Source organism: Columba livia, chromosome 4, assembly GCF_036013475.1.
Source record: "Columba livia isolate bColLiv1 breed racing homer chromosome 4, bColLiv1.pat.W.v2, whole genome shotgun sequence".
Lineage (NCBI taxonomy): Eukaryota > Metazoa > Chordata > Aves > Columbiformes > Columbidae > Columba > Columba livia.
In genome coordinates, this window is record NC_088605.1 from 147,408 (window position 1) to 269,303 (window position 121,896).

The 121,896-nt window shown below is 59.1% G+C and overlaps 5 protein-coding genes, 1 long non-coding RNA gene and 1 other non-coding gene across 44 annotated transcripts in view; 3 read left to right on the forward strand and 4 right to left on the reverse strand.

Moving 5' to 3' along the window:
* Nucleotides 1-3,933, reverse strand: part of LOC135579296 (uncharacterized) — an 11,897-nt gene extending 7,964 nt beyond the window's left edge. For 5 of the 7 annotated variants that reach the window (XM_065060036.1, XM_065060035.1, XM_065060032.1 and 2 more), the window contains exon 1: nt 1-3,529. This exon is cut by the window's left edge and continues 2,343 nt beyond it. The gene's annotated coding sequence lies outside the window, so the exon portion shown is untranslated. Of the gene's footprint in view, nt 3,530-3,803 lie in introns of those variants that run through there. The other 2 variants (XM_065060030.1, XM_065060031.1) reach the window with 2 other exon arrangements.
* A 55,146-nt stretch (nt 3,934-59,079) lies between these two features.
* LOC135579298 (uncharacterized) lies at nt 59,080-97,530 on the reverse strand. 18 transcript variants are annotated; one of them, XR_010472011.1, is made up of 10 exons: nt 97,383-97,530; nt 71,666-74,186; nt 68,382-68,435; nt 66,603-68,274; nt 65,631-65,714; nt 65,034-65,113; nt 63,953-64,726; nt 62,974-63,059; nt 62,646-62,762; nt 59,080-60,925 (listed from the first exon to the last, which is right to left on the reverse strand). XR_010472011.1 is itself a non-coding variant. In XM_065060088.1 (8 exons), the coding sequence occupies exons 1-4, from the start codon at nt 71,960-71,962 to the stop codon at nt 64,463-64,465; spliced, it is 729 nt and encodes a 242-aa protein (XP_064916160.1). In that variant the 3' UTR covers nt 59,080-60,925; nt 62,646-62,762; nt 62,974-63,059; nt 63,953-64,159; nt 64,431-64,462. The 18 variants fall into 18 exon arrangements, 8 of the variants coding, with proteins under 8 accessions (XP_064916160.1, XP_064916162.1, XP_064916161.1 ...); XR_010472012.1 differs by lacking the exon at nt 68,382-68,435 and having other exon boundaries at nt 66,603-68,189; nt 71,662-74,186; XR_010472010.1 differs by having other exon boundaries at nt 66,603-68,435; nt 97,383-97,529.
* Nucleotides 72,123-76,423, forward strand: LOC102086631 (aurora kinase C). 13 transcript variants are annotated; one of them, XM_065060075.1, is made up of 8 exons: nt 72,123-72,260; nt 72,604-72,652; nt 73,028-73,067; nt 73,254-73,302; nt 74,000-74,230; nt 74,696-74,834; nt 75,123-75,271; nt 75,557-76,170. In XM_065060075.1, exons 2-8 carry the CDS (start codon nt 72,605-72,607, stop codon nt 76,137-76,139), a joined length of 1,239 nt encoding a protein of 412 aa, XP_064916147.1. In that variant the 5' UTR covers nt 72,123-72,260; nt 72,604; the 3' UTR covers nt 76,140-76,170. The 13 variants fall into 13 exon arrangements, with proteins under 13 accessions (XP_064916147.1, XP_064916149.1, XP_064916150.1 ...); XM_065060074.1 differs by lacking the exon at nt 72,123-72,260 and adding an exon at nt 72,351-72,428; XM_065060080.1 differs by lacking the exon at nt 72,123-72,260 and adding an exon at nt 76,184-76,423 and having other exon boundaries at nt 72,519-72,652; nt 75,557-75,808.
* On the reverse strand, nt 78,940-79,130 carry LOC135579485 (U2 spliceosomal RNA). The gene has a single exon (XR_010472633.1). It is a non-coding gene; the product is annotated as a U2 spliceosomal RNA (small nuclear RNA).
* Nucleotides 79,742-80,313, forward strand: LOC135579299 (uncharacterized). The gene is made up of 2 exons (XR_010472013.1): nt 79,742-79,907; nt 80,064-80,313. It is a non-coding gene; the product is annotated as an uncharacterized LOC135579299 (long non-coding RNA).
* On the forward strand, nt 89,647-111,725 carry M1AP (meiosis 1 associated protein). The gene is made up of 10 exons (XM_065060072.1): nt 89,647-89,786; nt 95,140-95,432; nt 96,772-96,939; nt 103,575-103,752; nt 105,705-105,878; nt 107,221-107,371; nt 108,535-108,676; nt 109,221-109,427; nt 110,223-110,378; nt 110,650-111,725. The coding sequence occupies exons 2-10, from the start codon at nt 95,184-95,186 to the stop codon at nt 110,788-110,790; spliced, it is 1,566 nt and encodes a 521-aa protein (XP_064916144.1). The 5' UTR covers nt 89,647-89,786; nt 95,140-95,183; the 3' UTR covers nt 110,791-111,725.
* A 2,779-nt stretch (nt 111,726-114,504) lies between these two features.
* DOK1 (docking protein 1) lies at nt 114,505-120,901 on the reverse strand. Of its 3 annotated transcripts, none has more exons than XM_065060068.1 (5): nt 120,730-120,901; nt 120,017-120,310; nt 117,625-117,736; nt 117,327-117,499; nt 114,505-115,979 (listed from the first exon to the last, which is right to left on the reverse strand). In XM_065060068.1, exons 1-5 carry the CDS (start codon nt 120,790-120,792, stop codon nt 114,891-114,893), a joined length of 1,731 nt encoding a protein of 576 aa, XP_064916140.1. In that variant the 5' UTR covers nt 120,793-120,901; the 3' UTR covers nt 114,505-114,890. The 3 variants fall into 3 exon arrangements, with proteins under 3 accessions (XP_064916140.1, XP_064916143.1, XP_064916141.1); XM_065060071.1 differs by having other exon boundaries at nt 120,017-120,272; nt 120,730-120,874; XM_065060069.1 differs by lacking the exon at nt 120,017-120,310.
* Between the last annotated feature and the right edge of the window lie 995 nt (nt 120,902-121,896).

Consider the following 121,896-nt stretch of genomic DNA (forward strand, 5'->3'; position numbering starts at 1 on the left):
TGAGCAACACTCTTGGCTTTGTGCTAGTGCTCAGTAGGACACCGACAAGGAAGCAGGTGTCAAAAACCTCTCGGTTCTTGTGTTGAATGGTGTTGTGAGGAATCATTTAACTTCTCATTTTCATCGTGAGCTCCTGGGGTTTTTGGCAAGACTGGCCTCAAAAAGGGCCGGGTCTGTCCGGGGGGGAGGTGGGGAGGGCACTAAATTCAGCTCAGTGCTCAGAAAGCAGGGGCTGTGCCGGGAACCGCGAGGGGCCCGGCCAGCGCCTCGTGTCCCGGGGGCCCTGCCTGACTTTCTGTGTCCTAATGGGGTGCGAAGTGGAGCAGGGGACAGGGAGCCGGGTGAAGAGGGTCCTGAGGGACCCCAAAACTCTCCCCACCCATCGTGCTGGTCCTCATTGCATCACCTCATCCCTGCCCGGGGCAGCTGGCATCAGAGCAGTGTCCCCTCCCCAAACCCGCTGCACCCCAGCGCTCTAAGCACCCTGGATGGTCCAAACTGTCCTTCGCAGCCCGAGCTGGCCCTGCCTGGGCTGGAGATCCTCCCCAGGCAGCCCCCACGTTCTGGGGGTGCCACCCAGACCCTGCAGCGCTGGGTACCCCAATACCCACCAGAGCTCGGCTTCGAGCATCCCCTGGTGCGGGATGCAGCCAGATCTTCAGTGATGGGGAGTTGGCAGGTTGGGACTCCAAAAACCATCCATGGCCGATCTGACACCCCCGCAGATGTGCACCCCCAGCAACACACCGGCCACGCCGCCCAACTTCCCCGACGCTCTGGCCACGTTCTCCAAGCTGCGAACCCCCGAGAGCCACAGAGCAGCATCAGCCCCATCACCTCCATGGCCTGTGCCCCCAGGAGCTTCAGTCCCTACTGGGCTTCCTCACCCACAACCCCCAGCCCGCCTGGCTGCCCCCTCCTCACCCACCGCCCACGGCCTCCACCACCCCCTGCCCCCCAGAAAGCCACGGCCACCATGGACAGCCAGAGACCAGACTGGGTTGGCGGAGGTGGGGGGGTCAGGGGGGTCCCGGGCCAGGGTGTTGGGAGCGGGGGCTCCCCTGAGAATCGCACTGGAACAATTTTCTAGGTATTATTTCTAGGGTGGGGGGCACACACTGCTGGGGAGGGCACTGGCCCTTGAGAGCCTCTAGATGGTCTTTTCTCCCCTCATTTTTTAAAAATATATATTTAATATATATAAATCTAGAGAGAAGGAGCAGCAGCACAGGGGTGGGTGCTGGGTGGGGGGGGTTTCTTAACGCCCCCTCCCACCAGCATCGCTGCAGCGTGGCGGGAGAGCGAAGGGGACGCAAATAACGAAGAAATCAATGGCCAGAGGCAGCTGTCGGCACCCAGGTCATGGCTATGGGGGCACCCTGGATTGGGGGCACACAGCCGCTGGGCGCCCTGCCTCTGCATGTCCCAGACCCCTGATGAAGCCCCCAAAGCAATCCCCTCCTCCGGCTCCCATTACCCTTTGTCCTATCATTGTTTGCCCCCGAGAAGAGCCTGGCTCCATCCTCATGGCACTCACCCTTTATATATTTATAAACATTAATGAGGTCCCCCCTTAGTCTCCTCTTCTCCAAACTAAAGAGCCCCAGCTCCCTCAGCCTTTCTTCATAAGGGAGATGCTCCACTCCCTTAATCATCTTCGTTGCCCTACGCTGGACCCTCTCCAGCAGTTCCCTGTCCTTCTGGAACTGAGGGGCCCACAACTGGACACAATATTCCAGATGCGGTCTCACCAGGGCGGAGCAGAGGGGAAGGAGGACCTCTCTCCACCTACTAGCCACCCCCCTTCTAATACACCCCAGGATGCCATTGGCCTTCCTGGCCACAAGGGCACAGGGCTGGCTCATGGTCATCCTGTTGTCCACCAGGACCCCCAGGTCCCTTTCCCCTACACTGCTCTCTAATACGTAATTTCCCAACCTATACTGGAACCTGGGGTTGTTCCTGCCCAGGTGCAGGACTCTACACTTGCCCTTGTCAAATTTCATCAGGTTATTCCCCGCCCAACTCTCCAGCCTGTCCAGGTCTCTGGATGGCAGCACAGCCTTCTGGCGTGTCAGCCACCCCTCCCAGCTTGGTGTCATCAGCAAACTTGCCGATAGTGCACTCTATTCCCTCGTCCAAATCGTTAATGAATATACTGAATAACATTGGCCCCAGCGCTGTCCCCTGAGGCACTGCACTGGATACTGGCCTCCAGCTGGACTCCGCACCATTGACTACCGCTCTCTGGCTTCTCTCCTTAAGCCAGTTTGCAACCCACCTCACTGCTCTATTGTCTAGACGAAGCTGTTCCATTACTTTCCCAGGGACAGAGGTGAGGCTGACCGGTCTCTAATTACCCGGGTCCTCCTTCTTGCCCTTTTTGAAGACTGCAGTGACATTTGCTTTCCTCCAATCCTCGGGCACCTCCCCCGTTTCCCAAGACTTGGCAAAGATGACGGAGAGCGGTCCAGCAGTGACTTCAGCCGGCTCCCTCAGCACCCGCGGGTGCATCCCGTCCGGACCCGTGGATTTATGGATGTCCAGACTATTTAATTGCTCCCTAACCCAGTCCTCATCGACTAAAGCAAACTCCTCCACTGACCTGGCTTCATCCGGGGTCTCAGGGGTACAGGGCTCCCCAGGACGGCCTCCGGCAGAGTAGACAGAGACAAAGAAGGCATTCAGGAATTCTGCCTCCTCTGTATCTTCTGCCACCAGGGCACCCACCCCGTTCATCAGTGGGCCTACATTGCCTCTGGTGTTAGTTTTATCTGCTATGTATTTGAAAAAGTTCTTTTTGCTGTCCTTGACCCCTCTCGCCAGCTGTAATTCTAGGGGGCCTTGGCTATCCTAGCTGCCTTCCTGCATCCTCTAACAGCAGCCTTATATTCCTACCAAGTGGCCAGCCCCTGCCTCCATGACCTGCAAACTCTCCTCTTCTGCTTGAGCATACCCAACAGGTCCCTGTTCAACCACGCAGGCCTCCTGGCTCCCTTCCTTGACTCCCTTCGTGTGGGGATGCTCTGATCCTGAGCGTGGAAGAAGCAATCTCTGAATGCAACCCAGCTATCTCGGGCCCCTTTTCCTTCAAGCAGTCTTGCCCGTGGGATTTCCCCCAGCAATTGCTTGAAAAGGCCAAAGTTACCCCTGCTAAAGTCCAGGGCTGCAATTCTACTTGCTGTTCTGTTCCTGCCACACAAGATGCTGAACTCCACCTTCTCGTGGTCACTGCAGCCCAGGCAGCCCTCAACCTTTCCTGCTTCGACCAGACCCTCCTTGCTAGCGAGGATGAGATCCAGCAGTGCACCTCTCCCAGTCGGCTCCTCCACCACCTGCATGAGGCGGTTCTCACCGATGCACGGCAGGAACCTCCTGGACTGTGGCTGGCTGGCTGAACGGTCCTTCCAGCAAACACCAGGGAACTTAAAATCCCCCACAACAACCAGGGCCTGTGACCGTGAGGCCGCTCTCAGCTGCCCATAGAAGGCCTCATCAGCTTCCTCAGCCTGATCTGGTGGCCTGTAACAGACGCCCACAGCAGTGTCACCCCTGCCAGCCTGCCCCTTGATCCTGACCCATACACTCTCAACTCGCTCCTCATCCGCTCCTGGGCAGAATTTAGTACACTGTAGCTGCTCTCTCACATAGAGAGCAACTCCACCACCACGCCTGGCTGGCCTGTCTTTACTTCATTTGATGAGGTTAGTTGTAATCGTTTAGTTTCTCGCTGACAACACGTCTCTTAATTATTAGTTAAATGCAAACCAAGCTCTCAGCTCCTAAACAACGTGTTACTTAACCTTCCGTCTCCCTCTTGTCGTGCAGAAGGAGCTAAAAGGTGAAAAACGTCCCCTCACCGCGCAGGCGGTCAGAAAGCATTTCCCTCACGTCAACCGGTTCCTGAGGGCTGCATCTTGTAGAACTTCACCGCAGCGTACGCTGACTCGGCAGCTTCTCTTCAAAAGCGGGAACAGAAAACAGGGACAGGCACCTGAAAAAACAAGGCAGAGAACAGAGCAGCTGGGAACACCGTGTCATTCGCACGTGCACGTCCCACAAGCCCCCGAGCGTGGGGGGGCTCCCCGAGGAAAACAAAGCGGGGGCAGCGCCCCAAACAGCCGCAGCCCCCGGCCCGCAGGCCGGCAGCCGCCCCCCGGCACGGCACCGCTTCCGGCCGACCCGAGAAGGGAGCCGTTCGTGCCGGCCGGTATCGACACCCCCCTTTTCCAGGCAGCTCGGAGAACTCCCTTTGCCAGCGTTGTCCTGGTACGTTCCCCTCGTCCGGCTGCTCTTGTCTGTACCCCGTGTGCACTATCAAGACAGTTTTCTAGGCACGTTTCCCATTGCCTCGTTCGCACAGAGCTTCTAAATTCGCTCTTACCTGTTCGTCCGATCTCGACAGAGCGCGTCAGCTCCTCGCGCCGCGAGGCGCCGCTGCTCTCCCGTCGCCGGTGACGGCTCCTTTGGACCCTAATTCTGATCGGGCTATTAATCTCCTATTAATTGCTTATCCTCTTTGTTACAGTTCCCTGACGTTGGCTGGAGGACACGGCCACCTGGGCTCAGAGACGCGGCTTCCGTACCGGTCTCTGTCCTCTCGGTGGCTGGTTTTACAGCGGCGCCTGCCAATTTATTGCCAGTTTCCTGAGCAGCGTTTCCCTTCTAAGGCCCGTTGCAACGCGTGACGGCAACTCTCCTAGCAACAGCACAGCTTCCAGCAACCGGAGCATCACGTTTAATCTGCCTCCCTTGTGCCGTTAATACACTTTATTCTTTTCAAACGGCTTCAAGGGCCCGCACCCTTCAAGAAACCTGCTTAGAATCAGTGCAGCTACTAATCTTCTTCTCTTTGCGTAACTCTACAGCTCACGCGAGAGCAATTGCTTCAGCTTTCTGGGCAGAAGTCCCTGGAGGTAAAGCTTTAGCTTCCCTTACCTGCTGGGCGGTCGGCACCGCACGCCCGGCTTCACGTACCCCTCGCTTTACGCAAAGCTGCTCCCATCGCTGACCCGGGAGGCTTCGGCATCCTCCAGCGGCCGGTCCCTTCAATCCGCTTCTGCTGTTGCCGAGCAACCGCGGGCCACCGACTGCCAGACGGATCCACTGAGGAAAGAAGCCGCGCCGACAACGTTAGCAGGAGCAATATTTACGTCATTAAACGTTTAAGGAGGCACCGAGGGAGGGATGTCGTTTGCACACCAATGGGGACCTGACCCCCGTCGGGGGGACGGACACCGGCACGCACAGACCCGACCGCGAACCCCCGCGGCTCGATCGGCGTCTCTGCCCCCCCCCTTGCCGTGCGCTGCAGTACCCGAGTTTCGCCACAGGGCGGCAGCACCGAGGCGCGCCGCGGCACCGCGTTGGGGCGGCCGGGTGCAGTACCGCGCTTTGCCCACAGGACGGCGCCACTGAGACCCGCCGCGGCAGCCCCGGGCGAGCGCTCGTGCCGCGTTTCGCGGGAATCCCGCCAAAAAAAACCCAAAAAACAAACGCGACCAAACAAAAAAGCGCACAGAGAGAGCCGCGGCGCGAGAGCCGCGCCCGCAGGACACGGAACCCGCCGGGGCTCGCCCCGAGCTCCCGCCGAAGCGGCGCCCCGCTCGCCACGCCACCCAGCCCGCCCGCAACCGCGCCTTAGCTCTGCTTGTAACCGTCCCCGCGACCGACGGGGGCTGCGCCGCTCCCGGAGGGGCTGCCGCACCGGGCACGGGCGCTGCGCCGGAGGGAGACGCGGCTCCGGACCGCACGCCTCCCAGCAGCTTCGCCAGCGCGGCCGTAAGGGCTGGGGGGGGGGGGAACCGGAACCGAACGCCTCCGCGCCGTGCCGCGCCGGCCCCTCCCGCTCCCCCCGTTCCAACGGCACGGTCACCCTCGCCGCTGCCGCACTCACCTGCCGCCTCTTTCGCCGCTCCGTTCCCCTCGCGCTCCCCCGCCGTCCCGCCGGGCTCCGCGGGCACCGACAGCCGCCGCGCCCCGGAGACGCCCGCGGCGGGAGGTCCCCGGCTGTCGCCTCCTTCCCCTCCGCCCTTCTGCCGCCTCCGAGAAACCTCACGAAGGGCGGCCCTGAGCCGCCCGCCTCCCGATGCCCGGGCGCCGGCCGCAGCGAGCGCTCCGCAGCCGCCCCGACCCCCGTTCCCGTTCGCTCCCGGTCCCCCCCACCCCGGCCCCGGCCCCGAGACACCGCGGACCTATCAGCGCTCGCGGTTTGGGCATGCGCACTAGGGAGACCGCAGCTCCCGCCCCTTGCCGCATCCCGGTTGGCTCCCTGCGACACGTCAATCACCTCTCTCGCCGCCTATCAGCGCTCGCCAGTGGGGCATGCGCAGTAGGGACACCGCAACGCCCGCCTCTTCGGCAACATCATTGGCTGCGGGCGGCACGCCAATCAGCATCTCTCCGCCTATCAGCGCTCGAGCTTTAGGGCATGCGCAGTACCCAACCCTCGACGCCCGCCCCTCTGGCAATCTGATAGGCAGACAGAATGGTAACTGACGTGCCTAGGCAGCCAACCAGCGCTCCGCTCCTCCAGCCCTCCCGCGCCATCTGATTGGCCCGCTCTGCATCCCCAGGCTAATGGGGAAAAAAAAGCCTAGAATTCAAACCCAAATTTAAAATTGCACGTGTCTTTTCCAAGCAGAAGGAGCCTGTGATTCCACAAAAAAAAAGAAGGGCAAAGAGCAGATCAGCTTATCACAGAAAGACAGGGACAGGGAGCAAGACAAGGTGACACAGAGAGAGGGAGAGAGAGGCAAAAGGGACGGAGAGGCCAAAATGAGCGCTCCACAGCCTCCCCTCCCTCGCCCCGACCCCCGTTTCCCCGTTAACTCCCGCTACCCGCCCCGGGACCCCACGGACGCGTTTGCCAGGGAGGCAGCTGTTCAAAGGGGATTGAGACGGCGCGCTCTGATTGGCTGCTTTCCACCCCGCCGCGCCGTCCTCCTATTGGATGCTCCTTCCCGCGCTCCGCCCCCAGGTGCCCGCCTCAGCGTCGGACCTGACTGAGGACTGCGCAAGTTGGGCATGCGCAGTACGGACACCGCAACGCCCGCCCCCCCGGCAACCTCATTGGCTGCCTACGCACATCAATTGCCATGCTCCCCGCCTATCGGCGCTCCGCCCCTCCAGCCCTCCCGAGCGATCTGATTGGCCCGCTCTGCATCCTCACCCGCCTCGTCTGTCTTCTTCAAGCAAGTTCTGTTTCAAGCACAGCCTCTCCTTGGGGGAAAAAAAATGCCCGCTCCGAGCTCCCAAACACCAGGCAGCCGCGGGGAAACCACTGAAAGCCAAGACCCACGGCGGCAACGTCGAGTGCCATTTGGCTCCAATTCCGATCACGCGCCTAAAAGCCTCTCTCGGCCCTACCCACGACTGCTCCTTCTCTGGAAGGACAAGCTGAACGTCCTAAACCGAAGGAACGCAACTCCGCTGGCAGCCAATTTGCCTCTTCTCCGGCTTCCCCGCGGAATATCTTGTAGCGCCCTCCAACTCGCAAACGTTCTTCCCCAGTCCACGGCCCCAGAGACGCGGCATCTCCCGAGCGGCGAGCGGAATCGACCGCGCGGGATTTTCTTCACGGCGCGGAGAAGGCCACGCTGGCTAAAAAGCAGGCCAGAGCACCTGAACCCGTCTGCCGCCCCCGGCCTGCGGCCCAGAGACCGGGAGCGCCCTGCCCGAGGGGCCGCGCGGCTCCGGCCGGCAGGTCTCTCTCCCCTCCGCCCCCCGGCACCGAGGAGGCGCTGCCGCCGCCTCGCCCGCGCCCCCCGGCAGCGGGGCCGCCCCGGGAGAGCCGGGGGACCCCGCCTCGCCGCCGCCCCCGGGAAGGGCGCGGACGGGCGCGGGTTTAATCCCCGAGGGAGAGAGAGGCCGGGCTCCCCGCGCTCACCTCCCCAGGGAAGGCGCGGCCAACGGCCGCTCCAGCTCCGAGCGGCTCCCGCTCGTTGCCGCCGCAGGTCACTTCGGCTCCGCCGGACGCGTCCCCCGGGCAGCGCGCGCGCCCCCTCCGTCTGCCGCAGCTCTGGCTCGTCGAGGCCCCCCGCCTCCGCGGCTCCCGCTCCCGACGAGCTCTGTGCAGCAGCCTGGGCTTCCCGCGAGGTCACAGACCCGCCGCTGCCAAAAGAACGAGGACTGGGATTAACCCTCCTAAGGAGCCATCGAGGGAGGGGTGTCGTTTGCACACCAATGGGGACCTGACCCCCGTCGGGGGGGACGGACACCGGCACGCACAGACCCGACCGCGAACCCCCGCGGCTCGATCGGCGTCTCTGCCCCCCCCCTTGCCGTGCGCTGCAGTACCCGAGTTTCGCCACAGGGCGGCAGCACCGATGCGCGCCGCGGCACCGCGTTGGGGCGGCCGGGTGCAGTACCGCGCTTTGCCCGCAGCCTTTCCTTCCTTGTCCAATTTATACAATGGCCTCTGCTCATCAGATTCCGCCAGGGCTGCTCTACTCGCATTCCCACCAGGTGGTTCCCCAATCCCTTTCCCGCGAGCTAAAATAGGATCGGCTGACAGGCGCAAGGCAGGCTTCCCGAACTACACCACAACGCAGACGCAGGCTGGAGCTGCCCTGCCCGGCACACGCTGGCATCGCACGGTAAAGGTCCCCGGGCCCTTGACCCGCGCCAAGGGCGCGGTTCCTGGACGGCCCTTGCCCTTAGCAGAGCTAAACCCCCCGGCCCTGCCATTCCCGGCCCCTTCCCAGCCCTCGCGCCTCCACTTAGCTTTCAGAGGGCCGAGGGACCGAACCCATCTTCGGCAGAGGAAAACGCCACGTGCGCCAACGGCCGTCTTCCCGCGTCGCCGGGTTCCTCTTCAGCGCCTGCAGGAGCACGAGAAAGCACGCGCTCGCTAAGCCACGCCGGCACACGGCGCCGCGGGGCAAACGCCGAGTCCGTCCGCGACACCCACCTCCTGCTGAGCTCCAGGGCGGTCCGGTCGGCGTGTCCTGCCGCTGGCGCGGTCACAAACCCTCAGCGCTGGTGACGCCTACGACGGCGAGAAGCAAAAGAACTGTAGTGCTTGGGACAAACCAGGAAGTTGCCACTTTCCCCTTCGTCACTGTTCTGGTTTTGCTAAAAAAAAAATTTCTCTTTCAGTGAATTTGCCTGTCAGCTAAAGCTTCATATTAACTGCATTTTCCTGGAGAACCAGACACATGTTTTGGTAAACCTAGCAATGGAATGCAAACTTATTGATAAGCACAGATGGACATCTCATGAGAGGGGCGACGAGAAGCAAGTGAGCAAGAAACTGACCAACTGTGTATAACATCCCATTCATGTGAATACTTCATATAAAAGTGGGAGATCACGAGGATCTCATGTGCTTTTCCCTTTTCCCTTCTGCTTATGGTGACATTAGGAGAGGACCTTGCTAGTCGTCCCTGCGAACTGAGGCCTGCTGAGAGACTGAATCCAGCTCCTATTGGCTGCAGAGTCCAGTCCAGGACTTCAGGTGCCGGCTCTGCAGTTGCTGAGACTTTCAAGATTGGTTTTGTATATTTTGTATTATTTTCTCTATTCTTATTAGTAGCATTAGTAAAACATCTTTAATTTTTTTCCAACTCTCTTCACTCTGTGCTTCTTTTCCTCCCAATCGCCTCTCCTTAGTGAAAAGGGGGGAGAGGGAGGGGGAAGTGTGGGGAGGGGGGGAGAGGGGGTTAGCAATACATCTGCCAGGGTTTTATTGTCACCCCACAATCTTAACCCTCAACAGATAAATTGGCGCCCAACGTGGGGCACGAGAAAGGGGTAAATTTGAAGATTTTTGGCTTTTCTACTGCTCTGACGTACCGTTCAGTTTTCTTGGCACGGTGCCAACTCATAGAGTTGTGATACTCGGGCGTCTGTTTGCTTTGGATATTAGTTAGTTGTATTAAGGCAAAGTGAATTACACTGATTTAAAGATGTTATGGCATAAGTTGTATCAGTTATTTTCTACACTGTGCTCACTGATTCCATATCTGTGTTGGGCTTTCTTTTTAAATCGAAGTATTCATTATATAACAACAAGGAACTGGACAATGGTCATGATGATACTGTGTGGTTTGTCACTGGTTTATTTCATTATACTGCAGCCGCTAATGAATTTCTACTCGCTTCTGCTTTACCTTGAAAAGCCTCCAGGAGAGATTAAAGAGCAGTACGGCTCTGTGTTTGCTAATTGGTCAGGCGAATCTTTAGAAAGGCTGACTAACAATACTTTCGTTTTTTCGCTAGGATAGTTCACAAATGTTTTAGAGAACTTTGAATATCCTTGGAGTTTTGATAGAACTGTGATGGTGTTATCTGGTTTGCTGAATGTGTGTCAGTTTGTGCTTCTGTTAAGAGAAATGGCGTTCAACAGGAGGTTTGCGTCTCTTTGTTGTCCTGAGATTTGCGGTGCGTCTTCGGAAGCTTTAGCAAAAAGCACTCCGAGCCGCTCGAGAAAGAGCAAAACAGCCAAAGCTGCCGCTGCAGCCACTGCCCCCCCAACGGCGGCTTCGCAGGCTGAAGCTACAGCTCCTCCGCAGAGTTCCTCTGCCAAGGGCGCTGCAGATAACATAACTTCTCCAGCCTCAAAGGCTAACAAGGCAGCCCCCCCTTCTTCACACACTGGGCACTGTTGCTGCTGTAACCACTGTGACAGTCATTCAGACTCTGGAAATAAATCAAATGATGGTAAACCCATATCAGCATCAGTTGCTGGTTGTAAGAAAGTCACTAGAAAGACTACCCGTGCAGCAGATGATGGCACAGGGCCAACATCAACCCAAGGTGCATCATCAGGACAGGGAGGAGATGAAGTGACCACCACTCGGTCCTTTTCTCCAGGTGAGCTGAGAGATATGAGAAAAGACTTTAGTCGCCGTGAAGGCGAGAATATTTTAACCTGGCTGCTCCGATGCTGGGACAATGGGGCAGAAACAATTGAATTGGAAGGTGGTGAAGCCAGGCAGCTGGGATCTCTGTCAAGAGATTCCACCATTGATAGGGCAATTTCAAGAGAGTCTAATGCCACTAGTCTCTGGACCCGACTCCTGGCAGCTATGAAAGTAAGATTTCCCTACAAGGAAGATTGTATATCCAAGTTAGGGAAATGGAATACTATGGAGAGAGGTATTCAGTTCCTGAGAGAATTAGCTGTGCGAGAGATCATCTATTTTGGATCAGACAACCAAGAGGGGACAGACCCAGATAGAATCAATTGTACACGATCTCTGTGGCACAGATTTGTACAAAGTGCACCCCCTGCATATGCTAAGTCATTGGCAGGAATGGTCTGGTCAGCTAGAGGTCAACAAGAGATTAATGAAGTGATTGAGCAGCTTCGGAACTTTGAGGACAGCCTTGCTGGTTCTCTACGGGCTTGTGTCTCCGCTGTAGAGAAACTGTGTGAAAAATCTGATGACCGGTTTGAAAAGATATTGCAAGAAATCAAAGAACTCAGCGAAGACACATACCATTCACGACCTGCACAAACCTATGTTTCAGCTATTAGGAAAAGGCGTTTCCAATCTCGAGAGAGAGGACAGAGGCAGCCCACAAAAAGAGGTTCACTGTGGTTCTTCCTACATGAGCAGGGAGAAAACATGAATAAGTGGCATGGAAGACCGACCTCAGAACTTCAGGAACGAGTACGTGAGATAAAAGGAAAAACTCCTAGGAAGGTGGCTGCTCCAGTTTACAAAAGGAGCAGAAGAGATTCTGATGCTCTTGAAGGAACCTCTAATTCACACCCAGAGACTGTGCAAAACAGAAATTAGAGGTGCCCTGCCTCCAACCAGGTGGAGGAAAGGGATAACAGAGTATATTGGACTGTACAAATACTATGGCCTGGTACAACACACCCCCAGGAGTACAAAGCTTTAGTGGACACTGGTGCTCAGTGCACAATAATTCCTTCTAATTATAAAGGAACGCAATCCATCAATATTGTTGGAGTGACTGGGGGATCCCAGGAACTGACTGTTGTAGAGGCTGAAATGAGCCTAACTGGAAAAAACTGGCAAAAGCATCCCATTGTGACTGGTCCAGATGCTCCGTGCATCCTTGGCATAGACTATCTCAAGAGAGGGTATTTTAAGGACCCAAAAGGGTATAGGTGGGCATTTGGTATAGCAGCTGTGGACACTGAGAAAATTGAACAGCTGTCTGATTTGCCTGGTCTTTCAGATGACCCTTCTGTTGTAGGACTGCTGATGGTTGACGATCAGCAGGTGCCAATTGCTACCACGACGGTGCATCGTCGGCAATAGCGCACCAACCGAGACTCTTTGATTCCGATCCAGAAGTTGATCCGTCAATTGGAAAGCCAGGGTGTGATCAGTAAGACTCGCTCACCTTTTAACAGCCCAATCTGGCCAGTGCGTAAGTCTAGTGACGAGTGGAGACTAACTGTAGACTATCGTGGCCTGAATGAAGTTACACCACCACTGAGTGCTGCTGTGCCTGACATGCTAGAACTGCAATTTGAACTGGAGTCAAAGGCAGCCAAGTGTGATGCTACAATTGACATTGCTAATGCATTTTTCTCTATTCCTGTAGCAGCAGAGTGCAGGCCGCAGTTTGCTTTCACCTGGAGAGGCATCCAGTACACGTGGAATCGCTTGCCCCAGGGGTGGAAACACAGTCCTACCATCTGCCATGGACTGATCCAGACCACGCTGGAGCAAGGTAAAGCTCCAGAACACCTGCAATATATTGACGACGTCATCGTATGGGGCGACACGGCGAAAGAAGTCTTCGAGAAAGGTGAGAGAATAATTCAGATTCTTTTGGATGCTGGTTTTGCCATAAAACGAAGCAAGGTCAAGGGACCTGCACGAGAGATCCAGTTTTTAGGAATAAAATGGCACGATGGCCGTCGTCAGATCCCAATAGATGTGATCAACAAAATTGCAGCAATGTCTCCACCTACTAATAAAAAGGAGACACGGACTTTCTTGGGCGTTGTAGGTTTTTGGAGAATGCGTATTCCTGACTACAGCCAGATTGTGAGCCCTCTCTATCGAGTGACTCGTAAAAAGAACCAATTTGAGTGGGGCCCTGAACAGCGACAAGCCTTTGAACAAATGAAGCGTGAGATAACTCATGCGGTGGCCCTTGGACCAGTTCGGACTGGACTAGATGTTAAAAATGTGCCCTACACTGCAGCCGGAGATAATGGACTTAACTGGAGCCTCTGGCAGAAAGCACCAGGAGAAACGCGAGGTCGACCCTTAGGTTTTTGGAGTCGAGGATACAAAGGATCTGAGGCCAACTATACTCCAACTGAAAAAGAGATACTAGCAGCATATGAAGGAGTTCGAGCTGCTTCAGAAGTGATCGGTACTGAAGCACAGCTCCTCCTGGCACCTCGACTGCCAGTGCTGAGCTGGATGTTCAAAGGGACGGTTCCCTCTCCACATCATGCAACCGAAGTTACGTGGAGTAAACGGATTGCACTGATCACGCAACGAGCTCGAATTGGAAATCCCAGTCGCCCAGGGATCTTAGAAGTGATTACAGACTGGCCAGAAAGCAAAGACTTTGGGATGTCTCCAGATGATGAGGAAGTAAAACGTGCTGAAGAAGCTCCACCGTATAATACCCTTTCAGAGACTGATAAGCAGTATGCACTGTTCACAGATGGATCCTGTCGTCTTGTAGGAAAACATCGAAGGTGGAAAGCTGCTGTGTGGAGTCCCACACGGCAAGTTACAGAAGCCACTGAAGGACAAGGTGAATCTAGTCAATTTGCAGAAGTGAAAGCCATCCAGCTGGCTTTGGACATTGCTGAACGAGAGAAGTGGCCAATACTTTATCTCTATACTGACTCATGGATGGTAGCAAATGCCTTGTGGGGTGGCTACAGCAATGGAAGAAAAGCAACTGGCAGCGCAGAGGTAAACCCATTTGGGCTGCCGCACTGTGGCAAGACATTGCTGCTCGGCTAGAGAGCCTGCCTGTGAAAGTTCGGCACGTAGATGCTCATGTGCCTAAAAGTCGAGCCACCGAAGAACATCTAAACAACCAACAAGCGGATCAAGCTGCTAAGATTAAAGTAGCTGAGGTGGACTTGGACTGGCAACATAAAGGTGAACTTTTCCTAGCTCGGTGGGCCCATGATGCTTCAGGGCATCAAGGTAGAGATGCAACATATAAATGGGCTCGCGATCGAGGGGTGGATTTAACTATGGACACTATTTCACAGGTTATTCATGAATGTGAGACTTGCGCCGAAATCAAACAAGCGAAACGGTTAAAGCCTGTATGGTATGGGGGGCGATGGTTAAAGTATAAGTATGGAGAAGCTTGGCAGATTGATTATATTACACTTCCACAAACACGTCAAGGTAAGCGTTATGTACTTACAATGGTGGAAGCAACCACTGGATGGTTGGAAACATATGCCGTACCTCATGCTACAGCCCGAAATACTATCTTGGGCCTTGAAAAGCAAGTCCTTGGCGACACGGTACGCCAGAAAGAATTGAATCAGACAATGGTACTCATTTCAAAAACAGTATTATAGACAATTGGGCCAAAGAACATGGTATTGAGTGGGTGTATCATATTCCATATCATGCACCAGCCTCTGGGAAAATTGAAAGGTACAATGGTTTGCTAAAAACTACACTAAAGGCACTTGGTGGTGGAACCTTTAAAAACTGGGATTCACATTTAGCAAAAGCCACTTGGTTGGTCAACACCAGGGAATCAACCAATCGAGCCGGGCCTGCCCAGTCAGAAATCCTACGGACTGTAGAAGGAGATAAAGTCCCTGTAGTACACATGAAAAACATGTTAGGAAAGGCAGTCTGGGTTAATCCTGGCTCAGGCAAAGGCAAGCCCATTCGTGGGATTGTTTTTGCCCAGGGACCTGGGAGCACCTGGTGGGTGATGCTTAAGGATGGAGAATTTCGGTGTGTACCTCAAGGGGATTTGAGTTTAGGTGAAAATACGCAATACTGAACTGCAGGATGTGAATTGCCATGCTAACAATGTTTAATAAGTGTTTTTCAGATCAAAACAGTGATGACGAAACCAGAGCTAGCTTCTTCGAGTGGCGCCTGACAACTTCTTCGAAGTTGATGTCTTTAACCCACAAACAGTGGTCATGAGATGCACTTGTACCATTTTTCCTGCCCTGGGAGACTGTCGTGACAAAATGAACTTAATGAACTTTTTAAAGGATGGTCTACTGATTAATTACTCCTGTGTATATATGTACATATGTATATATATATATATAGTAGTAGTGAGTAATTAGATTGTATTGATAGATTGTATTGATAAGGTTTAAGCATTCAGTGAATGGCATATTATAAGGGGTGGAATGTCCTGGTTTTGCTAAAAACAAGTTTCTCTTTCAGTGAATTTGCCTGTCAGCTAAAGCTTCATATTAACTGCATTTTCCTGGAGAACCAGACACATGTTTTGGTAAACATTGCAATGGAATGCAAACTTATTGATAAGCACAGATGGACATCTCGCGAGAGGGGCGATGAGAAAAAAGCGAGCAAGAAACTGACCAACTGTTTATAACATCCCATTCACGTGAATACTGCATATAAAAGTGGGAGATCACGAGGATCTCATGTGCTTTTCCCTTTTCCCTCTTCCTTATGGTGACATTAGGAGAGGACCTTGCTAGTCGTCCCTGCAAACTGAGGCCAGTGACAGACTGAATCCAGCTCTGATTGGCTGCAGAGTCCAGTCCAGGACTTCAGGTGCCGGCTCTGCAGTTGCTGAGACTTTCAAGACTGGTTTTGTATATTTTCTATTATTTTCTCTATTCTTATTAGTAGCATTAGTAAAACATCTTTAATTTTTTTCCAACTCTCTTCACTCTGTGCTTCTTTTCCTCCCAATTGCCTCTCCTTAGTGAAAAGGGGGGAGAGGGAGGGGGAAGTGTGGGGAGGGGGGGAGAGGGGGTTAGCAATACATCTGCCAGGGTTTTATTGTCACCCCACAATCTTAACCCTCGTCAATCACCCACAATACGAAAAGACATACACAATAATGAGCACTCAGATCATGGTTGTCCATACTAGTTCCCTAGCCATCGTTCACCTTGACTGAGTTCTGGGAGTTACATTTGAATGATCTACCAGGGTCCACCGCACACTGCAAAGGTTCTGTGGACAACACACTGTTCTGTGGGTGATCAGGGAGGCCATGAGCCGCCCCGTAGCTTGAAAGACACTCTGCCTTATGGTCCTGCTGCTTCCTTCAGAAATGCTAAAACTCCACCTACAGATACGAGATGCTCATCCTAACCCCTGGTAGATAACCTGAGCATCCTAGGAGGAGAGATTGTATCAGCAACTTGTTACACACCAATACAAACCAAGAATTAACACCCCATCTTCATTGCAATCAGGAATTTATGGAAAACACCAAGTACCAGGAATTGATGCAATAAATGAAAAATAGTTACAAACATACTTTCAACTACAGCTGCAATTGAAACTTTTCTGATCCTGAAGGTCCTACCTCAAGCAGACATCTCCACTTCTCCAAACACATCCGTCCATGCAGCTTAAACAGCTCAAAAGCTGCCGACTGCTAAAGGAGCAGCAGAGAACCAGCACCCAAGCAGCCCAGCAGCAGAATGAGCTCCCCACCTGGGGACTGGGGCTCAAATACCCTGAGCCCCGCCCACCCCTTCCCACAATCCCCTGGGTAAGGGGAGGGGTCAATCACCCCAGGCCCCACACACCACCCTTATCAAATCACCTGGACCCTCACAGGAAGTGACAGCACCTGCACTCCTGTCGGGCTCTGTCAGACACTGTCGGTTTTTGTGAAGCCCTGTGAGACCTCTTGGGTCTGTCAGGCTCTGTCAGGCTTTGATGGGCTCTGTAGGGCTCTGTCGAGACCTCTTGGGGTCTGCTGAGCCCTGTCAAGATTTCTCAGGCTCTGTTGAGACCCCCAGGGCTCTGTCATACACATTGAGGCTCTATCAGGAGCTGACAAGATTTGTCAGGCCCTGACGGGTCCTGTTGGGCTCTGCCAAGCTTTGTCAGGCTCTGTGAGGATCCGTCAAACTCTCTCGGGCCCTGTCGGGCTCTGTTGGACTTTCTCAAGCTCTCTCAGGCCCTGCCTGGCTCTGTTGGTCTTTCTTGAGCTTTGTCTGCCCCTGTCATGCCCTGTCGGGTACATGGCTCAGCAGGGGAAGGGAAGGAGTTGTAGGTCTGTAGGCCACACCCCCTGCAGGGAGCCCACCAATGGGGGTGGAAGTGTGGGTCAAGGGGGAGGAGCCCAGCGGGGAGGGTGAGGTGCTTGGAAAGGGCGGGGGTCCTGGTTGGGGCACACCCCTTCAAGAAGGCACATTGGGGAGAGCTTGGGAGGGAGGTGGGGTTGGCAGTGGCCCCGCCCACATCTTCAGCCCCACCCTCAACCCTAAACCCCACCCCCAAATCCTTCACTGGAAATGGAAGAAACCAAATGCTTAAGGTTTTTTTACATTATTTAATTTTATTGGGTGAGAATTGGCCCCAAAACCAGGTTAAAAATCCCCCAACATGGCCCTGGGGGAGCAACGTCAGGATGGCAGCGGCACAGCGCTGCCCTTTTCCAAGATGGCCGTCAGGGGCAAACAGAGCCACAGGCCCCACCACCCACCTTGGGCCCCACCCCAAAATGGCCACCCTAGGCAGGCCCCACCCACCTCAGGCCCACCCTTCCAGCACAGGCTTGGCAGCCATGACAGCCATGGCCCCGCCCACCAGCAGGGACACAGCAGCCGAGATGGCCACGCCCATCAGGGCAGCCACCTTGTTCCCATGGGCAGGGTGCAGGGCCACAGGAGCAGCCGATACAGCCGGGAGCTGCCGCCTGAGCACGGCGCAGACCAACAGCCCCTCCGGCAGTGCCAGCATGGCTGCCAGCCCTCCCCCCCCAGCCATCTTGGATTCCAAGCAGGGTGGCACCCAGCAGCCATGCTGTCCTCATTTTGTTGTGCACAGGGCCCCGTGCAGCATCGCAACCCAGGACAGCTGGTGGGGTGAGGGGACCCAGGAATCTCGATCTATGGGTGGAATGCAGCAGCTGTGGGGTGCTACATATCAATGGGCCAGAGTGCTGGAAGTATATGGTGCTGCAGAGCAGTGCTGTGGCTGTATAGGGCAGACTGGATCTGGGGGGCACTGCTGTGGGTCTATGGGATAGGGTGCAGGAGCTAGTGCGCTGTAGGGCAGAATTGCTGGCCTATGGGCTAGTGGGAAGAAGCTATGGTGTTTTCTGGGACAGTGCTGTTGATCTATAGGGCAGAGGAACTATGGGGTGCTGTAGGGTTACACTGTGGGTCTATAGGGCAGAGTGAACAAGATATGGGGTGCTGTGGGACAGCACTGTGTGTCTATGGGGCACAGTGGAGCTATAGGGTGCTGTGGAGCACTGCTGTCCATTTATGGTGCAGAGTAAAAGCAGCTATGGGGTGCAGTGACTCTATAGGGCAGAGGGGCTATGGGCTGCTGTGGGTCACTGTGTGGGTCACTCACCTGTAGGGGGTTCAGCCTCTTCAGGGGTGTTTCACACCACAACAACCCCATTGACCCCACAGCCGCCCTGACCCCCACACCGCCCCATAGACCCTTGTGACCCACCCATAGTGGGCAGTGCAGGCGCAGTCAGGAGGGAAGGGTGGTCAGGTGGACAGAGGTGTGGGGCGCTGTGGGGCAGCACTTTGCACCAATGGGGCAGAACGCAGCACCTACAGGCTGCTGTGGGGCAGCTCTCTGGGTCTAAGGGGCAGAGTAGAGTCCTGTGCGGCAGCACTGTGGGTCTATGGGGAAGAGTAGAGTCACTATGGGGTGCTGGGGGGCACTCCTGTGGATGTATGGGGCAGAGTAGAGGAGCTATACGGTGCTGTGGGGCAGTACTGGGCATCCATGGGGCAGAGTGCAGGAGCCATGGGGTGCTGGGGGGCACTCCTGTGGATGTATGGGGCAGAGTACAGGACCTATATGGTGCTGTGGGGCAGTACTGGGCATCCATGGGTCAGAATGCAGGAGCCATAGGGTGCTGGGGGGCACTCCTGTGGATGTATGGGGCAGAGTACAGGACCTATATGGTGCTGTTGGGCAGTACTGGGCATCCATGGGGCAGAGTGCAGGAGCCATGGGGTGCTGCAGGGCACTCCTGTGGATATATGGGGCAGAGTACAGGACCTATATGGTGCTGTGGGGCAGTACTGGGCATCCATGGGGCAGAGTGCAGGAGCCATGGGGTGCTGGGGGGCACTCCTGTGGATATATGGGGCAGAGTACAGGACCTATATGGTGCTGTGGGGCGTTACTGGGCATCCATGGGGCAGAGTGCAGGAGCAATGGGGTGTTGTGAGGCAGTGTTGTGGGTCTATGGGGCAGAGTGTAGGAGCCATGGGGCATTGTAGGGCAGTACAGTGGGTCTATAGGCCAGATGAGCTATAGGGTGCTGTGGGACAGCACTGTGGATCTGTGGGGCAGAGTACAGGAGCTATAGGGTGCTGTAGGGCAGCACTCTGCACCCATGGGGCAGAGTGGAAGACATATGAGGTACTCTGTGGCACTGCTGTAGACATATGGGGCAGAGTGGAGAAGCCATGGGGTGCTGTGGGATAGCAAGCAGGAGCTATAGGGTGCTGTGGGGCAGTGTTGTGGATCCGTAGGGCAGAATGGAGGTGCTATGGGGCACTGTGGGGCACTGTGTGGGTCACTCACCTGCAGGGTGTTCAGCCTCTTCAGGGGTGTTTCACCCCACAACAACCCCATTGACCCCACAGCCGCCCTGACCCCCACACCGCCCCATAGACCCTTGTGATCCCCCCCCGCCCCATCCCCGCCATGGTGTGCAGTGGAGATGTGGCCAGCCGGAGGAGGTGGGGGGGGGCGCACAGTCAGCAGGAGTGCAGTGGGGGGGGCACGGGATCAGCCGGGGGGCGGGGGGGCACAGTCAGCCGGAGTTGGGGGGGGCACGCGGTCAGCCGAGTTGCGGGGGGGGCACGCGCGGTCAGCCGGAGCGGGGGGCGTGGTCAGCCGGAGGGGGCGTGGCCAGGCTGCCTTCGCTGTTCTCTGCGCAGGAGCTGCAGTGGGAAAGGGAAGGAAAGGGCCGTTATTTGTGTCACAGTCCTGGGAAACAGCCCCAAATCCCCCCGCTTCAACATTAACCGAGTGAGCAAATTAACTGCCAAAAAAATGGATCTTGAAAGCTTCTTTGAGCACAAATTATCCTAAAAACAGCCCCAAAATGAAGTAAATTGAATTTGAGACCAAACAGCCTTAAAAATCTCAAAATCCTGCCCAAATATGGTCCCTCACAGCTTTATATAATAAGATATATATGTAAAAATAGATTAGATACATTACATAGTAATTATACATAATATATACAGTATATATTAATATTTAATATCATTACAATAGTATATTATAGATATCATTATATTATGCCATTATATATTAATTATAAATTTCATTACATAATATCAATGAGTATTAGTTGATCAGTTAATTATATCAGATTATATATTATATATTTCTACTATTCATCATATTATATCGTTTATAGTAGCATATTGCTATATTGATTTAGTCTATATATTTACTATTAAATTAAAATTAACTTTAATAATTTAAATTTAAATTAAATTAAAAATAAGTTAAATTAAATTAAAATATAGAAATAAATTTTAAAATGGAATGTAAATAATTACGTGGGTTTAGGGAGGCGGCGACCAATCAGCGCCTTTCTCTCCTCAGAGGCAGCGACCAATCAGCGCCTTTCTCTCCCTCGGAGACAGCCGAGCGGGGCTGAGCCGGGGGAGGCTTTCCCGCCAGACGGCACCGGCCAATCAGCGAGCGTCTCCTCGGCCCCCTCAGCGTGAGGGAGAGCGGGACGGGGGAGACAAAATGGCGGCGGGTTAAAAAAGCCGAACATGTTCCCGCTTAAATATTAATTCAGTAAATTATATAAATAAATACATTTTTAAAGCTTTTTTTGGGGCCAAATCAGCACCAGATCTGGGACCCCCAGCTCTAGACACGTTCAATGAAGTGAATTCAGCCCTAAAACCCCCCAAAAAGCAACGAAATGCCCCTCCCGGCTTTAAATACAATAACTTACACACTTATTTCAACAACTACTTACATTATTTTAACAATTAATAATTTAAACAATTAAGCGGCTTTAGGAGCCTCAGAACCGCCCAAAATGCTCAAAAAAACCCTCATAAAACCTCAAAAAGCCCCGTTTAAATATAATAATGTAAATTAATAAGCGGTTAACAGAAAAAAACGCATTTGGACTCGCAATCCTGGGAAACAGCCCCAAATCTCCCCCCGGGCTTTAAATATTAATCTATTGTATAAATTCTTATCAATAAGTAGATTCAAAAAGCTTTAAAGTCGCAAATCGGCCCCTCAAACTTTAAACGCGTTAAATAAACCTTTTAAAAAGCCGATTTAGACCCCAACGGCCCCAAAACGGCTCCTCACAGCGCTAAATAATTGAAACAACTCAGCGTCTTCAGGAGCCCCGAACCGCAGTGAAATAATAAATCAAATAATAAACCAACAATTAAATCTTAGGAGCCTCAAACCCGCCCAAAATGTTCCAAATAAAACCTCAAATAAACCCTTTAAACATAACAATTTAAATAAATAAGGGCTCTAAAAAAACCGATTTGGACTCAAAATCCCGGGGAAAAGCCCCAAATCTCCCCGAGCTTTAAACTTTAATTCTCCTGATAAACCCTCAATAAACAGATTTCAAAGGCGCCTTCTGGCACAAATCGGCACCCAAAAATTACGTAAAAACATCTTTTAAAAGCCGAATTGGACCCAAACCAGCCCCGATTGCTGAGAAAAGCCCCGAACCGGCTCCTCCCGCGTTCAACACAACGATTTAAGCCGCTAAAGTGGCTTCGGGAGCCTTAATCGCCCCCGCCCCCCCCCCCCCCCCCAAACCCGCGGCTTTAAAACCCCAGTTCCGATCAAAACCCCCAGATACACCCCAGCCCGCCGGTCACTCATTAACCCGCCGAGCCCCAATTAACACCCGCACGATAATTACCGCCCTGACCCGACCCGTTAACTGATTCCGGCCGCCGTTCCTGCCGTTCTCCGGTTTCCCGCGGCGGGCGGGGGGGGGGGGGGGGGCGATGAGCTCGCGCTGCCGCTGCCGCCTCCGCCTTTCTGGTCCTGCGCGCGTTCTGCGCCGCCCCATTTATTAGCTCGTTGTCCCGCCCGGTCCCGCCCCCCGCCCGCCCTCCTTCCAATGGACGATCCGCCCCGTCAGCCGCGCTGCCCAATCAGCGCTTCGTTGCTGTGGGCTAACGTCGGCGAGAAAACGCCGACCAATCAGCGCCTTTTCTACCTCAGGGGCGCTAGCGAATCAGCGCCTGTTACTGGGAGGGCGAACTTCGGCGGAAAGTGACCAATCAGTGCCTTCCTCACCTCAGCGACACGGTGACCAATCAGCGCCTTTCTCCCACCCCCTCGGAGAACCCCTCGTGGGGATGAGCCAATGGACGACTTCCGAGGCTGACACTGTCAGCCAATCAGCGAGCGCCTCCTCCCTCCCTCGGTATAAAATAGCGAATGAGAGGAGAAGGGGGAAACAAGATGGCGGAAGAGAAGGCATCGTGTCGGCATGCAGCGGCGATTGAGGAGGAAGGAGGAGAGTCGGGGCTGGGCGGAAAACCGGCGGCTCCTCCGGCCGCGGCAGCAGCAGCGATCGGGGGATGTGGGGGGGAAACCGGCGGCTCCTCGGGCCGCGGCAGCAGCGATCGGGGGATGTGGGGGGGAAAACCGGCGGCTCCTCCGGCCGCGGCAGCAGCAGCGATCGGGGGGTGCGGGGGGGGAAAACCGGCGGCTCCTCCGGCCGCGGCAGCAGCGATCGGGGGGTGTGGGGGGGAAACCGGCGGCTCCTCCGGCCGCGGCAGCAGCGATCGGGGGGTGTGGGGGGGGAAACCGGCGGCTCCTCCAGCCGCGGCAGCAGCGATCGGGGGGTGCGGGGGGGAAAACCGGCGGCTCCTCCGGCCGCGGCCGGCACGTGGCTTCACCGGCACCGCGGCCGCGAGACCGCGCGCTGTGGGGCTGCGGGGCGGGTGTGGGGCCGGGGGCTCCAGGGGTCCCGCAGCGGCGGCCGTGGGGCGCGATGCGGCGGCTGCGGTGATAGCTGTGGGGCACTGAAGTGGCTGCTGTGGGGGCTCTGCAGAGGCGTGTCTGGAGCTCTTGCGGGGCAGGAGCAGGGCTGCTGTAGCGGTACCTGTGGGGCAGCCATAGGGCTGCCATTGGGTTACTTAGGGTCACGTATGGGTGGGGGGGCCGACCGCGCAGCTGGGTGTAGCCCCACCCACGGGGGTGGGATCCGTGCTGAGGGGCGGGGACTAGGAGGACACGCCCATTGGGTGGCCCACCTGGGGGAACCGGGCAGGGGGTGGGGCCTCTGTGTGTCACACCCCCATAGGAGGAGCCGCTTGGGGTAGGGAGAAGGACACGCCCAAAGAGGGCGTAGCTTAGGAAGGGAGGGGTGGAGCCGAGAGTAGAGTGGGCTCTGTACAGCACGTGCTCTGAGGGGGCGTGGTTTAGCAGGGGCTGAGTTTAGGGGTGGAGCCGCGGGCGGGGCTTCGATGCATTATGCTGCTGGGAGGGGTCTGTAAGGGACACGCGCCTCGGGGAGGGCACGGACTGGCAGGGGCGGAGCTTGGACGGGGGGAGTTGGGGGTGTGGCTTTCTCAGACCACGCCCTTGGAGGGAGAAGCCGGACTGGATAGCACACTGAAAAATTAAAATTAGCTGTTGTTAATCACATCTAGTTTGATGTCTTTTTATTTTAACTCAGAGGTAATTAATAGCGGTCATGTTTTTGCACAACCCCAAAAAAGCTGTGGTTAAATTCAGACTGTCATAACTGTTTTCTAATATTATTTTACATCTAAATATCTTTTAGTGTTCTGTTGGGAATCATTACTGCCTGGGAACTTTTTAATACCCCTGTTTATAAACAGCCACTACTTCGTGGTTCCTTTATACTTCTCTTTAAAAAAAGAAATGTAACGTTTTGACTCTGTTTGGTTCTGAGCTTTGTTGCCTCCCATCTCGTGGCTCTGTTATAATTTAAATACTAAACACTCCCGATCACTTTCCAATGCTGTTTAAAATCTAAAGCTTCCTCACTTTGTTTCCTATGCAGTCATTCGTGTCTGCGGTTTATTTCATAACGGTTGTTCAAATGAAGCTACCAATGACTCCACATTAGTTTTCTGCCTTTATCATTTAAAAGGAATTCCAAACAATGTGTTTTTTAAACTAGCATTCAGATTGGGAACAACTGCTGCCTAGTTCACCAAGTAATAGCTGAAATTAAATTTACTTCTTGCTCATGCCTATATAATTTCATCTATTTACACTTTAACATTTTTATCATTACATTACTACCAGGCGGATTTACTAGCACACATTATTTTTTATTGTAGATATAAACTAGAGGTTTTTTTCTCTACAGGTATTACTTCCAATTAGTGCTCCAGCATTTATATTCCACTCTTTTAAATTTTACTACATAAATTGGGGATTATTACTGTCTGCCTTGGAATTACCTTGGAATTTCCAGGCAAACCCACCGCAGCGCCTCGACGTGTCAAGATTGTCGGTGCCGGCTCCGCCAACAACGCGTCCAGCGAACGCCGCGGTGCTGCCGGGGCTGCGGCAGCGCGACGGAACCGACCGGAGCGCGGGGAGGAGACTCAGCCCAGCAGGTACCACACGTAACGTGGAACACCGGGCGGCCCAACTTCATTTCAAAGGAGGAACACGCACACGGAGCACAAAGGATGCTGTTCTGCACGAGACGCGCTGTCCTTAGCAGCTGCACAGCGACGCTGTCTCTGTGATTGGGAGATCTGGTGGCAAATGAGGGAGCTCTGCACGTGGCACCTTTCAAACCTGCACAGAGTCACACTTCACCCCGCAGGTGACACCAGAAACTAGGAAGCCTCCAAAAAGAATTTACAGCCCCACACCCGAACCAGCTGCACTCACCTCCACCACCAATCCTGCTCTACACACACCTCCTTCTCCTTCACACACCCTTCAACAGCCAGACCCACAGCCATCTCCTCACGGTCATTCACTGCACTGAACGCAGCAGGGTAGGGGTGGAGGGGGGAGAAAGCTAAAGGAAATTTTTTAAAAACTCCCTGTGTTTCTTTCAGTGGCATTTTTGGCGTTATTTTTGTTGGGGGCCGGGGGACATGTTGGGGTGTTTTTAATTAAGGAAACTGCTGTTTCAGCCTGCAAGTGAAAACAAACCACACGCACAAGGCTGGACACGGTCAAAGCAGCCCCAGCTCGTTCCGCAGTCGCTGACAGCGCGTCCATTCAGCCGTCTGCCCGCCCTGACGCGCTCCCCCAGCGTACCCGGCTGGACACACACACGTGTGCTGGGGAACTCGGACCAGCGCTGCGGTCTGGGGAGGAGTGAAGGACGAACCAGAAATAGATCCTGCAAGAATCCGTCTCTAAAACACTGTAGATCAACAACGACAGTTGTAAGTCACAGACACTCCTCCTTTTCTCTCGGACTCTCACAACAGTAATAAGTAAGTCCTGAAGGATGGAAAACACCAGGATAGGCTGGGAACAACAACAAAGGTAGGTAAAAGAAGGTAAATGGGGGCTCTCAGGGGCCCCAAAAGACAAGCTCAGCTGTCCTGAGAGGAGCAGATGGGAATCAGAGGAGTCCTGAGGGGATTGGGGTGGGGGCTGTCCTGGTTTCATTAAAAAACAAGTTTCTCTTTCAGTGAATTTGCCTGTCAGCTAAAGCTTCATATTAGCTGCCTTTTCCTGGAGAACCAGACACATACATGTTTTGATAAACACTGCAATGGAATGCTTACTTGTTGATAAGGACAGATTCACATCTTGCAAGAGGAGCAACAAGAAACAGGTGACCAACAAACTGACCAACCGTGTATAACATCCCCTTCACATGAATACTTCATATAGAAGTGGCAGATCATGAGGATCTTGTCCTCTTTGCCCCTTTTCGTCCCTTCTGCTTATGGTGACATTAGGAGAGGACCTTGCTAGTCGTCCCTGCAAACTGAGGCCTGCTGAGAGACTGAATCCAGCTCCGGTTGGCTGCAGAGTCCAGTCCAGGACTTCAGGTGCCGGCTCTGCAGTTGCTGAGACTTTCAGGATTGGTTTTGTATTATTTTCTCTGCTCTTAATATAGCATTAGTAAAACATTGCCAGTTTTTCCAACTCTCTTCTCTCTGTCCTTCTTTCCCTCCGGATCGCCTGTCCTGAGTGGGAAGGGGGGAGAGGGAGGGGCAAAAGGGGGAAGTGGGGGGGAGATGGGGTTAACAATACATCTGCCAGGGTTTTACTGTCACCCCGCAATCTAAACCCTCGACAGGGGCCAACAGATGGGGGTCCTGAGAGGAGACAAGAGGGGAAAATGAGGCCTCTGGGATGTGACAAGAGCAACTGGGGAAGTTTTGAGGGGAAGAGAGAAAAGAGGGGAATTTAATGGGGCAAAAGGTCAAACAGGCACCGTGATGCCACCAACGAGCCTGCAGGGACCCAAAGGCAGGCAGGGTAATCGCAGAGGAACTGGGAGGAAACGGGTTTCTGAGGGAACAAGGTGGCGAGTGAGCTTGTGAGGGGTCCAGAGGCAAAGGGATGTGTCCCGAGGAGAACAAATAGAGAGGTTCTTACTCTGAGAAGCTGTCCCGGACTTTGTTCCACCAGCAGCCGTCCTGCGGTCTCGGCACAGCCTGGGGATCCCTGACCCGCACCACCACAACCTTTAACAGCACATCGGGCTGCTCTAGAACCGGAATGACAAACAGCAAGTACTTCTCTAGGACAGCTTTGATGTGGGATTGTTCTGTTTTCTCTGCAACGGACAGGGAGACATTTCTCCTCCCCACAGCACCACTAAACACCCCACCCATGACTGTTCAGGCGTTTTGGGGCTGAATGCCCCCATCTCTCACTGGCCTGCTCCTCCAGTAACGTCATCGTCACCCCCCGAGTCCCCCCATTTATTCACTCAAAAAAAAAAAGGTAGAAAAGGAAAACAGCCCCAGCGGGCAGCACGTTACTTTAAAACGCCATTTACCTATGTACATACCAGAGCGCCCCAAACATGGGGGGTCAGCGCCCCGAACAGCCGCAGCCACGTCCCACAGGCCGGCAGCCGCCCCCCGGCACGCTGGGGACGGAGGACGGAGCCGCGTCTCCCGCTCCGGCGCTGCTCCCCCCACCCGGGCTGGGGGGTCTGCTGAGCACGGGGCGGTCACAGCTCCCCCTCTGAAACACAGGAATTCCACATTAGAGTTCCGCGTTGGGGCGGCCGGGTGCAGTACCGCGCTTTGCCCGCAGCCTTTCCTTCCTTGTCCAATTTATACAACGGCCTCGGCTCCTCAGGTTTCGCCAGGGCTGCTCTCCTCGCATTCCCACCAGGTGGTTCCCCAATCCCTTTCCCGCGAGCTAAAATACCCCCCAACGGGCTCTTGTGCAGAGCACCGCTACCGCGCCGTCCTCCCGTTACGCGTCACGCAGGACGACACGGCTCATCTTGTAACAGAGACAAGCAAGAACTACGAACGCTTCTAGCGGCACTCCACAGGCAATACTAAAACCTGCCCACGACGTACCGCCCTCACAAGTTGTGCTCCAGGTTTATCCCGCCCTCTCCAAAACAAAACAATTCCGGCACGCGGCTCAAGTCCGTCTAACGCTCAGCGCCGCGATCGGGACGCTCGGCCACACGGGCGGCTTCACGGCGCTCGCGCCCCTTGCACGCTAAAGCCACCGCAGCTTCCGCTGTAGGTTTTGGCGTTCGAGTGCACAGTCAGAGCCGAGGCCTATCCGAGAATCAAACCGAACTGCGGTACGCCTCACCGCTACGTACGGGGCCGGCTCTACACCGCGACGGAGCGCCGGAACAACCGACACCAAAAGCTGGCCGCACGAGCAACCACCGCACGCCTGTAAGGCGCTCGCAAGCCCGTGCGCGCTATCCTGCCTAAATTCCGTACCGCGACTTACGGACGCCCCGCGAGCGCGTGCCCGGTCCCGGCTCCCAGCGCAGAAAGACCCCTCGCCAGAGGTCCTCGTCCGTCCCCGCCGCGACGCGACCGAGACGAGGAGTCTCTCCAGAGAAACCCCCGGGGCGCGCCGACAGAGCCCTCGACTCCGCGGGCCCCGCGGCCGCACAGAGCGGGTCCTCCGGCCGCCTCGCCGGCTGAAACGGGGAAGGGAACGGGACGGCAGAGTCAGCAGCGCTGCTAAGCCGCATTCTTCACAGTATCACAGTATGTTTGGGACGGGAAGGGACCTCAAAAGCTCATCCAGTCCAATCCCCCCATGGAGCAGGAACGCCCAGGTGAGGTCGCACAGGAGCACGTCCAGGCAGGTTTTGAATGTCTGCAGAGAAGGAGGCTCCACAAACCCCCTGGGCAGCCTGGGCCAGGCTCTGCCACCCTCACTGAGAAGAAGTTTCTTCTCAAATTTAAGCGGAACCTCTTGTGTTCCAGCTTGATCCCATTACCCCTTGTCCTATCGTTGTTTGCCACCGAGAAGAGCCTGGCTCCATCCTCATGGCACTCACCCTTTATGTATTTATAAACATTGATAAGGTCCCCCCTTAGTCTCCTCTTCTCCAAACTAAAGAGACCCAGCTCTCTCAGCCTTTCCTCACACGGGAGATGCTCCACTCCCTTAATCATCTTTGTTGCCCTACGCTGGACCCTCTCCAGCAGTTCCCTGTCCTTCTGGAACTGAGGGGCCCACAACTGGACACAATATTCCAGATGCGGTCTCACCAGGGCGGAGCAGAGGGGAAGGAGGACCTCTCTCCACCTACTAACCACCCCCCTTCTAATACACCCCAGGATGCCATTGGCCTTCCTGGCCACAAGGGCACAGGGCTGGCTCATGGTCATCCTGCTGTCCACCAGGACCCCCAGGTCCCTTTCCCCTCCACTGCTCTCTAACATGTAATTTCCCAACCTATACTGGAACCTGGGGTTGTTCCTGCCCAGGTGCAGGACTCTACACTTGCCCTTGTTAAATTTCATCAGGTTATTCCCCGCCCAACTCTCCAGCCTGTCCAGGTCTCTGATGGCAGCACAGCCTCTGGCGTGTCAGCCACCCCTCCCAGCTTGGTGTCATCAGCAAACTTGCCGATAGTGCACTCTATTCCCTCGTCCAAATCGTTAATGAATATATTGAATAACATTGGCCCCAGCGCTGTCCCCTGAGGCACTGCACTGGATACTGGCCTCCAGCTGGACTCCGCACCATTGACTACCGCTCTCTGGCTTCTCTCCTTAAGCCAGTTTGCAACCCACCTCGCTGCTCTATTGTCCAGACGAAGCTGTTCCATTACTTTCCCAGGGACAGAGGTGAGGCTGACCGGTCTGTAATTACCCGGGTCCTCCTTCTTGCCCTTTTTGAAGACTGCAGTGACATTTGCTTTCCTCCAATCCTCGGGCACCTCCCCCGTTTCCCAAGACTTGGCAAAGATGACGGAGAGCGGTCCAGCAGTGACTTCAGCCGGCTCCCTCAGCACCCGCGGGTGCATCCCATCCGGACCCGTGGATTTATGGATGTCCAGACTATTTAATTGCTCCCTAACCCAGTCCTCATCGACTAAAGCAAACTCCTCCACTGACCTGGCTTCATCCGGGGTCTCAGGGGTACAGGGCTCCCCAGGACGGCCTCCGGCAGAGTAGACAGAGACAAAGAAGGCATTCAGGAATTCTGCCTCCTCTGTATCTTCTGCCACCAGGGCACCCACCCCGTTCATCAGTGGGCCTACATTGCCTCTGGTGTTAGTTTTATCTGCTATGGATTTGAAAAAGCTCTTTTTGCTGTCCTTGACCCCTCTCGCCAGCTGTAATTCTAGGGGGCCTTGGCTATCCTAGCTGCCTTCCTGCATCCTCTAACAGCAGCCCTATATTCCTCCCAAGTGGCCAGCCCCTGCCTCCATGACCTGCAAACTCTCCTCTTCTGCTTGAGCATACCCAACAGGTCCCTGTTCAACCACGCAGGCCTCCTGGCTCCCTTCCTCGACTCCCTTCGTGTGGGGATGCTCTGATCCTGAGCGTGGAAGAAGCAATCTCTGAATGCAACCCAGCTATCTTGGGCCCCTTTTCCTTCAAGCAGTCTTGCCCGTGGGATTTCCCCCAGCAATTGCTTGAAAAGGCCAAAGTTAGCCCTGCTAAAGTCCAGGGCTGCAATTCTACTTGCTATTCTGTTCCTGCCACCCAAGATGCTGAACTCCACCTTCTCGTGGTCACTGCAGCCCAGGCAGCCCTCAACCTTTCCTGCTTCGACCAGACCCTCCTTGCTAGCGAGGATGAGATCCAGCAGTGCACCTCTCCCAGTCGGCTCCTCCACCACCTGCATGAGGCGGTTCTCACCGATGCACGGCAGGAACCTCCTGGACTGTGGCTGGCTGGCTGAATGGTCCCTCCAGCAAACACCAGGGAACTTAAAATCCCCCACAACAACCAGGGCCTGTGACCGTGAGGCCGCTCTCAGCTGCCCATAGAAGGCCTCATCAACTTCCTCAGCCTGATCTGGTGGCCTGCAACAGACGCCCACAGCAGTGTCACCCCTGCCAGCCTGCCCCTTGATCCTGACCCATACACTCTCAACTCGCTCCTCATCCGCTCCTGGGCAGAATTTAGTACACTGTAGCTGCTCTCTCACATAGAGAGCAACTCCACCACCACGCCTGGCTGGCCTGTCTTTACTTCATTTGATGAGGTTAGTTGTAATCGTTTAGTTTCTCGCTGACAACACGTCTCTTAATTATTAGTTAAATACAAACTAAGCTCTCAGCTCCTAAACAACGTGTTACTTAACCTTCCGTCTCCCTCTTGTCGTGCAGAAGGAGCTAAAAGGTTTCGCCACAGGGCGGCAGCACCGAGGCGCGCCGCGGCACCGCACTGGGGCGGCCGGGTGCAGCACCGCGCTTTGCCCGCAGCCTTTCCTTCCTTGTCCAATTTATACAACGGCCTCGGCTCCTCAGATTTCGCCAGGGCTGCTCTCCTCGCATTACCACCAGGTGGTTCCCCAATCCCTTTCCCGCGAGCTAAAATACCCCCCAACGGGCTCTTGTGCAGAGCACCGCTACCGCGCCGTCCTCCCGTTACGCGTCACGCAGGACGACACGGCTCACCTTGTAACAGAGACAAGCAAGAACTACGAACGCTTCTAGCGGCACTCCACAGGCAATACTAAAACCTGCCCACGACGTACCGCCCTCACAAGTTGTGCTCCAGGTTTATCCCCCCCTCTCCAAAACAAAACAATTCCGGCACGCGGCTCAAGTCCGTCTAACGCTCAGCGCCGCGATCGGGACGCTCGGCCACACGGGCGGCTTCAGGGCGCTCGCGCCCCTTGCACGCTAAAGCCACCGCAGCTTCCGCTGTAGGTTTTGGCGTTCGAGTGCACAGTCAGAGCCGAGGCCTATCCGAGAATCAAACCGAACTGCGGTACGCCTCACCGCTACGTACGGGGCCGGCTCGACACCGCGACGGAGCGCCGGAACAACCGACACCAAAAGCTGGCCGCATGAGCAACCCCACAGCAACCGGTTCCTGAGGGCCGCATCTTGTAGAACTTCACCGCAGCGTACGCTAACTCGGCAGCTTCTCTTCAAAAGCGGGAAGAGAAAACAGGGACAGGCACCTGAAAAAACAAGGCAGAGAACAGAGCAGCTGGGAACACCGTGTCATTCGCACGTGCACGTCCCACAAGCCCCCGAGCGTGGGGGGGCTCCCCGAGGAAAACAAAGCGGGGGCAGCGCCCCAAACAGCCGCAGCCCCGGCCCGCAGGCCGGCAGCCGCCCCCCGGCACGGCAACGCTTCCGGCCGACCCGAGAAGGGAGCCGTTCGTGCCGGCCGGTATCGACACCCCCCTTTTCCAGGCAGCTCGGAGAACTCCCTTTGCCAGCGTTGTCCTGGTACGTTTCCCTCGTCCGGCTGCTCTTGTCTGTACCCCGCGTGCACTATCAAGATGGTTTTCTAGGCACGTTTCCCATTGCCTCGTTCGCACAGAGCTTCTAAATTCGCTCTTACCTGTTCGTCCGATCTCGACAGAGCGCTTCAGCTCCTCGCGCCGCGAGGCGCCGCTGCTCTCCCGTCGCCGGAGACGGCTCCTTTGGACCCTAATTCTGATCGGGCTGTAAATCTCCTATTAATTGCTTATCCTCTTTGTTACAGTTTCCTGACGTTGGCTGGAGGACACGGCCACCTGGGCTCAGAGACGCGGCTTCCGTACCGGTCTCTGTCCTTTCGGTGGCTGGTTTGACAGCGGCGCCTGCCAATTTATGGCCAGTTTCCTGAGCAGCGTTTCCCTTCTGAGGCCCGTTGCAACGCGTGACGGCAACTCTCCTAGCAACAGCACAGCTTCCAGCAACCGGAGCATCACGTTTAATCTGCCTCCCTTGTGCCGTTAATACACTTTATTCTTTTCAAACGGCTTCAAGGGCCCGCACCCTTCAAGAAACCTGCTTAGAATCAGCGCAGCTACTAATCTTCTTCTCTTTGCGTAACTCTACAGCTCACGCGAGAGCAATTGCTTCAGCTTTCTGGGCAGAAGTCCCTGGAGGTAAAGCTTTAGCTTCCCTTACCTGCTGGGCGGTCGGCACCGCACGCCCGGCTTCACGTGCCCCTCGCTTTACGCAAAGCTGCTCCCACCGCTGACCCGGGAGGCTTCGGCATCCTCCAGCGGCCGGTCCCTTCAATCCGCTTCTGCTGTTGCCGAGCGACCGCGGGCCACCGACTGCCAGACGGATCCACTGAGGAAAGAAGCCGCGCCGACAACGTTAGCAGGAGCAATATTTACGTCATTAAACGTTTAAGGAGGCACCGAGGGAGGGATGTCGTTTTCACACCAATGGGGACCTGACCCCCGTCGGGGGGACGGACACCGGCACGCACAGACCCGACCGCGAACCCCCGCGGCTCGATCGGCGTCTCTGCCCCCCCCCTTGCCGTGCGCTGCAGTACCCGAGTTTCGCCACAGGGCGGCAGCACCGAGGCGCGCCGCGGCACCGCGTTGGGGCGGCCGGGTGCAGCACCGCGCTTTGCCCACAGGACGGCGCCACTGAGACCCGCCGCGGCAGCCCCGGGCGAGCGGTCGTGCCGCGTTTCGCGGGAATCCCGCCAAAAAAAACCCAAAAAACAAACGCGACCAAACAAAAAAGCGCACAGAGAGAGCCGCGGCGCGAAAGCCGCGCCCGCAGGACACGGAACCCGCCGGGGCTCGCCCCGAGCTCCCGCCGAAGCGGCGCCACGCCACCCAGCCCGCCCGCAACCGCGCCTTAGCTCTGCTTGTAACCGTCCCCGCGACCGACGGGGGCTGCGCCGCTCCCGGAGGGGCTGCCGCACCGGGCACGGGCGCTGCGCCGGAGGGAGACGCGGCTCCGGACCGCACGCCTCCCAGCAGCTTCGCCAGCGCGGCCGTAAGGGCGGGGGGGTGGGGGGGGGGGGGCGGAACCGGAACCGAACGCCACCGCGCCGCGCCGCGCCGCCCCCTCCCGCTCCCCCCGTTCCAACGGCACGGTCGCCCTCGCCGCTGCCGCACTCACCTGCCGCCTCTTTCGCCGCTCCGTTCCCCTCGCGCTCCCCCGCCGTCCCGCCGGGCTCCGCGGGAACCGACAGCCGCCGCACCCCGGAGACGCCCGCGGCGGGAGGTCCCCGGCTGTCCCCTCCTTCCCCCCCGCCCTTCTGCCGCCTCCGGGAAACCTCACGAAGGGCGGTCCTGAGCCGCCCGCCTCCCGATGCCCGGGCGCCGGCCGCAGCGAGCGCTCCGCAGCCGCCCCGACCCCCGTTCCCGTTCGCTCCCGGTCTCCCCCCACGGCGCGGCACCGAGACACCGCGGACCTATCAGCGCTCGCGGTTTGGGCATGCGCAGTAGGGAGACCGCAGCACCCGCCCCTTGCCGCATCCCGGTTGGCTCCCCGGGACACGTCAATCACCCCTCTCGCCGCCTATCAGCGATCGCGGCTGGGGCATGCGCAGTAGGGAGACCGCAGCTCCCGCCCCTTGCCGCATCCCGGTTGGCTCCCCGGGACACGTCAATCACCCCTCTCGCCGCCTATCAGCGATCGCGGCTGGGGCATGCGCAGTAGGGAGACCGCAGCTCCCGCCCCTTGCCGCATCCCGGTTGGCTCCCCGGGACACGTCAATCACCCCTCTCGCCGCCTATCAGCGATCGCGGCTGGGGCATGCGCAGTAGGGACGCCGCAACGCCCGCCCCTTCGGCAACATCATTGGCTGCGGGCGGCACGCCAGTCAGCATCTCTCCGCCTATCAGCGCTCGCTCTTTGGGGCATGCGCAGTACCCAGCACTCGACGCCCGCCCCCCCGGCAATCTGATTGGCAGACAGAAAGGCAACTGACGTGCCTAGGCAGCCAACCAGCGCTCCGCTCCTCCAGCCCTCCAGCCCTCCCGCGCCATCTGATTGGCCCGCTCTGCATCCTCACCCGCCGGCTCGCCGCCCTGCCGGGACCGCCCCCCCCCCCCCCCGCCCTCCGGCCGCGCGGCTTGCCGCCGCCGCCGCGTTTAAAAGGCGACAACGAACCGCGCTCCTCTGCTTCACGCGGAAAAGGGGGGCGGCTGGTCACCCGCAGCAGGAAAAAGCCTTCGGTCTTGCGTTGCCCTTCGCCCTTACCATTGCACGGCCGTGCGCTCCTCAACGTAAAGCAGCCGCCTGACAGACGCACGCTCAGAACTTGACTAGGCTGGCTGGGGTTTTTGTCTGTCTTACGCACACGGACTTGCACTTCTCTGAGGAAACACGTTCTTTTTTAAGCACAGCCTCCCCTCGGGGAAAAAAACGTGCCCGCTCCGAGCTCCCCAACACCAGGGAGCCGCGGGGAAACCACTGAAAGCCAAGACCCGCAGCGGCAACGTCAAGTGCCGTTTGGCTTCAGTTCCGATCACGCGCTTAAAAGCCTCTCTCGGTCCTACCGGTGACTGCTCCTGTTCTGGAAGGACAAACTGTCTTACCTGAACATCCTAAACTGAAGGCTCCACGGAACAGAACGGGGACTGAGCCACAGGACAACGTGCCGTCCACTTACGCTAAGGGGGGAAAAAAAACCCTAGAATTCAAACCCAAATTTAAAACTGCACGTGTCTTTTCCAAGCAGAAGGAGCCTGTGATTCCACAAAAAAAGAAGGGCAAAGAGCAGGTCAGCTTACCAGAGAAAGACAGGGACAGGGAGCAAGACAAGGAGACACAGAGAGAGGGAGAGAGAGGCAAAAGGGACGGAGAGGCCAAAATGAGCGCTCCACAGCCTCCCCTCCCTCGCCCCGACCCCCCGTTTCCCCGTTAACTCCCGCTACCCGCCCCGGGACCCCACGGACGCGTTTGCCAGGGAGGCAGCTGTTCAAACGGGATTGAGACGGCGCGCTCTGATTGGCTGCTTTCCACCCCGCCGCGCCGTCCTCCTATTGGATGCTCCTTCCCGCGCTCCGCCCCCAGGTGCCCGCCTCAGCGTCGGACCTGACTGAGGACTGCGCAAGTTGGGCATGCGCAGTACGGACACCGCAACGCCCGCCCCCCCGGCAACCTCATTGGCTGCCTACGCACATCAATTGCCATTCTCCCCGCCTATCGGCGCTCCGCCCCTCCAGCCCTCCCGAGCGATCTGATTGGCCCGCTCTGCATCCTCACCCGCCTCGTCTGTCTTCTTCAAGCAAGTTCTGTTTCAAGCACAGCCTCTCCTTGGGGGAAAAAAAATGCCCGCTCCGAGCTCCCAAACACCAGGCAGCCGCGGGGAAACCACTGAAAGCCAAGACCCACGGCGGCAACGCCGAGTGCCATTTGGCTCCAATTCCGATCACGCGCCTAAAAGCCTCTCTCGGCCCTACCCACGACTGCTCCTTCTCTGGAAGGACAAGCTGAACGTCCTAAACCGAAGGAACGCAACTCCACTGGCAGCCAATTTGCCTCTTCTCCGGCTTCCCCGCGGAATATCTTGTAGCGCCCTCCAACTCGCAAACGTTCTTCCCCAGTCCACGGCCCCAGAGACGCGGCATCTCCCGAGCGGCGAGCGGAATCGACCGCGCGGGATTTTCTTCACGGCGCGGAGAAGGCCACGCTGGCTAAAAAGCAGGCCAGAGCACCCGAACCCGTCTGCCGCCCCCGGCCTGCGGCCCAGAGACCGGGAGCGCCCTGCCCGAGGGGCCGCGCGCCCCGCGGCTCCGGCCGGCAGGTCTCTCTCCCCTCCGCCCCCCGGCACCGAGGAGGCGCTGCCGCCGCCTCGCCCGCGCCCCCCGGCAGCGGGGCCGCCCCGGGAGAGCCGGGGGACCCCGCCTCGCCGCCGCCCCCGGGAAGGGCGCGGACGGGCGCTCCCCGCGCTCACCTCCCCAGGGAAGGCGCGGCCAACGGCCGCTCCAGCTCCGAGCGGCTCCCGCTCGTTGCCGCCGCAGGTCACTTCGGCTCCGCCGGACGCCGCCCCCGGGCAGCGCGCGCGCCCCCCTCCGTCTGCCGCAGCTCTGGCTCGACGAGGCCCCCCGCCTCCGCGGCTCCCGCTCCCGACGAGCTCTGTGCAGCAGCCTGGGCTTCCCGCGAGGTCACAGACCCACCGCTGCCAAAAGAACGAGGACTGGGATTAACCCTCCTAAGGAGCCATCGAGGGAGGGGTGTCGTTTGCACACCAATGGGGACCTCACCCCCGTCGGGGGGACGGACACCGGCACGCACAGACCCGACCGCGAACCCCCGCGGCTCGATCGGCGTCTCTGCGCCCCCCCTTGCCGTGCGCTGCAGTACCCGGGTTTCGCCACAGGGCGGCAGCACCGAGGCGCGCCGCGGCACCGCACTGGGGCGGCCGGGTGCAGCACCGCGCTTTGCCCGCAGCCTTTCCTTCCTTGTCCAATTTATACAACGGCCTCGGCTCCTCAGATTTCGCCAGGGCTGCTCTCCTCGCATTACCACCAGGTGGTTCCCCAATCCCTTTCCCGCGAGCTAAAATACCGCCCAACGGGCTCTTGTGCAGAGCACCGCTACCGCGCCGTCCTCCCGTTACGCGTCACGCAGGACGACACGGCTCACCTTGTAACAGAGACAAGCAAGAACTACGAACGCTTCTAGCGGCACTCCACAGGCAATACTAAAACCTGCCCACGACGTACCGCCCTCACAAGTTGTGCTCCAGGTTTATCCCCCCCTCTCCAAAACAAAACAATTCCGGCACGCGGCTCAAGTCCGCCTAACGCTCAGCGCCGCGATCGGGACGCTCGGCCACACGGGCGGCTTCAGGGCGCTCGCGCCCCTTGCACGCTAAAGCCACCGCAGCTTCCGCTGTAGGTTTTGGCGTTCGAGTGCACAGTCAGAGCCGAGGCCTATCCGAGAATCAAACCGAACTGCGGTACGCCTCACCGCTACGTACGGGGCCGGCTCAACACCGCGACGGAGCGCCGGAACAACCGACACCAAAAGCTGGCCGCACGAGCAACCCCACAGCAACCGGTTCCTGAGGGCCGCATCTTGTAGAACTTCACCGCAGCGTACGCTGACTCGGCAGCTTCTCTTCAAAAGCGGGAAGAGAAAACAGGGACCGGCGTCTGAAAAAACAAGGCAGAGAACAGAGCAGCTGGGAACACCGTGTCATTCGCACGTGCACGTCCCACAAGCCCCCGAGCGTGGGGGGGCTCCCCGAGGAAAACAAAGCGGGGGCAGCGCCCCAAACAGCCGCAGCCCCGGCCCGCAGGCCGGCAGCCGCCCCCCGGCACGGCAACGCTTCCGGCCGACCCGAGAAGGGAGCCGTTCGTGCCGGCCGGTATCGACACCCCCCTTTTCCAGGCAGCTCGGAGAACTCCCTTTGCCAGCGTCGTCCTGGTACGTTTCCCTCGTCCGGCTGCTCTTGTCTGTACCCCGCGTGCACCATCAAGATGGTTTTCTAGGCACGTTTCCCATTGCCTCGTTCGCACAGAGCTTCTAAATTCGCTCTTACCTGTTCGTCCGATCTCGACAGAGCGCTTCAGCTCCTCGCGCCGCGAGGCGCCGCTGCTCTCCCGTCGCCGGTGACGGCTCCTTTGGACCCTAATTCTGATCGGGCTGTAAATCTCCTATTAATTGCTTATCCTCTTTGTTACAGTTCCCTGACGTTGGCTGGAGGACACGGCCACCTGGGCTCAGAGACGCGGCTTCCGTACCGGTCTCTGTCCTTTCGGTGGCTGGTTTGACAGCGGCGCCTGCCAATTTATTGCCAGTTTCCTGAGCAGCGTTTCCCTTCTGAGGCCCGTTGCAACGCGTGACGGCAACTCTCCTAGCAACAGCACAGCTTCCAGCAACCGGAGCATCACGTTTAATCTGCCTCCCTTGTGCCGTTAATACACTTTATTCTTTTCAAACGGCTTCAAGGGCCCGCACCCTTCAAGAAACCTGCTTAGAATCAGCGCAGCTACTAATCTTCTTCTCTTTGCGTAACTCTACAGCTCACGCGAGAGCAATTTCTTCAGCTTTCTGGGCAGAAGTCCCTGGAGGTAAAGCTTTAGCTTCCCTTACCTGCTGGGCGGTCGGCACCGCACGCCCGGCTTCACGTGCCCCTCGCTTTACGCAAAGCTGCTCCCACCGCTGACCCGGGAGGCTTCGGCATCCTCCAGCGGCCGGTCCCTTCAATCCGCTTCTGCTGTTGCCGAGCGACCGCGGGCCACCGACTGCCAGACGGATCCACTGAGGAAAGAAGCCACGCCGACAACGTTAGCAGGAGCAATATTTACGTCATTAAACGTTTAAGGAGGCACCGAGGGAGGGATGTCGTTTTCACACCAATGGGGACCTGACCCCCGTCGGGGGGACGGACACCGGCACGCACAGACCCGACCGCGAACCCCCGCGGCTCGATCGGCGTCTCTGCCCCCCCCCTTGCCGTGCGCTGCAGTACCCGCGTTTCGCCACAGGGCGGCAGCACCGAGGCGCGCCGCGGCACCGCGTTGGGGCGGCCGGGTGCAGCACCGCGCTTTGCCCACAGGACGGCGCCACTGAGACCCGCCGCGGCAGCCCCGGGCGAGCGGTCGTGCCGCGTTTCGCGGGAATCCCGCCAAAAAAAACCCAAAAAGCAAACGCGACCAAACAAAAAAGCGCACAGAGAGAGCCGCGGCGCGAAAGCCGCGCCCGCAGGACACGGAACCCGCCGGGGCTCGCCCCGAGCTCCCGCCGAAGCGGCGCCACGCCACCCAGCCCGCCCGCAACCGCGCCTTAGCTCTGCTTGTAACCGTCCCCGCGACCGACGGGGGCTGCGCCGCTCCCGGAGGGGCTGCCGCACCGGGCACGGGCGCTGCGCCGGAGGGAGACGCGGCTCCGGACCGCACGCCTCCCAGCAGCTTCGCCAGCGCGGCCGTAAGGGCGGGGGGGTGGGGGGGGGGGGGGGCGGAACCGGAACCGAACGCCACCGCGCCGCGCCGCGCCGCCCCCTCCCGCTCCCCCCGTTCCAACGGCACGGTCACCCTCGCCGCTGCCGCACTCACCTGCCGCCTCTTTCGCCGCTCCGTTCCCCTCGCGCTCCCCCGCCGTCCCGCCGGGCTCCGCGGGAACCGACAGCCGCCGCACCCCGGAGACGCCCGCGGCGGGAGGTCCCCGGCTGTCCCCTCCTTCCCCCCCGCCCTTCTGCCGCCTCCGGGAAACCTCACGAAGGGCGGTCGTGAGCCGCCCGCCTCCCGATGCCCGGGCGCCGGCCGCAGCGAGCGCTCCGCAGCCGCCCCGACCCCCGTTCCCGTTCGCTCCCGGTCTCCCCCCACGGCGCGGCACCGAGACACCGCGGACCTATCAGCGCTCGCGGTTTGGGCATGCGCAGTAGGGAGACCGCAGCACCCGCCCCTTGCCGCATCCCGGTTGGCTCCCCGGGACACGTCAATCACCCCTCTCGCCGCCTATCAGCGATCGCGGCTGGGGCATGCGCAGTAGGGAGACCGCAGCTCCCGCCCCTTGCCGCATCCCGGTTGGCTCCCCGGGACACGTCAATCACCCCTCTCGCCGCCTATCAGCGATCGCGGCTGGGGCATGCGCAGTAGGGACGCCGCAACGCCCGCCCCTTCGGCAACATCATTGGCTGCGGGCGGCACGCCAGTCAGCATCTCTCCGCCTATCAGCGCTCGCTCTTTGGGGCATGCGCAGTACCCAGCACTCGACGCCCGCCCCCCCGGCAATCTGATTGGCAGACAGAAAGGCAACTGACGTGCCTAGGCAGCCAACCAGCGCTCCGCTCCTCCAGCCCTCCCGCGCCATCTGATTGGCCCGCTCTGCATCCTCACCCGCCGGCTCGCCGCCCTGCCGGGACCGCCCCCCCCCCCCCCCGCCCTCCGGCCGCGCGGCTTGCCGCCGCCGCCGCCGCGTTTAAAAGGCGACAACGAACCGCGCTCCTCTGCTTCACGCGGAAAAGGGGGGCGGCTGGTCACCCGCAGCAGGAAAAAGCCTTCGGTCTTGCGTTGCCCTTCGCCCTTACCATTGCACGGCCGTGCGCTCCTCAACGTAAAGCAGCCGCCTGACAGACGCACGCTCAGAACTTGACTAGGCTGGCTGGGGTTTTTGTCTGTCTTACGCACACGGACTTGCACTTCTCTGAGGAAACACGTTCTTTTTTAAGCACAGCCTCCCCTCGGGGAAAAAAACGTGCCCGCTCCGAGCTCCCCAACACCAGGGAGCCGCGGGGAAACCACTGAAAGCCAAGACCCGCAGCGGCAACGTCAAGTGCCGTTTGGCTTCAGTTCCGATCACGCGCTTAAAAGCCTCTCTCGGTCCTACCGGTGACTGCTCCTGTTCTGGAAGGACAAACTGTCTTACCTGAACATCCTAAACTGAAGGCTCCACGGAACAGAACGGGGACTGAGCCACAGGACAACGTGCCGTCCACTTACGCTAAGGGGGGAAAAAAAACCCTAGAATTCAAACCCAAATTTAAAACTGCACGTGTCTTTTCCAAGCAGAAGGAGCCTGTGATTCCACAAAAAAAGAAGGGCAAAGAGCAGGTCAGCTTACCAGAGAAAGACAGGGACAGGGAGCAAGACAAGGAGACACAGAGAGAGGGAGAGAGAGGCAAAAGGGACGGAGAGGCCAAAATGAGCGCTCCACAGCCTCCCCTCCCTCGCCCCGACCCCCCGTTTCCCCGTTAACTCCCGCTACCCGCCCCGGGACCCCACGGACGCGTTTGCCAGGGAGGCAGCTGTTCAAACGGGATTGAGACGGCGCGCTCTGATTGGCTGCTTTCCACCCCGCCGCGCCGTCCTCCTATTGGATGCTCCTTCCCGCGCTCCGCCCCCAGGTGCCCGCCTCAGCGTCGGACCTGACTGAGGACTGCGCAAGTTGGGCATGCGCAGTACGGACACCGCAACGCCCGCCCCCCCGGCAACCTCATTGGCTGCCTACGCACATCAATTGCCATTCTCCCCGCCTATCGGCGCTCCGCCCCTCCAGCCCTACCGAGCGATCTGATTGGCCCGCTCTGCATCCTCACCCGCCTCGTCTGTCTTCTTCAAGCAAGTTCTGTTTCAAGCACAGCCTCTCCTTGGGGGAAAAAAAATGCCCGCTCCGAGCTCCCAAACACCAGGCAGCCGCGGGGAAACCACTGAAAGCCAAGACCCACGGCGGCAACGCCGAGTGCCATTTGGCTCCAATTCCGATCACGCGCCTAAAAGCCTCTCTCGGCCCTACCCACGACTGCTCCTTCTCTGGAAGGACAAGCTGAACGTCCTAAACCGAAGGAACGCAACTCCACTGGCAGCCAATTTGCCTCTTCTCCGGCTTCCCCGCGGAATATCTTGTAGCGCCCTCCAACTCGCAAACGTTCTTCCCCAGTCCACGGCCCCAGAGACGCGGCATCTCCCGAGCGGCGAGCGGAATCGACCGCGCGGGATTTTCTTCACGGCGCGGAGAAGGCCACGCTGGCTAAAAAGCAGGCCAGAGCACCCGAACCCGTCTGCCGCCCCCGGCCTGCGGCCCAGAGACCGGGAGCGCCCTGCCCGAGGGGCCGCGCGCCCCGCGGCTCCGGCCGGCAGGTCTCTCTCCCCTCCGCCCCCCGGCACCGAGGAGGCGCTGCCGCCGCCTCGCCCGCGCCCCCCGGCAGCGGGGCCGCCCCGGGAGAGCCGGGGGACCCCGCCTCGCCGCCGCCCCCGGGAAGGGCGCGGACGGGCGCTCCCCGCGCTCACCTCCCCAGGGAAGGCGCGGCCAACGGCCGCTCCAGCTCCGAGCGGCTCCCGCTCGTTGCCGCCGCAGGTCACTTCGGCTCCGCCGGACGCCGCCCCCGGGCAGCGCGCGCGCCCCCCTCCGTCTGCCGCAGCTCTGGCTCGACGAGGCCCCCCGCCTCCGCGGCTCCCGCTCCCGACGAGCTCTGTGCAGCAGCCTGGGCTTCCCGCGAGGTCACAGACCCACCGCTGCCAAAAGAACGAGGACTGGGATTAACCCTCCTAAGGAGCCATCGAGGGAGGGGTGTCGTTTGCACACCAATGGGGACCTCACCCCCGTCGGGGGGACGGACACCGGCACGCACAGACCCGACCGCGAACCCCCGCGGCTCGATCGGCGTCTCTGCGCCCCCCCTTGCCGTGCGCTGCAGTACCCGGGTTTCGCCACAGGGCGGCAGCACCGAGGCGCGCCGCGGCACCGCACTGGGGCGGCCGGGTGCAGCACCGCGCTTTGCCCGCAGCCTTTCCTTCCTTGTCCAATTTATACAACGGCCTCGGCTCCTCAGATTTCGCCAGGGCTGCTCTCCTCGCATTACCACCAGGTGGTTCCCCAATCCCTTTCCCGCGAGCTAAAATACCGCCCAACGGGCTCTTGTGCAGAGCACCGCTACCGCGCCGTCCTCCCGTTACGCGTCACGCAGGACGACACGGCTCACCTTGTAACAGAGACAAGCAAGAACTACGAACGCTTCTAGCGGCACTCCACAGGCAATACTAAAACCTGCCCACGACGTACCGCCCTCACAAGTTGTGCTCCAGGTTTATCCCCCCCTCTCCAAAACAAAACAATTCCGGCACGCGGCTCAAGTCCGCCTAACGCTCAGCGCCGCGATCGGGACGCTCGGCCACACGGGCGGCTTCAGGGCGCTCGCGCCCCTTGCACGCTAAAGCCACCGCAGCTTCCGCTGTAGGTTTTGGCGTTCGAGTGCACAGTCAGAGCCGAGGCCTATCCGAGAATCAAACCGAACTGCGGTACGCCTCACCGCTACGTACGGGGCCGGCTCGACACCGCGACGGAGCGCCGGAACAACCGACACCAAAAGCTGGACGCACGAGCAACCCCACAGCAACCGGTTCCTGAGGGCCGCATCTTGTAGAACTTCACCGCAGCGTACGCTGACTCGGCAGCTTCTCTTCAAAAGCGGGAAGAGAAAACAGGGACCGGCGTCTGAAAAAACAAGGCAGAGAACAGAGCAGCTGGGAACACCGTGTCATTCGCACGTGCACGTCCCACAAGCCCCCGAGCGTGGGGGGGCTCCCCGAGGAAAACAAAGCGGGGGCAGCGCCCCAAACAGCCGCAGCCCCGGCCCGCAGGCCGGCAGCCGCCCCCCGGCACGGCAACGCTTCCGGCCGACCCGAGAAGGGAGCCGTTCGTGCCGGCCGGTATCGACACCCCCCTTTTCCAGGCAGCTCGGAGAACTCCCTTTGCCAGCGTTGTCCTGGTACGTTTCCCTCGTCCGGCTGCTCTTGTCTGTACCCCGCGTGCACCATCAAGATGGTTTTCTAGGCACGTTTCCCATTGCCTCGTTCGCACAGAGCTTCTAAATTCGCTCTTACCTGTTCGTCCGATCTCGACAGAGCGCTTCAGCTCCTCGCGCCGCGAGGCGCCGCTGCTCTCCCGTCGCCGGTGACGGCTCCTTTGGACCCTAATTCTGATCGGGCTGTAAATCTCCTATTAATTGCTTATCCTCTTTGTTACAGTTCCCTGACGTTGGCTGGAGGACACGGCCACCTGGGCTCAGAGACGCGGCTTCCGTACCGGTCTCTGTCCTTTCGGTGGCTGGTTTGACAGCGGCGCCTGCCAATTTATTGCCAGTTTCCTGAGCAGCGTTTCCCTTCTGAGGCCCGTTGCAACGCGTGACGGCAACTCTCCTAGCAACAGCACAGCTTCCAGCAACCGGAGCATCACGTTTAATCTGCCTCCCTTGTGCCGTTAATACACTTTATTCTTTTCAAACGGCTTCAAGGGCCCGCACCCTTCAAGAAACCTGCTTAGAATCAGCGCAGCTACTAATCTTCTTCTCTTTGCGTAACTCTACAGCTCACGCGAGAGCAATTTCTTCAGCTTTCTGGGCAGAAGTCCCTGGAGGTAAAGCTTTAGCTTCCCTTACCTGCTGGGCGGTCGGCACCGCACGCCCGGCTTCACGTGCCCCTCGCTTTACGCAAAGCTGCTCCCACCGCTGACCCGGGAGGCTTCGGCATCCTCCAGCGGCCGGTCCCTTCAATCCGCTTCTGCTGTTGCCGAGCGACCGCGGGCCACCGACTGCCAGACGGATCCACTGAGGAAAGAAGCCACGCCGACAACGTTAGCAGGAGCAATATTTACGTCATTAAACGTTTAAGGAGGCACCGAGGGAGGGATGTCGTTTTCACACCAATGGGGACCTGACCCCCGTCGGGGGGACGGACACCGGCACGCACAGACCCGACCGCGAACCCCCGCGGCTCGATCGGCGTCTCTGCCCCCCCCCTTGCCGTGCGCTGCAGTACCCGCGTTTCGCCACAGGGCGGCAGCACCGAGGCGCGCCGCGGCACCGCGTTGGGGCGGCCGGGTGCAGCACCGCGCTTTGCCCACAGGACGGCGCCACTGAGACCCGCCGCGGCAGCCCCGGGCGAGCGGTCGTGCCGCGTTTCGCGGGAATCCCGCCAAAAAAAACCCAAAAAACAAACGCGACCAAACAAAAAAGCGCACAGAGAGAGCCGCGGCGCGAAAGCCGCGCCCGCAGGACACGGAACCCGCCGGGGCTCGCCCCGAGCTCCCGCCGAAGCGGCGCCACGCCACCCAGCCCGCCCGCAACCGCGCCTTAGCTCTGCTTGTAACCGTCCCCGCGACCGACGGGGGCTGCGCCGCTCCCGGAGGGGCTGCCGCACCGGGCACGGGCGCTGCGCCGGAGGGAGACGCGGCTCCGGACCGCACGCCTCCCAGCAGCTTCGCCAGCGCGGCCGTAAGGGCGGGGGGGTGGGGGGGGGGGGGGCGGAACCGGAACCGAACGCCACCGCGCCGCGCCGCGCCGCCCCCTCCCGCTCCCCCCGTTCCAACGGCACGGTCACCCTCGCCGCTGCCGCACTCACCTGCCGCCTCTTTCGCCGCTCCGTTCCCCTCGCGCTCCCCCGCCGTCCCGCCGGGCTCCGCGGGAACCGACAGCCGCCGCACCCCGGAGACGCCCGCGGCGGGAGGTCCCCGGCTGTCCCCTCCTTCCCCCCCGCCCTTCTGCCGCCTCCGGGAAACCTCACGAAGGGCGGTCGTGAGCCGCCCGCCTCCCGATGCCCGGGCGCCGGCCGCAGCGAGCGCTCCGCAGCCGCCCCGACCCCCGTTCCCGTTCGCTCCCGGTCTCCCCCCACGGCGCGGCACCGAGACACCGCGGACCTATCAGCGCTCGCGGTTTGGGCATGCGCAGTAGGGAGACCGCAGCACCCGCCCCTTGCCGCATCCCGGTTGGCTCCCCGGGACACGTCAATCACCCCTCTCGCCGCCTATCAGCGATCGCGGCTGGGGCATGCGCAGTAGGGAGACCGCAGCTCCCGCCCCTTGCCGCATCCCGGTTGGCTCCCCGGGACACGTCAATCACCCCTCTCGCCGCCTATCAGCGATCGCGGCTGGGGCATGCGCAGTAGGGACGCCGCAACGCCCGCCCCTTCGGCAACATCATTGGCTGCGGGCGGCACGCCAGTCAGCATCTCTCCGCCTATCAGCGCTCGCTCTTTGGGGCATGCGCAGTACCCAGCACTCGACGCCCGCCCCCCCGGCAATCTGATTGGCAGACAGAAAGGCAACTGACGTGCCTAGGCAGCCAACCAGCGCTCCGCTCCTCCAGCCCTCCCGCGCCATCTGATTGGCCCGCTCTGCATCCTCACCCGCCGGCTCGCCGCCCTGCCGGGACCGCCCCCCCCCCCCCCCGCCCTCCGGCCGCGCGGCTTGCCGCCGCCGCCGCCGCGTTTAAAAGGCGACAACGAACCGCGCTCCTCTGCTTCACGCGGAAAAGGGGGGCGGCTGGTCACCCGCAGCAGGAAAAAGCCTTCGGTCTTGCGTTGCCCTTCGCCCTTACCATTGCACGGCCGTGCGCTCCTCAACGTAAAGCAGCCGCCTGACAGACGCACGCTCAGAACTTGACTAGGCTGGCTGGGGTTTTTGTCTGTCTTACGCACACGGACTTGCACTTCTCTGAGGAAACACGTTCTTTTTTAAGCACAGCCTCCCCTCGGGGAAAAAAACGTGCCCGCTCCGAGCTCCCCAACACCAGGGAGCCGCGGGGAAACCACTGAAAGCCAAGACCCGCAGCGGCAACGTCAAGTGCCGTTTGGCTTCAGTTCCGATCACGCGCTTAAAAGCCTCTCTCGGTCCTACCGGTGACTGCTCCTGTTCTGGAAGGACAAACTGTCTTACCTGAACATCCTAAACTGAAGGCTCCACGGAACAGAACGGGGACTGAGCCACAGGACAACGTGCCGTCCACTTACGCTAAGGGGGGAAAAAAAACCCTAGAATTCAAACCCAAATTTAAAACTGCACGTGTCTTTTCCAAGCAGAAGGAGCCTGTGATTCCACAAAAAAAGAAGGGCAAAGAGCAGGTCAGCTTACCAGAGAAAGACAGGGACAGGGAGCAAGACAAGGAGACACAGAGAGAGGGAGAGAGAGGCAAAAGGGACGGAGAGGCCAAAATGAGCGCTCCACAGCCTCCCCTCCCTCGCCCCGACCCCCCGTTTCCCCGTTAACTCCCGCTACCCGCCCCGGGACCCCACGGACGCGTTTGCCAGGGAGGCAGCTGTTCAAACGGGATTGAGACGGCGCGCTCTGATTGGCTGCTTTCCACCCCGCCGCGCCGTCCTCCTATTGGATGCTCCTTCCCGCGCTCCGCCCCCAGGTGCCCGCCTCAGCGTCGGACCTGACTGAGGACTGCGCAAGTTGGGCATGCGCAGTACGGACACCGCAACGCCCGCCCCCCCGGCAACCTCATTGGCTGCCTACGCACATCAATTGCCATTCTCCCCGCCTATCGGCGCTCCGCCCCTCCAGCCCTCCCGAGCGATCTGATTGGCCCGCTCTGCATCCTCACCCGCCTCGTCTGTCTTCTTCAAGCAAGTTCTGTTTCAAGCACAGCCTCTCCTTGGGGGAAAAAAAATGCCCGCTCCGAGCTCCCAAACACCAGGCAGCCGCGGGGAAACCACTGAAAGCCAAGACCCACGGCGGCAACGCCGAGTGCCATTTGGCTCCAATTCCGATCACGCGCCTAAAAGCCTCTCTCGGCCCTACCCACGACTGCTCCTTCTCTGGAAGGACAAGCTGAACGTCCTAAACCGAAGGAACGCAACTCCACTGGCAGCCAATTTGCCTCTTCTCCGGCTTCCCCGCGGAATATCTTGTAGCGCCCTCCAACTCGCAAACGTTCTTCCCCAGTCCACGGCCCCAGAGACGCGGCATCTCCCGAGCGGCGAGCGGAATCGACCGCGCGGGATTTTCTTCACGGCGCGGAGAAGGCCACGCTGGCTAAAAAGCAGGCCAGAGCACCCGAACCCGTCTGCCGCCCCCGGCCTGCGGCCCAGAGACCGGGAGCGCCCTGCCCGAGGGGCCGCGCGCCCCGCGGCTCCGGCCGGCAGGTCTCTCTCCCCTCCGCCCCCCGGCACCGAGGAGGCGCTGCCGCCGCCTCGCCCGCGCCCCCCGGCAGCGGGGCCGCCCCGGGAGAGCCGGGGGACCCCGCCTCGCCGCCGCCCCCGGGAAGGGCGCGGACGGGCGCTCCCCGCGCTCACCTCCCCAGGGAAGGCGCGGCCAACGGCCGCTCCAGCTCCGAGCGGCTCCCGCTCGTTGCCGCCGCAGGTCACTTCGGCTCCGCCGGACGCCGCCCCCGGGCAGCGCGCGCGCCCCCCTCCGTCTGCCGCAGCTCTGGCTCGACGAGGCCCCCCGCCTCCGCGGCTCCCGCTCCCGACGAGCTCTGTGCAGCAGCCTGGGCTTCCCGCGAGGTCACAGACCCACCGCTGCCAAAAGAACGAGGACTGGGATTAACCCTCCTAAGGAGCCATCGAGGGAGGGGTGTCGTTTGCACACCAATGGGGACCTCACCCCCGTCGGGGGGACGGACACCGGCACGCACAGACCCGACCGCGAACCCCCGCGGCTCGATCGGCGTCTCTGCGCCCCCCCTTGCCGTGCGCTGCAGTACCCGGGTTTCGCCACAGGGCGGCAGCACCGAGGCGCGCCGCGGCACCGCACTGGGGCGGCCGGGTGCAGCACCGCGCTTTGCCCGCAGCCTTTCCTTCCTTGTCCAATTTATACAACGGCCTCGGCTCCTCAGATTTCGCCAGGGCTGCTCTCCTCGCATTACCACCAGGTGGTTCCCCAATCCCTTTCCCGCGAGCTAAAATACCGCCCAACGGGCTCTTGTGCAGAGCACCGCTACCGCGCCGTCCTCCCGTTACGCGTCACGCAGGACGACACGGCTCACCTTGTAACAGAGACAAGCAAGAACTACGAACGCTTCTAGCGGCACTCCACAGGCAATACTAAAACCTGCCCACGACGTACCGCCCTCACAAGTTGTGCTCCAGGTTTATCCCCCCCTCTCCAAAACAAAACAATTCCGGCACGCGGCTCAAGTCCGCCTAACGCTCAGCGCCGCGATCGGGACGCTCGGCCACACGGGCGGCTTCAGGGCGCTCGCGCCCCTTGCACGCTAAAGCCACCGCAGCTTCCGCTGTAGGTTTTGGCGTTCGAGTGCACAGTCAGAGCCGAGGCCTATCCGAGAATCAAACCGAACTGCGGTACGCCTCACCGCTACGTACGGGGCCGGCTCGACACCGCGACGGAGCGCCGGAACAACCGACACCAAAAGCTGGACGCACGAGCAACCCCACAGCAACCGGTTCCTGAGGGCCGCATCTTGTAGAACTTCACCGCAGCGTACGCTGACTCGGCAGCTTCTCTTCAAAAGCGGGAAGAGAAAACAGGGACCGGCGTCTGAAAAAACAAGGCAGAGAACAGAGCAGCTGGGAACACCGTGTCATTCGCACGTGCACGTCCCACAAGCCCCCGAGCGTGGGGGGGCTCCCCGAGGAAAACAAAGCGGGGGCAGCGCCCCAAACAGCCGCAGCCCCGGCCCGCAGGCCGGCAGCCGCCCCCCGGCACGGCAACGCTTCCGGCCGACCCGAGAAGGGAGCCGTTCGTGCCGGCCGGTATCGACACCCCCCTTTTCCAGGCAGCTCGGAGAACTCCCTTTGCCAGCGTTGTCCTGGTACGTTTCCCTCGTCCGGCTGCTCTTGTCTGTACCCCGCGTGCACCATCAAGATGGTTTTCTAGGCACGTTTCCCATTGCCTCGTTCGCACAGAGCTTCTAAATTCGCTCTTACCTGTTCGTCCGATCTCGACAGAGCGCTTCAGCTCCTCGCGCCGCGAGGCGCCGCTGCTCTCCCGTCGCCGGTGACGGCTCCTTTGGACCCTAATTCTGATCGGGCTGTAAATCTCCTATTAATTGCTTATCCTCTTTGTTACAGTTCCCTGACGTTGGCTGGAGGACACGGCCACCTGGGCTCAGAGACGCGGCTTCCGTACCGGTCTCTGTCCTTTCGGTGGCTGGTTTGACAGCGGCGCCTGCCAATTTATTGCCAGTTTCCTGAGCAGCGTTTCCCTTCTGAGGCCCGTTGCAACGCGTGACGGCAACTCTCCTAGCAACAGCACAGCTTCCAGCAACCGGAGCATCACGTTTAATCTGCCTCCCTTGTGCCGTTAATACACTTTATTCTTTTCAAACGGCTTCAAGGGCCCGCACCCTTCAAGAAACCTGCTTAGAATCAGCGCAGCTACTAATCTTCTTCTCTTTGCGTAACTCTACAGCTCACGCGAGAGCAATTTCTTCAGCTTTCTGGGCAGAAGTCCCTGGAGGTAAAGCTTTAGCTTCCCTTACCTGCTGGGCGGTCGGCACCGCACGCCCGGCTTCACGTGCCCCTCGCTTTACGCAAAGCTGCTCCCACCGCTGACCCGGGAGGCTTCGGCATCCTCCAGCGGCCGGTCCCTTCAATCCGCTTCTGCTGTTGCCGAGCGACCGCGGGCCACCGACTGCCAGACGGATCCACTGAGGAAAGAAGCCACGCCGACAACGTTAGCAGGAGCAATATTTACGTCATTAAACGTTTAAGGAGGCACCGAGGGAGGGATGTCGTTTTCACACCAATGGGGACCTGACCCCCGTCGGGGGGACGGACACCGGCACGCACAGACCCGACCGCGAACCCCCGCGGCTCGATCGGCGTCTCTGCCCCCCCCCTTGCCGTGCGCTGCAGTACCCGCGTTTCGCCACAGGGCGGCAGCACCGAGGCGCGCCGCGGCACCGCGTTGGGGCGGCCGGGTGCAGCACCGCGCTTTGCCCACAGGACGGCGCCACTGAGACCCGCCGCGGCAGCCCCGGGCGAGCGGTCGTGCCGCGTTTCGCGGGAATCCCGCCAAAAAAAACCCAAAAAACAAACGCGACCAAACAAAAAAGCGCACAGAGAGAGCCGCGGCGCGAAAGCCGCGCCCGCAGGACACGGAACCCGCCGGGGCTCGCCCCGAGCTCCCGCCGAAGCGGCGCCACGCCACCCAGCCCGCCCGCAACCGCGCCTTAGCTCTGCTTGTAACCGTCCCCGCGACCGACGGGGGCTGCGCCGCTCCCGGAGGGGCTGCCGCACCGGGCACGGGCGCTGCGCCGGAGGGAGACGCGGCTCCGGACCGCACGCCTCCCAGCAGCTTCGCCAGCGCGGCCGTAAGGGCGGGGGGGTGGGGGGGGGGGGGGGCGGAACCGGAACCGAACGCCACCGCGCCGCGCCGCGCCGCCCCCTCCCGCTCCCCCCGTTCCAACGGCACGGTCACCCTCGCCGCTGCCGCACTCACCTGCCGCCTCTTTCGCCGCTCCGTTCCCCTCGCGCTCCCCCGCCGTCCCGCCGGGCTCCGCGGGAACCGACAGCCGCCGCACCCCGGAGACGCCCGCGGCGGGAGGTCCCCGGCTGTCCCCTCCTTCCCCCCCGCCCTTCTGCCGCCTCCGGGAAACCTCACGAAGGGCGGTCGTGAGCCGCCCGCCTCCCGATGCCCGGGCGCCGGCCGCAGCGAGCGCTCCGCAGCCGCCCCGACCCCCGTTCCCGTTCGCTCCCGGTCTCCCCCCACGGCGCGGCACCGAGACACCGCGGACCTATCAGCGCTCGCGGTTTGGGCATGCGCAGTAGGGAGACCGCAGCACCCGCCCCTTGCCGCATCCCGGTTGGCTCCCCGGGACACGTCAATCACCCCTCTCGCCGCCTATCAGCGATCGCGGCTGGGGCATGCGCAGTAGGGAGACCGCAGCTCCCGCCCCTTGCCGCATCCCGGTTGGCTCCCCGGGACACGTCAATCACCCCTCTCGCCGCCTATCAGCGATCGCGGCTGGGGCATGCGCAGTAGGGACGCCGCAACGCCCGCCCCTTCGGCAACATCATTGGCTGCGGGCGGCACGCCAGTCAGCATCTCTCCGCCTATCAGCGCTCGCTCTTTGGGGCATGCGCAGTACCCAGCACTCGACGCCCGCCCCCCCGGCAATCTGATTGGCAGACAGAAAGGCAACTGACGTGCCTAGGCAGCCAACCAGCGCTCCGCTCCTCCAGCCCTCCCGCGCCATCTGATTGGCCCGCTCTGCATCCTCACCCGCCGGCTCGCCGCCCTGCCGGGACCGCCCCCCCCCCCCCCCGCCCTCCGGCCGCGCGGCTTGCCGCCGCCGCCGCCGCGTTTAAAAGGCGACAACGAACCGCGCTCCTCTGCTTCACGCGGAAAAGGGGGGCGGCTGGTCACCCGCAGCAGGAAAAAGCCTTCGGTCTTGCGTTGCCCTTCGCCCTTACCATTGCACGGCCGTGCGCTCCTCAACGTAAAGCAGCCGCCTGACAGACGCACGCTCAGAACTTGACTAGGCTGGCTGGGGTTTTTGTCTGTCTTACGCACACGGACTTGCACTTCTCTGAGGAAACACGTTCTTTTTTAAGCACAGCCTCCCCTCGGGGAAAAAAACGTGCCCGCTCCGAGCTCCCCAACACCAGGGAGCCGCGGGGAAACCACTGAAAGCCAAGACCCGCAGCGGCAACGTCAAGTGCCGTTTGGCTTCAGTTCCGATCACGCGCTTAAAAGCCTCTCTCGGTCCTACCGGTGACTGCTCCTGTTCTGGAAGGACAAACTGTCTTACCTGAACATCCTAAACTGAAGGCTCCACGGAACAGAACGGGGACTGAGCCACAGGACAACGTGCCGTCCACTTACGCTAAGGGGGGAAAAAAAACCCTAGAATTCAAACCCAAATTTAAAACTGCACGTGTCTTTTCCAAGCAGAAGGAGCCTGTGATTCCACAAAAAAAGAAGGGCAAAGAGCAGGTCAGCTTACCAGAGAAAGACAGGGACAGGGAGCAAGACAAGGAGACACAGAGAGAGGGAGAGAGAGGCAAAAGGGACGGAGAGGCCAAAATGAGCGCTCCACAGCCTCCCCTCCCTCGCCCCGACCCCCCGTTTCCCCGTTAACTCCCGCTACCCGCCCCGGGACCCCACGGACGCGTTTGCCAGGGAGGCAGCTGTTCAAACGGGATTGAGACGGCGCGCTCTGATTGGCTGCTTTCCACCCCGCCGCGCCGTCCTCCTATTGGATGCTCCTTCCCGCGCTCCGCCCCCAGGTGCCCGCCTCAGCGTCGGACCTGACTGAGGACTGCGCAAGTTGGGCATGCGCAGTACGGACACCGCAACGCCCGCCCCCCCCGGCAACCTCATTGGCTGCCTACGCACATCAATTGCCATTCTCCCCGCCTATCGGCGCTCCGCCCCTCCAGCCCTCCCGAGCGATCTGATTGGCCCGCTCTGCATCCTCACCCGCCTCGTCTGTCTTCTTCAAGCAAGTTCTGTTTCAAGCACAGCCTCTCCTTGGGGGAAAAAAAATGCCCGCTCCGAGCTCCCAAACACCAGGCAGCCGCGGGGAAACCACTGAAAGCCAAGACCCACGGCGGCAACGCCGAGTGCCATTTGGCTCCAATTCCGATCACGCGCCTAAAAGCCTCTCTCGGCCCTACCCACGACTGCTCCTTCTCTGGAAGGACAAGCTGAACGTCCTAAACCGAAGGAACGCAACTCCACTGGCAGCCAATTTGCCTCTTCTCCGGCTTCCCCGCGGAATATCTTGTAGCGCCCTCCAACTCGCAAACGTTCTTCCCCAGTCCACGGCCCCAGAGACGCGGCATCTCCCGAGCGGCGAGCGGAATCGACCGCGCGGGATTTTCTTCACGGCGCGGAGAAGGCCACGCTGGCTAAAAAGCAGGCCAGAGCACCCGAACCCGTCTGCCGCCCCCGGCCTGCGGCCCAGAGACCGGGAGCGCCCTGCCCGAGGGGCCGCGCGCCCCGCGGCTCCGGCCGGCAGGTCTCTCTCCCCTCCGCCCCCCGGCACCGAGGAGGCGCTGCCGCCGCCTCGCCCGCGCCCCCCGGCAGCGGGGCCGCCCCGGGAGAGCCGGGGGACCCCGCCTCGCCGCCGCCCCCGGGAAGGGCGCGGACGGGCGCTCCCCGCGCTCACCTCCCCAGGGAAGGCGCGGCCAACGGCCGCTCCAGCTCCGAGCGGCTCCCGCTCGTTGCCGCCGCAGGTCACTTCGGCTCCGCCGGACGCCGCCCCCGGGCAGCGCGCGCGCCCCCCTCCGTCTGCCGCAGCTCTGGCTCGACGAGGCCCCCCGCCTCCGCGGCTCCCGCTCCCGACGAGCTCTGTGCAGCAGCCTGGGCTTCCCGCGAGGTCACAGACCCACCGCTGCCAAAAGAACGAGGACTGGGATTAACCCTCCTAAGGAGCCATCGAGGGAGGGGTGTCGTTTGCACACCAATGGGGACCTCACCCCCGTCGGGGGGACGGACACCGGCACGCACAGACCCGACCGCGAACCCCCGCGGCTCGATCGGCGTCTCTGCGCCCCCCCTTGCCGTGCGCTGCAGTACCCGGGTTTCGCCACAGGGCGGCAGCACCGAGGCGCGCCGCGGCACCGCACTGGGGCGGCCGGGTGCAGCACCGCGCTTTGCCCGCAGCCTTTCCTTCCTTGTCCAATTTATACAACGGCCTCGGCTCCTCAGATTTCGCCAGGGCTGCTCTCCTCGCATTACCACCAGGTGGTTCCCCAATCCCTTTCCCGCGAGCTAAAATACCCCACAACGGGCTCTTGTGCAGAGCACCGCTACCGCGCCGTCCTCCCGTTACGCGTCACGCAGGACGACACGGCTCATCTTGTAACAGAGACAAGCAAGAACTACGAACGCTTCTAGCGGCACTCCACAGGCAATACTAAAACCTGCCCACGACGTACCGCCCTCACAAGTTGTGCTCCAGGTTTATCCCCCCCTCTCCAAAACAAAACAATTCCGGCACGCGGCTCAAGTCCGTCTAACGCTCAGCGCCGCGATCGGGACGCTCGGCCACACGGGCGGCTTCAGGGCGCTCGCGCCCCTTGCACGCTAAAGCCACCGCAGCTTCCGCTGTAGGTTTTGGCGTTCGAGTGCACAGTCAGAGCCGAGGCCTATCCGAGAATCAAACCGAACTGCGGTACGCCTCACCGCTACGTACGGGGCCGGCTCGACACCGCGACGGAGCGCCGGAACAACCGACACCAAAAGCTGGCCGCACGAGCAACCCCACAGCAACCGGTTCCTGAGGGCCGCATCTTGTAGAACTTCACCGCAGCGTACGCTGACTCGGCAGCTTCTCTTCAAAAGCGGGAAGAGAAAACAGGGACCGGCGTCTGAAAAAACAAGGCAGAGAACAGAGCAGCTGGGAACACCGTGTCATTCGCACGTGCACGTCCCACAAGCCCCCGAGCGTGGGGGGGCTCCCCGAGGAAAACAAAGCGGGGGCAGCGCCCCAAACAGCCGCAGCCCCGGCCCGCAGGCCGGCAGCCGCCCCCCGGCACGGCAACGCTTCCGGCCGACCCGAGAAGGGAGCCGTTCGTGCCGGCCGGTATCGACACCCCCCTTTTCCAGGCAGCTCGGAGAACTCCCTTTGCCAGCGTTGTCCTGGTACGTTTCCCTCGTCCGGCTGCTCTTGTCTGTACCCCGCGTGCACCATCAAGATGGTTTTCTAGGCACGTTTCCCATTGCCTCGTTCGCACAGAGCTTCTAAATTCGCTCTTACCTGTTCGTCCGATCTCGACAGAGCGCTTCAGCTCCTCGCGCCGCGAGGCGCCGCTGCTCTCCCGTCGCCGGTGACGGCTCCTTTGGACCCTAATTCTGATCGGGCTGTAAATCTCCTATTAATTGCTTATCCTCTTTGTTACAGTTCCCTGACGTTGGCTGGAGGACACGGCCACCTGGGCTCAGAGACGCGGCTTCCGTACCGGTCTCTGTCCTTTCGGCGGCTGGTTTGACAGCGGCGCCTGCCAATTTATGGCCAGTTTCCTGAGCAGCGTTTCCCTTCTGAGGCCCGTTGCAACGCGTGACGGCAACTCTCCTAGCAACAGCACAGCTTCCAGCAACCGGAGCATCACGTTTAATCTGCCTCCCTTGTGCCGTTAATACACTTTATTCTTTTCAAACGGCTTCAAGGGCCCGCACCCTTCAAGAAACCTGCTTAGAATCAGCGCAGCTACTAATCTTCTTCTCTTTGCGTAACTCTACAGCTCACGCGAGAGCAATTGCTTCAGCTTTCTGGGCAGAAGTCCCTGGAGGTAAAGCTTTAGCTTCCCTTACCTGCTGGGCGGTCGGCACCGCACGCCCGGCTTCACGTGCCCCTCGCTTTACGCAAAGCTGCTCCCACCGCTGACCCGGGAGGCTTCGGCATCCTCCAGCGGCCGGTCCCTTCAATCCGCTTCTGCTGTTGCCGAGCGACCGCGGGCCACCGACTGCCAGACGGATCCACTGAGGAAAGAAGCCGCGCCGACAACGTTAGCAGGAGCAATATTTACGTCATTAAACGTTTAAGGAGGCACCGAGGGAGGGGTGTCGTTTTCACACCAATGGGGACCTGACCCCCGTCGGGGGGACGGACACCGGCACGCACAGACCCGACCGCGAACCCCCGCGGCTCGATCGGCGTCTCTGCCCCCCCCCTTGCCGGGCGCTGCAGTACCCGAGTTTCACCACAGGGCGGCAGCACCGAGGCGCGCCGCGGCACCGCGTTGGGGCGGCCGGGTGCAGTACCGCGCTTTGCCCACAGGACGGCGCCACTGAGACCCGCCGCGGCAGCCCCGGGCGAGCGGTCGTGCCGCGTTTCGCGGGAATCCCGCCAAAAAAAACCCAAAAAACAAACGCGACCAAACAAAAAAGCGCACAGAGAGAGCCGCGGCGCGAAAGCCGCGCCCGCAGGACACGGAACCCGCCGGGGCTCGCCCCGAGCTCCCGCCGAAGCGGCGCCCCGCTCGCCACGCCACCCAGCCCGCCCGCAACCGCGCCTTAGCTCTGCTTGTAACCGTCCCCGCGACCGACGGGGGCTGCGCCGCTCCCGGAGGGGCTGCCGCACCGGGCACGGGCGCTGCGCCGGAGGGAGACGCGGCTCCGGACCGCACGCCTCCCAGCAGCTTCGCCAGCGCGGCCGTAAGGGCGGGGGGGGGGGGGGGAGGCGGAACCGGAACCGAACGCCACCGCGCCGCGCCGCGCCGCCCCCTCCCGCTCCCCCCGTTCCAACGGCACGGTCACCCTCGCCGCTGCCGCACTCACCTGCCGCCTCTTTCGCCGCTCCGTTCCCCTCGCGCTCCCCCGCCGTCCCGCCGGGCTCCGCGGGCACCGACAGCCGCCGCACCCCGGAGACGCCCGCGGCGGGAGGTCCCCGGCTGTCCCCTCCTTCCCCCCCGCCCTTCTGCCGCCTCCGGGAAACCTCACGAAGGGCGGTCGTGAGCCGCCCGCCTCCCGATGCCCGGGCGCCGGCCGCAGCGAGCGCTCCGCAGCCGCCCCGACCCCCGTTCCCGTTCGCTCCCGGTCTCCCCCCACGGCGCGGCACCGAGACACCGCGGACCTATCAGCGCTCGCGGTTTGGGCATGCGCAGTAGGGAGACCGCAGCACCCGCCCCTTGCCGCATCCCGGTTGGCTCCCCGGGACACGTCAATCACCCCTCTCGCCGCCTATCAGCGATCGCGGCTGGGGCATGCGCAGGAGGGAGACCGCAGCTCCCGCCCCTTGCCGCATCCCGGTTGGCTCCCCGGGACACGTCAATCACCCCTCTCGCCGCCTATCAGCGATCGCGGCTGGGGCATGCGCAGTAGGGAGACCGCAGCTCCCGCCCCTTGCCGCATCCCGGTTGGCTCCCCGGGACACGTCAATCACCCCTCTCGCCGCCTATCAGCGATCGCGGCTGGGGCATGCGCAGTAGGGAGACCGCAGCTCCCGCCCCTTGCCGCATCCCGGTTGGCTCCCCGGGACACGTCAATCACCCCTCTCGCCGCCTATCAGCGATCGCGGCTGGGGCATGCGCAGTAGGGAGACCGCAGCTCCCGCCCCTTGCCGCATCCCGGTTGGCTCCCCGGGACACGTCAATCACCTCTCTCGCCGCCTATCAGCGATCGCGGCTGGGGCATGCGCAGTAGGGATGCCGCAACGCCCGCCCCTTCGGCAACATCATTGGCTGCGGGCGGCACGCCAATCAGCATCTCTCCGCCTATCAGCGCTCGCTCTTTGGGGCATGCGCAGTACCCAGCCCTCGACGCCCGCCCCCCCGGCAATCTGATTGGCAGACAGAAAGGCAACTGACGTGCCTAGGCAGCCAACCAGCGCTCCGCTCCTCCAGCCCTCCAGCCCTCCCGCGCCATCTGATTGGCCCGCTCTGCATCCTCACCCGCCGGCTCGCCGCCCTGCCGGGACCTCCCCCGCGCCCTCCGGCCGCGCGGCTTGCCGCCGCCGCCGCCGCGTTTAAAAGGCGACAACGAACCGCGCTCCTCTGCTTCACGCGGAAAAGGGGGGCGGCTGGTCACCTACCCATAAATTCATTGTGAACAGACAGAGCCCGAAGGAGCTCCGGCCGGCAGGTTTCTCTCCCCCGTGCTCGGGGCCGAGGAGACGCCGCCGCCTCCTGTTGCCGCCTCGCCCGTTCCCCTCGCAGCGGGGCTGCCCCGGGAGAGCCGGGGCCTCTTTGTCTCCCGGCGGTTCGTCCGTCCGCCTCCGCCCCTTTCTGACCGGCACGACCCCGCCCGCAGCGGCAGCGCCCCCTCGTCCCCCGGCACGGGCACAGCGCGCCGCTCCCCAGCTGCAGTACCGGGCTGTGGCCACCAGGCGGCAGCACCGGGCGCGGTCACGCAGCGCCCCCCGGGCCCCGCAGCGCGGGCCTTTTCTTGGCCCGGGGGCAGCCGGAGCTCCCTGAACGCGCTTTCCCGGAGCCGCGCACGCGGCAGACACACTGATAGCAGATAAAACCCCGACATTTATAAAGTTTTGTTTTTCCTCAAGATGTCTTCTGGCCTAGTAAAATATATTGCCTGTGCCTGTGCCCGTGTCTTGTCTGCAGCAACAACTCGGCTCTGGGCAGTTACGGGGCAGTCCCAGCCCTCAGCCACGGTCAGGAACGGTTCTCAAACGATCCTGCGCCACGATGCCCAGAGCCAGGACACCCGCGCGGTGGGGCGGGAGCACACGGCCGGGGGCACGTCCCGGCTCGGGGCTGTTTCCGCAGCCGCTGCGAGCTGCTCCGTGAGCTGGAACCAACCTCCCGCTGCCCCGGCCCGGCCCTTTGTCCCGGCTTTCCCAGGCAGCCCAGCGGGTCGGGTCACACAAACTGTGCTCTGCGGGCACCACCCAGCCGGGTCACCTGTGTCTGCGGCTGTGGGGACACCCCGCGGGCTCCCTGGGAAACGGACCGCACAGCACAGCACAGGCGGGTTCCTGGTGCTGTGCCCGTGGTGGTTCATCCCTGTGGCCGTGGGTGTCAGACCTTGACACGACAGACACAAAACCTGGGGAGGGACGTGACCACAGTAAAACGCTTAAAGATAACGAGCTAGCAGACTTGATTTACTCTTTATTTAAAAATACACATGGCTGCTGTCTTTTCTCCAGTTCAGCTAGGACGGGCTTCAATATGTCTATTAATTCTAATTACAATATGTGACAAAAATTAAGGGGGGAAAGCTTTATTTTTACAATGGTAAATACAGTTTAAATCGCAATTTGGGAAACAGATAAAGGGGTGTAGCAAGTGAGGCACAGACACTCTTTGAGATGCGAAGAGACATTTAATACAAACTCAGGTTTGCATTTGAAACATCACGAACCTCTGTCCCTCATGTACCAATCCCGTATCAACCCCTGTCCCTGTTTATCAATCCCTTTGTCCCTGATGTACCAATCCCGTATCAATCCCTCTGTCCCTGATGTACCAATCCCGTATCAATCCCTCTGTCCCTGATGTACCAATCCCGTATCAATCCCTCTGTTCCCGATGTACCAATCCCGTATCAATCCCTCTGTCCCTGATGTACCGATCCCATATCAATCCCTGTCCCTGATGTCCCAATCCCGTATCAATCCCTGTCCCTGATGTCCCAATCCCGTATCAATCCCTCTGTCCCTGATGTACCGATCCCGTATCAATCCCTGTCCCTGATGTACCGATCCCATATCAATCCCTGTCCCTGATGTCCCAATCCCGTATCAATCCCTGTCCCTGATGTACCGATCCCGTATCAATCCCTCTGTTCCCGATGTACCAATCCCGTATCAATCCCTGTCCCTGATGTACCGATCCCATATCAATCCCTGTCCCTGATGTCCCAATCCCGTATCAATCCCTCTGTCCCTGACAGTTCATGTCCCACACAGTCTTTGCTGCTTGTGTTGTTCCACCAGCGCTTGTTCTCACGCTGTGACTCTTGCAGTTTCTCACAACTGATGTCACAACCCGGCCACATCTCCCCTTCTTTGTTCAACAACTGCAGCCACAGCAGCGTGTAACTGCACAGCCACTGCACCACTAAAGCTTCTGTCAACCATTCGTTGTGCACAAGAGAAGACACACGGCACACAATCAATAAGTACCACGCTCCACACACAAACATTCTAAGCAGCGGGTTAAAGGGCCGTGTTTTGCAGTTTTTGTGGCACCCATAACTGTTACAGAATCGCTACTTAATATTCCCTGCACAGTGTTTAACACTGAATAATGAGCACCCAGTCAACTAAGAATTCTATTTCTCTGTTCTCCAGGTCAGGACCTATATTAATATATTTCTGAGCTGTCGGTTTAAGACGGTGTAAAAACTCAGTGGGAGACTCCTCACGATCCTGTTTAATCTCAGAAGGTTTTGGCGTATTTACAGCTTTAGGCACAGCGCGTCTAATCCCGTATGAAATGCACCGTCCATAGCAATGCAGCCTGTCCCCGATGTAAGGACATCAGGATGCCACCCTGGACCGACCGCGGGACAGTTCTGATCCCGTGTGCTCTGTGTACTCTACACCAATAGCTGCTCTTCAACAAACCTTTTACTGGTTTCAACTTCTGATTATCCTTTTTCAAAACAAATGGATCTGACGGGGATAAATACAATGCATATGTAACATTATGTATTGTGTAATACACATTATGTAATAAGCAATATGTGATTTAAAATATACATCTTATTATATATTACATGTAGTGCGGTACTATACTACACATCTCCAAGTATACCCACCTAGACCTGTGCAGCATGTTAATATTATTTACAGTGGCCACCATTAATTACAATATTCAATCAGATTCCCCTGGTTGCTGTTCCCCAGCGAGTCAAACGATCCTTTTCCAGTGTCACAAAATACAACCGGGGGGAATTTCTTCCAAATCCCTCCTGTCGATTGTACCACCACCTGTTTCACAATCACAGTAACAGACAATTGGAGAACTGTAAGTACTGGACTATAAAATCACCCAAGACACAAGTAACAACAACAACAGATCACTGAAGACACAATCCTACAATCGCTAAGGCAAAAACAGCAAAATCACTACAGGTACCTTTACCAAATTACTGTTCCCTCGTGTTTTCTTTTATTTATAGTTTTCTCATTTTCCTCTTTAATTTTTTATTTCTTTTGAAGTTCCCCGGTTTACCCAAACGCGCAGACCCCACGCGCCGTGTCGCCCACGTCTCGCGCAGGCAGCGTGCCAGCCCAACCAGACAGTGAAAGCGCCTCATCTCACTGATGGGGTTTCACCCGCGTCCGAGCTGGTCCCAGGATCCGTGGTCCCTTCCGGGAACTCCCCGGTGCCGGCACAAGGTCCCAGAGACCCTGGGGACCACGGCAGGTCAGGCAGATCATCCCATCCTCGTCGCCAGAACATGATACCGGAAAGTCGGCAAACAGACTCGCTATCACTGTTTTGAAAGTGTTAAACAGCAGGCACTTCTATTACAGCGCGCTGGGCACTCGGGGGATCGCTCCTCTAATCCAGCGTGCGTTCCGCTTTCCTCTGGTTTTACATATCGTGGAACTCCTCAAACAGTGAACATGTCAACCAACGTCACAGACGTCTCGTGCTCTTTCACCAGCGTGTGCAGCAGCAACGAGAAATCCGGAATGAGCGCGTACAGAAACACGTACGTATTTACCCCATTCAGAACAACGCGTTACCCCAGCTGGCCGTACTTCACTGGCAGCAATCCCTCCTGCATTCACACCCTCTGTGCACGGCACGGGTGCCGACTGCTGGCAGTCAGGGCAGGACATAAGAACGCTCCTGGCCTGATCCACTGTCATTTGAAATTGTCGTTTTAACGCCTTTGCACTCTGGTGAAAGGATTCATGTGATCATTTAGCTTGCTGCAAGGCTTCAGGCACAGTGAGCGGCACAGCTTGTGCATCGGCCCTCCTATTGCCTTCCGCAAGAGGTCCTGGAAGGGCCGTGCGAGAGCGGGTGTGCACTGCATAAAAACCATGATGTCTGTGATTTACTAGAAACCATAGCATTCTCAATTCAGCCATCGAAAGAGGATTGTCCTCTTCCTTAAGAAAAGAAGCTTCCAGGTGGTTAAGTACGCCAGCTGCAAAATATGAGCCAGTTCCAACATTCCAAGGTTTGTCACAGAACACCTCAAAGCGATCCCAACAGCTGTCAGCTCAGGAACTTGTTGGACCCTTGGTCTCTTTCTCTACCTTGTGTTTGCAGCACTGGGTATCTGAGTTCAGCCACGTCATTACAACTCACGTGAGCGACCAGAGCCATCAGTAATTACAGTCTTGTCACTTACTGGTCGTTGCTGACAGCAGCGTTTGCTGCACAACGGTAAATTACCAGTTTCAGCCCACACTTTATGTTGAGGGTAATAAACTGATATGTTCCCTGCGTATGTTGCCAATGCAATCTGGAAATTCACATCCTCAGTTAATTACCATTGCGAATTCTCCTTTGTCGTAGGAATAAATACACCTTCAGGTCTATCCCATACACAGCATATAAACATTCTCTGCCTTTACTTATCGGTTTTGCATACATTTCTTTCATTATCCAAACTGTTTTCATTGGTGTGTGAGCTAGAAAAACCCATATGGCCACAGTCACCTTTCTCCCTCCTTGAGCAATCCTGACCTGCGGTTCCACCACCGGTGTCTTCTTCCCTGATCCCTCCTGGCCGGCAGGTGCGCTCCAACCCTCTGTATCCATCACTCTGCCTCCTTCCTCGCTTTTCCTTTGCACGCTGCTCCCCTAAGAGAAACACACGGAGGACTGAGCTACCCCAGCAGGGACAGATTATGATAGACAAAAGATGTGTTACTGGCAGCAACTTTGGTGGGAACACAAAATACATCGCTTATGTAATGTCTAACCTAGCTAATCAGCAAATGCTTGAGCGAGCTTCATAGCGAGTATAAACGCAAACCTGAGTTTGTAATTAATGTCTCTCACGGCACCTTACCGTGAGTCCACGCCAGACTCGCTACACTCTTCCTCGCAGGCTCACCGTCTTCCTCTGCTTCCTTTTTCCTTCGCACGCTGCTCCACCTGAAGAGAAACACACGGAGGACTGAGCTACACCAGCCCACGGGCACTACAGTCAGACAGGGGACAAGTCTGGGGGCTGACACCCCCACACACCCCACAGCGCGCCCACCTTGCCTTGGCCCCAGCCCCTCGCACACGCCTTAGAGATGTCACAGCTCAGTACAAATGCCCACGGCCCTCACCTGCTCTTTGGTACTTGCTGGACCCCAATGTCACGGGTTAGAGATGTCACAGCTCAGTACAAATGCCCACGGTCCTCACCTGCTCTTTGGTACTTGCTGGACCCCAATGTCACAGGTTAGAGATGTCACAGCTCAGTACAAATGCCCACGGCCCTCACCTGCTCTTTGGTACTTGCTGGACCCCAATGTCACAGGTTAGAGATGTCACAGCTCAGTACAAATGCCCACGGTCCTCGCCTGCTCTTTGGTACTTGCTGGACCCCAATGTCACAGGTTAGAGATGTCACAGCTCAGTACAAATGCCCACGGCCCTCACCTGCTCTTTGGTACTTGCTGGACCCCAATGTCCCGGGTTAGAGATGTCACAGCTCAGTACAAATGCCCACGGCCCTCACCTGCTCTTTGGTACTTGCTGGACCCCAGTGTCACGGGTCAGAGATGTCACAGCTCAGTACAAATGCCCACAGTCCTCACCTGCTCTTTGGTACTTGCTGGACCCCAATGTCACGGGTTAGAGATGTCACAGCTCAGTACAAACGCCCACGGCCCTCACCTGCTCTTTGGTACTTGCTGGACCCCAATGTCACAGGTTAGAGATGTCACAGCTCAGTACAAATGCCCACGGCCCTCACCTGCTCTTTGGTACTTGCTGGACCCCAATGTCACAGGTTAGAGATGTCACAGCTCAGTACAAATGCCCACGGTCCTCACCTGCTCTTTGGTCCTTGCGGAGGTCACGTCGCTGTGCCCCAGGGCACTGGCCTGCACGGCCCTGCCCGGCAGCGGGAGCCTCTGGAGCTGCCGGCCGGTTCTCCAGCTTTAGGGTCACCCGCAGCAGCCCGCTCTCCTCAGCTCTGCACACCCAGCCAGTTGCGCCGCCCAGGCAAAGTCAGCTTCACCCTCTGCCCTACACCTCACCTGCAAACAGCCAACTCTTCAGCTGACAACCGCCCAAAACCACCCACAAACCCTCCAAATCTCAGCCTTTCGCTTTCAGCTGCTGCCTCTGGTGCATCTCACAGACAAGCCTCCAAAATCCCCTTTCCTGCAATAACACTCCAGCACTGATCGCCTGCGGGAACAACCGGCACAATACCATGCAAACACCAACCAGTTCTGGCACGGAAATATCGCTTTCTCCTCCAGATTCCACCTACACCAACTGCTGACAAACACACGCTGTCCTCACCAAAGCCAAACGCTGCGACAACCAGCGACAACTCAGATTTGCATGTGCAGTGAAAAAGTGCAGGTGTGAGCTGACGCAGAGCTGGGCTTGACAGCTGCAGAGTGTGCACCCTGTGGCTCAATGTGGCCAGTCACTGCCATTCCGCCTTCCCCCTGGAGAAGCGCATGAGCACAGGCTGCTTCAAGGCACCATGCGAACGGTTTGGATCTCCGGGTCTCTGAGGGCGAGAGCGATAAATGTGATCTGTGTGTGGTGCAGGAACTTCCCGTCCACTTGCTCCTCCGTTCGGTCAGGTGCTGCAAGAGAGGGACAGAGATTCAGGGCAAGACTGACAACCCTGGCATCCCCGTCCCAGCCACGGGTCACCCACACCTGCAGACATCCCGGGAGGCCCCATAACATTTACGCTCCCCTATCCCCCCCCCTCGAAGCCTGGACATCCCCAGAACCACAGAGCAAGTATTCTGGAGGAGGCACCCAAAGCGTCCGTGTTCTCCTCCAGGCAGATGCTAGCGCAAGATTGCAAATCATCTCACAGCACCAGGAAGGTAAAAAATAACGTCTCGAAACGGAAAAGGAACAGGTATTGTTTCTCTTCATCACCTCCCTCAGTGCCACGTTATCGAGGTCTCCCGCAACGTTCCACAGGAAACTTGAAGCTTGGAATTCCCAGTATTCTGAACCTGGGCAAGAAAGGAAGAAAAGCCTGAGACTGAGCATAACGAGGGTGGCTGCTCGTAGCACGAAAAGAGCAATAAGAAGGCAAAAAGGTATCACTTTTACTTAGAGAGCTCTCAAAGCTGCCTGTTAAGGACAAGAAAAACAAAATAAAGGGGAACCAAAGAAAATATTCACAGAAAATATGGTGATAAAAACATAGTGTACATCATGCAGAAAGTGACGGCTCGTCAGTTAAAATGCAAGGCCCAGGGCGCGAACTCGTGCACTGAAACGCGGGCCACGAGACAGCGGAAGTGCCACGAGCTGAGACTGGGACAGCGGACGGATTTCCAAAGAAGTTTAGACTTCAATGTCAGAACAGAAAATTCTACGTAATGAAAAGATAATGCGAAAGTCAGTGTAAAACCAAGTAAGGCAGCAACTACAAATGAACTCCCAGGCGCTTCAGTCAAATACCTGGATCACTTCTCACCCGCCCACCTCCCAAACCCCAGCCTATGGCCCCTGCTTCCAGCTTACCTGAGCCCAGATTAAAGGAGGATTTCAGAGGCCATGCCAAGTTCTGCTTCTCCTCGCTCTGGAATTGCAGGTCAACCGCCTCTTCTGCAAGAGAGGGACAGAGAAAGAAACAGTCAGGACCGGATTAACAACCTCGTCATCCCTGCCCCCAAACCTGCAGGCGGCCTAGGAGGCCTGATCTAAGTTTGGCTCTTCTCCCTCTCTTTGCTGGAATCCTTCACTGCACAAATTTCTGTCATGAACACTCTCTGAACCAACCTGATGTGTTCATAGTTCCCAGCCCAGCGTCCATTCCTCAAGGTACCTCAGCATTTCCCTTTGAAACCACACCTGAGTGCCATCCCGTCCTGAGCTACCTCAGCATTGCCCACTGCAGCCTCCCCGACGCCATCTCCTCCCTGAGCTCCCTCAGCCTTTCCCGCCAAAGCCTCCCCGATGTCCCCCCTCCCTGAGCTCCCTCAGCCTTTCCCGCCAAAGCCTCCCCGATGTCACCCCTCCCTGAGCTCCCTCAGCCTTTCCCGCCCAAGCTCCTTCCGCGCCGTCCCGCCCTCAGGCTCCTCCGCCGCTCCCGCCGCTCCCCCCGTTCCCGGCCCCTCCCCGCGGCAGCACCGCCCCCGCCCCTCGCGCCCCCTGGCGCCCCCACGGCGGCCCCGGCCCCGCCCGCGCCGCTCCCGACCCGGCGCTGCCCCCTCCCGCTCGCTTTCCTCCCTCTGCCCTGCGGCACCGCGGGCTCCCCCCTCCGCCCCACGGCCCCGCCCGAGCCCCGCGCAGCGCTCAGCCCGGGGCTCCCTTCCCTCACAGCCGCCCGCGTGTTTCCCCCTTGCCCGGCCCGGGGCCGCGCTCTTGCGGCTGGCTGCCCCTCGCCTTCCTCCTGCCGAACCCAGCCCGTCCCTCCCCCTCCAGCCTCCCCCCTCAGCCGGGACCGGGGCGGCCCCGTCCAGTCTCCCCGCTGTCCGCCCGCCCCTCGCTCACCGCCGGCCCCGCCGCTCCTCGCGCGCTGCTCCCGCCGCCGCACCGCGGCACGCGCTCCTCGGCCCGCGCGCTTCTGCAGCGTGGCCCCGCCCATCCCGCGCAGGAGCCAATCCCGTCCGCGTCCGCCACCGCCCCCTCCCCCCACGCGCCCGGCACCGCCCCCCCCCCCCGCCCCCCCCCAATGTTAGAGATTGGAAGGGACCTCGAAAGATCATCTAGTCTGGGCAAATCTGGGTGGGGAAACATTTAATGAAATAGAACAAGGGCAAGTGCAGAGTGTTGAATCTGGGCAGGAACAACCCCAGGTTCAGTGTAAGTTGGGGAATGAGCTATTAGAGAGCAGTGTAGGGGAAAGGGACCTGGGTGTCCTGGGGACAGCAGGGTGACCATGAGCCAGCACTGGGCCCTTGTGGCCAGGAAGCCAATGGGACCTGGGGTGGGTTAGAAGGGGGTGGTCAGTAGGTCAGAGAGGTTCTCCTGCCCCTCTGCTCTGCCCTGGGGAGACCACACCTGGAATATTGTGTCCAGCTGTGGCCCCTCAGTTCCAGCAGGACAGGGAACTGCTGGAGAGAGTCCAGCGCAGCCACCAAGATGCTGGAGGAAGTGGAGCATCTCCCGTGTGAGGAAAGGCTGAGGGAGCTGGGGCTCTGGAGCTGGACAAGAGGACACTGAGGGGTGACCTTATTAATGTTTACAAATATATAAAGGGTGAGTGTGAGGAGGATGGAGCCAGGCTCTTCTCGGTGACAACCAATGAGGACAAGGGGTTAATGGGTTCAAACACAAGAGGTTCCACGGCAGAGGAGGGATCTTGTCTGACGCCATCTCTGCCCCGCAAGCTGTGTCCCCAAGCGCTGATCCTGCCGCTCAGGTGGGACTAATGTCGCTGCTGCCTCCCTCCTGTCCCCAGGAGCTCTCAGCTCTCTCCCGGGCAGGGCAGGGCCTCTGCCGTCAGCCCCAGCTTCTCCCCAGCGCCCTTCCCCAGCTACCCAAGGCCCCTCCTGAGCTTTGGTTTGGAGCTGTCCCAGCAGCCCGGGGCTCCTGCCTGTGCGAGGAGCGACACCGGGTGCAGGGTGCTCATGGCTTCTCCTCCTCGGGGCAGGGGCTGGTCCCCACGCCCTCCCCTTGCCCGCCTGGCACCTTCCGTCTGACCGCCACCTTCCCCGTCCTCAGGAGTGACCCCCACGGCCTCTTCCCCTGGTGGGGTCCGTGTCCCTCCCTGGCTCTCTGCTTGTCTCAGAGCTGCCGCAGAAGATCTTGCCGTTGCCCGTGGCTCTCCCGACGCGATGCCTGCAGCCCGTGCCTCGTGCCCGTGTCCCACAGATGGTTTGGAGGACAGTGGGTCCCTGGTGGCTCCCTGGGAACGAGGGCAAAGCGAGTCCCATCGCTGCCCTTTGTGGTCTGTCCCCAGGGCGACCGGGTGGACACACACCGGGAGCTGGAGCGTGCCTTGCAGGGAGAGGACGGCTGCTTGCCCGGTGGTGTCGTGAACCGCCTCATAGCAGAGGCCTCGGGTGACCTGCGAGCACCCAGGTGAGCTTGTTCTCCGGCAGGGCCGCCAAAGCAGCGTGCCTCCATCCCTGGGTTCTGGGCAGATACAGAGATGTTCCTCGGTTATTCAGACCCAGGGAGGTCCTCAGAGAGAAGCTCTGGGGACTCCTCATGACAGAATCTGAAGAGGAAACACAGAGCTGTGCAGAGAAGTAGACCTTGGGTTGTTTCTAACTGAGCAAGAGCTGGCGTCAGGCTCAACAGTACTTCTTGAATACTGTGTTATACCTTGAATCCTGGGGTCAGTTTTGGGCCCATCACTGCAGGACATCCCTTGAGGTGCTGGAGCGAGTGGAGAGAAGGGAGCGGAGCTGGTGAGGGGCTGGAGCACAAGTGTGATGGAGCGGCTGAGGGACCTGGGGGTTCAGCTGGAGAACAGGAGCTGAGGGGAGACCTTCTGATCTCTGAACTGCCTGAAAGGAGCTTGGAGCCAGGGGGGTCGGGCTCTGCTCCCCAGGAACAAGCGCCAGGAGCAGAGGAAACGGCCTCAAGTTGCCCAGGGGAGGTTGAGGTTGGATGTGGGAACAATTTCTTCCCCAAAGGGCTGTGGGGCATTGAACAGGCTGCCCAGGGCAGTGCTGGAGTCACCAGCCCTGGAGGGCTGGACAGACGGACATGAGGCTCTCAGGACAGGGGGCAGTGCTGGGGTGGGTTAGGGTTGGTCTCCATGATCCTGAGGGTCTCTTCCAAACCAAATGATTCTATAATTCCCCTGACAAGCTCCAGCTGCTTCCAACAGTCCGGGCTTTTGACAAGGTTGTTAAACCAATTGCTGCGAAAAACTGAATATTGGGATTAAACATCATCATTGTACATTGTAAAAATATTACTGAGTTTGTATGATTGATTAGTTAACTGTTCTAAGGAGTGTAAGCTGCTGCTTTTGGCCCCAAACCAGCTCACTTAGTGCCCGTTTCTGAGCCCAAACCCGGCTGCTGAGCCTGCTCTCCAGTCCCAAACCACAGGATTTGACCTCTATTTCTGAGCCCAGAGCCGCACAACTCAACCTGTTCCCGAGCCCCAAAGTCGGCCACATGAGCCTGTTTTCAGGCCAGGAACAGAAACTTCATCTCCGTTTCTGTCCCCAAACCAGCTGCTTTCTCCCCTTTGTGTCCGTGTGCGACGCTGAGGGCCGGGGGAGCCCAGCGAGGTTCTGCACAGCAGAGCCTGAGGTTGGACAGCGGGAAGTCATCACACCACAAAAACCCCTTTGTTTTGTCCTGGTCAGCAGCTCTGTCTTACATTCTCATCCATGAAACAAATGGAAATATCAAGTAGCCAAAATGTTACCAGAAAACCTATTTTTTAAGGTTAAAACATAGTTTTTGTATTGCCAAACAACTTATTTCAAAAAATATTTACAATTATATAAATAGTTCCTAAAAGGTTTCTCTTCTTATCAAAATCGGTCTGGTCAAAGCTGATTCGTGTTAGCACAACCACTAGAGCCGGGGCTCTCCCTGCTCCATGGAATCTCTCATTCTCCTCAGATGGGGCCGTCGGTCCAAGTCCTGACCTGCAAGTTCCTGTTTTGCAGCTGCAGATCAAAAGTTATTTGCGGTTCCACGCCAGCCCTGTGTGTCCCGTCCCGTCCCGTCAGGCCCGTCCTGCTCCCCTCTCGGCAGCTCCCTGTCCGGAGCGCTCTGAGCCCTTTGTCCTTCACAAACAGAAGGCTGCGGGTTCTCAGCTCACCGCTGCGCTGGGCAAACTCCCTTATGCTGAGCGAGTTCTACACCAGCCGTTAATAACCAGGCTCTGTACGAAGCCGTATACTCAGTAATTAGATAAGCTAAGGCAGCCTGTTCCCTAACAGTGACTTATTGTGGCTTGTTGTGCTTTGCTGGAAACTTGTATGTAAATCGTGTCTTTCAGCCAGACAATCATAAGATGAACTGTAAGAGCAGCTTTTCTTTGCGGACAGGAAAATACTACCCGAATATAGAATATTTTTTCAGAATAAAATATTTTCTGAACATATGTCTTCATGAAATTATTGAAAGAAATTGATAAATTATTAGTATATAATTAGAATAGACCTGTAGGAAATGTGGATAATTACTGTGGCAAGTGCCATTGCCACCCCTAAATATTTATTTCTAAGCGTCTATCCGGCCTGGCCTGCTCTTTCCAGTTCTCCTTCTTCTCTTTTGCCCCATTCATTTTGAGTCCTGGTTAAACAAACAAACAACCCACACACGACAAACAACAACCAAAACCAAACAAGCAAACCCCAGCCAAAGACACGAGCACAGCTGGCCGAGCTGCCGCAGCCGATGGGCGGGATGCCGGGCAGCTGGAAAGTTAACAGAGCATTATCAGAACGTGAGACGAGCTGATTTAACCGATCAACACTTGCCTCACTGCTGTTACTGGCTGCTGGTCCCCATGCTTGCTGCCTTTACTGCATTTTTTTAAAAGACTCTCCAGTCCACCGGAACTGCCTGAAAAACTCGCATGCACAGGAATATGTTTGGCTTTGCGGTTGGCTTTGGAATGTTGGGGCTTTTCTGAAACAAGTTGAACTATCCAGCTGCTTTTGTCACTTTTATCCTCACTCCCCCACCCCCGCGAGACGACAGTGGAAAAGGCGTCTCGTTGGCAGCGGTCTGAGGTGCTGCTGGTGCCCAGCACAGGCGTCCCAGCGCGGAGCCGTGCCCAGCTCTGGGTCACAGGTACCGACGTGTCCCCGGGAGCGGAGCCGCGTCCGTCACACCGCGAGGGGACAGAACCGCGTCCGACCGGGTCTCACCCAGAGCTGCGGGTGCAGAACACCAACCCAACACCAGAACCTGGGCTGACGGGGCCGTGCGGGCAGAGCTGCCCGGGACTCTTCCTGCTCCGGTCCCTCTGCAGGAGCAGCAGCTCGAGCTGCTCTACACTGGGCCTGGCAGATAAACTGACATTTTAGAATCTCTGGAATCCACGCCCGAGTCTGTGCTGCAGGAAACCCTGGGAAAAGGAGCTTCCCCAGTGCCGAGCTGATCTCCCTCCCACGCAAAGCTTCATCTCCATTTCTGGTTCTGAAATACCGCCTCTGAACCAAAGGCAAAGTTACTTTTGCTTTTTTTCCTATTACAGCTGACAACAGTTTCTGCAAATCTTGTTAATTTTATAGATGCTACAAAGGTAAAAAATATATTTCCAGAGTCTAATTAAATTTGTTAAAAAACCCACAACATAACCCTGTAGCCAGTTTCGAATTCTTGCAGCTGGCTTTTCCTGTTTTACGTTTCCCAAATGCCACTCAGAACAAAGTACTGAAAACCAGAGATGCAGTCCGTGTCGCTGTACTTTACAAATCACCAGTTTCACTGTATTTACAGCTTTCCTCGGGCATGTTCAACATCTCCAGAATCAACACCTGATTGTAACATACTGGCAAGAAATCCACAACTTTACCAGAAAAGGGGAAGAGACAGACAGCCAGGGTTTCCAGAAATCATGACAAGGCAACAGCTGGAGTAGGATTCATCATTAACTGTCAAGACTCTCTTGATAAAGTACGTACTCACTGCTATTCTCTTCGCCGTGTGTCCCGTGCCAGCGCGGCAGGCCGCACCGTGTCCTGCCCAGCGCGGGGCGGGACGAGCCCGTGTCCCTGGGCAGGAGCCCCGGCCGCTGGCACTGACGCCGGTGCCGCTGCAGAAGTGCCCCTGTGCACACAGGGGCTCCAATGGAATCAGGTGCTTCACGTAAAGCAGCAATAGCCACAAAAAGAAATGAAAGGCTTGAAGAGAATTCTTACTGAACGCCAGGTCCACCCGTGAGCTCTGCAAGAGACTCATCGTTCCACCAGCGCTGCGGCTCATTGAACCTGCAGCCTGTCTGAGTTCACACGCTGCCCGCGCTGCCTCAGCTTCCCTCTGACAAGCCGGAGGCGCCAGCCCCGCCGCTCCCCTTCCCGCACTCCCTGCCCGCACGGCCGCTCTCTGCTCGGCAGGGCGACCCCCGGCCCGGCCCGTCCGCACCCCGGGAACCACCGTGTCCCCTCACAACGCCCCCGCACAACAACCGTCTAGCCCGATCGCCGCCGCCCGGCAGCCAATCAGCGCTGAGCTCCCGCCCCGCCCGCCAGACGGGCGGCGTGGCTGGCCAATGAGAAACGGCGTAAGCGCGGCGGGGCGGGAGGAAGGCGGGTGGGGAGGAAAGCGGGTGGGGGCGGGGCCGTCCTCAGCGGGGACCAATGGGCGGGCGGTGCGTGCCTGCCGAGGGGCGGGTTTGAAGGCGGCGGCGGGAGGGGGCGCAGAGCGCGGCGGCGGGGACCGGGGACAGCGGGTCCGGGGAACGGGGTTCCCGGGGGACTAGGGATCCGGGGACAGCGTGTCCCGGGGGGCTCGGGGGGCTGGGCGATCCCGGGGGGCTGGGGATCCAGGGACAGCGTGTCCCGCGTGGTTGGGGGTCCCGAGGGGCTGGGGTCCCGTGGTGACGCTGTGTCCCCTCCCCGCCCCAGGATGGCGCAGAAAGAGAACGCGGACCCCGGCGTGCCCAGCCTGCCCGAGGTGACACCCCCTCCCCCGCCACGTTCCCCTGCCAGGGTGTCTCCCCGGGGACACTCGGGGTGACGCTGCCCTTTCTGGAGTGTCCCGGTCCCTGGGATGGGGGGTCTCGGAGTGCCCCAAACCCCTCCGGGGGGGGGCCGTCCTTGGGAGGGGGTCTCGGGGTGTCCCCTGGGCCCCATCCCTGGGGCACCCTCCGGGCGGTTCCCGTGCGCTTTGGGACCGCGCTGACCCCTGGGGGTGGCCCCGTCCTAGGGAGGTGCGCTCAGGCACCCCCGGGCCCTTTTTGGGGGGTGTCCTGTCCCTGGGGAGGGTGTTGGGGTCCCCCACCCCTGCGGGGGTGTCTCGGGGTGACCCCCCTCCCCGGCCGGGCCGCAGGTTCGCCGCGAGGAGCCGCTCCCGCCGGAGCGCCGGCCAGGTACGGGGAGGGGGGGACGGGGGACAGAGCCCCATGGGGAGGAGTTGGGGCGCCCGGACGCCTGGGTCCCTTGGTGGGGGCGCGGGTGTTACCTTGGGGTCCCTGGACGCCTGTGTCCCACGGGAGGGTCCTCGGGGGCCCCCAGGGTGTGTGTGGGGGTTCCCGCAGCTGAGCCTTCCCCACCAGGAGCTGCGCCCCTGCAGCCCATTGCCCTGCAGGCCTCTCCCCCGCCACAGTGAGTGACGGTGGGGGCGGAACTGGGGGGCCTGGGGGTAACAGGGACCCCTGGGGGGATGTGGGACCCTGGAGACCCTGGGGTGATGGGGGAGGGGGTGCCAGGGACCCACTGGGTGACACTGGGGGATGCCAGTTCCCCCCTGGTGACAGCGGGGGGCTCCTGGGGAGCTTCTGGGGACCACAGTGTGGGGTCCCAGAGACTCCCTGGGTGTTGGGGGGAAGGGAGCCCTGGGGCCCCCTGGGGTGATGGTGGGTGGCACTGAGGGGACCCTGCGGTAATGAGGATGGCTCCCGGGATCCATGGGGTGACAGTGGGGACGTCCTGAGGTCCTGTGGTCCGTGGGGCGTCCTGGGAACCCAAGTATAATAAGTTGGGGGGTCCCAGAGACCCCCTGGGTGATGGTGGGCAGCACTGTGGGGTGTCCTGAGGACCTTGGGGTGATTGTGGGAGCTCCAAGGACACTTTGAGTGGCACTGGGGGGCCCAGTTACCCGCAGTATGACAGTGGGGGGGCATCCCAGAGACCCCATGGGTGACAGTGCGGTGGTCCTGTGACCCCTGGGCATTGGTGGGTGACACCGCGGTTGGTGTTGACTATGTGTGGGCGCAGGTGCTGGGTGTCCCCCCTATGATGGGGTGTCCCCCCTATGATGGGGTGCCCCCGCCATCGTGTGTCTCTGCCCCCCACCCTGCAGACGGACCTTCACGCTGGATGACTTTGAGATTGGGCGGCCGCTGGGGAAGGGCAAGTTCGGGAGCGTCTACCTGGCACGGGAGCAGAGCACGAAATTCCTGGTGGCGCTGAAGATCCTCTTCAAGTCCCAGGTGGAGAAGGAAGGGGTGGAGCACCAGCTGCGGCGGGAGATCGAGATCATGGCCCACCTACAGTCAGGAAGCACAAGCACGGCGGTGTCAGGGGGAGGCGGGTGGGGGAGCCTGGGGACCCCGGGTGGTGCTGGTAGGGTCCTGGGAACCTCCTGGGTGATGGTGGGTGGCACTGGGGGACCCTGGGCTGATGAGGTGGGGGGTCCTGGGGTGATGAGGTGGCACTCAGGGACCCACTGGGTGACAGTGAGGGGATCCCGGGGTCCCAAGTATGATATCAACAGGTCCCAGAAGACCCCCTGGGTGGTGGTGGGTGGCACCGGAGTGACAGTGTGGGAGTCCTGTTGTCCTCTGGGTCATGGTGGGGGCTGTCCTGGACACCCTGGGGTGACAGTGGAGGGGTGTCCTGGGGCTCACTGGGGTGATGGTGGGTGACACTGGGGGTGTTCTGGGGTCCCCTAGGTGACAGGGGGGGTTGGTTGCAGAGAGCCCATGGGTGGCACTGGGGACCCTGGGGTGGTAGTGGGGGGTCCTGGGGCCTCACCATGTGTCCCTGTTCCCCTCAGGCACCCCAACATCCTGCGCCTCTACAACTACTTCCACGATGAGCGGCGGGTGTTCCTCATCCTGGAGTACGCGCCCGGGGGCGAGCTCTACAAGGAGCTGCAGCGCCAAGGCCGCTTCGATGCCACCCGCATCGCCACGGTCAGGTCACCCCGAAATGGGGCACCCCCAGGGGGGAGCTCTGGAACCGCCCCAGACACCAGGGTCACCCCCACACATGGGGGTCTGGGCCCCCTGACCAGCCCCAAATGCTGAGGTCCCACCCAAGAATTGGTGTTGGGGTCCCCAAGGGCCCCCTGGTCAGTTTGAGGGTGTCCTGACCCATCCCCAGCTGATGGAGAAGCTGCTGCCGCACCCACAGTGGCCACCCTCTGTTCAGTCCCCTGACCAGTTTGGGGGTGCCCTGACCCCCTCGTTTTGTCACCGCAGCTGATGGAGGAGGCGGCAGACGCGCTGCTGTACTGCCACGGGAAGAAGGTGATCCACCGGGACATCAAACCTGAGAACCTGCTGCTGGGGCTGATGGGGGAGCTGAAGATCGCGGACTTCGGGTGGTCTGTGCACGCCCCCTCCCTCCAGTACGGCTGTGGGGGGGCCTGTGGGTCTGGGGGAGCACCCTGTGGGGCTGGAGGAGCCGAAGATCACTGACTTTGGGTCGTCTGTGCACCCTCTCCCCTTTGGTGTGATCTGGGGAGGGGCCCTGTAGGGCTGTGGGGGCGCTGTGGGGGGTCCTCCATGGGGCACCCTGTGGGGACAGGGACACAGCAAGGGCTGAGACCCCACGGGGATGGCGCCACCGGCCTGGGGGTGACAAGCACCCCAGAGGACCCCAACATGCCAAGGCAGGGCTCCCCCTAAAACAGAGCTGCCTTTATGTACCTCTGGAGAGGCGGTGGGTGCGTGTACACATGGGGGTGTCTCCTCATGGGGTGCCCCCCAGGCGGAGGACACTGTGTGGGACGCTGGATTACCTTCCCCCCGAGATGGTGGAGGGGCGTGAGCACGACGAGAAGGTGGATCTGTGGTGCCTGGGGGTGCTCTGCTATGAGCTGCTGGTTGGGCACCCCCCCTTCGAGAGCCCCTCCCACAACGAGACCTACCACCGCATCACCAAGGTGGGGACTGCGCCCTAGGGACCCCCACCCACCCGGGGAGCACCTCCGGGGACCCACAAGGACCCCAGAGCAACCCCCAGCCTCACGTGCTGTGCTCTCACAGGGGGGACCCTGCCACAGAGACCCCATGTTTAGGGAGCTCACACCCCCCGGAATCCCCTGCCATGGGGACCCTGCCCCACATGCTGCTGGGGAACCCAAGGGCTGGGCAGGACCCCAGGATATGGGCCCCACATACACAGCACCTGCCCCACACCCTCCATTCTCGCTGTGGGGCGAGACCCGCGGCTGGGGGGCCAGGGACACCGGTGCTGGGTGGGGGTGTCCTTGAGCCCCGTCCACTCCCGGGGTCCCTGAGTCCCCCGCGTCCCGCAGGTGGACCTGCACTTCCCGCCCCCCGTGTCCGAGGGCGCCTGTGATCTCATCTCGCGCCTGCTGCGCCGCAGCCCGGCCCAGCGCCTGCCCCTGCGGGACGTGCTGCAGCACCCCTGGGTGCGCGCCCACTCCCGCCGGGTGCTGCCCCCCGCCTACGCGTCCCCACCCCCTGAGTTCAAACACTCGGATTATTAAAGATTTGCAGTAATATAATAAAAATCAGCCTGCGCCCTTGCTAAACATCCGTGTCACAGTTCCGTCCAAAGGCGTCAACTACTGCATGAAACAAAAGCAAAGCTGCAACTGCCCTGCAGCAGCTGCCGAGCGCCGGCGCAGGGACACGGCTGCGAGCCCGGCACCCGCGCCCCGGGCAGGCGGCACCCGCGCCCCGGGCAGGCGGCACCCGCGCCCCGGGCAGGAGGCACCCGCGCCCCGGGCAGGCGGCACCCGCGCCCCGGGCAGGAGGCACCCGCGCCCCGGGCAGGCGGCACCCGCGCCCCGGGCAGGAGGCACCCGCGCCCCGGGCAGGCGGCGGGCGGCAAAATTCTCGGGGAAAAAAGACGGAGTAGAAGAGCAGCGGGGCTGGCACAAGCTGGTACCTCCACAGAGGTCCAACCCGAGCACAGTAAACCATAGACCTCTGCATCTTTACAAACGTTCATACCATCGTTCAGTCCAACAGCAATACTTCACTGTGAGGTCTTCTTGATTCTCCTTGGATTTTTTTCTCCGATTCCACGTGGGCCTTTGTTTTTCAGGTGCAGACACTGTTTATGGTCCATAGCCTTGCAGGTACTGTTTTGTCTGAATAAATCCTTTCTTCTCGGCAAAGTGTGACATCGGCCCCGTTTTGCAGATGTCTGTAACGTCTCCCCCGTGTTAGCCTTGGAGCGTTGTTTTTCCCGACAGTTCCGTTCTTCCCAGCAAAGTGCAAACAAGACCTTATCTTGCAAGTGTTCAGTGTGGTTTGTAGCTGCTTTTGGTAAATATGAGCAGAACTTTAAAATTTTAGCAAATCCAGCTTACCAAGTAACATGAAGCAAAGAGTATATTAAAAATCATACAACCTTTTATCTCTAAATAATTAAGCTAGAGTGCATCTACTTAAGCCAAATGGTTAACATTAAACTTAAATTGGGCTCATCCACTGACCTGTGAGTAGTAAAACCATTGCCATACAGCTCACTTATGTAGCAGGGAGAGCTCACAGTGGCTCATCCAGGCTGTCGTGTTTATAGAATAAAGTGGTTGACTCGTAGTCAAAGTGCACACAGTAGGAGAAGTCTGCAAGAAACTGCCTGCACCCACAAACCACCAGCCTTCAGTAGCCGTTCTGCTTCCTCGTGGGTCCCCTGGAAGGAGCTCTTGGCCCTTGGCGCTGGAAGGAGCTCACCCCCCACCAAACTGCTGCTGGTTCGGCTGGGGGGGCGAGCCGAGCGCATCCGCCACAGGGGCCACCCGAGAGGTGCCGAGGGCCGGCTTGCCGCCTCCACCGTGGGGTCGGGAGCGGCCCAGGAACACGGGGCGGGCTCGCAGGAGCTGCCGGAGCGGGGGCGGCTGCCCGGGGCGAGCGGGGCGCGGGAGGAGGCTCGGGGGAGCTCTGGCGAGCTGGGGACGCACCCGGCAGGTCAGGTCTTTTAATTCTGTGGTCTGGGGGAAGTTTGTCCCGCTTGGAGCATTTTCAACAGCAAGCTGGGAAATGGGATAGTTTAGAGAACCCCAAATTGGGGAGGAAATGGTTAATAAAGGGGCTTCGTGCCACTGCCTTGAGGCGAAGTGCTGAAAAAAAAAAACAAAACACCCTCTTTTTTCTTTGGACTTTTCTCCTTTTAAATGAAAATGAGAATATTTGTTGCTTTCAGCACCGGCAGTGGAGGTGGGGAGGAAACAACTCCAAAAACATCCCTAAAACCACCCGGATTTAACCCAGATCTTTCGGGGCAGGCGGGCGTGTAAATCCCTTTTAGTGCCACCGGTCTGCCCAGCCCTCCCCCCACCGGCCTTTCCCCCTCTTCTTGTCTCGGTTTCTTGGGATAAATTTCACCGCTTTACTTCTTCAATTTCATAACTTCCCTCCCTTGGAAAAGAAACTTCTCGTCCGGCGGGGATCGGACGGGATGATCCTTGGAGTCCCCTCCCAACCCCAACACTGATCCTGTGAAAACAGAGCAGGGCAGGGCGCTTGTCCCTCACCGGAGCCCTCGCTGTTCAACCCCCCTCCCAAAAAAAAGAGGCGCGCCTGAGGGTTTTTGTAATTGGCTTTTCTAAAATAAACGGGTTTTTTAGGAGCAGCAATTCTGTCCTCCCGGGCGCCAGAGCCGCACGGCACGGCCGGGCTGCAGAGCCGGCTGCGGCCACCGGGCGGCAGCAGCGGCGGCACCCGGCGGCACCGGCGCTCGGTTCCCGCTTTGCGCGCTCGGCACGGCGCACGGCGGGGCGGCGGCGCTTCCGTCCCGAGAGGCGGCAACGAGCGCGGTGGCAGCGCCGCACGGGCCCCGCAGCGCCTCCCGGGCCCGCAGCGCCGCACGGCCGGTACGGGCGGACGGCAGCGTGAAGCACGGGGGCTGCACGGCGAACTAAAAACCTGCCGGGAGGGAACGTGTGCGGGGGTCACCCGCACCGAGGGGCCCGCCCGGGATCGGCCACACCAGCGGCCCGCACGGGCCAACCCGCAGCTGAAAAGCCACACCGACCCACCGGGCAGCCTCGTTCCCAGCACCGCACCAGCTCTGTCTTTGACCAGCAAGGGTCCCCCGCGGGGGTGCACCGCTCCCGGAGGCACTGCAATACCGGGACGATGCGCGGAGCGGAGGGAGCAAGCTCCGGATCCAACTCCCAGGCCCAAAAATCCGTTTAATATAAAGTCCTCTCATCGAGGACGTATCAGATATTAAACTGATAAGAACAGATACTACACTTGATCTTAGCCAAAAGGCCGAGAAGCGATACCCTCCAACCTCCGCCGCACCGCCCCATCCACTGCCAGACCCTCACACCTCACGGTCACTCCCTCGCGCCCGCAACAACCCCGAGCTCCTTTCCCGCTCTGTTCCCCTCGCTCTCCCCGCGGTTCCACCGGAATCCGCGAACACCGACCCTCGCCGCGCCCGGAGACCCCCGCGACGGCGCATCCCAGCGGCCCCTTCGGCCTCTCGGGCGCTCGATTGGCGCATCCCCGCCTCTAATTTGCATTCCCCGCCCCTCGTCCCCGTGCGTCCCGCCCCTTGTTTCCTGTCCGTGATCTGATTGGCACGATCCGCATCCATATTTGCTTTCTCACCGCCCACTCGCCTCTCCGCCCACACCCCGAGCCGATTTGCATATTCGCCGCGGCTTTTGCTTCTGCTCTATTTCTATCCAGCCTCTTCTGTTTCTGTTTCTCCTGTTTCTATCTCTGTCTCTATCTTTATTTCTCTCTATTTTTAATTTTCGTTTCTGTGTCTTTTTCCCGGCGGCCCGTTCGACACCCACTCCTCTGATTTGCATGTCCCCGCCCTTAGGGCCGCACCGCGCCCGCTCGCAGAGCGCAACGCGCATGCGCAGCCGTGCGGGCGGTGCTGCGGTTCCGCGGCCGCCGGAGGCGCTGGGGGCTCTTTTCCCCAAATTGTTGTTTGATGGTGTCCCGGCCCTTTCCCGCCCCCGCCGCTGCGGACCCGCATTCAGGCTGTTCGGGTGCTCTTGGGCCGTGGCGGCGCCTCCCCCTCCGAGCCTGCGGCCCCGCACGGTAAAGTCCCGATTTGGGGGAACTGGCCCCGAATGGCCGTGGGAAAAAGGGAAATGGAGAAGCGGGCAGAGGCAGCTGTTGAAAGTGCTTCTGTATCTTTGGTTCTTCAGAAATACATCAAGCAAGGTTGACTTCTTAACTCCTTTGTACATACAGGTGGTGTTGAGGCCAGCTGTCTGAGGGTCACCGGGGCAATGCCGGGTCCTGCGCGGGGCTCACACCAACCCCACGGCCGCTGCAGCTGGGGGGGCGGCTGGAAAAGGGCCTGGGGCGTTGGTGCCAGCGGCGGAACGTGAGCCAGCGGGCGCCCGGGTGGCCAAGAGGCCACAGCAGCCTGGCTGGTACCAAGAACAGTGTGGCCAGCGGGACGGGAGAAGTGGTTGTGCCTGCGCTGGGCGCTGGCGAGGCCGGTCCTCGCAGCCTTGAGGGAGGGCAGCGCAGCCGCGCTCTGCTCAGCGCTGCGGTTCGGCTGCGCCGAGGCACGCGGGCGGCGAGTCGCTGCTGCAAAGTGGGAGGCCCTGGCAAACTGCCCAGAACAATGAGCTGAGTTTATCTTGCAGCCTCACACGGGCCGGGGATGTATGAACAAACACAGGCCTGGCACATTTTGCTTTTTGTTTTCCCATTTCATTCCAACCAACATACATTGCACTTTACACGCAATTCCAATTAGCTCAACAGTCGTTACATTCCTCAGCCCCATTTACCTTTTGCAATTTACAGATCTCAAAAATCAGCATATTAAACATCAATCCATTGTTCCATTTTCCTAGATCCAGATCAGTTCATATTCTAGCAACTTTTAACCACAACCTCGTACAATACCGAGTTCACATCCATCGGAGCATTTAGGGCTTGGTTTGTTTCTGGTTTTGGTTTTTTGTTGTTTTTTTTGTTGTGTGTTTTGTTTGTTTATTTGTTTTATTTTTTTCAATGCGACTCAGAATTTAACAATTTAAATTGTCTTCTGGTCTCAAAATCAGCAAATTAACTTACAGTACCACACTTCACCCAATTTTTTCCAAAGTTCTGCAGAACAACATTAATTGCAATGCAGCACTAAAGCCCAGAATTCCACATTCAAGCCACATTCGAGTACACTATCATTTCAAGCTTTCTCTTATCAGAATGTTTCCCCAAAGGTTACTCTATCGTGTAAGGCTGCATCCTAAGGTGGTGGTTTAGCAGTGGAACTGGTTCTCATTTTGTAATTATCTCCCCAAACACAATTCTTTTAGCACCAAGTATAAATACGCAAACTAAAATGCTGAGCTCAGATATGCAAACCAAACACCAAGTTCGAACACGCAGATGGGTCACAGTTACCCTAATTCAAGGCAGTGTCCGGGTTTCAGCATCGCCGCGTTGGGCCGCTCGCTGCTCGGCCGGCGGAGGCGCCGCCGGGGCCCCGGCACAACGGGTCGGCGCGGCCGGAGCCCCGCGGCACGCGCGCCCCGCCGCGGCCGGACCGCGCACGGCTGGGATCGTGTCCCGTCTGCGGCGCCACAACTGCTACCCCAAAACAGCATTCCTCACCTGGTGTGCACACAACGGAGCCAAATCCAGCACACCTGGGTGAGACACAGCCTGTCACAGAGCTGCGCGAGTCTGGATGCTGGAATAAAGCCAGCGCGCTAGAAAGAAAAGTCACGGCTATTACACACAAAATCTTACCATCACATTCACACAGCAAAAAACTGAATTACTCACTGTCTTCTTATAATCACAAAATGTACATCTTAAGGCAACGGATTGTCATGATTGTCAAGTCTGTGAACTTACTGTACCATATAACAGGCAAAGACTTATTAAATTAAACTGTAATATGCTTAAACAGACACCTACAAAGAAAGCAGGTTAATAGGAAAGCATCTTGCAGACCCCAGCAAGCCCCCCATGACCCGTGTACCATCGGCCAATTCTCCCCCAGCCCGTGAAGCTCAAACCGTTCCACCCGCAACACCGGCCGTCCTGCTCTTCTCGCTTTAAAACAACATCGTTCGCAAAGTGTTTACTTCAAGGTTCTGTTCTCCGGCCACTTTTCCCATTCATCCAACACAGCAGCCACCACTGATTATAGTATTTGACAAGATCTTCCTTCCTTGTATTTCCAAGTGCTTTCCTATGTTCTAAAACACCTCCTGATACTGATTTCTTAGGAACGTGACTGAAAACAGTCGTTCCCGACCCCATCTCGTAAGTAAAAACCATCAGAAGGCTTACAGCGCACTGAAAAAACAATACTTAAAAAAACCCGTAACAACAACTAGTAAAACAATTGACCCCTTAGTCATTAAGGGGTTACTCTCTGCATACTTCATCCCTCTCCTAGAGAGGATATGCGAGAGGAGCCGCAGTATTGCTGCTTCTTCGCTAGACGCATTCTGCCCAACTCCTCTCGCCCCCGCTGCTCACCTCTTCGGGTGTCCCCTGCAACAGCATCGGGTCCTCTGCTCCTCTCCGTCGCTACCGCAGCGATCGGGAGGCGCGCAGCCCGCGTCCCGGTCCCGGTCCCGGTCCGGCCAGGGCTCGCTCCTGCAGCAGCCGCCCCTGGCCGTCAACGCGACGGGGAGGCACGCAGACCGCAGTCACCCCTCGGCTGCCAGTTCTCCTTGCGGATCACGTCACGGTCACCACTTGCAAGGGCAAAAAATCACAGACTCCACACAATCCAATGTGAATGCAAGCAAAGGCGTTTATTGCTTGTTACAATTCTCCTTACCTTTTTGACCTGTCCAGACTCTGTCCACGCACTTAAGGCTGCATGTACTTGGATAATAACTACTGTTCATGCACCACAAACTAATAAGCGATTGATTTTACATATCTGCAGGAGCTCTAGTGCTAAGCAAAAAGTTTCTACAAAATTGCTGACTTGCCGACCCTTGTTCACTTGCTCAAGGCTGCGCAGTCACGTAAGGCACGCATGCTGCTCCGCTCTCGCTGTCTTGCTGGACACGCACGCCTCAGAGGCCTGTTCAGTTCAGTTCCATATAATGCCCATTAACTTCGAGAAAATCCCTCAAATCTCTCCCCCCACCCCGTCCTTGATGTATCAATCCTGTATCAATCCCTCTGTCCTTGATGTATCACATAGCATACAGTGCTTGCTTATTGTATTGTTCCAATATATGGCGAATATACAGGTAAAATATGGTAGCTGCACCGCCAACAACGCGTCTTCCGAGTCGCGTTCCTCCTGTCCTTGTGAAGGACACAGACGCACTCGTACTCCGGCATTGCAGCGTCGCTGTCGTCTCGGCTCTGCCCACCGCAGCTGCCGCGGCGCGGGACCGGCCGCTGCGCGGCTTTAAACCGGCGCCGCTGCTGCCGCCCGGCGGCCGCCGCCGATACCGCCGCTGCTGCCGCCCGGCGCTCTCCGAAGCTGCCGCTTCTCCTTTTCCCACCCCAGTTTGGGGCCACTTCCGCCAAACCGGGGCTTTCCCCTGCGGGGCGCACGCAGCGCGGAGCCGCGGCACAAACACTTCTCTCACACTCTGGATCCTGCTCCTTGTCCTTCCCTTTCCCCTCTCTGTCCCTCATCCTTCCTCCTGCCTTTTTCTCTTCTTCTGCCCCGATGCATCTTTTTCCACCTCTCCTGCTCCCTGCCCTGGTTTCCTCTGCCTGTCCCTCTGTCCTGGTCCCTGTCCCTCTGTCCTGGTCCCTGTCCCTGCTCTTTCTGTCTTTATTTCTCTGTCCTGCTGCCTGTTGGGTTGTTCCTTTCCCCACCTCCCTGTCCAGCTGGCTCTCTGGTTTTCCCTGCCTCTCCTCTGTCTGGCTCCCTGGCCCCTTTTTCTATTCCTCCATCTCTGTCCTCCAACCCATCATTGTTTTTTAAATTTTCCTTCCTGGTCTCTTTGTACAGATCTGGCCCTTTCTTTACTTCCATGTGCCATTTCCAGTGTCTACACGCACACAAATTACGCTTTGAAGCACACGTGTTACTTTGCTTCTTAAAGCACATCTGCTGTTTACATTGTCGGCGCTTTTCGATGTGTGCACTTGTTACCTCTTTCTCTGCTCCAGCCCCTGTCATTGCTCTCACCCAAGTCCCTTCTGAGCTCGAGCTCAAGCACTGCTCCAGCGTGATGCTTCTGACACAGGCTGGGCACATTTCATTGTCCTCTTGACGTGTTACCTGACTTTGCACTTCCTGGCTGAATCATCAGTTCCTATGTAATCGCTCCTTTCCCACCTGCCTTCCTGGGGTCTCTTGGACGACACGATCGCCTTGCTCCGAGTGACGCATCTCCGCGGGTCTCTGGCCTCAAGTCTCATTTTGACTTTTCCATAACCTCTGTGAGATCTCACCTGCAAACAGAACCAGTGGACTAAAGTCAATCAATGAATCAATGCTAATGACTCACAAACGAACCAAACTATTTCAGATTTGCTGAAACCGAACTCTCAGTCCCCAGCGTTTCCTCTTTGGTGCTGGCTTGACTGCCTAAAGCCAAAACCTCGCTCCCAGCTCCTCCAACCAATTCCCTTTTCCTCGTGGTGGGTGTCGGCACCGCTTCTGTGCCCCCCAGTCAAAGCGATACCGCGGTTTCCTCAGGTGACGTACTCCCGGTGCGACACTACGCCAAAGCTTTTATCCAAACGTACTCCCGGTGCGACACTACGCCAAAGCTTTTATCCAAACGTACTCCTGGTGCGACACTACGCCAAAGCTTTTATCCAAACGTACTCCTGGTGCGACACTGCGACAAAGCTTTTATCCAAACGTACTCCCGGTGCGACACTGCGACAAAGCTTTTATCCAAGCACCGTTGTGACCTGCCCCGTCCCCTGGGGAAATGGGGTTTATTCTCTGCCTCTTCGCACCATTGGCTCGTGTGCCCAAAGCCCAGAGGGGGGATCCCCATTCCTCTGCAGACTCAGCTTCTCCAGCACCCACAGACACATCCTCCACCTGCTGCCCTTTTCTCATTCACTGCCATACATTCAACTTCTCACTCTAAAAAGCCTCGAAATATAATCTCTGTGGGCAGTCTTTGGGTTTTTGTTGCTTTTATTCCCCCCCCATACAGTACTTGTACTCTCACTATCCACAAAACAAAAACACTAGCCTCCTGAAGAGAGCTGTATTTTCTTTATCACTCCTTGGATGCAACAATTACATTACTCCTGTGCCTTAAGAATCTGCAGAGCGGCTGGCACAGAACAGCGAGCACACTGCTGGTGCCCTGAACGTGCACGCTGCTGGTGCCCTGAACGTGCGCGCTGCTGGTGCCCTGAACGGGCGCGCTGCTGGTGCCCTGAACGTGCGCGCTGCTGGTGCCCTGAACGTGCGCGCTGCTGGTGCCCTGAACGGGCGCGCTGCTGGTGCCCTGAACGTGCGCGCTGCTGGTGCCCCTGAACGTGCGCGCTGCTGGTGTCCTGAACGGGCGCGCTGCTGGTGTCCTGAACGGGCGCGCTGCTGGTGCCCTGAACGTGCGCGCTGCTGGTGCCCCTGAACGGGCGCGCTGCTGGTGCCCATGAACGTGCACGCTGCTGGTGTCCTGAACGGGCACGCTGCTGGTGCCCTGAACGTGCGCGCTGCTGGTGCCCTGAACGTGCGCGCTGCTGGTGTCCTGAACGGGCGCGCTGCTGGTGCCCTGAACGGGCGCGCTGCTGGTGCCCCTGAACGTGCGCGCTGCTGGTGCCCATGAACGGGCGCGCTGCTGGTGCCCTGAACGTGCGCGCTGCTGGTGCCCTGAACGTGCGCGCTGCTGGTGCCCCTGAACGTGCGCGCTGCTGGTGCCCAGGAATGGGCGCGCTGCTGGTGCCCTGAACGGGCGCGCTGCTGGTGCCCTGAACGTGCGCGCTGCTGGTGCCCCTGAACGTGCGCGCTGCTGGTGCCCTGAACGGGCGCGCTGCTGGTGCCCAGGAACGGGCGCGCTGCTGGTGCCCCTGAACGGGCGCGCTGCTGGTGCCCTGAACGTGCGCGCTGCTGGTGCCCTGAACGGGCGCGCTGCTGGTGCCCAGGAACGGGCGCGCTGCTGGTGCCCTGAACGTGCGCGCTGCTGGTGCCCAGGAACGGGCGCGCTGCTGGTGCCCTGAACGGGCGCGCTGCTGGTGCCCTGAACGGGCGCGCTGCTGGTGCCCTGAACGGGCGCGCTGCTGGTGCCCAGGAACGGGCGCGCTGCTGGTGCCCTGAACGGGCGCGCTGCTGGTGCCCATGAACGGGCGCGCTGCTGGTGCCCTGAACGGGCGCGCTGCTGGTGCCATGAACGGGCGCGCTGCTGGTGCCCTGAACGGGCGCGCTGCTGGTGCCCATGAACGTGCGCGCTGCTGGTGCCCATGAACATGCGCGCTGCTGGTGCCCTGAACGGGCGCGCTGCTGGTCCCCCTGAACGGGCGCGCTGCTGGTGCCCTGAACGTGCGCGCTGCTGGTGCCCTGAACGGGCGCGCTGCTGGTGCCCAGGAACGGGCACGCTGCTGGTGCCCAGGAACGGGCGCGCTGCTGGTGCCCTGAACGGGCGCGCTGCTGGTGCCCCTGAACGGGCGCGCTGCTGGTGCCCTGAACGGGCGCGCTGCTGGTGCCCCTGAACGGGCGCGCTGCTGGTGCCCATGAACGGGCGCGCTGCTGGTGCCCATGAACGGGCGCGCTGCTGGTGCCCTGAACGGGCGCGCTGCTGGTGCCCCTGAACGGGCGCGCTGCTGGTGCCCCTGAACGGGCGCGCTGCTGGTGCCCTGAACGGGCGCGCTGCTGGTGCCATGAACGGGCGCGCTGCTGGTGCCCTGAACGGGCGCGCTGCTGGTGCCCAGGAACGTGCGCGCTGCTGGTGCCCTGAACGGGCGCGCTGCTGGTGCCCATGAACGTGCGCGCTGCTGGTGCCCATGAACGGGCGCGCTGCTGGTGCCCTGAACGGGCGCGCTGCTGGTGCCCATGAACGTGCGCGCTGCTGGTGCCCTGAACGGGCGCGCTGCTGGTGCCCTGAACGTGCGCGCTGCTGGTGCCCTGAACGGGCGCGCTGCTGGTGCCCTGAACGTGCGCGCTGCTGGTGCCATGAACGGGCGCGCTGCTGGTGCCCTGAACGGGCGCGCTGCTGGTGCCCAGGAACGTGCGCGCTGCTGGTGCCCTGAACGGGCGCGCTGCTGGTGCCCTGAACGGGCGCGCTGCTGGTGCCCATGAACGTGCGCGCTGCTGGTGCCCATGAACGGGCGCGCTGCTGGTGCCCTGAACGGGCGCGCTGCTGGTGCCCATGAACGTGCGCGCTGCTGGTGCCCTGAACGGGCGCGCTGCTGGTGCCCTGAACGTGCGCGCTGCTGGTGCCCTGAACGGGCGCGCTGCTGGTGCCCTGAACGGGCGCGCTGCTGGTGCCCTGAACGTGCGCGCTGCTGGTGCCATGAACGGGCGCGCTGCTGGTGCCCTGAACGGGCGCGCTGCTGGTGCCCGCAAACAGGCGCGGCGCCGGGCCGCTCAGCCGCTCTGCGGGGACGCTGGCGGCGGGAACCGGGCACCAGCAGCTGGCAACGCCACTGCAGCCTCTCCGCATCAGGAACCTTCCCTACGACAAAGGTTTTACCTGCACCGTTCAGTTTAACAGCCACTCGTGGGTCACACTCATGACCTAATTCCAAAAGCATTTGGAGTTTTTGGCCATCCTCTGCCAGGGAACTCTCATTATGCCCTCTATGAGAAAAGGCCTTTTACTCCTTTGTTTTAAACTTCTACCGGATCATTTAATTCAATGTCTGGTACCGACTTTGTCAACAGAAACGTGGATAAGCATTTCTATTTGCTTTCTCAGCACCATTCACAACCTCAGAGGGTTCTGTCACGTACCCCCTCGGCCACTCTCTCAGAAGCTCAGGGATCAGACTCTACAGGGTGCCCCAAAACGATGGACCCGCTTTGAAATCACGGTATCTCTGCAGCCACAAACCTCCTATGAATGAGCCTCTTTCAGTCTGTGCAGCAGGGGCGCAACATACAGCATTTATAACGAGGTTAATGAAACTCAGTAACTCATTAAAACGTTTGTAAATTTTTGTGTAATTGTAACACGTCCATCCTTCTGAAACGCACTGTATTTACTCTCTCCTTGCTCAGAAATGCTGACATACATTCCATAACCATTGTTTTTCCCTTACTTTTTCTAATCATACTTTATCCCTTGTAAGACAACAGGACTGGAAGGACGTGGATTCTCTAAAAACGGCTTCATGGGGACTAACACAATGCAGAAGTGTTTTCTGCGATGCTGGTCACTCGTATAGTCCTGGCTTTCTGTAGTCCCTTGGGTTGTCTGTTCATGGTTCAGCAGTGTCCAGTGCTTCGGGGTCCTGCTACATGACCGTATAACACACGTAGTATAAACTACACGGCTGGACAACGTCCTCAGACCCACGGTGTGAACTGCGCGGTGTCCTGCGCAGGGACAGCAGTTGGACCCGAGATCCTTGTGCGTCCCTTCCAGCTTCAGACATTCTGTGATCCTGTGAACTATATTTATATGGTAGTAAGAGTGAGTTTATACTATAACTGTGACTAATAACATTCAGTGACTCCAGCCTCCAACCCTGAGAAAGTACTCTAAAAGTTAAATATGCCTCTGCTTCAGCTTGCAGCCCTCGGATTTACTCTTCTTCAGTCTGATGGATTAAAGGATCCTCTGCACCGGGACACAGACACCGCATCTGCACCCCAATCTGAACTCCCCTTCACCTAAGAGGACGGCGCTGCCTCTCTCAACAGTTGTGTCTAAGATGTTCTGTAGTTCTCACGATGAACCAAATTCTCTTCTTCTTACCCACAAATATACTGCAACCTGCAAATAAGGCCAACATATTTCTATTCCAGCTAATCTGTATTTGTTATTATTTACTGTGCTGGTTATTGTATTATTGATAATTTTGATCCACAACCACTAGGAACACCTGTTCAAATGAATGATAAAGACATGGGAGATAACACGTTGTTGTTGCATCTGATCACAATCCCATCTGATGAGGTATCAGCACGTAACAGAGAGTCAATGCGTATTTAGTTTAGTTTAGTTTATCATTTACTTTTTAACTAGCACATTTAATTTGTAAATTAGAATAACATGCTGAAATTGCAAGGTTCTTCACTGACTTTAGCCTGAGATCTCTAGCATGTATTTTTAGACTAAAATCCCTTCTGAAAAACACAGGTTTTCCCTTAAGGACCCATTTCTTAATAGCCGAGAGGGCAAGGGCACGGATGAAAAACAGCTGCCTTGGCGCAGAAGCGACCGTCAGGCCTTCTCCCTGTTCCTGCTGCCAGCCCACGCGTGCCGCGCCTGCCCACGCGTGCCGTGCCAGCCCACGCGTGCCGCGCCAGCCCACGCGTGCCGCGCCTGCCCACGCGTGCCGTGCCAGCCCACGCGTGCCGTGCCAGCCCACGCGTGCCGTGCCAGCCCACGCGTGCCTGTGCCTGCCTGTCCGTACGCCTGTGCACACATGCCAGCCCACGCGTGCCGCGCCAGCCCACGCGTGCCGTGCCTGCCCACGCGTGCCGCGCCAGCCCACGCGTGCCGTGCCTGCCTGTCCGTACGCCTGTGCACACGCGCCTGCCCACGCGTGCCCGTGCCTGCCTGTGCGTACGCCTGTGCACACATGCCTGCCCACGCGTGCCTGTGCCTGCCCACGCGTGCCTGTGCCTGCCTGTCCGTACGCCTGTGCACACATGCCTGCCCACGCGTGCCCGTGCCTGCCCACGCGTGCCTGTGCCTGCCCACGCGTGCCGTGCCAGCCCACGCGTGCCGCGCCTGCCCACACCCCGCAGGGCCCGCCCTGTGCCCTGAGGCCGCGCCACAGGCCCTGGCCAGAGCGAGCGCAGAACCTGCCCGGACTGCCGTGCCAGGGCCCTGCCCAGCGCAGCGGAGCCGCGTTCCCGCCGGGATCGCTGCCAGGACAGCGCAGCAGGTAACCCCACACCCGCCGTGCCCGCGGGGCCGCGCTGTGCAGGCCCAGCTCGGCTGGCCACGCGGGCCCAGGCCGCGGCACGTCCCTGCGGGCAGGTTCCCGGGGGCGGGAGAACTCCTGAGCCGGTGTTTGCGGAGGCGGCGCTCAGGGACGTGGTTTAGCGGTGCACTTGGTAGCGTTAATGGTTGGACTCAGCGATCTTTTCCAACCTAAACGATTCTGTGGTTCCGTTTCTGGAGGAGGAACGGCACCAGCAGCGCTCCGCCCGGTCACCCGCCCGCGTGCTGCGGAACCTGCGCGGGGTCCCGGTGCAGAGGCCGCCCCGGGGCCTGCTCGTGCTCCAGAGGGACACGCAGCTAACCGTGGAATTTACCGCGTGGGCCGGAGGACGGGGCTCCGCAGGCCGGATCGCCTCCTGGAGCTCCCAAAGCCGGCGCAGGAAACAGGAACCGACGGGAATGTCAGTGAGACTGAACGCTTAGAGACTGAAATCACGTCCAGGATGCAAAGGGTTTGGGCTGCAGCACAGAATCTAAACACACACTGTGTTTGTAATACCTTAGTATTGTAGGGATTTTATTCTTGATTAACAAGAATTGTTATTAACACATTATTAACGGGTAAACTGTGCTTTCTGCCACTTGTGTGCACTAAAATCTGTTTATTTTATAAAACCTCTCAAGGACAACTTCCAGACTTGAAAAATCCTAAACTACACCTTAGGAAAACAAAGCCATTGAAAAAATACACATACTAAATCATGCGCTTCGGTTTATCATCCGAGTGTAAAGTACTCCATATTTTCAATTATCATATATGACAAACGCCATTCTGTAATAACAGGGAAGTATCATTCCATTACAATTTTGAGAGATACCACATGAAATGTTTTGTGCAATCCGGATAAAAGATAAACAGATGTGAAATACGTACAGAAATGTTCAAACTGGAGCATGTGCAGAAATTAGTCACTGGGATAGCGGGAGAAATACAGAGCCCGTTTCAAAAGCTGCAAGCAGAAAAGCTTTTCCTCTTGAAAGGGAAGGCAGAGCCAAGCAGGATGGGAGGTTTTGTCTACAAACATTAAAAGGTGCAAATAATGAGGCGGAAGAAGATGTATGAAAGGATAGCGCTGGCACAAGACCAACGGTGCAACATGGGCAGATGGAAGTTACCGGAAGGTTTCTGAGGCTCGCAGTTCTGTCGACAGGAACGGCGGGCCGGGAAGCTGTAACCGCCTTCAGAGCGAGTCTCGAGCAGTTAACGGGGAAACCGCAGGACACCGCGACGCCAAGGACAGGTTCACTGAGCAGAGCAGCAGGACATCGGTGTCCTCACACCGCCACCAGGCTGCTGCTGAGTCACCCACCGGGGCAAAGCACGACTGCCCCCGGCGTAACGTGCAGCCTCAAGAAGCGTGGGTGCTTGGGGCGGGCGGGAGGAGGAGGAGGGAGATGCAGCCCCTGCTACGTTATTCTGCGCGGGACCTGACAGGGGCCTCTCTGTTTCTTGCACCAGCCGGCAGACGGTGGGGCAGCCGCGGGCGCTGCCGGGACGTCCTGTCCCGCTCCCCTCGCCACCTTCCGCCTCCCCAGAGGAGCAGCTGTTCCAGACCTCCCCAGCCCTCCTCGCAGAGCCTCGGGCTGCCCACAGCCCAGCAGAACTCCGTGCTGGTGGAGAAATGGGACCATTTTCTTTGGCCTGCTGTTGGTGATTTCAGCATGGCTCTTGGTCACCCCGGTGCAGCCCTACCCAGTCCCAGCTGGGACGATCCTGTGCAGAACCAAAGCCAAACCCAGACCACGGTGTCAGATTTCTGGGTCTAACCCTGAGCAAGGCATTATTTCGGCTGACCAGGTGAAAGCAGAGAAAAGAACAGCAGTCTGAGCCCTCCCCAGCCCGCGGGAGGCTCGGGGCTGCGCTGGGGCCGCTGCCCCCTCCCAGGACACGCGCCAGAGATGCTCCTGCTGCCAGCGACCGAGACGTGACCGCTCCTCTGCTGAAGATGACGTGGTTATCGGCTACTGTACGAAACTTATCATTTCGTACACTGGACAAATGGCTAGAAAAGACATCCAGAATGTGCGATGTATGGATTCCATACCGTTCTCAGGGTGAAGAGTTCACATAAGATGCACCACCTCTCAGATAAGTGCCCTGACCAGCAGGTTAAAGGATGTTTCAAGGTGTGATAGAAGGGAAATAAGAGTCCCCTCTTCATCCTGTCTCACTGCATTGAAAAGGACTCAAGATGCCTCGTGTTGGGGAGGCGGGGGAATGCGAAGGGGGCAGAAATGGAGCAAGCGAGCCTGTCTGTGTGAAGGGTGTTACTGGGGGAGCAATTCTAGTCTGCTCTGGCACATAGATGCAGCTCCTGATTTCACGTGCACTTACTAAGGCCCCTCAGTGATGACTACCCGTCTACAGTTCTGTTCCGAGACTTAGGAATTATGCAGGTTTTTATCCGTTTGACGTGTATGTTGACATCATATCATTCTAGTGTCTTCATATCATTCTAATTTCTCCATCAAAATGTCAGGCAAAATAGAGTCTATACCCTATGAGGCTTCAATAATTGTACATATAATCTCATCAAAAAGAGATATTACAATACGTAGAAGTTGTAATTGTGAGAGCTCCAGCACAACCTCTTGAACAGACGCCCCTCCTGGTACCAGGGCTTTCCTCGGGGCATTCCCGGCGGGTCTCGCGCGCTGGCTGTTGTTCTGTAGGGCACACGCAGTGTGCATTAGCTTGTCCTTGTTTTGCTTTACCCGTCAACACGCTGGCTGATCAGCACTCACAATAATTTGAGCAAAACGTACAGCACTGCCAGCAGCTCTGGCAGCTGATAACGCCTGGGCTGCTGAGCAACGAGGGAGCGCGGCGGCTGCTGCAACTCGCAGTTTTCGGTCACGGCACGGATTCCTTCGGCTCGGCTCTGGCAGTTCACCTGCTGCTTAACTGATAATTTTACTGTAGCAATCAGACTACTAGACAGAAGTCTAAGGGGACCCAACCTCATCACAGCCAAGTGCAGCTGATGCAGGCGGCTTACACCATATGTCAGATATTGTACAGAGCTGCATACAAATCACACGAGCATTGCCAAGCAGAGATTAATTAAGGCACCACAATTAAACTAAGAAATCCATTCAGGTGATCAAGAGCATGGCTGACAAGGGATCCGTTTTACTAAAGCAGTTTAAAAAGCACAGCCCTGTCAAGTGTCAAGAATGAGAGAAATCATTCAAATTTAAGAAAACTGTCTTTCTCAGAACCAAGGTTATCGTTGTCTGAAACCAGCGCAGAGCAGGGACCCCACGCTCCGTCTGTGGCTGCAGAAGGGGCGCGTTCCCTGCTCCCAAAGCCCCGGGGCGCGCAGCTCGGCGCTGGAACCTCATCACAAAACGACGGACACGGTCACCCAGGCTCACTGCGGTAACTCCATGAACTCTCCTGTAAATTGCAAAGCTCCAGAAGAGACACTGATTAAAGTGGCATCTGGCAGTTTTTCATTTTCTGATGAAATTATATCAGGCTACCAGTCACATATGTACACGATCTATAACATTTTCACCAGTTCTGAAATGTTAGCCTCAGTTCTGAAATTCAATGTGCGATCACTCTGTTTTGCCTTCACTGACAAACATCCCGGAAATACAGAGATTCTTTTCTGATGATACTTAATCAAATACGATTTCTTGCCCTTTCAAGGCTTACAGAAACTCTCACTCCAGAGTGCCGGGGGCTGTGGCCATGCAGGAACCTGGCTCCCCGGTGAACACGCAGGAGTTACTCGTCCCAGCTGAACACGCCACACGAGTCACAGGCCGGCGCTCCGACGAGAGCCCAACTACGGAAACCCTGCCAGGGAAACCCAGCTGCAGGAAGGCTTGGTTCTAGTTCATATTGAGAAGGTACATGCAACCATACCAACGCTTTTCTGGGCACACGGAGACTCGTGTGATTACAGGCTACTGCCACTACCAAGGCCAAGACGCATTTGTAAAGCATTTTCTAGATCCTTAGAAGTGTGGGCTCTTGTGCTTAAGATACACGCATTGAAGGGAAACAAGAGGGGAGTGCGAGTGAACGCTTTTCTAACCCTTTGAGCCGAAGCAGGAGGCGTCGTCGGGCTCAGGGCAGGGGTTTCCCGTTTGGTAGCCGCGAGGCACGGACAGGACCCACAGCACAGCCCTCCTGTTTGCTGCTCGCTGCCCCTCTGCATACGGTTCCACAGGAACCGTCACAGTTGCTTCCAGATGGCAGGGAAGGCTCTCGGAACAGCAGAGCTGAGCTCTGTGGTGCTGCTGCGGGATGGGAGGCGGATGTTTGAGAGGATGCAGAGGGAGAACACGGGGGAGAACGGTGTCCGACTGCACCGCCCGTGTGCCGCAGGGACCTGGGCTGTCCCAGGCTCGGCAGCCAGAACCGCCTCTGGTACCGCACACAGGACCTGGAACGGAGGCGCCCTGATCCTTCCCTTGCCAAGCTGGCACCTGCAGCACTGCCAAGCTGTCCTACCAGCTCTCGGTGTCACCCGGCACAGCCCTGTGACACACGAACTGGAGCCACCTCCACGCACAGCATCCCCGCCTCCCAGCCAGCTCTGGGAACCAAAGCTGCTGCTCGCCTGAGAACACTTTCTGCTGGAGGTTTTGCCATGACAGGTTTTCCGAGGCTGGCGACACTTCCCTGTTCCTGAACAGCAAGAGATCCTGCTGGCAGCCCCGTGCTGCGTTCACCGAGGCTTTTGTCAGCGCAGAGCTGACCCGGGTGTTAGAAACTCCGAAGCATAAAGCTCGGCTCTCCACTCTCCACAAAGTAAAACTGATGCATAAGCAACGTTTCCTAGCTGCAACATGCGGCCTTTTTTGGCTACGACAGCCACCTGTCTCATACCGGCATGAAGGCGTGGGGACCACGTTCTGCTCGGGGTGCTTGGTGCGGCCCCCTGGCCGCGGCACCAGGCCACAGGCCGGCCCTGCACCGGCTGCCGGACACGCCGTCTCTGCTCGAGTCACCCGAGCACCGCGGGGGGCCACGCGACGTGTCACGCAGCTCGGCCACAGCGCAGGCACGGCCACGCCGTCAACGTTTAACTGCTCCAGTGCCTCTGTACCAGTACACCTGCCGTGCATACCTTTAGCTGAACCATTATGGTTTCTGACTGTATGCGTTTCCCCTTGCCTTTGTGTGGATTTATATTAGAGAACAGGCAATGATTGCTTTGGAGAAAGCCCCAGGAGGCTAATCCATCACTGTCTGCTATGCCTCAGGTTGCTTTCGAGTGAATGGGAAAGGGAGAGCCTCACTCATTGCTATTATTTGTTATTTTTTTCCTGTTCAGATGCAGATGGATAACTAGACATCTAATACGCCTGTTCAGAAGCCATGAATTCCAAAAAATTACTCTCCGAAACACGGAGAACGTTTCCTGCTACTGAAGTACAGTGCCAGCAACCCTCGCGGACCCTCATCGTGGATGCCACGTCGCCCTCCTGGGCCAACACGTGCTCCGTGCTGTCGGAAGCGCTGGAGAACACGCTCTGCCTGGCGCGCGCGCTGGCGGGCCCCTGCCGCGTGCCCCTGCTCAGCGTCTACGCGGTGCAGCGCCAGCAGGAGTGTCTGCTGCCCTTCACGGTACGTGCGGCGCCGCGGCTCTCGGGGCCGACAAACAGTGCAGTAGACTGCTGCACCTCATAACGTTATGATGTACTGTAAGCGCCTATCTAAAGGTTAATCAAAGAGCACAGTTTCATAGACTTCACGGAAGAGGTGAATTATCATGAAAGAAAGATGTTTAAAAGGAGTGTAATCATTTTGACCTGTGAAGTTGCTCGTGTGCATGAATTAGGTTTTGTGCTGTTCCCTTCTAAAACGTCTGGTGTGCCTCTCCCTTTCACATGCGACTTTCTGCACTATCTGTACTGCCTGTCAAAGTTATCGAACACAGTTCTACACCTGTAATAACCTGGATTGTGAAATGGTCTGCACAGCTATTGGTTACACAAATATTACCACTTCGCAAGAGGTTCCAGATATTTAAAGAGAAAGGATCCAAATTCAAAATATTTTTGCCAAACTTGAAAAATATCCCAAAAATCACAGAATCACTGAATCATTTAGGTTGGAAAAGACCCTTGAGATCATTGAGTCCATCCATAAACCTAACACTGCCAAGTGCGGCACTAAACCATGTCCCGAAGTGCCACAACTACATGTCTTTTAAGTACACAGATCATTTTTCCCCTCTAACGCTTGCTCTAGTAGGTCATTGTTGAAGCAGGAGGGTCCACAGACCTTCCACCAGTGTTTGCTTTTTTGATGATGGTTACTGCGGTGCATGTCCTAAAAGAGCAGTATAAAAGCACAGGAGGCGCCGTCCTGGGTCAGACCAACAGACCCGCAGCCACCCCACAGCACAGGCTGGTTTGGGGAGCGCTGCAGCCCAGTCGCTTCTGCAGTTCAGTCTCCTCGCACTACCCTGGTTCCACAGCTGGCCTGAGAACAGCAGAGGACACACCTGAGGCTGTTCCTCGTGGTATGGGCTCCTGTTCCCCATGGGTCTGTTGAACCCCTTTTTGAGCCTGTTCCCACCTCCTGAACACAGGCTCCAGCCCCCATCTCCCGAGCACAGTAACATGGCTATGGTGGGGTGACTGTGGCCTGGGGACATCACACCACCACAGCGCTCCTGTCCGTGTCCCAGGTTGTGCCTGTGTTCTGCCAAACTACCACATTTGGGTTCCCAGCAGGCAACAGGCAGACAGCTGAAAACCTGCTGAGCGATCATGCCTGTTGTGACTGGTGTGACCGTGGCTGCTTCAGCTATGTCACCGTTCACGGCTCCGTGTCCTGGCTCCTGCCCCCAGCCCTGCCTCAGCGCTGTGAGCCCTAGAGCCTCCTTCCACATCACAAAGAAACACATCACCAGATGGACATTTCCAGCCTTTCGATGTCGTTGCGTCCTGTTTTGCAGGCGGTGAGAGAGAGCTTCCCGCGCGTGCAGGCCTGCCTGTCGGAGCTGCGCTCGCTGCCCCGGGACGGCGCGCTCCCGGCGGGGCCCCGCGGGGCCGCCCGCGCCGCGCAGGACGCGCTGCAGCAGTTCAAGCAGCACAGCCGGCACTCGGCGCACGGAGCGCTGGAGGTGAGGGGGCCGGGGCCCGGGAGGGCTGGGAGCAGAGCTGCCGCTCGGCAGCACCTTGGCGCGGGGGCTGTGCGGTCCCCGGGGCCACGGGAGGGGCAGTCACTACGGAAACAAGCTCTCCAAAACCCCACGTGGCGCTGTCCCGGACACCAAAACCACCGCGAGCACATGTGGCCTAAACCGACTGTAACGCGGAACCGAAACCGAACGGCAGAAACCAGTGCGGGGGAGGAGGGGGAAGGGTCGCGTAATTCAGAAGCGGGCAGCACTCCGGCAGCGTTTACCGAAGCCCCACGTACCGGCTGGCACATCACGGCAGGAGCACCGCAGAGACCCCGGCCCGCCCCCCAGGAGCGGCCGCGCTCACTCGGGGCACCGCGCAGCAACAACCGCTTGCCCGGGGGGCTCAGCCGAGGATGCAGTGAGAGGAAACAATCACTCACCCGGAACAGGGGCGGGCTCCGTCCCGGCGCGTCTCCCCACACGGTCCCTGCTCAGGGGAAGGAAGGTCCGCCCACAGCACCCAGGCACCCGCGGCGGTCCGGCCGGGTCTGGCCGGGGCCGCGAGGAGCCGGGCCAGCAGGGCTGTGGTTGGCTGAGGCCCCTGTCTGTCAGCCGGTGTCCCGCCCCCCCCCTCCGCCCACCCCCCCGCCGGGCTGTCCCGAGGGGTGACCGTGCCCGGGACCGGAGGTGGCACCGGCGTTGACCGCGGAGCTCGGGGGGGACAGGGACAGCGGGCCACAAAACCTGCTGGGGAGCCACCGACTGCCCCGTCGGGGGTGTCCCCTGAATACTCATGGGGACAGGACATTCGAGTTGCTTATGGAGACTGACTTTACCCTATAGAAAAATGGATTTAGTTTCCAGGCACTTAAGACTGGACGTTTTTTCAGCTTTACTTTCATTACTTTCACAGGAGAACTGTGTCAAAAGCAAAGGCATGGACATGGTTTTCCTCTCAGCTTGTGGTTATGGTGTCACTGACGCGATAGGATGTTTGTACAAAAGTCCTCGTGCTTGAAGCCATGTCCATAGTTCGCTGAAAGTGAACTCATACAGACAAAAGACATACATTTCATCTTGAGAACTGCTGGGGTAGTCGCAAAGGACAGAAAAAGCCTACAGAACAGGCATTATCTTGGCACATTCCTCTTCAAATCAGTTTCCAGAGTAAAGAGAAAATATGGTCAGTATTTGTAGTAACAAGAGGGTTTGATTATAATTAGTGTTTTTCTTTTCCCAGTGGCAGTTTGGGAGTTCCACAGGGCTCCTACTGTACAAATTGTAACAGAGATCCCTTACCACACCTCATTGGCATTGGCTGCGTGAAATAACCAAAAAGTCTAAAAAGACTAGCATAAGAAGGTCAGGAATCATCATGTTTGCTCTTGTCGTGCATCCTGACACGGGGTGAGCGGAGAAGGGGTCACCTCTGACGCGGTCATGGCAGACACAGAGAGAATGGGGCAAGCCAGTTGCTTTGCCTGTGCTCCAGAGAATTAGGGGAGAACTGCGCCTGCTCTAACACTGATGCACTGGTACTGTATCTCCATCCTGGTGCACTGGTACTGTATCTCCATCCTGGTGCACTGGTACTGTATCTCCATCCTGGTGCACTGGTACGTTATCCCCTCTCCTCACATGTTACAAGGCCCTGGATAAGGTGCAGCTCCTAATGAATTAAGACCACCCTCTCACTTCCCACTTTGTCGATCATGCTTTATAAATGTGTATCTCTCACGTTCCACCTACCCACACATAGCTTAGGAAAATTCTTTAAAGGCAGTGTAAAAGCAAGTCCTACAGCTAAATAAGCATTTCTGCATCATGAAGGTATTTCTGTTGATTTGGGCTCTAGGCTGTGTGTTATCCTGTATCCCATGCACACCAGTTCTCAAACTGCCATCTAAGGAGGAAGCCCTAGGAGTAAAGTGTTCTGAAATAGCAGGTGCAAACATTGCTGTTCCACTCAGGCTTGTGAAGTCTTGGGACTGGCTATTGATGATTTGCCTGGAGAAAGCAGAAAGAACAGGAACTTGGGCTGAGTACGGCCCGTTGGACAGGTTGGTGCCGTGAGCCCGGCGGGACAGCCTGCGGTTCACCTGGGGCTTCGGTGCCGTGAGCCCGGCGGGACAGCCTGCGGTTCACCTGGGGCTTCGGTGCCGTGAGCCCGGCGGGACAGCCTGCGGTTCACCTGGGGCTTCGGTGCCGTGAGCCCGGCGGGACAGCCTGCGGTTCACCTGGGGCCTCAGTAAACGTGCACACCGGTGTGTTGTCTGTCGGGATTCTCGGGACGAACACGCACACGGCGGCTCTGCCCGGAGCCCCTGTGCCGGTTGCTCGGGTGTGTTGTCACCATTCACTGTGTGCAGTGAACACACCAGAGAATTCCAGGTACTCAGCAATCTAGCTGTCAGAGATCAGCGTCCAGAGCTCCTTCACGAGCAGACCAAGCCCTCACATCCCTCTAGGCAGATTGCGGTAGAAAATGGGACATATCCAGGGAAAAGCGTACGTGCAGCAGCCCGGGACAGGATCGCACAGGTCCAGGTGTGTTCTCGGCTGGGCGCGGATCCTCGTGTACGTGGAGGAGAAGCCGCTAACAACACACGAGCACATATGTGCGAACGTAGAAAGCAGAGCAAGGGTCACAGAAAGATGTTTTCTAAGTAGAATCCATTGATGTGGAAGGACAGGCAGGTCTCAAGAGGGAAGGACCCAGGAGTGGTGTTTTCTTCTGGACATGAGGAAACATCAACTCCAGACTCTTTCATTTCAGACACCACAGGCTCAGGTCCACCTGGGTTTGGAGCTTTGTCCGTCCTAGAAAGGAGTACAGACTCACGGCAGTGAAATTCCCCCAGGTCCTGCTGCTTTATTTAGATCCTCACGCCCTTCCAGACTCACGCTCTCATTAGGCAGACTCTCCCGGCTCTAATTAAGACTCATTTCTAGTGTCTATCCAGGAAACCTCTCTCCTAATTTGCTGCTTCTCTGTGCTTTCTCAGGCCCTTGAGGCATTTTTCCTGACCATTGCGAATGCGGTTTGTGCTTTAACTTCAAAGCTGGGGGTTGGAACAGAGAACGCTTTTGAGACAAGACCTTTTCTGACACACAACAAAATCCAGGACGTCGTGTAGTGTAGGTGAAGGAAGGCGATAGCCACCGCCAAACTGAAGTTGTCTGCGAATATGGGACCTGGTGACCGGGAGGGTGTCTTCCAACCGGAATGATTCTGTGATTCTGTTATTCTAAGTATGGTCACATGTGAGGTGACAGAAGAACAAGCGCTTAAGGATGAGTTACAGTTGTATTAGAAACACTGTTTCTTTAGCATGAGACCACTATTGTTGTCCCAAAAATCAGGGTTGAGATATTTATTTTGGTTTTGCGCAGATGGGCGCTGGGTGGTAAATCCACGCAGCCAGAGCGCCGCAGCTGCCAGGACTTCAGGTTTACATGCATCGGCCTGTATCGAACCCCTCCTTTCTAACATATGTGCGTTCCTACCTATGTGTTAATTCCCACCTTCATTTAAAGATACAGCATCTCAAAAGTTCATTATGCACGTTCGGTGGGGTGGGGTCTCCCTGGGGCCGCGGGCGACTTCCAGAGCAGAGGCGTGGGTTTCCTATTGTAGTCAGACAGTTCTCTTCCAGAACTGCGGAACTTGGCTGGCTTTCCAAGTGAGTTTAGGAAAGGATGCCGACATTCAAGGGTAAATATCTGTTGGTTTAAATCCTTTTGACCTTCTGTGTTTCATTATAAATATCATGTTCCTCATTGTCTTCAGTATGTTCCTTGTTGGCGTAAATAATGTCACCATGACTTCTAACGGTCAGCCGTCACGGTGGCCCGTCTTTACACCACGAGAGCACCGCTGGCAATTTGCTTGTGCTAATCAGATGTAGCTTTAGGCAAATGTGCATTTTCCTCACAAACTGCAAAGAGGCAAGAATATTCCTATCTGAGCAGCAAGCACAGGAGGCAGACTTTGTTACAACCTGCAATCACTTAAAATGCAAATATTTGTTAAAAGTGTTGAAAACACTCTCTTGAGATCCTGCCTTCAGAGAGAAAAACCACGGGCAGCTCCGGGGCAGGGAACGCGGCCGCTCTGCAAGAGATGAAGAGCATTTCCACGTTACCAGCAGCCCATTTCTGCCAGATTAGGAAGTACAGTGGCGTTAAGGGATTATATCTAGAGACGTGGTACCGTGAAAGGAAGTCACGGCAGCTGCCTCGGCTTTTGTATGCGGTGGAATGTTCCTCCTGGTCCCGGAGCAGCACGTACTGGTGCGAGTCAGGCGGTGAAAGGGTGAACCGGGGCCCACGAGCTAAGGCACAATGCAGCCGTGGTTTCGGTGAAATAAAGGACCATCAGTGTAGCGAGCGCTCTGTCTACGGCTCTGCAAAAGACAATTACGTATGTTTCAGACAGTTCCGCTGCCCCCAGCTCAAGAACAGTCCCTGTCAGCCATTGCGTTAGTTTCTAAAAGAAGCCCATGATAATTCTTCATTCCCAGTGACTGAGAGGCAAACCCCTGGGACAAGTTCGGTCGGGGGGGTGCACTTTGTAGTGGAAATCAGGCTGGATCTGACACAGCGAGGCTGCCGCAGCTGAGCACGTATTCCCAGCCACGGATGCGGGCAGAACGCATGTATAGAACATATACACACATGGCTGGTCACAGACACCCAGAGCACTCACAAACACTCGCACAGCAGCGGCCTCAGCCGGCTCTGTGTGTGCGTATGTGCAAATACATCTATCTCCATCCGTACGGTGCGGACCCCCCAGCAGCTGGGCTCAGACACCCGGCCTGCCCAGCAGCTGCTCGGGGACCCCGGTGTCCCCAGTCGCTGACATCTGGACGCAGGACCCCCGGGGCAGCTGCGGCACAGACTGCGGCGGGACACACAGACAGAACCGGCCAGGACGCCCCTCGTCCCGCCGCCAGCCGGCTGCCCTCAGAGACCCCTCGCTCCCACAGCCTCTCCCTGTTCATGGCTCGCCGGTTTGATCTTTGCCAACAATCACATGCACACTTGTGGCTGCTCCATCCTGTGTGGCTGCGGCACCAGCCCCACACGTCCCCTCCCCCGGACACGGCTGGGAAGGAGCCTGAGGAGCAGACGGACAGACGGCGGCGGGCAGGGCCTGGCCAGGCAGGTGTACTGACCAGCCAGCCGCTTACACAGCACCGGCTCTTTTAACCCCTTACCACTCTGTTTTCCCACGCTTGTTCCTTCCCAAGTCACCGAGCTCCATCCCTTTGCCCACGTTTGGTTCGTCTGTTCAACATGCCATGAGAAGCCTTGTGCACCCCCAGACTGCTCTTCCCCACATCCCACGACGTGTCCCACACCCCAGGCACAGCCCCCTGTGTCAGGCAGAAGGTGCTCGGGGTTCGACTCATCCCTGTGTGTCCACACCTGGACAGGGGCGCTCTGGGCACGGCCGGGGCAGCGGCCCGTGGGTGCCCCCTCCTCCGAGCCCCCGGTTCGGCTCCTGCTCTCACACCGTCCCTGTGCTCTGTGCGGCCTGATGGGCTGGGGCAGCAGCCAGGACAGGGCATCGCCTGGGCTCTTCTGCCCATCACCGTGGCTCTGCTCTTCATATGTGTGCAGATCACCTTCCATCGTATAACCTAAAGGTTTTTCTAGTGAAGGAAATGCTATGGCTGTTTAAACCTATGGCTGTTTAAAAGAACAATAGTATCTTTAGATGGTTCTGCTCCCCCCAAACTCAAGAAAGGTTCCTGTTATCTACTTTTGTCAGTTCATAAAGGAGATCGTAACTACTGCTCCATTCCCAGTATCTCACAGATAAACACCAAGGACAGATCTGGATGGAGAAGATACAGTCCCTGCCCGCTGCATTCCCCCCAGCTCCCCGCATCTCTCACCCTTGAACTGTCACTTCTCTTGGCATTTTATAGTCTCTTCTTTTATTTTAATATCTCTGAACTAATTTGTGAAGGTCTGCTGTTAAAGCTTCCCCAAGTGTTCCCTACAGGACATTTGTTAGCAGCCTTACCTAAAATACACCTTATCCTTTATTTAGAGTTATTAAATCGTCCTCGGGAGCAATGAGCAGCTGTGCCGAGAAGACTCAGTACTTCAGCATCACTAAATGTCAGGCAAGCTCAGAACTCAGAACCCTTTCACCAGACTGCTCGTTCAGGGCAGAACCTGGTGTCAAACACCCCGGCGTTCCTGGAAACTGTCCTGATTGTCGACGAGGAACAAACTCTCTGCAGTCACGTACTTAGCGTTACATCAAGCGCTGCTGTGAGCGATGCGGGGCTGGGGCGGCCCCGTCCCCGCTGCGCCCACGCCCGCGCTGCCCCGCGCAGAGTATCGGGCAGTTGTGGGTGGTTCAGCCTTCTCCAGCAGTGACACAAACCTGCTGGCTCCTGCAGTGAACCTCTCCGTCCATTTCACATGACTTACATACAAGCCAAAGCACAAAAAAGTGTTTTTAAATCTGATTTTGAATAGATGAGGTATTTTAGCGAGATGTCTCTCCTGATGCACAGCGGGACCTGCGCTATTTGAGCAGACCAGGCGTCGCTGCCCACCAATAGAGGTTGGGTAGAGGCAGCTCTTGCACTCTCCAATTTGTGTTTCAGATCACAATTCTAACGAGCCAGCCCAGCAAAGAAATGGTAAAGCAGCTGGAAAATAACTTAAAAGATGTGGATCTCATGAGTCTGCGAAGGATACAAGTCATCGAGGTTCTGAGGAGAGACTTTGTGGAGCCCGAGGCCGTGGAGCAGGGCGGGCCGGCGGAGGAGCCCGGCGGCTCTGGTGAGTACCCAGGGCTTGGGCAGCAGGACAGACACCAGCTCCTGCTCCGACAGACACCGCCGTGTGCCGTTCTGGGTCTGTCCTGTCAGTGGGAACGGTGCCTGGAGAACAGCAAGTGTTGGTACCGCAGCACTTCTCTGGGGCTTTATCACAGCTGGGCAGAATTAGCGTAGAGACTTCATGCATTACTGCATCTCCTAGCATTACCTAAAATTAATTTCATGTGCAGCACAGCTTTACTGAGGGATTAAAGAGAAAAACGCACAGAGTTCACGGGGTAATGCTCAGACGCACACACGGCTGAGCGCCCCCCGGCAATGGCCCTCGGGGAAGGCGGAGGTGGCCCGAGCCCCTGGGGCCGGAGCCGCAGGCAGACCACCTCAGCCTCCACGGTCCTACGGCCAGCCCCTCCCGCCCCTCGGCTCCAGGTCTTGTCCTTTTCGGGATGTCTGCTTCCCAGAGAGTTCTCACCTCCAGTCCTTTCCCCTGCACTACGTTCTGCACAGTACCGCGCAGAGTTACTTGCCCAGACCAAGTCGGATACTTACCCTGTTGATCAGCTGGTTTTGTCACTGAAATTGTTCTTGATTTGGTGCTGCCAGTTTTCTCCATGCTCAGGGCAGCTTTTCGTGAGCTCCGGAGGTTGTGCTTCTCCAGTGATCAGTAACTGTACATCAGTGAGCTGTTCGTAGCTCTGCAGCCTCTGTTTTCCCATACAGGTCTACAATTCAAAGGCCTTTACTGCTGACACTTAAACTCTGCATCTACAAGACACACCTGGTACCAAGCTCTGGTTCACACAAGTTCTCACAATTACTTAACAAGCTTAAAAACCTGAGTCCTGATGCTTTGCAGTTGGCGCAAGACCTGTTAGTAGCAATGACAATGCTGTTTGACGGAGTGACAGGCCATGTTGGATGTCGCTCCTCACCTGTCTCTAGCTGTTCTTCTTTCCTGGTTGCAGTTCCAAATTTCAGGTCAATTAGCACAGCAGGGGCCCGTCCCTTGGACACCCAGCCACACCATTAGTGAAAGAGCGAGCACACCCCAGACCCCAAATGCTATTTTTCCTGGCCATATCTCTGAAGAATTCCTCCCTTAGTCTGGCAGTTTTCAGCAGTGAGAATTTAAGCTATAGTAATAAGAAATTCAGAAACAGCAGTTCCTGTTTGCTCCTGGTTTGAAGCTTTTTATTTCAAAGCAAAAGGTGCTGAGCAGGCTCTAAATAAACCAGCCCCGTGGTGACCGAAGTCCAGTCCCGCAGCGACTCGGGGCAGAGCCTGCACGCTGCAGCGCTGCTGGAACCGCAGCGCTCGCGGCTGTGTTTCGGTTTTCCTGACTTTCGAGTCTGCTCGGTTGTTTCAGCTCTTTCGCGAGGCTGATGAAGCGACTGCTGGGTGGCAGGAGCTCGCGCGGTTTTCCCACGCGCGGGACAGCACCGAGTGCACCTGGCTGCCCCGATGGCTGCTGCCCTGTCCCCGCGGTCCCCGCTGCCTCTGCTCCGGCTGCAGACCAAATCACACCCCGGTTGTGTGACCAGGTGCCCAGAGCTGCCTCAACCGTCGTATGCTGTAAAAGCTTCTGGCCGTGGAGGGGCTGCCTCCCCGGGGGCCGCAGCAGACGTTCTGGCCTCGGCGTGTTTGCTCTCCAGGAATTTTAAGACCCATCGCACAACAGATGTTGGGATCCCAGCCTGTTCTTCCCAAGGATGGACAGCAGGGAATGCGGTGAATTTCTTTCTACGATTGCCATCTATTGTGCCAACTTAAGATGTGTAAGTGGCTACATATCATAGAATCAGAGGATGGTTTGTGTTGGAAGGGACCTTAAAGATCACCCAGTCCAACAAAAGCACTTGAGGGAATAAGGAGGTATAGTGCAGTGGAAAACGCAAAAGAATATTCTTTTCTATGGCTGAAAACATGTGTGCTTTTTCATCTTTTTTCCTGCAGATATTGCAATCCTGGGAATGGACATCGACGTGCAAACCATAGAGGACAACGTCATCAGCTTGGAGATGCTGTTTAAAACGTGGCTGCACGACTACGGCACAGAGAGAGAACACGTCCACCTCCTGCTGCCCTCGGGAGCCTTCGGCCACGCCACCGCACCCAAGCCCAGCCTAAGTATTGAACTTTCTCTGCCCCCCTGCAGGGAGCTCCTGAATTCCACAGCCTTAAAGATCACCCAGGCCCCTCCTATGGCACATTCCCTCACACTCCGAGACCCACGCAGGGTCCCCGGGTGACTTGGGCAGCTCTCTGGGGTTCCTGTTGTCTCCAGCTGAGTGGGGCCATTTGCTTACAATATTTCTAGGTTGCTGCTGATAAATCATTTTCACTCTGCAGCAAAAACGTGCCTTGAAGAGTACGTGAATTTGCAGCTGCTTGGTCAAAGGGGCTTTACATCCTGAGAGCCCAGGACCTTCTGGCTCAGCTGCAGAGCCTTCAGTTCTGTCCCTTGTGCTTGATACTAAGTCTGTGCCAGAGCTGCACTTAAAATAAAGGCTGTCTTACAAAGGGACTTGGCTTGTATTTATATCTATTGATTTAGCACTGAAATAGCGAATGTTCTGTCTGGAGCTGCCAGCAGTTGTAATAATGCATGGGAAAGTTTATAAGGAATATGTGATTTTTTTCCTTGTCTTGTCTGAGTCCAAATCCATAACCCATGCTTAGGTGAGCACTGAGAACACCCACAGCTCCAGCAGACACAGGTGTTTCCCGTAAGGTGTTGTGAACTGTATTGTCACCATTGCACAGCCATGGGAATCTGCACATGCGGTTATTGTAGGATGGTTTGTGTTGCAGGGCCCTCCCCAGCCCCCCAGCCCCCTGCCATGACAGGGACATCTGCACCAGCTCAGGGTGCTCAGAGCCCCGTCCAGCCCGGCCCGGGCTGTCTCAGGGATGGTTCATCTACCACCTCTCTGGAAACCTGCCCAGGCTCTCACCAACCCCCCGGGGAAGAATTCCTTCCTGACATCTGATATAAATCTCCTCTCTTTCAGTGTAAAACTGTCACCCCTTGTCCTGTCCTGTCACTCCATGTCCTTGTAAAAAGTCCCTCTCCAGCTTTCCTGTAGGTCCTTCAGGTGCTGGAGGCTGCTCCAAGGTCTCCCTGGAGCTTCTCTTCTCCAGGTTGAACACCCCACAGACACAGAGAAGGTGTCAGGAACCGCGTGGCCCTGGGACACGAGCGTCTGTCCCCTGTGCAGCTGCCGCTCGTCGCCAAAGCTGGATTCACCTGCCCAGCTACCAGCCAGCCCTTGTTTCAGTAACATTCTGAGCGTGGGGTGTTTCCTGGTGTGTAAAATGGGGATGGATTGTTGCCTGGTGTCACAAACTGCAGCATGTTCTTCCCTTAATATTTGCTGTTGCTAGAAAACATTGGCTTGTAAGTGCTTTGAGCATGTCATGTGCTAAAAATGGCTATTTCCAGCAGTCTAAACCGATCTCCTCCTCCTAGTGTGCCTGAAGTGCGATTTGCAGGAGAGATTGCTTGACCCAGCTCTGCTTTCCGGGGCGGCTGACGGCACCACGAGAGCAGCAGATGTGAATTCCCCGTGCCAGATGGCAGCCTGGCCAGCTACGGTGCTGCATGAACTCCGGGTTGTAAAGTAAGTGTTACGTGCTTCACACTTGTTAACTGGAAGACTGAAAGAGCAGCCTTCACTCCTTCTGTGCAGTTTCATGTAGGACCTGGTAACATCACTATAGAGCACCGGGGTCCTCAAAGGGCTCGTGAGCAAAATTCTGATCCCAGAGACCCTCACCTGCTGTAAGTCAGTGGAACAGCACAACCCACACCTGCAGACGGGGCACAGGGTCAAAAGTGCTGTTACCTGTCACCAGCACTTGGTGAGTGTGACACCACGGATGTTATTCATGCAACAGTTACTTCCCTCCAGTGTGAAGTTCTGTAGACTGCGGCCGCTGCTCCACAGATAATTCTGCTTCTCCCATTACCTAATGAGGCCACAGCAATTAACTTCATATTAGAGCCTGAGCCCACTAGTTGACTAGTAGTAAAAAAGCAAGCAAAGCCTCATAGTGCTGTGTGACCACATATAATTGATTCACTTTCCCATCGGCAGTCTATGGCTGGGGAGCACAGAGCACGAGAAGAGTGATGCTCTCTAGTGTCTTGTCTGAGGTTTATTTATAGGAAAAAAAAATGTGTAGTTTTTGAACTACACAGGTTTTCTTAAAGCGATGCTCATCGTGTCGGCAGCTGAGGAGCGCCGAGCTAACCGTGCGTGAACGGCCGCAGCCCAAGCGCCGAGCCTGCTCGCCGGGGCGCTGTGGCGAAGCAGCAGCGCCGCGCGCGGGCAGCGTCCGGCACGGGGCTGTTGGCGCGGCACGGTGGCTCTGCGCAGCAGAGCACCCGTCGGTTTAATGACAGATAACGCAGTCCAGTAAAAATCACTTAGGCAGAGATGTAATTGCCTGGGTGAGTTATTGCCCCAGAGGCCAGATTAGCACTCTGCTTTGTGTAAACGCACGAATATCAGATTTACTTCTTGGCGTGCTCTTGCCAATGCAGATACGAGGGAATCTGGAAATCAGAAGGAAAGCCTCTTTTCACTGCAGTCGGACTTTTCTGCAAGGTGTCATAGTGACCGCAGCGCAGACGCGAAGTGCTGCAGCAGCACTGGGCTGGCGCTGCCACAGCCCCTCGACCCTGGGAGAGTCCCGGCGCGTTTGCGCTGGCTGCCGCCGCTAACGCGAGCTGCGCGCTCGCTGACGGCACTGGGTCGCTCACCCGAGCTGTGATCCGCAGGGCTCTGAAGGCCGAAGGCGTCTGCGAGTCTGTGCTCTACGGCCTGCCCTTCATCATCAGGCCCACGAGCTGCTGGCAGCTGGACTGGGATGAACTGGAGATGAACCAGCACAGCTTCCAGGCGCTGTGCCGCGGCCTCCTGGTGAGTGTGCGGAGGCTGCAGCCTCGTGGCAGGGATCGCCCCGGAAAGCAGCAGTTAGTGCACGTGTAGCGAGACCGTGCCAGAAAATGCTTCAAAAGCTGCAGCTTCCTCTCGTGGGCCAGAGTTGGGCTTGTAAATCCTCCCAGCCGGTGCATCCTCTGGAAAGATGCTACAGCACATCGAACCTTAGAGAAGACTCCCTGCCTATCAGAAATCCAGTGTTTGCAGGTATGGGGGGAAAAGGTCAGGGCTGGAGTTAGACATGCATCTCTAACTGCGAAAATGATTCCCCAAGGCTTGGGACGTGGAGGACTTTCCATTACTAACAAATCGTAAAGCCAAATTTGATGTTTTTCTTAAGAATTTACTTGCATTCAATTAAAGCCCCAAACTTCATACTATCCTTGACTGTAATGCAGAATAGCATTCTTATTCTGATGTGTGTGACTATCTCTGCTCCTGAACCCAGCAGCCCCTGCAGTGAAAGCGCTGGACGAAGCGGCTATTGCAAGTTGTTCACATCAGGTTTGGTTTTTGTGTTTAGAAAAGAAAGTGGATGCTTTTGGCCAAACGCGAGCCACAGAACAGCAGTGCAAACTGGAACAGCGTGGTGCATCCCTACTACATCATTGCTCCTTCCGACTCCGCCACGCTCCTTCTCAAAGCCGTGGCCACCAGAGAGCTCCTGCTGCCGTCGACCTTCCCGGCGCTCCCGGCCGAGCATCCCGAGCGAGCGCGCGGCGCCGTGGAGGTGAGCGGGCGCCAGCGGCGGGAACGGGCCGGGGTGCACGGGCAGGGACCAGAGTCACCGTCGGCCTTCAGGCGCAGGACACGCAGCTGCTGCTGAAGGTGCATCTACCGCCCTCATTGCTGGGGAACACAGATCTCCCCAGGCTGCAGAGAGGTGCTTTAGGCATCAATACATAAAGTGTCTCTGTTTCTTCCAATAGATTCAGGTTTCTCACTTCCTACTGTGCATCCATGTGTTCTTCTCCTGAGTTCTCTGCTTCAGGTGATGCCAGGAAGGGCAGAGCCTTCACTATCCATCTTAGCAGATGAGCAGAGGAGGAAACGGCTGTGCAAATGTCTAGTGACAGCAGGAAGAGGATGTAGCTCTCCAAACCTTCTTCCCAGCAGCCAGTGTGTCCTGCAGCTCTCTTCACGGACAGCAAATGCCTGTCCTTTGAGCGGCGTTGCACGTCTGTTGTGGGAACGCTGTCGGGAGGCTGAGGGTGACAGTGCGCAGAAAGGGCGCTCCAGCTCCTCGGCCGATTCTGGGCACGGGGGAGGTGGGGCTGCACCTTCCAAGGGAACACTTACATGCATTAGGACGTGGTTGCAGCCGGCTCCTGTTCTATGCTCAGCTAAGAGAGGTCCTTGTGGGCAGCAGCACAGCCCAAGGTCCTTCTCCCATGACTGCAGGGTGGCACAGAGTGACAGTAGCGTTCACACCTGCAGAAACAGCCCGTGACAAAACGCGAACAAACCCCACAGCCTCTGCCCCTCAGATCTTGTAGCCACTGGGTTCTTTCTTCTGTCTGAGCAGAGTGCCCTGAACAGCTTGGAAGTGGAAGTTGCTTATAACCCCCTGCACCTCAAAAGCAACCTCTACAAATACTTGAAGAGCGTGTTGTACAAACCTCTGCAGAGGCAGCCGGCCCAGCCCAGGGACCAGCGACCGGAGCGGCATCAGCCCAAGCAGGTACGTCTCTTGGCTCTGCCCGCGAGGGGCCGAGGGCAGCTCCGCGGCACAGGGACGGCAGCGCGTGGCGGGGGCAGCGTCCACCTGCAGCCGGCAGGGCAGAGGGACGGCTGCAGCAGGAGCTCCTGCAGCCGGCAGGGCAGAGGGACGGCTGCAGCAGGAGCTCCTGCAGCTGAGAACGGGGATGCTGAGCAGCTGGCACACGCAGCACAGCTGGACAAGCCTGCGCCTCCTGCCAGAGGTGCATTCACAGTCTGTCCCTGTGTTGCAGCATCAGAGCAGAGCCAAAGCCACGGTGGCACCTCTTCTGATGGCTCCTTCTCCTGTCCAAGCGTTCAGACCAGCAGCAACCCAGAGGGATTCCTGTGAGCGCTCCCTGTTCCCCACAGAGGACGAAGAGTTCCTGCAGTGAACCCGGCGCTGCCAAGCCTGCCCACGTGCAGCCAGGGGCCTGGCTGCTTCCTCGGCCGCCAAGCCTGCGCGCTGGGCCGGCAGCAGTCAGGCGAGACACGGAGCTTGGCCTTGGGCAGACAAACACTTCCCATCGTTTGTTCCTCCTCGTTGTTTTATGGTTCTGTTAGTCAGCAGGTCAGTGTGCAGGACGCTTGCTGCTCCGGGGCCCTCTGTGCAGACACTCAGCTCCCCCCGCAGCACCCCCTATTTCCCACTCTCGTCAGCACATCACCAGCACACCTCACATCTGCGTTTCCAGGACTGGGTTAGTACAGGCCACAAACCACACGCTGCCGTCAGTGGGTGCAGAAAAGCTGCAAGGCAGGCGCTGAGGAAGTCGGACAGCTAGAGCAGGTAGAGACGCCAGCTGCTCTCACCCTGCAGGAACAGGTTCATAAAACAGGGCTTTGAATTTAATCTTAAAGCCCAGAAACCAAGAGCAGCATTACCTGTGGTGACGTCCGTCTGCTTGCTCCCACGGACAACGTGTCCGTCCAGCTCCCCAGCTCCCGACGGGGCTGTGGCCGGTGCCGCGCCAGCTGTGCCGCCCGCTGGCTGCTGCGCGGTGCCGCTCAGAGCTGCGGCACAGCGCCGCTGTCCCGCCGCGGCCCATGGCACCCGCGGGGCGGTTCTGCAGCCAGCACAGCAGTGTTCCCGGCAGGGTTCAGACGACAGGGAGCTGGTGTGGGGCTCTCCAGAGCTTCTGCCCCACACCCGCACAGACACCAGCCTGGTTTTCGGTGCAGATTTGGGACAAGTGCCCCTGGCAGGGCAGCTCGACTGAGCCAAGGTGTGTGTGGGGGTCTCACTGGGCTTCTGGGGACCAAGCACCAGCAGGAGTTTGTGTTCTACTTTGTTCTGACAAGCTGTTTCAAAATAAAGTTATTGACAGAACGTTCCCTCACTGGCTGTAATTCCTAACGTGCACTGCATGCAGCAGCCCCGCATCCACCCGAGTCCTGAGAGGTGTCCGCCGGTGACCAAGGGCGCGACGCAAACGCCACATTCCCGGGGGCTGAGCAGTGGTGCAGAGCCAGCAGAGCCACCTCCGTTCCCGGGACCCGCTCGGTGACAGGCGCTGCAGCTGCTGGCCCCGTACTGACTCGCCCCAGCCAAGCTGGGGCACAGGCTTTCAGCAGAGCGGGGGCACCCGGGTGTCCTCAGATGAGGAACCCCAAGACCCACGGCCCTCGGGCTGGGCAGAAACAAACAAAGCAAACAAAGCAAAGGACCATTTCTGCAGGGTAAGAAACAGGCGCAGCGAGCGGCCAAGCGCGAGCCGCACCCCGGCACCTCGGCACAGCCGCCATCAGGACGGGCTGCCCGGTGCCACGTCCGAGGGCACAGACTGAATGGGACGTGCCACGGCTGCGCTCCAGCTGCACCAGGTGCTTCACACAGAAATTAGTTGTACGGAGACAGTGGAAGTGAGGCAAACAGAAGGGAAAGGCGGCCAAAGATCAGAGGGCTGGAGCACCTTCCATGTGAGAACAAGCTGAGAGTTCGGGTTGTTTAACCTAGAGAGAGAAGCTCCAGGGAGAACTCAGTGCAGGCTCCAGTACCTAAAGGGACCTACAAAAAGGCTGAGGAAGGACTTTTTACAAGGACAGGGAGTGACAGGACAAGGGGTCACAATTCTACACTGGAAGAGGGGAGATTTACGTCAGGTATCAAGAAGGAATTCTTCCCCACGCGGGTGGCGAGACCCTGGCCCAGGCTGCCCAGAGCAGCTGTGGATGCCCCACGTGTGTTCCAGGCTGGATGGGGCCCGGAGCAGCCTGGCTGGTGGAGGGTGTACCTGCCCACGGCAGGGGCGTGGAACTAGACCATCTTTTAGGGTTGGTTCCTGCCAATCCAAACCATTCTGTGAAGGCAGACAGGAGAAACCCTAATCTAGGCAGCAGCCAGGAAGATCATAATGTGCTCCTCAAATCAGGGTTCACTGAAGACTTTTGCTCTGGCAACAGGAAGGCTGTGACCAGCCAAGGGCTCGCTCCACACTTACCTTCTCATGCTTTCCCAAAGCTGCTCTTGCACCCGAAGTGCTGCCAGAGCGGAGGTGACAGAGCAGCCTGGGCGGGACGACGGATCTGGTCCACAACGCCGAGTCAGAACAGACCGGACTGTCTCTCCTACCAGCCGAGACTAAGAGCCGTCCCCGCTGCACGCGCCTGTCGCACGGCAGGGTGCGTAAACAAAGCAGGTCACGTGCAGGAGTGCCCCTCAGGTCTTGTGCGTGTAGGTTCTAGTCCCAAGACTGCTGTTACCAGAGGATGCCGTTGCTGAAGCAAGAAAATAAAACCACTTTCCTATCAGCCCAGAGGAGCTTAGGGCTGTGCAGCCATCACTAATCCGGCACAGGTGCTGGAGCACTTCTCTTCCTCACCGTCACCCCCTTTACTGGAAGCCAGGTCAGCCACCGCGTGCCTGTCACGCACAGCTCCGCAGGACAGAGCGGACACCGCGCTGCGATGCAGCGACCACGGTGACGGAGATGCACAAACACCCCCAGCCCTACGGAAGGGACGGCCCGGGGGCTCCGCTCCTGGGAGGCTGCTCCTCATCCTTAAAAGCCTTGAAGCCCCACACTACAGACAGGGACGATGGGCAGGGGCTTGGCCTCCCCACCGAGCAACGCCCAGAGCTCTTCTCCGGGGCAGGCGGCAGAACTGCACAAGCACGAGACCACCCAGCGCAGCCGTGAGCAGCAGGTACCTGCTGCTCGTCCCAGGCAGGAACCGCCTCAGCCTCCCTCAGAAACCCCTTCGCCTTTTTCCCTTGCCCGGCAGCCAAACCCCAGTGTGGAACGGGACCCGGCCCAGGAGAACAAACACAGACTGGTCCCGGCCACAGCTGTGCTGTGTCACCACAGGACTGGGCTCCCCCCTGCACCCGGGCATCAGACAAACGCCCAGCCGGGACCTGCTGCCTTGTCACCATCCCACCAGCCTGGGGGCCTGACCCTCCGGACTCCCGGGTGTGCGCGGGGCTGCAGAGGTCGCGCTCGGTGCCCCGCGCAGGCGCATCGCGGAGCTGCGCGACAGCCGCCGCTCGGCCGTCAGCACACCGGGCCAGGAAACGGGCAGGCGTCACCGGCAGCGCCAGCCGATCCCAAGGCACCGCTCCAGCCCCACGCAAAGGGACATGGCATCTCTCAAAACCATTACCAGCACCAAAAGGACAAGCTGTTTTCTCCCCCGCGCAGGTTTCTGCCCAGCCACAGCCAAGCCCCCAGCCTCGGAGCACACAGCACAGATCACAGACGTGGCCGCTGAAGTCAACAGGACCCGGGCTGGGCCATCCCAGGCCTTTCAAGAGCAGCTGGGAGAGGAGGAAACCAGCAGAGGGATCCGGGTGGGGAAGGAGAGATCCTGTGACTGATCCAGTCGCTGAGCTGCAGCAGAGCTGCCCAGCCTTACACTGACAACTCTGTGCCCCGATCAGCGCGTAAGCGCACCTGCCTGCCTGACTCCCACAACCCCCGATCCCCTGACATCGGGACATCGACCGCAGCGGAAAGCACCACGCGCTCTTTCCTCGGTGGTCCCCTTGGCTCAGCAGCTGCGGCACAGACCAAACGAGCCAGCACGTGAGCACGGCTCCGCTGGCCGCCTCCACAGCACCGCCCCAGCCACGGGCCTCACACCCAGACATGCCACAGGCAAACGCTTCATTCTCAGACACACAGATTTTAATATTAAAATAATTTTGTATAAAAATACTTCTGGAAACTGATGGCGAGCAGTCTCCCAGGCACCACAATGGGCGCCCCGGCCCCGCAGGCTGGTCAGAGCGAGCGGAGCAGCAGCAGCAGGGCAGCCGGGCCAGCTGGTCGGGGTGGCAGCAGAACCAGCGCCAGAGCGGGGGCCACGCCGGTACCCACACCGGCCACGGCTGTGCCGCTCTCGCTGCGGACGGGCCTCCGGGAGACACAGCCCTCGGGGACCCGAGCCGGAGCAGCCGCGGCCCCGAGCCCCCCGGACCTGGGGCCAGCAGCCACGGCCGGCCACGAGCAGCCCCAACCCCAGCCCCTCTGGGCAGGTATGGAGCAGCAGCACGCTAAATCTCTCCCAAGTCCTCATAGACGGGTGACAAGCTGCACTCATCCACAGACTGCTCCTTCTTCTGCTTGTTCTGGGGCTTCACCACCCGGCTGTACAGCCCCTGCACGTTGTTGTTGTTGTTGCTGCTGTTGAGGCCAGGTTTGACAACCCCCTTCTCCGGAGCAGCGTTCCCCCGCCGCCGGCCAACGTCCCTGCTCCGCTCGGCACCTTTAGGGACCAAGGCTGCCGGGGGCTTGGGGGCAGGCACCGGCTTGGGGCCCTTGGCCTTGGCCTGGAAGGTGGGTACCGAGTAGTCGTCAGTGCCAGGGCTGTAGGGGTATTCGTAGCCGGCGTGGCCATCATGGCCCTGGGTGCGCCAGGCGTCGCCCGCGGGCCGCGCCTCGTCATAGATGCAGGCGGCGGGGGGCAGCGAGCGGGGGGCACGGCCCTCGGGCTCATCGTAGATGTGCTCCCTGTGCGGGGGGGCCGGGCCGGGCCCCTCGGCCTGTGCCCGCTCGTACGCGGCCGAGTACGGCAGCGCCGGCGGCCGGAGCTTTGCCTCGTCCTTGGCCCCACTGGCGGGTTTGCTGTCCACGGGGTCCGAGTACAGCGGGTCCGGGCGGGGCCGCGCGCCCTTCACCGAGTCCAGCGGCTCCGAGTACACGCAGGACGGGTCCTCGGCCGGCAGCACAGCGCAGGGCGCCCGGGGCAGCGGGGAGCGCGGGGGGTTGCTCAGCACCGCGGGCTTGGCCGGCGGCACGGGGAGCTCCGGCAGAGTCCGGCTCTTCAGCAGACACGCGGCGTCTCTCTCCTCTGCCGCCGCGCCGGGCCTGGGCGCCAGCCCCGCTTTGGGTGCCGGGGCGTCATCCCCCTGCGCGGGCAGCTCCAGGCTCAGGGAGTCGGCCAGGGCCTGGCGGAGCAGCACCACGCCGGGGCCGTCCGAGTCCAGCGAGCCACAGCTCTGCCGGTTCTCCTCCGCCTGCGCCTTCTGCTGGCGGATGGAGGCTTCCACCAGGTGGAAGATCTCGTTGCCCTGCTTGGTCTCAAAGGTGAAGTTCCCCGGGCCGGAGTCGCAGCGCCTGCCAGCTTCGAAGGAGAACATCACCTGCGGGGGAGCGAGGGGGTCAGGCCCGCGCTGCGCAGGCTGCGGATCCTGCCGAAGGGCGCGCGGCCGCGGCCCCGCACGAGACCTCCCTGACCATCCCGCTCCCCGCAGCGAGGGCCGCAGCTCCGCCAGCGCCGCCCCGGGGACACGCTGCGCGGGGCCAGAGCAGGCGTCAAGCTGGAGCAGGACGCACACTGGAGGGGACATCCCTACGAGACACCCGGGTCAGAGACGCAGGCCCTGCTGCCTCACGCGAGCAATTCCAGCACCCGGCGTCAGCGTAGGAAATCACACACAGTCAGCACTGCGAACGGAGCAGGGCGAGAAGACCAGTGACAGCTCAGCGGCCAGAACTGTTACGGGTACCTTGGGTAAGCCAGCATTAGTCAGGCAGCAGGGAAACGATCCTGAGCAGGAAACACAAGACGGAGGAACACGGCTTTCCACAGGAAAAAGGCCAGAACCAGCAGTTTGGCTACCAGTAGCAAGCAAAGCATTTGCCTCACCAGCGTTACTCTGTTAATGGTACAAAGTACCATAAAGAGAAGTCTTGCACCAAGGCAGCTCCTCAGGCCTGAACGCAGCCCCCCCGAACCTCGGCCTCCGAACCCAGGTGGGTTCTCTGCTCGCTGCACCTCCTGCGGGCAGCAGCAGCCTCGGGGGCCAGACCCCGCTTGTGGGTCGGCGCTGCCACGCACAAGCCGGCTGTCACTGCGCGGGGACGGGGAGCAGCGCCTGCCCCTCGCGGTGCGGCTCTGGTCCTGCCCGGCCACAGACCCTGCGGACGCGCCACACGCCTCGCCAGGAGCAGCTCCGCTTCTGCTTCTGTTTTGATAAAGTGCCACAGAACACACCGCCAGCAAACTGCAGCTGACACCATCACTTCTATAAACGGCTCTGGGAGCCACTTCCTCCCGCCCAGCGCCACAGGCGCCTCCTGCGATCCAGGGAGCAGCAAGTGAGACTGGGGACCCGCTGCTGGAGGGCACTGGAGAGGGGACACGGTTCAGCCCGGCTAAGAGCAGCGTGCCCCGCAAGGTAAACAAGCCCAGAGTAACTGGTGTCTCACACAGCCCCTCCTGCTCTGGCCACCGTCCTTCAGAGGGAACCGCGGTCCCTGGAGGCCGGGGACGGCCTGTGCGCAGCACGGAGGGACACACCAGCCCACGGCACGGGCTGCAGCACAGCGGCGGGACAAGGACCAGAGCGGGGCCCTGCACAGCCACGCCCTCGCGGGGACGGGTGTCCGGCAGCCCACGCTCCTGCGTGCTGGCACAGGCGGGAGCTGAGGGCAGACGGGACCACAGATACCCTGGGGACCCTGCCACGGGCACCCCCTGCCCCCACCTTGTCCCGGCCGTATCTCCGCAGCAGCCGGTAGGGCCAGACGTAGAGGGTCTCGTTTGTCCGCGGGTCCTTCAGGACGAGGCTGTCACGCTCAGCCTTGAGCACGTAGGCGCCGCGCAGCTCGCACCGCTCCGCAGCCTCGGTCCGTTGCACCGTCACCCAGAAGGCGTTCACTGTGGGGACAGGGGCTCAGGGGACGGCAGAGGAAGCCGCGTCCCCAGGCGAGGCCTCGTCCTGCCCCCCGAGCAGCAGCAGGACAGGCCCGCAGAAAACGGCCCAAGGTCAGGGCAGGTCCCACCTTCGTCTCTGGAGCAGTAGATGGAGTTCACGGCCATCTCCAGGGCCGGCGCCTCCCCGCTGCCCTCTCTGCCACGCTGGGCCGCCACGCCAGCATTGCTGGAGCCGCTTCCCTGACGAGGGAGAGCAGATCAGCCCCCAGCTCCCACATCAGCCCCTGCGCCCCCAGCCCCGTGTCGCCTGGGACCCACCGCCCTCCCCGAGGACCTGGCCAGCCCCACGCAGCTCGGTCGTCCTGCAGCCATTGCCAAGCCCTTGCCCGCCCAGGTCCAGCGTGAACACTGATGAGCGGCCCTGGCGCTCCTGGCAGGACACTCGGCCCCAGCTGGGCAGTGCATTGAATGATGTGCAGATAAAAGCAGTTACACCGGTGGCCCTGCCCAGCAGACCCTGCCCCAGCACAGCACTGAGATGTGGGGCAGCAACTGGGGGTCCCGTGTGCCCAGATCGCTGCTCATCTCCCCACTCCAGCACGGTCGTGCGGCTGCTGGGGTGCCGAGGCAGAGAACAGCTCTGCTTCCTCTCCGAGGTGCCCCAGCACAGGTGACACCGGTGCCCAAAACATCGCATGGGCCTGGGACACTGTCCCAGCATCACGGCAACGGAAGGAGCCGAGGGGATGACCCGGTAACGCAGGGTCTGTGTGCTCTCTGCACGGGCAGGGCGGTGCCGGCACCAGCGCTCGGCCCGCGGAAGGGAAGCGAGCGCTTCTATTTTAGCACATGCAGAACTGAAAGTGCAACGCGCACGCGTCAGCAGCTGCGTCCCTGCAGCAAGGTCCCCTAAGGGCCTGTGTGGGCGACACACCCACGGTGCTGCCACCAAACAGCAAAGATCCTCCTCCGGGAAAGCCCCATGCGAACCAAGAGCTCCCAAATGCCCTGCCAGATGAGCTTCTTACCTAGAGACAAGGCCCAAAAAGGGCCATCAGGCCCCCTTGTCTGGCCCCTACACAGAGCGTGGACTGCTAAACCCCCGTGTCCTTAGCGCTCACAGCAGCAGCTTCTGCTCAGCTAAAGCCCCAACACGGCAGGTTCCGGCCGGGGACCAGCCGATCTGCTAGAGCCCCTCAGCACTGCGTGACGGCGCTTTCCCTCGTCTTCAAAAGAAAGAGAAATTCTGTTCTGAACTCCAAATGGCTCCTAGCCCCAGTTCCCAACCTACTGGACCCCGCTCACCCTCTGGGCAGCAACAAACGGGACACAAACTCATATTCTCTGTGCGGATGACCAGAAATCACAATTAATGGTCTTCAGCTTTTTGCAGAGAGGCCACAGGCGGCTCCTGCGCCTCGCGCTCCGGGCCGGGCCTCTGCAGAGCACACGCTGTCCCTGCGCGCTCCCGCTCAAGCGCCCGCTTGTTTCCGGACCTCAGGCACGCCGGCTGACAGCGAGCACGCGCAGGCAGGCGGGAGCACGCCCTGCCCCGAGCAGACGGCACCCTGCACCACCCCAAAGGCACATGCTGTGTTCCTGACCCGGGACGAAGGCTGCAACGCCGTCCGCACCAAACAGACACGAGCACAGACATGCAGCGATGTCCAGTATTCCACCAGTGCCTCTTGTCCTGGTCAGCGGGGCTCTTACTGCACAGACACGTTTGGCTTCACAGGGACTGCTGGGAGATGCAGCCGTGCAGCCAGCCATCCTGCAACGCAGCCCAGCGCTCGGAGCCTGCAGCTGGCTGGAACACAACCCAGCGCTGTGCAGACACCAGGAGCGAGAGCAGGAGACCACGGGGCAGGGCCGGCACGGGCTGCTCTGCAGGGCCACGGGGATCACCGTGCTCATGGGCCACCTGCGGTGCAAGCTGCCCCCGCAGAGGCTGCAGGGCTGACACAAGGGCACAGAGAGAGGACAGGGAGCTGAAGGGCTGTGCCGCGGGCCCGGCACTGATGGGGTGTTCCCAGCAGCAGGCAGGAGCGAGACCCAAGGCTGGGGCTGGGCAAGGGGCTGCAGCGGCCCTGCAGCTGCTGCTGGTGCTGCCGCCCAGGAGCCGGGGGTCCCGGAACGCAGCTCTGCAACACGCTCAGCCCCGCACCGCGCTCAGCCCTGCTTCCGCTGCCGCCGCGGCAGGAAGCACAGCGGTGTCTGTGCCAAGAGGAAACGCCGCTCAGCCACCGCCGGCCCCGCGGGCTCTCTGCGGGGCGTGAGGACAGGCTCCCTGCTGCGGGGAAGAGCTCCCTTGAAATTCCGAGCTGCAACCAAGAATTACTGTCGGCATGCCAAGCAGTCCCATAACCCATGCAGCTGCTGGCACAGGGGAACTATCAAGAAGGAACTAGAGTCCCGGGGCGTGGGACCACCCCTGCGTGCCACGGGTCCCCTCCCGCTGCGTGGGAAGGGGTCGCACCGAAGCCCCGGCACCCCCAGCCCCCTCCGCCCGGGGCTCACCGGGAAGGCGATCTCGCACAGCTTCGCCACCCACTCCTCGCTCTGCTGCTTCTCGGCCGCGAAGAGGTAGCTCTTGCCGCTGGCGTCCAGGCGGAACACGGCGGTGCCGGCGCGGGGGCCGCTGTCGGGCACGGGCCCCACGCTGGTGCAGTCCGCCAGCCGCACCACGGTCCGCGCCAGCCGCCGGCTGCCCAGCCGCTCCGGCGACAGCGGCTCCTTGCAGTCGAAGAACTCGAGGCGGGCGACGCCGTGCTGGCTGGCGGGGTACAGCACGAACCAGCTCCGCTTCCAGCGCTGCGAGCGGCGGCGTCACCGCGGGCCGGGCCGGCGGATCGCGGGGGGCCGGGGCTGCCCCCGCCCGGCCCGGCCCGCGGCAAGAGCCCGGCCCCACCCGCGCCCGCCGGTCCCCGTGCCCAGACAGCCCCGGGGCGCCGCCCGGCCGGGCGCGGGTACCGGCGGCCGACAGAGCTCCGGCCCCACTTCCCCAATCGCCCGGCGGCGCCCGGCAGCGCGCAGGGCCGGGGCGGCCGCGGGCCGCGGGGACGGCGGGCCCAGCCCGGGAGGCGGCGCGGGGCCGGCATGGAGCCCGCCCGGCCCCGGGAGAGAGGAGGGAGGGAGGGGAAGGCGCCCACCCGGTCCGGTCCAGTCCCGCCGCGCGGGCCCGTCCCGCCCCATCCCCGCCCCGCGGAACGGCGCGTGCCGGCAGCACCCACCTTGGTGCCGAACTTGTGGCTGTGCTGCACCAGCAGCGGCCCCTCCTTGGCCGGCGGGTCCATCCCGCGGCGCCGGGACACGCCGGGACGCGCCGGGACGCGCCGCGCGCTTCCGCACGCGCCGCCGGGGGGCGGGGCCGCGCGAGGGACGCACGTGCGGGGGAAGCGACGGAGGGAGGCGCGTGCGTGCGTGCGGCGTGTGGTCACGTGTGCTGCCACGCCCTGACACGAGCGCGCGGGGCCTGGGGCTGCAGGGTGTGGGGTCCGGGGTCCGGAGGGCCCTCGCGCGGCCCCGGCTGGGGGAGAGCGCGGGAGGCGAAGAGTCGGGGGACGCCGAGCTCCGCTCCCAGTCCCAGGAGGCCGCAGAGCGGGCACCGGGCGCTCCCGCAGACGGCAGGGAGAGGGAGGGCTCCGCAAGCACGCCCGTGTGCGCACAGCCCTGCCTGACCTCTGCCAGTCTCTGTGCACAGGGCAGCGTCACCCACGTCTCCCCTCTGGCCGAGCCGTTTCCTGGGCACTGCGGGGGCCCCGGGTGCTGCCAGCGCTGCGGCGGCCGCTCCGGTCTGCGCGGCGGTCTTCCCAGGCCAGGCTGAACTCGGCGCTCCGGGCAGGACTCGCTGGGGCTGGTGGGGCACGGGGCGAGGAGCAAGTACCAGCACGGCCTGCGCCCGCAGTCCCGGCCCGTGAATAACCCACCCCGGTAGAGCTGGGCTGGCTTTCCTGCCCTGCCCCCAGCGCACGGCTGTGGTGCTGTGTGCCAGTCTGCTTAGGAGGTTTTATTGAGGTTATGAGTGTGGGTTTGCTGCTGTGTGCGACTCTGGTCGTGAGACCCCGTCCAGGGGCTGGGGCTCTGCGCGCTCCCCGTGCTGCAGCGCTGCGCTTCGGGCAGACCTTGCTGGCCTGCGGGCGCTCTGATGGCCTCTCTCCTGCCCGGCCACTGCTGCGCAGCGTTCTTGGGCTCCTGGCTGCTTTGATGGCCCAGACTCCATGACTTGGCTTCCTAGCACTACGCTGACCTGCAAAGGGGAGAGGGAGATACCACTGATCCTGATTTTCTAGGCCTCTGATTCCCACTTCTCCCATGCGAGCCCGTGCCTGTGGGCCAGAGGAAACAGCTGCAGGTGGCGACAGCTGCAGGGAGGGCCCTTGGCAGTGCCTCGCTGCAGG

What these genes read in the sequence shown, in the direction of transcription:
- DOK1 (XM_065060068.1), bottom strand. Translation starts at nt 120,792, where the DNA reads ATGGACCCGCCGGCCAAGGAGGGGCCGCTGCTGGTGCAGCACAGCCAC. An exon ending in GCCACAAGTTCGGCACCAAG is followed by an intron (nt 120,311 to 120,729) that starts GTGGGTGCTGCC and finishes CGCCGCTCGCAG; the next exon opens with CGCTGGAAGCGGAGCTGGTT. An exon ending in TGTGCGAGATCGCCTTCCCG is followed by an intron (nt 117,737 to 120,016) that starts GTGAGCCCCGGG and finishes CTCCCTCGTCAG; the next exon opens with GGAAGCGGCTCCAGCAATGC.
- LOC102086631 (XM_065060075.1), top strand. Translation starts at nt 72,605, where the DNA reads ATGGCGCAGAAAGAGAACGCGGACCCCGGCGTGCCCAGCCTGCCCGAG. An exon ending in GCGGTGTCAGGGGGAGGCGG is followed by an intron (nt 74,231 to 74,695) that starts GTGGGGGAGCCT and finishes TGTTCCCCTCAG; the next exon opens with GCACCCCAACATCCTGCGCC. An exon ending in ATGCCACCCGCATCGCCACG is followed by an intron (nt 74,835 to 75,122) that starts GTCAGGTCACCC and finishes TTGTCACCGCAG; the next exon opens with CTGATGGAGGAGGCGGCAGA.
- LOC135579298 (XM_065060086.1), bottom strand. Translation starts at nt 71,962, where the DNA reads ATGAGCCGCAGCGCTGGTGGAACGATGAGTCTCTTGCAGAGCTCACGG. An exon ending in GGCGAAGAGAATAGCAGTGA is followed by an intron (nt 65,715 to 71,661) that starts GTACGTACTTTA and finishes CCTCTCTTGCAG; the next exon opens with AAGAGGCGGTTGACCTGCAA. An exon ending in ATAACGTGGCACTGAGGGAG is followed by an intron (nt 64,727 to 65,033) that starts GTGATGAAGAGA and finishes CCTCTCTTGCAG; the next exon opens with CACCTGACCGAACGGAGGAG.
- M1AP (XM_065060072.1), top strand. Translation starts at nt 95,184, where the DNA reads ATGAATTCCAAAAAATTACTCTCCGAAACACGGAGAACGTTTCCTGCT. An exon ending in GGAGGAGCCCGGCGGCTCTG is followed by an intron (nt 103,753 to 105,704) that starts GTGAGTACCCAG and finishes TTTTTCCTGCAG; the next exon opens with ATATTGCAATCCTGGGAATG. An exon ending in GAGCGCGCGGCGCCGTGGAG is followed by an intron (nt 109,428 to 110,222) that starts GTGAGCGGGCGC and finishes CTGTCTGAGCAG; the next exon opens with AGTGCCCTGAACAGCTTGGA.